Source organism: Platichthys flesus, chromosome 3, assembly GCF_949316205.1.
Source record: "Platichthys flesus chromosome 3, fPlaFle2.1, whole genome shotgun sequence".
In the NCBI taxonomy this organism is placed as follows: domain Eukaryota; kingdom Metazoa; phylum Chordata; class Actinopteri; order Pleuronectiformes; family Pleuronectidae; genus Platichthys; species Platichthys flesus.
Genome location: NC_084947.1, coordinates 28,512,308 through 28,634,912, shown reverse-complemented (window position 1 = coordinate 28,634,912; position 122,605 = coordinate 28,512,308). Strand labels below are relative to the sequence as shown.

General features: G+C 40.8%; 3 protein-coding genes across 10 annotated transcripts; 1 reads left to right on the top strand and 2 right to left on the bottom strand.

Moving 5' to 3' along the window:
• Positions 1 to 37,470: 37,470 nt before the first annotated feature.
• LOC133934366 (amyloid-beta A4 precursor protein-binding family A member 1-like) lies at positions 37,471 to 49,017 on the top strand. The gene is made up of 11 exons (XM_062381164.1): positions 37,471 to 37,479; positions 37,755 to 37,856; positions 39,641 to 39,680; positions 40,203 to 40,348; positions 44,140 to 44,217; positions 44,911 to 45,096; positions 45,231 to 45,410; positions 45,756 to 45,968; positions 46,370 to 46,489; positions 46,602 to 46,742; positions 48,814 to 49,017. The coding sequence occupies exons 1-11, from the start codon at positions 37,471 to 37,473 to the stop codon at positions 48,883 to 48,885; spliced, it is 1,287 nt and encodes a 428-aa protein (XP_062237148.1). The 3' UTR covers positions 48,886 to 49,017.
• A 10,499-nt stretch (positions 49,018 to 59,516) lies between these two features.
• Positions 59,517 to 77,892, bottom strand: fxn (frataxin). 7 transcript variants are annotated; one of them, XR_009920423.1, is made up of 8 exons: positions 77,709 to 77,892; positions 77,335 to 77,424; positions 76,798 to 76,889; positions 76,589 to 76,709; positions 71,900 to 71,963; positions 70,027 to 70,132; positions 67,650 to 67,747; positions 59,955 to 59,995 (listed from the first exon to the last, which is right to left on the bottom strand). XR_009920423.1 is itself a non-coding variant. In XM_062385012.1 (7 exons), exons 1-7 carry the CDS (start codon positions 77,814 to 77,816, stop codon positions 59,978 to 59,980), a joined length of 591 nt encoding a protein of 196 aa, XP_062240996.1. In that variant the 5' UTR covers positions 77,817 to 77,892; the 3' UTR covers positions 59,955 to 59,977. The 7 variants fall into 7 exon arrangements, 5 of the variants coding, with proteins under 5 accessions (XP_062240994.1, XP_062240996.1, XP_062240997.1 ...); XR_009920424.1 differs by having other exon boundaries at positions 71,900 to 71,960; XM_062385012.1 differs by lacking the exon at positions 70,027 to 70,132.
• A 9,274-nt stretch (positions 77,893 to 87,166) lies between these two features.
• Positions 87,167 to 113,013, bottom strand: LOC133950857 (3-hydroxy-3-methylglutaryl-coenzyme A reductase-like). Of its 2 annotated transcripts, none has more exons than XM_062385008.1 (20): positions 112,945 to 113,013; positions 107,813 to 107,986; positions 107,090 to 107,201; positions 105,677 to 105,764; positions 105,513 to 105,597; positions 105,313 to 105,418; positions 104,884 to 104,990; positions 104,685 to 104,804; positions 104,438 to 104,598; positions 103,529 to 103,782; positions 103,290 to 103,453; positions 97,742 to 97,936; positions 97,460 to 97,618; positions 96,722 to 96,879; positions 95,766 to 95,871; positions 94,597 to 94,767; positions 94,046 to 94,186; positions 93,423 to 93,581; positions 90,664 to 90,818; positions 87,167 to 88,253 (listed from the first exon to the last, which is right to left on the bottom strand). In XM_062385008.1, exons 2-20 carry the CDS (start codon positions 107,972 to 107,974, stop codon positions 88,199 to 88,201), a joined length of 2,658 nt encoding a protein of 885 aa, XP_062240992.1. In that variant the 5' UTR covers positions 107,975 to 107,986; positions 112,945 to 113,013; the 3' UTR covers positions 87,167 to 88,198. The 2 variants fall into 2 exon arrangements, with proteins under 2 accessions (XP_062240992.1, XP_062240993.1); XM_062385009.1 differs by having other exon boundaries at positions 107,090 to 107,198.
• Positions 113,014 to 122,605: the final 9,592 nt, after the last annotated feature.

Genomic DNA, 122,605 nt, shown 5'->3' with positions numbered 1-122,605 from the left:
TTCTTCTATATACCTCATGAGGTAGTCTTCTGTGAGCTCGACTTCAGTTGCGCCATCTACTGTTCTGGGGGTGAATTGTTTTCACAACAAAAAGGCTCGTAGAACTATAAATCAAAAAGGGTCCGTCCGCTCCGTCCGTTAGTCCGCAACGGACTCGGAGAAGCATACTGAGGCCTTAAGGTGGTGGAGTCAGCCTACATATGTCCCACAGTAGAGCTGTTGGCATTTGACCTGCCTCCATTGCTTAATACACTGTGCCCTTGGGCAGGCTCTACATGTATATGTGTTAAAACAGCAGGGTTCAGCTGTTAGTATAATGTGCTACTCACAATAAAGGCCGAATTATAGTTGAGTTGCACGCACGCATGCACGCAAGACACGCAACACGCCCCTTTCGTGCCCTCTGGCGGCTTGCGTGCGTCCGCCAATTTTTCTAACTAAACAACAAAGCGACACGAGCCTCACGCAGCCCGCAAGGCTTGTGATTGGTCTGCTTACTACATCCCGTCCGGAGTCTAGTTTCCGGTTTCATGCCCCACAATACACGGAAATCACGGAAGATTTAGAAGAACGAATATGGACCAAATAGATGAGCACTTGGCAGAAGAGATCCGAAAGTATGACTTCTTGTATAACCCTTCACTGACTGGCCGATTTGTCCAACAGAAATAGGCTCTGAGGAGCCGGAGTGGCGATGTTAATAAACAGTCTAAGAAGAAGAAGACCTCTCTTCTTTGTGTGTTTTGTTTGCGAAAAAAAACGTTACACCGCCTAGTGTTCTGGCGGTGAATTGCGTTAAAACACACGCAGCACATTAGAGAAGTATAAACCAAAACGAGTCCGTCGATGCAACTGCGTGGCCTTCCGTGGTTGCATTCGCAGGACCATAATTCAGCCTTAAGAGAGAGCCATTACTGTTGTAAAGGTAAGCAGCCCCCTCAAGGCTTAAGGGGTGGCTTCACCGCTCCTGGGCTCCTGTCAGGGGAGTCTCCATAGAGGATATCTATTATTTTATACATTAGTTTTTACATATGTACATGCCTGTGTGTATTTATTTTTTCACGTATTTATTTGCCTTTCTGTGGCTTTTTCTGTAACCCTCTTTTTCTCAGTTACGATTGAAATAGCTTGATTGAGTTGAAATTATTTGGGCTTCCCAGTATTAATAGTTAATATATTATTTCAATGATTAATGACTATTGCATATTACTTGTATTTAATAAATGTTGTCTTATTTATTTGTTGAATTTATTTACCCTTGTACCTTTGGAGAATTTTATATCATCATCATCTGTCAAACAGGTGTTATGGATAAAATTGTATTTCTACTGTTATTACTCTGGTCACACATATATTACATATTTCCCCCTCCTATCTTTGTTTGTACAGTAAAGGGAATATGGGAGAATATAATAAAAATGACCCTTTTGTGAAGGTATATTGCAAATGACAATGTCTTTAGGGATTTTAGAGGGCTTTTACTTTGAAATGTTTCATTACACTGTTCTGATATTGTCAGAGTGAGACTGAGGTTAGGGTCATTATGGAGTTAAATTATTTAGTGGAAATGGAGTTTCCCAGTACAGTCTCTGGGTTTATTCAGATATTTCTTCATAATGAAGTAGTACTTATTATTCACGAAGTGGTAATGACAAATCTTTTTTTTAAGTCTCAATTTTCTCATAAATGGGTTCATGGGAAGTCTTCGTTTTTTTTATCATTTATTATATGTATCATTTATCGTTACTTTATATAGTTCAATTAGTTTTCTGTATTTTTCTTTATCAATAAGTTGATTGTTTTGTTACCTCAATTTTCCATCCTGCATCAACAGACTGTTCAAGTGTCACGTCCCATTTATACGAAGGTCACCTTTCATTTTGATATCAGCCAAGATGTGAAAGAATGTTCTCATAACGTAATGGTTCATATGCCTGTAACGTAATGTTTGGAGAAACTGCTTATGATGTGGAAAGACAAAATTTACAGAAAGTGTCAACATTAACATCAATGTTTATTTTTTCACATAGACAAATCCATTCACGGCAGGTGAGCTAGCAGACGCCCGGATATTGAGGCTAGAGTAATCCTGCTGCAGTGGCCGGAGATTCGGTTCTAACACGTCCCTTTGCTGTGTGTATTCCCTGATTACTCTCCCATTCCCACATCCACTGTTACATCAAAAGACAGAGACGAAATGCCCCAAAAAATCGTGTGGTAGTGAGGGAGAGGACCTAACCTTGAAGCAACATCGCTTCTAATAGCAGGTGAGTTCGCTCTCCTTCGGCTCAGATACAGATCAGTGTCAGCCGAAAACCTGCAGCTCAGAGGCGGCAGTGGTGACAGTGTTAATGGCTATTTTTGGCATATATGTAAATAAATTGCCCTGTAATGGCCAATTAGGGGTTAGAGCGTTGAAGCCATTTTGCATATTTACTTTATATTGTTAGGTTGTGTTATATGTTATGAAACATGATATATTTCAATTGTCAATCATCCTAATCATGCTGTAATGTCTTGCATTAAAGCAGTGCCAGATGGCTCTGGCACATGAGTAGGCACATAGGTTCTGTACTGTGGAAACCCTCAAGATGGAGTGAAGGTGTGCATCAATGAGATGACTCCTGTTTTGTTTTTTGTTCATATTCATCACAGAGAAAAGCTGCTAACACAGGTATGCAGTGTTGTATCAGTTCACACTTAAAATCAACTTGTTCACATTCATTTGTTCAATTTTATTGTGGGAGGATTTAGGTGACAAACTTATGATCATGTGTTTAGTTATTAATCAATGGTGTCGGATCATATTTGTGTGGCGCCCCGGCCTTTTTAAAAGAGTCCTGACTGTGCGTCACGTCTCGTGTTCTACTGAACACGAAATGTTGACGAGTCATTTACTTGATGTTTAAACTCTGGAGCGAATAACACAAACACCAAATTACTTCATGTACTGATCAGGTAGTGATGAGGGTTTATTAGTTAAAGTGAGAGCAGGTCAAAATCAATCAATCAATCAATCTAATTTTATTTGTATAGCCCATATTCACAAGTCACAATTTGTCTCATAGGGCTTTAACATTGTGTGACATCTTCTGTCCTTAACCCTCAGCAAGAGTAAGGAAAAACTACTAAAAACCCTTTTACTGGGTAAAAATACATAGAAACCTCAGAGAGAGCCACATGTGAGGGATCCCTCTCCCAGGACGGATAGAAGTTCAAAAGATGCCACGTGTAGAAAAACATCATCAAGATTAAAGTATTTAGCAGCATTGATGACGGTCAACATCTTGAAGGATAACTTCAACAAGATATGTCAAGCAGTCCGGCTGCAATCATAGTCTATGGTCAGCAACGAGCAGGATCATGATCCACCATCCAGATCAGATGCTACTTTAGTCCACAATCATTGTCCACTCACGCTTATTAGGATCCATCATGAGCGTTGCCGCGCTCCTGGTCCACCGCCTTTATCTGATGCCAACGCGACACAGGATCCACCATTACCACTATGATCAGCCCACATGATATAGAATCCGCCATACTGCATCCACCATTGCGACCTCTGATGCGCGATCCACAAATCATAATCCATGGTGCGGCCACAGAGGCCCTTGATCTGTGGGCGATAAAGCAAAGGGATACCGGGGAAAGGGGATAGGGATGGAGGAGAGGAAGGAGAAGCTGTTAAGAGAAGCTCTGTGTGTCATGTGTCATAAATTCCCTTTGCGTCTTAGCGTCATCAGGGGTTTTAGCCCTGTAATCAATGATACAGGCCGAACTTGAGGCTCAAGGTAAATCTGACTGGCTACTGGTTTGTATGATATTACGATGAAAACCATGTGGCCCACTCAGTAGCTCAGCCATCAATACCTCTATGCCTTTTTAAACTAAACGCTTCCTATTTTAGAAAATAAAACAAGTTACGTTCTGCCGCACTAATTGAGCTCTAACTATAAGCTTTATCAAAAAGGAAGGTTTTGAGCCTACTCTTAAACGAACAGATGGTGTCTGCCTCCCAAACTGAAAGTGGTAGATTATTCCACAGCAGAGGAGCTTGGTGGCTAAAAGCTATGGCTCGTACTCTACTTTAAGAGACTTTAGGGACTTTCATTGGAAGCAAGGGCAATGTCGTCTAGCGCAGCTATATCATTACATAATGTATCTCTAAGGTGTTTGGGGCCAAGCATTATAACCTCTGTTGTATCTGAGTTTAATAAGAGAAAATTGCGGGTCATCCAGGTTTTTATGTCCTTGAGACATGCTCGAAGTTTAGTTAATTGATTACTTTATTCAGGTTTTATTGACAAGTATAACTGGGTGTCATCCGCATAGCAGTGGAAATTTACCGATTGTGTTGAGATAATGTTTCCTAGTGGAAGCATATATAATGAGAAGAAAATTGGGCCGAGTACAGAGCCCTGTGGAACTCCATGGTTGACATTGGTGCGCACAGATGACTCATCATTAATTTGCATGAATTGGGAGTGATCAGAAAAATACGATTTAAACTAGTTAAGGGCAGTTCCATTAATGTTAATTAAATGTTTAAGTCTTTGTAATAAAATTTGATGGTCAATTGTGTCGAATGCTGCACTGAGATCTAACAGAACGAGGACAGACACAAATTCCTGATCTGAGGCTATTCAAAGGTCATTAGTGACTTTTGCCAAGGCTGTCTCTGTACTGTGATTGGCTCTAAACCCAGACTGAAAATCCTCATATATATTATTTTCCTGGAGAAACTCACACAGCTTTTCTAAGATTTAAGACATGAAGGGGAGATTAGATATTGGTCTGTAATTTTGTAGGAATGGGATCTAAGATACAGGTTGTTGGTTTAGAACCTGAGATTATTTTGGGAAACTGATCACAGGTGATCAGAGAGAAGCTGTCCAAGTAATGGGAAGGATTCACAGCCATTTCTGAGATCTCTGTTGTTGGGAGGGTATTAGTGCCAATAGAGGGCAGGAGATGGTTGATTTTATTTCTAATAGTTAGAATTTTATCATTAAAAAAGGTCATAAGATATTGCTATTTAGGGATCAAGGAATACTGGGTTCGGTGGAGGTGTGACTCTCTGTCAGCCTGGCTACAGTGCTGAAGAGAAACCTGGGGTTGTTTTTATTCTCTTCTATTAGTTTTGAATAGTAGGCAGCTCTTGCTTTGTGGAGAGTCTTTTTATATTCTTTAACCCTATTCTTCCAGTCTATGAGGTTTTCAACATGGTTGCTGGAGTGCCACTTCCTTTCTAGTTTTCTAGATAATTGTTTTAACTCATTTGTCTAGGAATTATAACAAAGAGCTAATTTACTATGTTTGACATTTTCTTTTTTAGAGGCGCTATTGAGTCTAATTTAAATTTGAATGAGTCTGCAGAGCTATCGACGGGGTGGTCGAGCTCAATGGAGCTCGGGTTTTTAAAGAATTTGATGTTTATATCTACTGATAATACGGGTTTAAATGTAATCGGAATTATTTCCTGATATTTAGCTACAGCACTATCAGGTAGTTATTTAGAAAATTTGTTTTTTATTAGTGCCATATATTCAGTTATTGAAAAATCGAAGGTTATTAAATTATGGACTGATAGAACTGGATTGCGCGGAAGTACTGTTAAATGTTCAATTCCGACACCGTACGATAATACCAGGTCAATTGTGTGGTTACAACAATGAGTAGGTTGGTGTACACACTGACTGAAACCGAATGAGTCTAGTATCTAAATAAATACTACGCTCAAGCATCCTGATATAGAATTAAATTTAGGCATGGTGGAGAGGCGGTGGTCTAGTGGCAGAAACTTGGACTATGGGCAGAGAAGGTCTCTGGTACGTCTCTGGTTTGACTCCACAAGGAGACAACAAAAGACGAACCTGGATTGATCTGTCCAAAAATCCAAGAGTCTCCATACCCTGTCTAGTGCCCCTGAGCAAGGCACTTTACTCCCCCAACATCTGCTCCCCGAGCACCGTACATGGTCGATCACTGCTCTGTGTGTCCTGCACCAGATGGGTCAAAAGCAGAGATTACATTTCCCTACCTGCATGACTGTGCCTTTGCATGTCTGTGCATGTGTTTGGGACTAATAAATGCATCTTAATCTTAATCTTAATCTTTTCAGTAAAGAACTGGTTTGACTTTGAATTCTGTCTATCACTTATGTCACCAAAATCCTCCGAGTCTGTTTCACAAGACTGTTGTAGGTTTTTCCCAAAAAGCTAAATCTCATATGTTTCGTACTGTTTGTTTCACAGGTATGTAGAGAGCAATCCTTTATGTAATATTTTCATAATTTATCTAATGGTATATTTTCAAGCTCAATGTAATTGAACATGAATATCTGAGCTCTTGAAAATGTTGTTCTCAATGGACCTTTAAGACAGGCAGAGAACAGATCTCTGCCAACTGGTGCTATTTTTTAGGGCCCGAGCACCTCCGGTGGGAGGCCCTATTGAAATTGAAAGGATTATTCTGAGAATTTTTAAACATGCTCAAAAAGTTGTAGAAGTTGGCAGTAAATTAGAAAGTGGTGTAAATTTACGTATTCTGGAGTATTTGGAAATGGGCGTGGCAAAATGGCTCAACAGTGCCACCTACGGAAAAGCCCCTCATTTAGCATTCACCGATCCTTACGAAAATCAAGACAGTTGTGTATCATGACCAGATGCACAAAAAAGCCTCAAGGACCATTATGAAAAAATTAACAGGAAGCCCGCCATTTTGGATTAAGTGGCCATTTTGGTCATATTCCATATTTTTACTTTGATATACTTCTAGTATAGTTTTCACCATATCAACTTAAAATTTAGAAGAGTTTCATGACAACAAAATGGAGATCTAAAGTTATCAAAGAAACAACTTTTAGACACACCGTCTGACCGTGGCGTGGCATCAAAGTGTGACGAAACGCCATCAAAACACGAGCTTCTATATCTCAAACATATTTGGTCCCATGGATTCCAAACTACACATGTAAGACAACAACAGAGAAATCTTGACTTAAAATGACAGCGCCCCCAGGTAGCAGCAGGAAATGTCTTGTTTTTGGTACATGTTCTATTTTTATGTACTTCTCGGAGAGCTTTCATCAGATCAACAAAAGATTTAGATGAGTGTCATCACAACAAGATGGAGATACAAAGTTATCAAAGAAACAACTTTCTGACACACCGTCTGACAGCCTCTGGCGATTAGACAAGCGTGTTTGTTGATCCAGGATTTGAGAAGGAATAATTAGACACTTATACATGAAGTTCTGGAAATTTAACATTTATTGTAAAACAATGAAATACTACAGAGAGTCTCTGGGGTTCTGCCGGACAAGTCACCAGGTTCACTGGATCATGTCGAGAAGAAGCTCACCCACATCCTAAGTCCACAGTATATATAATCAGACACAGGGTGCAGCAGTCTTTTTCTTTGAGGGAATTCAGTTATTGGCCAGATGTATACTATTTCCTCAAAGTGCAGTTTTTTGCAAGCACATCACTTTCAACTGACCAGGTGTCCCACTACTGTGGACTTGGCCAACAGGGAGCCCGCTACATCGGAGAGACACAGATTAGACACCGAGGAGGATTTCATATCTTTTTCTCACCACGTAGAAACAGTTGTAGCATAAGCATTATTGATTATCTAGATTATACAGCTAATATTTATTCACAGGATATAGGTAAAATATAGTCACAAGATACAGAGAAACATAGATATCTCAACAATCCCTCTGTTGACATGTGTTAATCACATGTCACTAAAATCAGGGTAAGGCTGCCAGCATTTCATACTTCTGCTGGACCATATGCAGTATTATCCCACAATTATTTGGATCAGTTCAGTGTGGCATCGGGCTATTGCATGAAGTAGTCCCCCTGGGACCCTGAATATTAAGTTTAATTGCAGAAGGAGGGGGTTCTAATCACTGTCAGGGCTCTTGTGAGAGATATTGTGTCGGGAAAGCCTTTTTCTAGCAAATAGTGGTTGTAAACCAGTGTTCGAATTACGTGGGAGCCAGAGGGACCTGAGCTCCCAGAGAGTGAGGCAACAAAGTCCAAATCTGAGGGGGTCTCTCATATCTGAAGCTGTCTGCCATACCTAAAGTGTAAAGATGCTAATTCAATAACTGTTGATAAAGCAAGGGGATATGGTTGGGCAATCATATGTCTACAAAGTTTCAGTAATGAGTTAAAAAAGTAAAATAGGTAGAGTGTAGTCAATCTAACATGCTAGTTAGGTGAAATGGTCAGCAGTTGGTGGTAATGAACTTCACTCAAGAATAGTGACTCCCTATTGGTTGAGAGGCGGGATCTAAACAAACACACGGGAGAGCACAGAGAGAAAAAGAGATGAGAAAGGAGACCTAACAGTGAAGTAAAAGAGGGAAATTAATAAGGATGCTACAGCAGTATTAAGAAGGTGACGCCACTTTCAGTTTTGTACCTAAGAGTTTTTTGTTTTCATTCAGCTCGCGAAAGGGCACAGTATTCTATGTTCCGTTTTGGAGTTATCTAGCTGGCTCAGTATTGTGCACGTGTACAGTGCTAGCTGATTTAGCGGAGGTGTACCGCCGTCATCTAGTAAGATAACGTGCTGCTCAGGTAGCACCCGAGCAACCCGGACGCTAGCGGTTCCTTTGAGGCAGCCTACGTGGGAGCTACGCCACTGAATAGCGCCGCTAGCTACCGGGAACGCTAGCGGTTCCATTCAGCTACGTGGGACGACCAGTTGGCCAGGAACGATTGCCGGTTAGCTACGTGTGGATGCTAGCGGACCTACTGAAGGAAATATTATCGGTGCACGCGCCACAAACCAGGTGGTCGTGAGTAGCCCTTAGTGGGCGCCAAAGAACCCAGTTAACAGGCCTGCAACTGATCGTTTTATTTGTGACTTTTCAGTGCCGGCTTTTGTATTTTCTTTTATACCTGTATGATGTTCCTGTTTGTAACAGATGACTGTAATTTCATGTGAACACAACGTTTATGTTATACTAGGGATAGTTTTGTGACAGTTACTATTCCGTGTGGCCTATTATTAGCTCCCATATTGATAACTCAGTTTTAAAAAAAGTGCTGTTTTATGCAGTTAATTGATAAGGGAGATTGCTGTTGTCATTATTGGCCTAGTGCCCATATCCATTGAGTTTCTTATACAGGGACTAAATATAGTTTAAATAGCCTAAACATAACTACATCTTATTTCCGGTAGCGAATCATTATTTCAACTACATGCCTGCTTTGGTTAAATAAATTATTTGTAAATAGTTGACAATGTGTTATGGACTCCACTCATTTCCATTAGTATACATTATTCAGGTGGTTTAAAGTGAACTCAGGTAAAAGCCGAGTCTTAACAGGGAATTGACTATAGGGCTACATATATATGGACTATTACAATCAATAATATATTGAAATTAATTAAAATAAATCAATTTCTGTACAAAAATTTGTCTGTCTGTTGTGTGAGTCAAAACCGTGTCCTGTAAGGGTCCATACATCACCATTCGGGGCTATGTGACTATCATAATTGAGTGTCAACGTATTGGGGAAGACCGAAAGCAGGGGTCAGAGTGACTGAGGGGACAGTCTGTAGCGCAAGAGAAAAGGCATGGTCAGTATCTGGTAAGTTGTCACCATCTGAAACACATGAAGCTCCAACGTCATTACGGTAAGCGTGCTGCGTCATTTCCTGTTTTCTTGCCACTGGTGGTGGTCGCTCTGCGAATTAGCTCCGCTGCTAAATACAACTGTTTCCCTGTAGCACTACGGCTAAAATCACCGGTCTGTAGTTAAACACTCGCACATACCAACCCTTATTCTATCGTGCTTAGTGATTCTGTGTTCTGTCTGAGCTCACCTTCGTAGCTATATAGCAGCGATGTCTTCTCTCTCTCCCTGTTGCTCTACTGCTCTCTCTTGCTCCGAGTGTCTAATGTTTACCTACTCCTCTGCCTCCCTTAACAGTAGTGGTACATGTAATAAATGTAGTGTGTTGATAGCGATGGAGGCGAGGCTTAGCGACTTAGAAGATCGGCTCAGCAGCTTAGAAACTCCGTTAGCTGTAGTTAGCCGGCTCCCGCTAGCCGCGGAGCCACCTAGCTTAGCACGTAGCTTAGCCTTAACGAGCAGTCCCCAGACTAGTCCCGTGCAGCCGGGAGCCCAGGACAGTTGGTTGACGTTCCAGAGGGGGCATAGTGCTAGACTTAGAAAGCCCACGATTAAAGAGCCACCAGCTCACGTTTCAAATAGATTCTCTCCACTCAGCGAGGCACCCGCTGATAAACAAACTCTGATTATTGGCGACTCTGTTCTGAGAAACGTCAGGTTAGCGACACCAGCGACCATAGTTAATTGTATCCCAGGGGCCAGAGCCGGCGACATCGAATCTAAACTTAAGTTAATGGCTAAATCTAAAAAAGGTAAATACAATAAAATCGTAATTCACGTCGGCAGCAACGACTCCCGGCTTCGTATGTCGGAGGTCACTAAATTGAATGTTGAGTCGGTGTGTGCTTTTGCTAAAACGATGTCGGACACAGTAGTTTTCTCTGGCCCGCTCCCTAATACAACAGATGATGACATGTTTAGCCGCATGTTGTCTTTTAACCGCTGGCTGTCGAGGTGGTGTCCTGTAAACGGCGTGGGCTTTATAGATAATTGGCTAACGTTTTTGAGAAAACCTGGTCTTGTTAGGAGAGACGGCGTTCATCCCACTTGGGATGGAGCAGCTCTCTTATCTAGGAATATTACTAAGTCTATAACATGACAACCCATAGTTGGGACCAGGAAGCAGAGCTGCAGTGCTAAACACTTCTCTGCGCTCCCTCTGGATCAGTCACAAAACCCCATAGAGATTGTGTCTTTTCACCGTCCGATTAAATTATTGAAATTAAACAATAATAGAGCGAGAACTCCACACAAGAATTTAATACAAATTAAAACAACCTCTGAAACAATACAGGAAACCCAGACTTTTAAATGTGGTCTTTTAAACAGATCACTGGAAAAAAAGGCTCTTTTAGTTAATGAAATAGTCTCTGATTACAACATAGATTTATTGTCCCTCACTGAGACGTGGCTGCATCCTGATGATTATGTCAGTCTAAATGAATCTACTCCCCCCAGTCATATCAATTCACAGGTTCCTAGAGAAATTGGGCGAGGAGGTGGAGTTGCTGCTATTTTTAACTCCAGTCTATCAATTAATCCTAAACCTAAACTCAGCTACAAGTCATTTGAATGTCTGGTTCTTAGTCTTCCACGCCAATCCAGGAACCACCAACAGCCAATCATATTTGCCGTAGTTTACCGTGCTCCCAGGGCTTATACTGAATTTTTAAAGGAATTCCATGAGTTTTTATCAAACTTAGTCCTAAAGACCGATAAAATTATTATTGTTGGTGACTTTAATATTCATGTTGATAATAATAAAGATTGCCTTAGCGTAGCATTTATTTCAATACTAGACTCTATTGGTTTCAGTCAGTGTGTGCACAAACCTACTCATCGTGGTAACCACACACTTGACCTTGTATTATCGTACGGTGTCGCAATTGAAAATTTAACAGTACTTCCGCGCAATCCAGTTCTATCAGACCATAATTTAATAACCTTTGATTTTTCAATAACTGAATATATGCCACTAATAAAAAATTAATTTTCTAGATGTCTACCTGATAGTGCTGTAGCTAAATTTAAGGAAATAATCCCAATTACATTTAAACCCGTATTAGCAGTAGATATAAACAACAAATTCTTTAAAACCCTGAGCTCCATTGAGATCGACCACCTCGTCGATAGCTCTGCAGACTCATTACGATTAACATTAGACTCAATAGCGCCTCTAAAAAAGAAAAATGTCAAACATAGTAAATTAGCTCCGTGGTATAATTGCCAGACAAATGAGTTAAAACAATTATCAAGAAAACTAGAAAGGAAGTGGCGCTCCAGCAACAATGTTGAAAACCTCATAGACTGGAAGAATAGTGTTAAAGAATATAAAAAGGCTCTCCACAAAGCAAGAGCCGCCTACTATTCAAAACTAATAGAAGAGAATAAAAATAGCCCCAGGTTTCTCTTCAGCACTGTAGCCAGGCTGACAGAGAGTCACACCTCCACCGAACCCAGTATTCCTCGATCCCTAAATAGCAATATCTTTATGACCTTTTTTAATGATAAAATTCAAACTATTAGAAATAAAATCAACCATCTCCTGCCCTCAATTGGCACTAATACCCTCCCAACAACAGAGATCTCAGAAACGGCTGAGAATCCTACCCATTACTTAGACAGCTTCTCTCTGCTCACACGTGATCAGTTTACCAAATTAATCTCAGGTTCTAAACCAACAACCTGTATCTTAGATCCCATTCCTACCAAATTACTTAAAGACATTCTGCCCCTAATTGATAGTTCGTTACTTAACATTATCAATCTGTCATTATCATCAGGTTATGTACCACAGTCTTTTAAAATAGCTGTCATCAAACCCCTACTCAAAAAACCCACCCTAGAACCAGAGGTTTTAGCCAATTACAGACCAATATCTAACCTCTCCTTCATTTCTAAAATCTTAGAAAAAGTGGTAGCCAATCAGCTGTGTGAGTTTCTCCAGGAAAATAATATATATGAAGACTTTCAATCGGGGTTTAGAGCCAATCACAGTACAGAGACAGCCTTGGCAAAAGTCACTAATGACCTTTTAATAGCCTCAGATCAGGGACTTGTGTCTGTCCTCGTTCTGTTAGATCTCAGTGCAGCATTCGACACAATTGACCATCAAATTTTATTACAAAGACTAAAACAGTTAATTAACATTAATGGAACCGCCCTTAACTGGTTTAAATCGTATTTTTCTGATCGCTCCCAATTTGTGCAAATCAATGATGAGTCATCTGTGCGCACCAAAGTTAATCATGGTGTTCCACAGGGCTCTGTGCTCGGCCCAATTTTATTCTCATTATATATGCTTCCACTAGGAAACATTATCAGGACACACTCGGTAAATTTCCACTGCTATGCGGATGACACCCAGTTATATTTGTCAATAAAACCTGAACAAAGTAATCAATTAACTTAACCTCGAACATGTCTCAAGGACATAAAAACCTGGATGACCCGCAATTTTCTCTTATTAAACTCAGACAAAAAACAGAGGTTATAATACTTGGCCCCAAACACCTTAGAGATGCATTATCTAATGATATAGCTGCGCTAGACGACATTGCCCTTGCTTCCAATGAAACAGTCAGGAACTTGGGAGTGATCTTCGATCCTGATTTATCCTTTAATAGTCAATTAAAACAAATTTCTAGGACCGCTTTTTTCCACTTGCGTAATATTTCAAAAATTAGACATGTCCTTTCACAAAAAGATGCAGAAAAACTAGTCCACGCCTTTGTTACATCGAGACTGGACTATTGTAATTCATTATTATCAGGCTCCAGCAGGAAGTCGTTAAAGACTCTACAGCTTGTCCAAAATGCCGCAGCACGTGTCCTGACGAGAACAAAGAGAAGAGAGCACATTTCTCCAATATTAGCATCGCTACACTGGCTTCCAGTTAAATCTAGAATAGAATTTAAAATTCTCCTCCTCACCTTCAAGGCCCTTAATAATATAGCGCCTTTATACCTTAAAGAGCTGTTAATACCTTATAAACCCACTAGAGCACTCCGCTCCCAGAATTCAAGCCTACTTGTCGTCCCTAAATTCTCTAAAAGTAGAGTAGGAGCCAGAGCTTTTAGCCATCAAGCCCCTCGGCTGTGGAATAATCTACCACTTTCTGTTGGTGAGGCAGTCACCATCTGTTCGTTTAAAAGTAGGCTCAAAACCTTCCTTTTTGATAAAGCTTATAGTTAGAGCTAATTAGTGCGCCAGAACGTTACATGTTCTATTTTATGACACATGACACACGGAGCTTCTCTTTCCAGCTTCTCCTTCCTCTTCTCCATCCCTATCCCCCTTCCCCGGAATCCCTTTGCTTTATCACCCGCAGATCCAGGGCCTCTGTGGCCGCACCATGGATTACGGTTTGTGGATCGCGCACCGGGGGTCGCGGTGTTGGATCCAGTGTGGCGGATTCTGAGTCATGTGGGCTGATCGTGGTGCTGGTGGCGGACCCTGTGTCGCGTTGGCATTGGGCACGGGCGGTGGACCAGGACCGCAGTGGTGGCTTGTGATGGGTCCTCCTGGTGGGCGGCGGTGGACGGTGACTGAGGACTGAAGTGGCGTCTGGTCTGGATGGTGGACCGTGGTCTAGATGGTTGCTGAGCATGGACTGTGCTTCATCAATGCTGCTAGAGACTTTGATTATTGATGATGTTCTCCTGCACGTGGCATCTATTGCACTTCTGTCCGTCCTGGGAGAGGGATCCCTCACATGTGGCTCTCTCTGAGGTTTCTACATATTTTTACCCTGTTAAAAGGGTTTTTTGTAGTTTTTCCTTACTCTTGCTGAGGGTTAAGGGCAGAGGATGTCACACCCTGTTAAAGCCCTATGAGATGATTTGTAATTTGTGAATATGGGCTATACAAATAAAATTTGATTGATTGAAATCATAAGAAACGCAGTCCCGCATGTCCCTTGTCTCCTCAGAGTGAGCTAGCAGAGGCAGTTGTAATGCACGTTCAGTGTCATTCTTTTGTATCGCAGAGTCTATGACACGGAGGCACAGGGCTCGAATGCAGGGAATACAACAACATCCGCAGATGGCGAACAGGGCTATGAACACTGCGACAGATAGTATGAAGGCCGAGACCAGTTTAGACCATTTGCCAAAGAATTTAGACGTGAAATCATCCCATGGTTTCACGCCAGTGTTCCTTCATTTCCACAGAGCGTGAGCGCAGTCCATGGAGTGCTTTAGGGGGGTGGTGGGGGTGACATGAGAGACGGCAGTTGGAGTCGAGGGGCATGTGGTGGAGCTTGGGGTTAGTTTATTTTCTAACCATAGTAGAGGAAATACAATCACTAAAGCAATAAAGGTCAAAAACAGTACTCTCCCCTAATCCCACATAACCCAGGGTGTCTGAAAGGATGCCAAGGTCTTTGCCTTGGTTCCATTTTTCCTTATTTAATTAAAACACATGCATGATATTGTGGATTTATTTCAGAGAGAAAATGAAACAGAAGAAACAAAATTAAACTAACACTGTGGACTCTGTTAAATGATTAAAATGAATAGTAAAATAGGAAATAAAAGTAAAAAACTCCAGCGTCGGTTCACAGGTTCCGCCCTCAGTGTGTGAGAGGGGGTGTGGTGTAGCTCTGAGAGGTCACTAGTACTTCAGGCTGTATCAGTTATAGTGTGTCCCAAGGTCTGTGTGCTTGCTTAGGGAACTGGAACGCTTTATCAGTGTGTGAGAGGGGGTGTGGTGTAGCTCTGAGAGGTTACTAGCACTTCAGGCTGTATCAGTTTCTGTGTCCCCCAAGGTCTGTGTGCCTGGGGGAAGTGGCAGAGACCTAGCAGAACGCATCAGCACAGCAGAACGCATCAAACAGCCGGCGTCTGTAAGATTTTATAACAGTAGGTCTTGGTTCTTCCTCCTCGAAAGTGTGCACGCGTAGTCCCTCCTCTTGGCATTTGGAATAAGGAAGTGAACAGGAGACACTTTCAAGGCCTTGATACAGCTGATGCCATGAGGGCCAAACTGTTGTTGTTGGAGAAAAGGTATTATTGTGTTCCTGCTATATCGGCTAAAATGTTCTGTTTGTACAGAAATTCGAAACAACTAAGCCAAAACAACGAAACAGAACTGTGACCCACATACATTCTAATTTCAAGATGACACAGTGGGAAGGAAAAGGTTATTTACAAATGGTTTCAGTCAGACCCCCACTATATAGAATTAATCAACCCTAACAATCCCTCTTTTCACACCATTTAATGGTGTGAACCACTTACTGGGGAGTTCATGTACCCCTCAACCGTCATCCCATCCAGTGCAAACCCGTCCTCATACATCATCATCGTCGCATCGTTATTTCCATCGTCCTCAGCTTCCTCAGCTTCAGCTCCACAGCATCCTTCATCAGAGCTGTGGCGATCTATTCAGCAATTTCAGAGTCTACATCCATGTTGTGTCATGGTGCGTAGAGGTGGAGAGGGCACTGGTCACCCAGCCACCAGGGGCAGTTTGGAAAAAATGTCTTTTAAGAACTTCCCATAGCAGTGCACACACATAACCCTCTCCTGCCAGTAGCAGATCCAGCGCCATTCGTTTATATGTGACCACACAGGGTACAGGAGCAAGCTGTTCAGATAACAGCTTCTGTCAGATCTGCTCCAGGAAAAAAAAATTGTCAAAAATTGTCAGTGAGACTTTTTTTATTTTAAGAGTCAGTGATCTGGATCTCAGCCTTGTAAAGATCCTTTCGTGGAATTGATACTCGCCTACAGGCCAGGTGTTTAAGCTTGCACTGTACAAGCCAGGCGCAGGGCGTAGTCGGTCAGGGTGGAGGAGGTGGAGTTGACACCGGATGGGATTTGGTTGTGGAGACATGGAGCCCAGATCCCAGAGATTGAAAGGAAAACAACCTGAAAAGTGATTAATATGCTGCAACTGAGTTTACAGTAGATTATATAAGCCTATATTTGAAAAGGAAAATAAAAAAATATTCAAAACAAGACATACAGGTAGGCCCATCTTTTGTGGTCAACAATTTCTTTACAATTTTGAGGAGTAATAGCCAAATAAGTGGACATTAAAAAAAAAAGATTCAAAAAGTGGCAGAAAAGCGACAGAAATCTTTTGCATTTCATGAAATATTAAATGATTAACAAGCTGAACTTCAATAAGCAGCCAATTTAACAGCATTTGAGAATTTGTGTTCAAACCTATTTTCCAAAAGTCATCGACTGCTTCATTACATCATAATTCAGAAGCTTTGACGTCAAACTGCCCTGTGGTAAAACAGGCATCACATACAAAGGACAAATGTGTGAGACAGCTGAAACAAAACAAAACAAAATTAATAAAAGTCATTCTGCCACACTTTCCTTTATGATAAAATAAAAACAAAAAGTAGAGCTTAACATCTTTCAAATTAAGAACATTGGACGTTAAGATAATTGGTGAAACAAAACAAACAAAAAGAAATTCCCTTCTTCTGGTCCTTTAAAAGTTAAAGTGTTGCAAAGAAATTAAAATATAATTATTGATATGGTGTGTCAACAAGGGGGCTTGTACTATGGTTTGTGCTTTTCATTTAAGATTAAATACGCTATGAGTTAAAGTGTTTTAGACATCTGTCCCTTTAACTGGATTAAGATTTCTTCTTTCAATGGTGAAACATATTTATTTTTAGGTCACAAGAGTCTAACAATAGTTACATGGAGGGTGAATCAAACTTCTATTTTAAAGGCCAACTGTAAATAGATTACACATGTCTTGATTATTCAATCTTAAATGGATAATTTGAATGTGGAATTAAAGCAACTGCAGGTGAAACCCCCCCCCCCCAAAAAATAAATATCTAATTCTAGGCAGTACAGAATTAAGTTTGAACTTCTTATCCTGATTGGATTGATTTTGCTCATATAGAAAGCACATGAATTATTTTCAGCTTTAAGAAATAAAAGTAAATAACAAAGCATTTCATCAAACAAAGAGAAGAGATTGATTTCCCCTTCTCATCAAATCTGAGCATAGCAAAGCATGATCAGCTCTGTCTAGCTTCACAGGGCTCATTGCATCAGAGAAACATGTTCTCCATACTAAAAATCTAAAACAATTATCATCTTCATTGTCACAAAACCACAGTTGAGGGTGACACTTTTGTAAAGATATAAAATGGCTCAAATATAATACAAAACAGAGAGAGAAAAATCCAAAAAAGAAAAAAAAAAAAAAAAACTTTTAAAGGACACATTAATGTGATTTGGTTGATCACTCATCCTTGAAGTTATATTACGAATCAAATAATAAGTTGTCTGAAGTATTAAACTGGTGTCTCCTATTATCCCTGCTGTGTCAGTTAAAAAATGAGAATAAGCTATTTAATGATTGGATTTTATGCAATAATTTGGAGGCCAAAACCTTTTTCTCCTTTCCTCGGATGGATTAGATATATTGGAAAAATCCCAAAATAATGAATTGGTAACAAAAGGTGTAATTTTAACAATCTCTTTTGGAGTTTTTTACTTCTGAATGAAGCAATAGTAAAAACAAACAAACATACAAACAAACAAACAAATAAACGAACAAACAAGCCTCCTTATGATCTCAACGCCAATTGCAAGCTGTAAAGCTTCTGGCTTTCCGACTCCCAAACACTCTTCTATTATCCATCTCAGAGCAAGATATTACTGAATTGAAACATCTCACTCCTATAGATCTTTCTTATTCCTAAACATAGCTTTATCTTTCTCGTCCTTAGTTCATCTCTCAAACCTTCAGTCAACATTCTTTTACTTTCTTTGGCAAGTCCTTTACACGTTAACTCTCACATCCATACATACAACATATATCAAATGGCAGGCGTATATCGCCTCTAGTCTAGATTTTGTATTATTTCTGTCTCTCCTCTGTCAGTCAGTCAGTTTTCTTCAGTCTCAGTCAGTTTTTTCTGTGTCTCAGTCAGTCGTTTCCCTCTCTGTCTCAGTCAGCAAGCTGACCTTGACTCTTTTTCTTCCCCTCGTTTCTCGTTTTCACAGACATACTTTTTCATTCACATTAGTTCTTTCAGAAAGAACTCCCTATATTATATAATCAGTATTAATTTATAATTATTATATTGGTAATTTCCTCTTTTCTGGCTTTGTCACGATCCACAGAGTGTTCTATGGTTTTTAAAATGACCGCCTCTATTTAGTCATCATTTTGTTTGCTTCTTTAACTACTATTTTCACCAGTTTTATCAAATACTGTTGGCAGAACTTAGATGTGGAGGACGCATTGCCATGTATACTTGGTCAGAACAGGAAGCTTCTACTACAGAAATAGTTTCAGTAGCGCCCGTTCTCTGGGTGTTTAACACAACCAAAATACACACTTTTCCACAATCTATTAATATTCTGCCAATATCTATTCCAACCCTCAATACCCTTTCAGAGCTGTGACTCAAAACACTCTTTGTGTTCGTAATTACCTTGATATCACAGGAAACCAACCCACATTTTTCCAATCACAGCCGTTTTAGTTATAAAAAGGTCCAAGATACAAGATACAGAGGAACATAGATATCTCAACAATATAGCATACAATACAATGCGCAACCTGCCTGCTACGTATTCAGTTACCAGACGTGAACTCGGCCGAGCTCGCTGCTCATGCGATAATACCAGTCCAATAACAGAACAGAATCCAACTGTAGCACTCAGTGATTTACTGGATCAGTTTGAAATTTAATCAAACCCAAGAATTTTATTCTTTAAATTCAATACTGTGCCAAGCAGGCAAATTAGTTGTCATTGTCCTAATAATCATGGGCCGAGCTGTGAATGTCGTCATCTGTCCACACTACAGTGTTAATTTCGTTGACGAAAACTATAACGAAAAATATTCGTTAACGAACTTTTTTCCATGACGAAGACGAGACGAAGACGTAACGAAAACGGATCTTTGAAAATAAAAACTATGACTAAATCTATTTTAACTTTCGTTGACGAGACGAGACGAAAATGTTGGTGGTTGACTAAGTCGCAATAATCTGTGCAATAACATCATCGTATCAGGCCGTCATGAAGTATCAGGAGCGGGCGAGTGAGTCTGTGTGTCTGTGTGTGTGCCTGTGCGCTCCCAGATAGCGCACCGGTCAGTAGCTCAGCCCCGCGCTTGCTCAGAGAGACACAGTGAGATCGGAGCTCGTTGTCGTGGAGCAGCCTCTCAGTGACTGACTGCTTCTTAACAGTGGAAACAGCGAAAACACAGAGTTTCTCTGGTCTCAGCTGCTCAGAGATCTGCGCCGCAGTTACTTGATCAGAGCAGAAGCTGCAGATGGTTTGTACCGAGCTGCAGTTTCTGTGTTCGCCTCCAGTCTGACCTGCTCTCACTTTTTGTTTTCACATTTAAAACTAAATATATATTTTTAAGCTATTAGGCTGTGTTTTTATAGAAAAGGAGTTTAATGTGGCTATTAAATGTGACTAAAATGTAATTCGTTTTCGTTTCGTCGACGAAAACGAATTACTAGAAAAATTACTAAATGTGACTAAAACTAATTTGCATTTTCATCAAAAGACTAAGACTAAGACTAAATCAAAAATAGCTGCCAAAATTAACACTGCCACACAATGGATTTTGTAAGGCTGTAAATAATAGTTCAATAAACAAAATTGAATTCCTAAAATGTTATAAAGTTGGTTTTCTGAATTAGATATTTGTATTACAAGTTGTATGTGTTAAACCATTTAGACAATGGTTTAGTGTTTTTCTATTTCCAAATTTTCAATGCTACGATTTTACAGAATTTCACTGTCATTTTTAACAGTGAGGTTTATAAAGTTTATCTTGATTCAACAACCATCAAAATTGTAGGATTTTAAAGGGTCTGGTGATATTGTGGTAGAAAATCATATGCTGCTTAAACGAGAGCACAAACACGTTATTTGAATAACAGTGAGGGAAATTGTGATCAGACAACTTGTTTCAGGTGTATTACAGGATGAGAGGTGTGTATACGATCCTTCAATGTGGCCCCGACAAATTGCTGAATGTGATCTGAGCGATCAGATTTCAATTTGAAACTTCTATGTATTATGTTGCACTATTTATTTATTAACCTATATTAACAAAACCTTATATGTATTACTATTTTGTTATTTAACTATATAAATAACAATTATATAAAGTATAAAATCAAGCAATCATAAATATCATAAATTCATTTGAAAACTTTCAAATCAGAATTTTACCAAAAAGCAAGAGACCCTATAGAATACTCTAAGTGAGATAGTGACAAATAACCAGTTTATCCAAGTTTTGTGGTTGCCGGGGGGATATTTAATCTTGACAAATCATAACTCTCTCTTTCATGGTGGTTAATCTAATTATTGTTCTTGTTTAGAAATCCCTATAATATGTTACTTGTCTGCACTTCCCCTCCCCTCCTGTTGTCAATCCCCTCCCTCCCCCTAATGAATTATTCAATAATGTCGAGCTAGAGAAACATGAAGGTAAAAACTGGTTGAATAATTCAGTGAGGATCCAGTAACAGAGTGACTCTCCTGCTGACGTCATAGTGCACAGAAAATAACTAAAGACCGTTTTTTTTATATAATTCTGCTGCTGTTAACTTATCATTTAGAATCACATGACCAAATGTACCCTATTATTTTGATTTGTAAAGAAGACATTAATGTCAGTGTCATCTGTGCAATTTTCAGGCCAACATCTCTTATGATGTATCCTGATATCCCAGTGTCACCTGAGCAGTGGAGTCTGCAGACACCGCTATTGCATTTATTATGTACAGCCACTCTCTGTGCTAGTTCACTTTGGATACTTGTTGAGCTTCGTCTAGGTTTGTCCAGTTAATGAAAGCCATGGAAAACTTTTGGATGTATCAAGTGGAAAAGCTTGAGGAGGAACGAAATAAACAGAAGATGCCGACTGACCAACATGATAGAGATGAGGTTTGGACAGTTTGAAGAGTTTAAAATTTTTATGTTGCTCTGTTGGTGACTTATGTATTGTAGAAGTGGTTGTATTGCTTGTCTCAAGACTGAGTGATCCTGGAAGCTAATGTTATATTGCCATCTTTTGGAAATCAAGAATTAAATGTTTATTAAAATATTTTGTTCATCGAAATACCTCAAATACAAATTAATACAATTCATTTAAAGCATTTATAATGAAGTTAGACTTTTTAATTTATATTATATATATATCATATCCTATATCCATCTGCATTACTTTTACTTGTGCATTAACATTTTAATACTGTAACTGGTGCAGCTATTTTCCCTTTTTTTAAGTCATTTGGAGCTGATTACACCTTTTGGAATATATGCTACTTCAAAATATGGTTTAATAACTGCCAAACATTGGGCACCTTTTTGCATGTGACTAGTTAGTTATGTTCATGAGAAAGTGAGAAAATCGTAAGTTTCTATCAGTTCTATTAATCATATCTCTACTAGTACTGTGAGTCAATAAGAGTTGGTATTATTCGCATCGATATGTCCCTTTATTTTTAGTGCCATTATTGATAAATTATAAGATGCATTCAAACATGTTCTAACTGCTTTACGACAAACTATAACATAATTGTAAGTAGATGTGTGCTTATAAGGTCTCTTTAATAACTGATTTAATATCTGAACATCCATCAGTGGAGCCTGCTATATAAATGACAAAACACTGACTGTAGAGTTAAACACAACTGTAAGAATATATGTTGTCATCTGTGAGGTTAAAACAAATACTTCACATTAGCTGCTTACAATGCTAGTGATCGAGGCAACTTCTCCGAGATGTTTAGCAAAACCTACTTGCCAAGGACCTAAAAAAGTGTATTGAAAATAATTGATATTGTGAGGAACGCAATGTGGGAATTCTTTTTTGAAAGCATCCTTACTTACTACTTACTTATCTATAACTGTTGCACAGTGAAAATAAATTAAGCTTTTTATCATACAATGAATTCTCATTTAACTAGATGAGTTCTTTCAAAGAAATAAAATCAAGGTAGTGGTATCTAGAGACAGTTGTGATAACCTTGGTTTTCATCATCCGCCCCTCTGTGTGAGTTACCATCTGGACTCTGTGTAGTCATTTAATATTTTAATCATGAGGGACATCAATCTGAAAAATTGACCAAATTTATTGCAATGCACTGTTAAAGATGAAATTCATGTGATGACTCTATTTGGCACTTAGACCCTCCTGATCTCATCAAGGTTAAAAGGGGGTGTGGCTGCATAGTATAGGCAAAGGCGGGCCAGTAGGCAGGTGAATACCTGAGGCAGGCAGAGGAATCAGGGATCAGCAGATGGAAAAACAGACTGAAAGAGACTGAGTTGAGCCAATACAGATTAATTCTACCAAACAAACTGTGTTCTTGCGACATGTAGAGTAATGACCATAGTTCTTATGCTGCTCGAGATGATTAGTGGAGAGCGATGGGCTGCAGGTGTGCCAGAGACCTGCGTGGAGGAACCACATCCATGACCAAACATGCCACACCAATCTCACACACACACACTCATTCCTCCCAAGCATGCCGAACCAATCAGAAACACACACACACACACACACACACAGAGGAGTAGCCACGGTACAGACCATGACACCCCCCCTTAATGGCGACCTTCAGGTGGTCTACCAGGCTTGTCTGGATGGTGCTACTAAAAGTCTGTTCATAGAGGTGGTCCAGAATTTGGGATCAAGACACCCAGCTGCATTCCTCCCAGACTCCCAGTCAACCAGGTATTGGAATCCATGGCTGCTCCTCTGCACCTGCCTACACAGCTGCTGAACAGTGTAGGCAAGATGATCATCGATGAACTGAAGGGTCGGAGGGGTGACAGCCGGAGGGCTTAGCTGGCGGTCAGAGACGGGCTTAGTTTGTGATACATATAAGGAAATATGTATTTTCATATAACTACGCAACTTAAGTTTAACAACTGACAGGTTAGTGATCTTCTCTATAACATATGGTCCAATACATCTCAGTAATTATAAAAAAAACTGGAATAAAGTTTGAAATAGAGGAGAGAAATAATTCCCTGAAGGCGTAACCCATTGTGCACCAATAGGTCAGTGGTCTCTGCAGCAGAGGGTAACTTTAGGAGAGTGACAAAATGTACAGCCTGTCTTTGATGGTCATTACTTACTTACTGTAATCTGTAACCAGTAACGAAGTTGCCCTTTTAGGGGTTTGAAGACCAAACTAATTAATGCTAGTGGGCATTTATTTTAACAAATAAAGCAGAGTCATCGCAAGTCAATACATTGGCGTTACTGCTGCTCAACCACGGGGGCCGAAGGCCATTGCAGCCTGAGGAGCAAAGACGGGGAACCAGAAGTGGGTGTAAGGCAGAAGGCAGTGGGTGTAAAGCCTGAAACATGCTTCTGTGTTTTCACGGGCCCGTAAGCGCAAGAGCACTTCCGGGTCCCTTACGTGCTTATGTATCCCTCCTTACGTGCTGACGGGTGTCGACTCCCTTTTCTAAAATGTACGACAAAGCTCTGCAAGCTCACTCAGCCCGCAAGGCTGTGATTGGTCTGCTCTACATCCCGTCCGTTGTCTAGTTTCCGGTTTCATGCCCCACAATACGCGGAAATCTGAAGATTTAGAAGAACGAATATGGACCAAATAGAAGAGCACTTTGCAGAAGAGATCCGAAAGTATGACCACTTGTATAACCGGCACTGACTGGCCGATTTGTCCGCCAGAAATAGGCTATGAGGAGCCGGAGTGGCGATGTAAATAAACAGTCTAATTATAAGAAGTTGCTCTTCAATGTCCAGCAGCTCCATCTCAATCAATTGTTGTTCGGTTGGAATCGTGAATACACTGCCATGGTTCACCGTGTGTTTGTAATGGAGAACACGACTGGTAGAAGGTAAATAAACAGTCAACAACGATTGCCACACCCACAAAGAAGGGGTCTCTCAGGTCGTCTTCGACAAAAAGCATTACTCCGCCTAGTGTTCTGGCGCGGAATTGCTTTGTAAGACGTGCAACGGTTGGGGAAGCATGAATGAAAACGAGTCTTGCGCCACAGCGGCTTGAAAAGACGCAGACGCAGTCGCAGAAGCATGTTTCAGGCTTAAGGCAGTGACAAGGAGCAGGCGTCTGCCAGAACAGGCGCTCACAGTGTTTCTTAAATAATACAAACACGATTGCGCAGACTTCTTAATGCGGGGTTCAAAGCGCCAGTTTTGGTCTAATACCAACCCAAGATTTCTCACTATGAACTGATTAAATTATGCTAGTTCCCCAAGGTTTTCTGTGATTTCATTTATGCTAGAGGTGGGACCAAAGACCTTTACTTCGGATATGGAGGGGTTTAGTTGGAGAAAATTGTTTACCATTCTATGTTTCATATTCAGCGAGGCAATTGTGGAGAGTTGCAATGTTTGATTGGTCATTAGGGCTCATAGGAATATAGAGCTTTGTGTTATCACATCACAATATATTTGCGGATGGTGGCCAAGCCGGAGGAAAGAGATTGAAAATAGAATGGGACCTGGGATTGAACGCTTTGGGACACAATACTGCATGTTTGAGGGGAATGAGACTGAGCCGGTCATAGGGAGTAAGAAGTTTTGGTGAAAGGTACGACCTGAACTAGTTAAGGACATGTGGGTGATTCCTGACCACTTTTTCAGTCTTTCAATGAGTGGTCTACAGTATCAAAAGTAGTTCCAAAAAAACTAGAATGGAGGATTTACCAGCATTTTCAAAAGAAAGACTTTTAGAAGAGAGGTATCTGTATTGTGGAGGGACCGGAAACTGAATTGGAATGTTTAAAATAGGGTGTTGAAGGAGTTGATGGAATAGTCAGGAGTTTTATCGTCTACTGTACCTCTTTATTTATTTACACACTTTCTGGCTACATAGAACTTCTGGATGTCATGACAACATCCACTTTTAACCCCTCCCGGTGCCCATGGTACCATGGTTACCCCAGAGCTCCTTACAGGAGTGAGTGACAATGCTTAACAACATATTGCAAATCAAATAACAGTTTAAACAACACAGCTGTCATGGTTTGTGGAAGGAGATGGACCCAGGATGCAGAGGTTTTAACAAAAAAGGTATTTAATATAAACTCTTTAAACGAGACAAAAAACAAAACATGAACACTACAAGTAACCACTGGCGACAAGGCGCACGGAGAACAAGGAAGGATAAGCAGGGGAAGCTGGACGAGACAGCAGGACAAGACAAACCATATCTGACGACGTGTAGAAACGAGTAACGAACCGACAAAGGCAAAAGGGAACACAGAGACTTAAATAGAAACACAGGTGCAACTAGGGTTGCAAAATTCCGGGAATATTCAAAACTGGAAACTTTTCATGGGAATTAACGGGAATTAACAGGAAATTGTGTGGGTAATTCATACTAACTGTATTTACCTTGTCATATACAGACATAAATATAAACATTTTGTTTTGTCATAGCCTGATTTGAGCCCTGAGGAAACTTTGGGCACTTGACTATATGCTTCTGCATCTTTGTGTAATTGTTAACATAGGTCTTTGCACATTATTTGCAAATGTACACTGCCTTTCCTTCTACATTGGCTCGGGTAAAATGTCTCCACACATGAGATAGTGTTCTGGTTTCCTGCTGTGTGCCGGTCCAGTGAATGCAGCTTGCATCTGAGTGACATGGGTGGCGGGGTCGTGTGTGAGAGTGAGTGCGAGAGAGAGCCGGAAGAGAAAAGAGCGGCTTTGGCTGTGCGGAGAGCAGGAGGGTGAAATTCATAGTTTTCCGCCCTCTTTCGCGCAGGTCATGATGTTTCCAGTGCTTCATTTGTAAATCACAAGGTGCCGGAACACTAAGTACATATGACAGCGCAGGTACGACGTGCACAGGTCCCGGAACGCACATAAAACGACGCTTAAGACAGCACACACATGCCACTTACAATGCAGTGGGATTTATTTAGGCTATACTGCAGTGACGGTGTCAGTCTTTGTGTCAGTGATTAATAAAGTGGCATCTTGAGCAAAGGCGACTTCTGTGTCCAGTGGAGAAAACGAACGGAACACACACACACACACAAACACAAACACACACACACACAATTTGTCTTTACGCAGACGGATCATTCTAAATCGCAGCAGTTTATAACACGTCATTGAGCTAATATCTATATTTTACAGCCTGGGCTGTTTTACATTATTATTTACACCTGATATGTGTGGATGAATTTTATTGATTTAAATTCCCTTCCATCCTCTGGTGGTGACATTTACGCACCGAGTCACAGACTGTACATGACGATGTGCATAATTATTTTGGTTCATCTTAGAAGTCTGCATTTGTTATTATTTTATGAAATTGTGATGCTGTTGTTAAGGAAGCTTTATATATAATTTATTAGATTATCTTGTTATTGCGTGGCCACAAATTAGTAATTTATCCACCGATGTCAACAGGGGCTCCGTAATTTTATGTACCGGATCTGGCAGCAAGAAGTAGGAGAGAGAAAGCATGTTCAGAAGATCCGTTCATGTTCTTCAATATTCTATTCATGTTCAGAAGAATCCATTGAAGTTAAATAACTGTTAATAAGGACATTTGAGAAATTTTTTAGCAAAGTTTTTTTTGTGGAATACGTGATGCAGCCCTCCCTTACCCAGATACTGCCTCCAGTGGCCCCAAGGTCATTTGAGTTTGAGACGCCTGGGTTAGATGAACAAATAAACAATCCTCAATCAGCATGCTTATATATTTTCCCCAGTAATATCATCTAACCTTAACTGACTAGTCCTGCACACTACAGCATGCCTCAATAGCTCTGCTGTAGTGTGCAGGATGCTGGGAATTAACAGTGCAGGGTTGAAATTCAACGTGCAGCATGGTTGCATTCCATACATCTTTAAAAAAGAGTTTTGAATGATGTTTTTAGCGCTCAGTGTTTAATTAGTGTAATTACTTTTTTTTTTAATTCCCCAAATTCCCGAGCTGAATATTCCCATGGAAAATTTCTGAAAAGTTTCCGGAAATTTACCGAAAATTGTTCGCCCCTTTGCAACCCTAGGTGCAACACATAAGGAATGGGAAAGAAAATCACCTAGACAGGCAGTGCCACACCCGAGAAGTTGGAACAACACACAAGGAAAGCAATACTACAAAATAAAACAGGAAACAGCAACACAAAGAGACAGAAATCCACAAACTAAAATGACAGAACTACACAACAACAGTCTTGGTGAATTCTGTCCATCCCATGTGTCCATCAAAGTATTGTCTGTAAAGTACGCTACTAATTGTTTGAAAGCAGCCTTTTCTTGGATTAAAAAATGAGATATTTGAAACAGGTCTGTAATTATTGAGAGTGGGGGGGTCTAGGTTGAGCTTTTGAGTGGTCCAACTACAGCAATTTTGAAATGAGCAGGGAAGTCAGGGAACTATTTATAATTGTTAAAATGAAAGGAAAGAGAGTAGGCAAGGTCTCCTTCACTAGATGTCCAAAGGGTAAGTCGATGACTTCATATTCTTAACCATATCATCAACTTGAGGTAGAGTTACTAGTGAAAACATGTTTTGGACGTTTTAACGGATCAAGGTGGTAAAAGAAGTTGACCCATGCCTCTTTGACTGCAACTGTGTATTTTTTCATTATCTGATTGCCTAAATACATTGTGAACACCACAAATCACTAAGAATAGGACCTTTTGAATCAGTTTTGGCCACTTGTGACATGTGGTTCTAAATCAGATACCTAATACCTAATCAGAATTTAATGCCACTTTGGAGTCACCCCTCAATCAAAATTTGTCATTAGAATATATGCAGGCGAAGGAGCGTTCACCAGGCGTAAACATACATCAAGGACAGTTGTGACAGAGGTAGTCATTGGAGGAAAAGTGAGGTTTTAGACCTCATAAGTGCCTGGGGTGACAAGCAAAACTTGAGGAGTCATATCGTAACTCTAATGTCAAAAGAAATGGCCAGGGGCAAAGACGAACCTTAACGTCCTTGTCGTGAGAGGTGGAAGCAAGTAATGCTGACCAATAGGGCACTGGTGAAGCTCATAGGCCAATCACCTGTGAAGTGGATAAAAACTATTCCGAAACATTGATGAAGAAAAAGAAAACCCGCAACCTGGGAGATGAAGATTCTCCAACCATACAGGCTGAAGAGAAAATGCATTTCGAAAACCATACATAAAGGGTGCTTCAAAATCTTTTATCTCCTAGGCAACCTGCTAACATTGCAACCTGGACCATGTATTGTACACAGCAGGAAAGAAATCAGGCAAAGCAAGTGAGATGAAGATTTCAAGATCTCTATCCTTTTTGTGCAAAGTCAGATGGCTCCAGGCGGGAGAGGTGAAACTGGCCAGTGGCGAGTCCATACTCTATTCTTGACACCAAGATGATAAAGCACCACACACAGAGGGAGTGGCTTTTATGCTCTCAGAGGGCCCTCATCAGCTGGGAGCCCATAAATTCCAGGTTAATTACTGCAAGATTCCAAACTACCCATAAAAGAAAATAAACCTCCAACCCATACAGTGTTATGCACCCACCAACAGCACTGACGAGGAAACAAAGTATATATTCTATAACCAACTACAACAGCTACTCCAGGCCAGGAAAGAAAAAGACAGCACTCTACTTATGAGCAACATGAATTAAAAGGTGGGAAACAACAACAGTGGATACCAACTGGTAATGTCTTACCCAATAAACCCATCCACAAAGCCCCCTGGATGTCACCTGACCACACTACCGAAAACCAAATCAGCTACATACTGTATGTATAAACAGGAAGTTCAGGACGCTCTCTCCTAGATGTCCCTGTAAAGAGGTGGGCAGACGCTGGGTCAGAGCAACACCTATTGGCCTCACAACTCTAGCTCAAGCTGAAGCGATGCAAAAACCCCATCAACCCAAGAACAAAGTTCAACATCCAGCTCTTCCAGGACATAGGAACAACTGAACTGTACCAGACCACCTTACAGATCAAGTTCCAAGCCCTGCAAGAAGAAGAGCTTACCAGTGGAAGAGCACTGGAACAACCTGAAAAACATATTGAAGGAGGCATTCCTAAAAGTAGTTGGGAGAAAAACAAAATAACATAAACCTTGGTTATCAAAATACACACTGTAGAAAACTGAAGAAAGGAGGGCAAAAGAGACAGACTAAACAAAAGCAAAACCTGAAAAAAGGCAGGAGCTCACAAAGAATGTGAAACAGCAAATAAAGAGGTGAAGAAAAGTGCCAAATGTGACAAGCGGAACTTCATCAACAATTTGCCACAGGAAGCTGAGGAAGCAGCTAGAAAAAAACCCCTCAAAGAACTCTACATGACCACTGACCTACTTGCTGGAAAGTTTAGGCAGACAAACACAAACAGGGACGACTCCTCACCACCAAGAACAACATCAAAGGTGGACAGAACACTCTAGGGAGCTGCTCAACACCAGTGGAAGCAGCTCCCTAGAGTTGCTTCCACCAGTATTAAACTGATTAATACTTAATACTTTAACTGATTAAGTATTAATCAGTTAAAGGATTAATACTTAATCCTTTAACTGATCTATTATCTGAAGTCCTGACTGGACTTGCACATCAGTCGATAACGATGACCTCACTCTGCTTCTGGCTCAGCGGGGCGTTGCTCTCCAGGGCCTGGACCGCCTGGCTAGCGTTAGCTCGCTCGTCCAAGGCCATGTTTTTGGTTGTAATCCCATTCAACGCACTCAAGCGTATAGTTTCTGGCATAGAGGGACCACAACAAATCGCGGGAGTTGTTTTTTTCCAGAGTTTTTGGGACGGTAGACATGCCAGATACCCAAATTAACGTATAGAAGCACTACAAAAGTGGAATTTTCATAATATGTCCCCTTTAAACAAAATTTGTAAAGTAAAAAAATCTCCTTCAAGACGAAGCTTCAAATCTTCAACTCCAACGCTAAAACTCTGCTGCTCTATGGCTCCGAAACCTGGACAACCACCACTAACATCACAAACAAACTGCAAACCTTCATAAACCACTGCCTAAGACACGCTTTCTGGCCAAACACAATTAGCAACATCAACCTGTGGGAATGCACAAAACGAGAAACAGTAGATGTACAGCTATTAAGGAGAAATGGAGCTGGATTGGAAATACACTACGAAGAAACACAACAGCAATAACAAAACAGTCACTGACATGGAACCCACAAGGCAAACAGGGTAGAGGACGACCCCAAAACACCTGGAGAAGGAGCAGAGAACAGGAATTCAAGAAGAAGGAGCTGAAGTGGAAACAGCTGGAGAGGATGGCTCAAGACAGAGGAGGATGGAAACAAGTCATTAATGGCCAATGTACTGAAAGGACTATAAAGGCCAAAGAGAAAAATAGAACTCAAAGCTAAGAGGTGAAAGACGATGTAGTTGCAGTTGCATCACCTGCCCGTTTTACAATGAGATTTATCAAGTTTTATGTGATGAACCCTTGCTGTCAACGCTTAGAGCTTCTTAAAAGTTCTAGGGATACAGGCGAGGAGGCGACTGGAGCATACCCAGTTCACCTGGCAGCCACACTATTGATGGGACGACAGACTGGCAGAAGGAGTGGCTCAAGACTAACGTTTGCTTCAGCAGAATGTAAGTGGATCCATGTTAGTTAACTGGGTCTGTTTAATGTTAGCTTCTGTTTATAGCTGGTATTGTGTAAGGGGCTGTTCAAATTTTGTATAGGCTACTGCTAATAAGCTATAGTCTTATCTATGATCTACTTGTTTGCATTAGAAAGTACATCTACAATCTGTACTGAGTCACTTCCATCTGCATGTTCTACATCTAGAGATAGCTCATCTGCAAATTATATATCTGGAGAAAGCACAGAGACCCGTGTGAAAGAGCTCGACAATCATCAAGTCCTTTGAAAGTATGGGACCCATAATTGTTTTGGCTTTTGTTAAAATATTAATAAGTTGGAAGCTTTGCTGATCCATTCATTACTGTTTTCTACACTATTATGGTGTGTACTAAGAATACACATAGGCTGTCTTATTTTCTTATTTATTATATTACTGCAGATGTTCAGCTTCCATTTGAGGTCCTGGGAGATGATGGTGCCCAATGACGACTGGGGCGTCTCTCAGGGTGATGGGGTGGGTGGGGCTGGGATCCTTCTGAAGTCCACAACCATCTGCACTCTTTTCAGAGCATTGAGCTCCAGGTGGTTCTGATCACACCAGGTCACCAGATGGTCAATCTCCCACCTGTAGGCGGACTCATCCTCACCAGAGATGAGCCCAATGCGGGTGGTGTCATCCGCTAAATTAGGGAGTTTAACGGACTGGTGACTGGAGGTGCAGTTGTTGGTATACAGGGAGAAGAGAAGAGGGAAAAAACACAGCCTTGAGGGGAACCGGTGCTAATGGACCTGATTTCAGAAAAATGCTTACCCAGCCTCACGCGTTGCCTCCTTTCAGACAGGGAGTCTGTGATCCACCTGCAGGTGGAGTCAGGCACACTCAGCTGGGATAGCTTCTCCTGTAGCATTCGTGATGATTGTGTTGAAGGCAGAGCTGAAGTCCACAAACAGGATCCTGGCGTAGGTTCCTGAGGAGTCCAGGTGCTGGAGGATGAAGTGGAGGGCCATGTTGACTGCATCATCTACAGACCTGTTGGCTCTGTAGGCAAACTGCAAGGGGTCCAGGAGAGAGTCAGTGATGGCTTTGAGGTGGAACAGCACAAGGCGCTCAAATGCCTTCATCACCGCAGAGGTCAGGGCGACGGGTCTGTAATCATTGAGTCCAGCAATCTTAGTTTTTTGGGGGACAGGGATGATGGTGGAGGTCTTGAAGCAGGCTGGTACGTGGCAGGTCTCCAGTGAGGTGTTAAAAATGGAGATTGATGGAGAGACTGAGTCTGGGAAGTTGTGGAGAAGTGCAGGCCCCTGCTGTGGTGGGGGAGAGGTGCAGCTGATGGGCTGGAGGGTGGTGTCATGGGGGATGGTTTCAGGACTGTCCCATTGTCTATCAAAGCGACAGTAAAACTCATTGGCCAGGCGTGAGTCGTTAGTGGAGTGGAGGGCTCTGGGCTTGCAATTTGTAATCAGCCTTAAGGCCAATGTATGCTTCTCCGTTTTGACGGACACGGACAGATAGGACCGCCTTCTCCGCCCTGGAACGCCCTCTCTGGGGCTCCTCGGAGAGCTTTTCGTGCAGCTCTGATTTTTCTAACTACACGTCGGCATGGCAGAGAGCCCACGGATTGCCCTTGGCTGTGATTGGTCCGCTAACTCCAGCATTTCGGGACGACATCATTTCCAGACCTCAAACTTCCTGTTTCATTCCCTAAATCACAATAAACCTAAATCACAACTACGACTCTATGATTAATGTGACAAGCCAGCGGCGTTGTCCGGCTGACGGTGGCTGGTTAGAGCACTTACGGCATGTGTGTACGGTCACATACGGTTGTAACGAATTTTCATAACGGGGATAGCGGGCTAGCCACCATGCTAACTGCGGTGGGAACAGCGGAAAAACCCGCTGACTTTAATCCCATGGCTGACATGACACTGTTTCTCAAACACCGTCAGGTTAGAAGCAAACACTTGGTAGTAGTTATTATCGGGTGTCCGTGCTGACTGTGTGTGGAAGCTGGGGGGGAGACAGCTGCCTCCCTGTAGCTTCAAGCTGTTGCAGCTGTTGAATTAGCAACGCAGTTTGGAAACAAGACCGGGGTGCAGTTGGTTTGTACCGAGCTTTAGTTTCTGTGTTTGCCTCCAGCCTGACCTGCTCTCACTTTTTGTTTTCACATTTAAAATTAAATATGTATTTTAGCTATTAGGCTGCAGCTATATGTTTTTATTTACTTCAAAATAGGGTACTTCTTATTTCATACATTTTCCACAAATATGGGGAGGACTCAAATAGCCCTACAAAGTTCTGTGTTTAATTTTATTTAATATACTCTTTTGAAAGTAATGGTTGCCGACCCCTGCTATAGACTTATGCTGGTAGGGATATCTAATGGACAACCTAATTTCTGCAAGCTAGACTATTATGCAGTTTTAGACACAACACAGGGTCCCTGGGCCTGAGGAGTGAAGAAAAGGAGTTTAATGTGGCTACTAAATGTGACTAAATCTAGACTAAAATGTAATTTGTTTTCGTCGACAAAAACTAGACTAAAATGTAATTTGTTTTCGTCGACTAAAACTAGACTAAAACTAAGAAGGATAAAAATGACTAAATGTGACTAAAACTAATATGCATTTTCGTTAAAAGACTAAGACTAAGACTAAATCATAAATAGCTGCCAAAATTAACACGGACGCCTCTTCCTTCTCCGATCTTAACTTTTTGAGTTTGGCTATGAACCAGGGTTTGTCATTATTGTAAATCTCCCTGGTGCATGATGGAACACAGCTATCCTCACAGAAGCTGATATAAGAATCCACAGCCTCTGTGTACTAATTGATTATTAGTAGCAGTCCTGAACACATCCCAATCTGTACAGTCAAAGCACGCCTGAAGATCCTCCACAGCTTCACTGGTCCACAACTTTGAAGTCCTCACAACAGGTTTACAGAGTTTTAATTTATGCCTGTATGCAGGAATCAAATGCACCATGACATGGTCCGAGAGTCCCAGTGCAGCCCGGGGGACGGCGTGATAAGCACTGCTTATTGTGGTGTAGCAGTGAAACATAATGTTCTCCTCTCTGGGCATTTAATAAATTGTTTGTATTTGGGGAGTTCACGATGGGATTACCTATGATAAAGTCGCCGAGGATTTTCACTAAGGAGTCCGGGTTAGTCCGCGCCACACATAGTATCTGATCGGTGAGTATGCGCTGAGCCTGTTGCACGTTAGCCTGTGGTGGGATGTAGACACCGATCAGTTAATGAAGCAAACTCATGGGGGGAGTAGAGGGTTTGCAGTTAATGAAAAAATATGTGTTGTTGAATCACTGTCACATCGTTGCACCAGCCAGAGTTAGTGTAAAAGCAGATACCTCCACCTTTGGTCTTGCCGGAGAGCTCCGTGTTGCGGTTTGCTCGGAAAAGAAGGAAGCCAGCCAGCTGCAGTGAAGCAAAGAACGGAAGATGAGGAGAAGTCTCTGTTTTCACTAACTAGTAGCTGGAGTTTGTCCAGTTTGTTACATTACATTTACATTACATTACATTTTCATTTAGCTGACGCTTTTATCCAAAGCGACTTACAATAAGTGCATCACCCCGAGGGTACAGACCAAGAACAACAAGAATCAAGAAAGTACAATTTCTTCAAAATCAAACAAAACTACAAAGTGCTATAATTAAGTGCCATTTAAGTGCTACTATAAGTGTTAGTTTCAAAGAGTTGTTAGGTTTTTTTTTTTTTTCCCCAATAATTTAAGGTAAAGTCGGAAGAGGTGTATTTTTAGTTGTCGGCGGAAGATGTGTATACTTTCAGATGTCCGGATGTCGATGGGGAGCTCATTCCACCATCTAGGAGCCAGGACAGCAAACAGTCGTGATTTTGATAAGTGCTTAGATTGCAGTTAGGGAGCAACAAGCCGATTAGCTGAAGAATAGCGGAGTGAACGAGCTGGGGTGTAACGTTTGACCATGTCCTGGATGTAGACTGGACCTGATCCATTCACAGCATGGTACGCAAGCACTAGTGTTTTGAACCGGATGCGAGCGGCCACTGGTAACCAGTGAAGGGAGCGGAGTAGTGTGAGTGAATTTCGGTTGGTTAAAAACCAGTCGAGCTGCTGCATTCTGGATGACCTGCAAAGGTCCGATGGCAGTAGCAGGTAGACCTGCCAGGAGGGAGTTGCAGTAATCGAGGCGTGAGATGACCAGAGCCTGGACCAGAACCTGCACTGCCTTCTGAGTGAGAAGGGGGCGTATTCTCCTGATGTTGTACAGCATGAATCTACAGGGCCGTGTTGTTGCATTAATGTTGGCAGTAAGGGAGAGTTGGCTATCGAGTGTCACTCCCAGGTTCCTAGCAGTCTGAGTGGGGGTTAACACAGAGTTGTCAAAGTTAATAGTCAGGTCGTGGATGGGAGAGTCTTCCCTGGAAGGAAAAGTATTTCAGTCTTGTCAAGGTTAATCTTTAGATGGTGTGCAGACATCCACAGAGAGATGTCAGTCAGACAGGCAGAGATTGGTGCTGCTACCTGTGTTTCAGATCGGGGAAAAGACAAAATTAGTTGGGTGTCATCAGCATAGCTATGGTAGGAAAAGCCATGTGAGTGAATGACAGAGCCAAGAGAGTTGGTGTACAAAGAGAAGAGGATAGGACCAAGGACTGAACCTTGAGGGACCCCAGTAGTGAGGGGACAAGGTTCAGACACAGATCCTCTCCAAGTTACCCTATAAGTGCGTTCATTGAGGTAGGAAGAGAGCAGGGAGAGAGCAGAGCCTGGCACACCCAGGTCCTGAAGGGAGGAAATAAGGATCTGGTGGTTCACTGTGTCAAATGCAGGAGAGAGGTCTAGAAGGATGAGGACAGAGGAGAGAGAGGCTGCTCTAGCAGTGTGAAGCTGCTCAGAGACAGCAAGGAGGGCAGTCTCAGTTGAGTGACCTGCCTTGAAACCAGAATGGTGAGGGTCAAGAAGATTATTGTGGTTAAGTGAGGAGGAGAGTTGATTAAAGATAGCGCGCTCAAGAGTTTTGGAAACAAAGGGAAGAAGAGAGACAGGTCTGTAGTTATTTACTTCAGACGGGTCAAGGGTGGGTTTCTTCAGGAGAGGATTTATTCTTGCCTCCTTCAGAGAATTAGGGAAACAGCCAGTTGACAGGGAAGTGTTGATAAGATGGGTAAGAAAAGGAAGAAGGTCAGGGGCAATAGACTGGAGAATGTGAGAAGGGATGGGGTCAAGGGGGCAGGTGGTCGGGCGGGCGGAGGTTACCAAGGTCAGAACTTGATTGGGAGACAGGGCGGTGAAAGAGGAAAGCGAAGGTGATGAAGATAAAGTTGATGGAAGTGTGGTAATAGAAGGAGGATCCGAAAATGAAGAGCGTATGTCATCTATCTTTTTTGTAAAGTAGTTGACAAAGTGGCTTGGTAGAAGGGAGGAAGGAGGAGGGGTACTGGGGGGGTCGAGGAGGTTGGAAAGATGGAGAAGAGTTTTTTGGGGTAAGAAAATGACGATTGAATTGCAGTTTGGTAAAAAGTGCCTTGGCTGCAGAAATAGAGGCAGAAAAAGAGGAGAGAAGAGACTGATAAGCAAGCAGGTCGACCAGGTGTTTAGATTTCGCCATTTCCTTTCTAATGCTCGCATAGTGGCTCTGACGGCACGCACCGAGTCAGATAACCAAGGAGCTGTTGCACAGTGAGCGCACGTTGGAGAGGAATATTCCTGGAAGCGGTGTGCAACGTCCCCGCCGGCGGAGACGCACAAGCGAGCTGGCTCGATTACCTCTCCTCAGTAACTTCACCGTGTGAACAAAGGTGAGCGCACCTTTGACCAGAATGTCAAAAATTTGATTTTCCCCGGGTTGATCTGGTTGCAGATCTGCTGGCATCAGTCCACAAAGTCCTGAAGCAGCCCTCTGAATTCCCTGTCAATCTCATTTGTGATTATGTTTACAATCGCAGAGCCAGAGAACTTTATATATATATATATATAAAGAGTTTCATGAATTCAATAGAAATAAGTAGCCTGACCCAAAAAGCCTGAAGAGGTCTATGACAGATGATGACAGTTTTGCATGATTATTCAGAATGGCTTTGAAACATCTTATTTCTTCTGCTGTGAAGGTATCTAGAATTAAGTGAAAAAACGGGGCAAACTGACTGAGGGTCTGCATATTTACAATTGCTCTAGGTCTGGAGAATTTGGCAATAGGAGTATGAAGGAACACGTTCACTGCAATATTGCAAGTTGGCGTATTGTTACCATGCGCAATGTCGGTTTCTTCTTCGTCTGCCTGTATGTTTACCAACAAAATAACAAAAAAAATGCATAATCAGATTTCAATGTCACTTTTGGCCCACTGGAACACATATTTCTATGTAATGCTCATACAGTTTACTTCCCTCACAAAAGTTTTTTCCAAGCATGTTACGACTGATTGATCATTTAGCATTTAGATTACAATCTTGATTCCAGCCAATTTTACTTCCAGTCTTTTAATTCACAAAGTATTCAGCTTTGTTCATTCTCCATATTCTCTCCCTTCAGTTTCCTGGTTCAAGCGCACCCTCTCCTCCAGCAGGAGCAGAGTCATCCGCCAGACATTTGCTGCAGGATGACAGTGTTGAAATTTCTCCTTTTAGGAAAGAGGTGTGTTCAACATTTTCTCACTAGAAGTCGAAATAAGATCACTCATTCTCACCTCATTTTACTTGTTAAAATAGTATTGCTTGTATTGAAATGTCCCAACCACACAAACTTTGTGTAGGGCCCTTAAGATATATCTGTCTATGCATATATAGATGCAGACTTTGCAGTTACAGGTTATCGCTATAGACAGGGGAGCTTACCAGTGGTATATTCTTTCCGGATTTTACCTTAACTGTCGGCTGGGCAGCTCGCTCTTTGTATTCGCTCATCCATCTACAATACCCCTATAATAACGGAGAGGCGGTGGTCTAGTGGCAGAAACTTGGACTATGGGTAGAAAAGGTCTCTGGTACGTCTCTGGTTCGACTCCACGGAGAGACAACAAAAGACGAACCTGTCCAAAAATCCAAGAGAATTCTCCCTACCCTGTCTAGTGCCCCTGAGCAAGGCACCTTACTCCCCCAACATCTGCTCCCCGAGGGGCCGTACATGGTCGCTCACTGCTCTGTGTGTCCTGCACCAGATGGATCAAAAGCAGAGATTACATTTCCCTACCTGCATGAGTGTGCCTTTGCATGACTGTGCATGTGTTTGGGACAAATAAATGCATCTTAATCTTAATCTCACAATTTTCTCACATTTGTCCCTCAGGTGGTTCAATCTCGATGAGGCTGACACACCTCTTTTTTTTTTCTAAGGAAACTGTGTTCAGTGACTTAATCACTAAATGGCCTTGCAACAATTATCATACCTCTTCACCCCTTTTAACCCTGCTCATAATCTGCATACTGCTAACCAGCTATTACTTTAACGCCGGGTTCACACCGGACGCGGAAGCGAGCGTATCGCGACAGGAAACACACTGAAAAATGATTTAAAACGATATTGACGACATATTTTACATGATATAAATGATCAAATATGCATCCCATACTTTGTATTCACCTTCTGTTGTCCAGGAGTTTTAATTTTACCACTTTTACCGACCACATTATTAAATGTCCCCCTCTGCCCATCCACTACAGCCACACAAGCAGACATAATGATAAAAAGAGAGAGGGGGGGGACTACGTATTCTCCACATAGGCTTGAGTGGAGAATACGTAATTTACCCTCGACACCCGACATTTAACGGAGCAAACAGCGAAGTTCTTCAACATGGATGACATTAAATTAATAATTGAAGTGGAGAAGTACAGTGAGTTGTATGATCCTCGGAACATGTTGTATAAAGACAACACTAAAAATGACACATGTTGGGACGTGGATGCAGTTAATTTTGGAGCAACAAGTAAGTACATGCTTGAAAAAAATTATTAAATGCTGTTATTACTGCAGGCTATAACAGCTGCGCTTCGGCGTTGCTATCGCGCCCAGTGTGAACCGCCAAGCGCCGGCGCTTTAGGGATTAGCGCTACCGCCTCGCTTCCGCGTCCGGTGTGAACCCGGCGTAAGACTAGTGACAAAGGGAGTTAAGGCATTTACTGTTAGGGTTCCACAGATGTTTAACAACCTCCCTCTGGCAATCGGACAAGCCACCTCAGTGTCTTTTGAAAAAAAAGTTCAACGTTAGATATTTTTTGATTGCATTATTTGATTGTTTTTTAAAATTTATTTTAACCAGGGATCTGTTTTTTATATTGCTTTATTGTATCCTTCTTTAGCATTAACATTTAAAATTAAGGTTAAAACTCTTCTTCCGGTATTCTCAGCCATTTCTCTCATTGTCAAGTTGAAAAAATGTATGACAAAACCCTAACATGCTACTCTCTTTTTATTCATAGTCCAGAAGAAGCCTTGCTTCCTTCCCAACATATGTAGAGGGTGAGTGCTTCAACTTCTGATGTGGAGGTTTTCAAACTATGAGGGGATAGTTGAATAAGTTATATGGAGGAAAAACATCAGCAGTGGCTTTGACAAAGAGTATTAATGAGAAAAAACATACATAAGCTTTTCCTTCTCATAACAAGAAGAAAAAGTAAAAAACGAAAGATTATAACACAAACAAATTTAAAGTATGTGATTGAGTGGTGGAAAAAAGGATGAATGACAGGGGGATAATAATTTCTGCTCAACAGGAGGAACTTTGGTTATACACCGTGGGGAAATTACGGTTGGAAATACTGCTCAGATATTGAAAGAAATCAGAGGGTTCATTTTAGAAACTTCAGTAAACTTTGGAATGCTCAGGAAGGAGAATAAAACAACTAGATAAGATGTACAAGTATCAGTAAACTGTTACACACTGATCAGTAATAGAGACAATTCTGTATTGGTAGAGGATATAAATGTTGCACAAGATTTATATATATATATATATGTATATACATATTTATGTCACTCAAGTTCCAGGCCCATGTGACCCAGAGGACCTGATTGATGGAATCATCTTTGCAGCCAACTACCTTGGCTCCACTCAGCTGTTCTCGGATAAAACATCATCCAAGAACCTCCGCATGATGCAGGCACATGAGGCCGTCAGCCGCATTAAGGTGAAAACAAAGATAGTATACACTCAGACAACCTCATGTAGTGTATGCCCATGCTGGTCTGAATTTTAAGCTTGCACACTCAAGTTTCCACTTGCATTTTTACTTTTTCATCAAGATGAGTCACACTGCTGTATTTTGATTTTCAAGTGGTACCATAGTACAGGATACATTATGCAGGCACATTTGACATCATATCTTACCCATCATACCTTATCTAAAACTTTCCTTCCTTTTTCCCTGGGTGGTATATCTTCAAACATCCAAAAGCACATCTTAGCTATAGCTGACTGTTTAATAATGATCAATGTTCTACAGCTCTCTGTTTATCACCTGATATTCCATTATTTGCTTACTATAAATGAAGCATATCAACTGAAAGATGGTCAAGACTTTCGAATGATGTTTTCAGGTTTATTTGAAGCTTCTTTAAACAACACCGTAAGAGCTTGTGCCTCTTCAGAGGGTCCCTAAAACATAAAACTTTCTTTTTGTGAAGTTACAGATTCATAACAGGAAGTCCGCTTTTCTACCGGACCTTCAATTTCGAAATAAAACATGTAATACAAAAATGGAAAAGAGATTGTCTGACCTAAAAGCGAGGAAATATTTCACAATTAAATTAGAGAAAGACACCTCAACAAAAATAAAAATAACATAAATTGGGTTATTTACAATAAGTATTTAAAGAAAAAGAGAAAGTGACATAAAACATGAAGCAGTAAATGTTGAGTGTGTGTAACCATGACTCCATAGAAAAGAAGATCCTCAAACTGCCTCTTTCCACCACCCAATGCTGTTACCACCTCTCTATGGCTTCCCCAATCTTGCCCCACACACAAGCTTTTGCTTCCACAACTGCAGAAGCCCTCTTGTCCTCCTATAAATTATTTCATTAATTCAATCAAAAGTAAACCGGAGAGGGGAATTACTCATAATAATACTCATATGAGCATTGGAAGAGGGTTTGCAATGATTTGTGATTCTGACTTATGAATCTATCCTACACCTAAAGGTTGCTATGGCTGATTTGAAAGCCCCATTCTCAGCCGCTACTTCCAAGCTGTAAATTAAAAACAACAGTTTGACTACTTTTAATTCAATATAGTATCCTTATTTCTTATATAATAGTATTTAGTTGTATTAATATTATAAATTACAATCATAGGACCCTATTACCCCAACAGATCACTTTGCTCCCTAAATACATGCTCACTTCCTACAGACTGTGAGAGCAAAATGGTAGGTTGATCCTCTAGCTACCAAGCTCCTATTCTGTGGAACCAGCTCAAAGTTTGGATGCAGGAGGCATCAGAGAAAACCCTGTGTGGAGATCATGTTTGACGCGAAAGATGAGATGACTAATGTAATAGTAATTGTAATTTTTGAGCTGAATACAAATTCACTGGTATTAGCTGTAATAGGAGTTGTAATATATACCTATGCAGCTTTGTCTGCTATGTCTAGGTGTGGAAGCCGCGCTGCTCTTCTTTCACTACAGTTTAAATGTTAACCTGTTGAAAATGTCACAATTATAAATATTTGTTTATTATCTGTTTAAAAAGCATTTCAGCCGTTCTGTTGACTGTTTCCATTAATACTTTTTTAAAAGGATTTTATTGTGAAACATTTGCAGGAGCGGAAGATGCCAGGCTTCATACCAGAGGTGTGGACTCGAGTCACATGACTTGGACTCGAGTCAGACTCGAGTCATGAATTTGATGACTTTAGACTCGACTTGACAAAATGTAAAGAGACTTGCAACTCGACTTGGACTTCAAAATCAATGACTCGTGACTTCACTTGGACTTGAGCCGTTTGACTTGATAAGACTTGCTCCTTTCCCCAAAACACAAAGATTAAAAAGTATGTTATTAAGGAGCGCTCTGTATCTGTCATCGTGTTTGTGTGAGTCTGTGTGTGCAGCGCCGCCGCTCCAAAAACGCGCACTACGCGCTGTGCGTCGGGCACCAAGTCCTGAGGGGGCACCAAAAAAAAGCAACTGAAAAATGATCATAGTTATTATAATTATGTAGCCGAGCGTTTGGTTGTATCATAAGTCCGGCTTCAGCCGACAAAGGACATGAGAGCAGGTCATGCGCTCGGGACAGCACACCCGTTTATTCTCCGTTCATTTTACAACTTCACTCATCACAGCACCCACTTCCTTTAAAACCCCCTTTCAAAATAAGAGTCACTACCAACAACCCACTTAAAACCGGAAATACAAATCAACCCTCAACAATAACGTCATTAAATAAATTAGCTTACAATTATAATGCCGATATCGTTTCAGTATAGAAATATTAGGTACCTTTTAGCCATGTATATCACAAAAAAGGCAGAACAAGAGATATATTAAATTGCTCAAAAAAAGTTAAAGAAGATTGACTATTCTTGTTTGTACTTATTGATGATTATTTAATGTAATCATAGATGAGTTATGCTTAGGGCACCAAAATGGCTCGCAGCGGCACTGGGTGGAATCATACTACGTCCACATCGTGCACAAATGACTGACAGACTTTTGGCCAATTTGGTCTTTTGCAAATGCAATGCAGCATAGGGCCCTGACATATAAAAAGCACAACCCTGTTCATTGTTATGTTCAAGTATTTGTTATGTTTCTCACATGTACACACACACACAGACAATATGAGGTGAGATAAATGAGATGAGATAAACACAGGACAGGACAGAAACTGCTGTGGAACTAGTTAAAATGCAAAATACACTGTTAGCACTTTTGTACAAATAATTACAGTTGCACTTGTTTTTTCAAATGTTTTCATTCTGTAGGAGTGGTTTAAAATGAAGAATATTCTTGCAAAATATGAGTTAAATGTTAAAAATGACTGGTTAATAGTGCAATAGGGAAGTGCAATGTTGGCACAATTTTTTTCTGTAATTTCAATTGCACTTGTTTTAATAAATAAATAAATACAGATTTTAAAAGCATACATGATCTGTATAAATATATTATTACTCAGTGATCAAAAGGACTCGAAAAGATTCGAAACTCAAACTGCAGGACTTGGACTTGACTTGAGACTTGTCAGTCTTGACTTTGGACTTGACTCGGGACTTGCCTGTCTTGACTTGGGACTTGACTCGGGACTTGAGGGCAAAGACTTGAGACTTACTTGGGACTTGCAAAAAAATGACTTGGTCCCACCTCTGCTTCATACTGTATAGAACTGTTATTTTTTTGAGTACACAAGACTATTATATACAAGGAAATAGAGTAGTCTTACCAGAAACCTCAGAAAGGCTGTAGTTATATTAAAAGTTAAAGTTTAAAATTCCGGTGCTAGGTAGTAGTCTAGCTCACCCGCTCTCTCGCACTTTTTATCTCCCTTTCTCTCTATCACACGCTCACACATTTTTGGCCACTTTCAAGGTAAACCCTATGTAATAACATTGCGCTGGCAGTAACAGCTCCACTGCAGAACACAACTGTACCGCAGCCAATGCTTCACGAAGCAGTACATTGGCGCAGCCGTTCCACAGCACAACCACAGCTAGTGTGACTCAGGCATCATATAATAACTTTGGGTTATCAGATCTTAAAGGTTATTTCAATTCCCAGCTGCTTGATCTTTGAAGATGTTTTCTTGCCATGGTTTCGCTGGTTGTAATGAAAAAGTTACTTACTTCTATTTTTTAACATTTGTTTATTCAGGAATATAAGCTCACTAACATTATGGCCTTAGTATGTCTTCCTTTTGTTTTGAGTATCTGTGTGTAATATTGTTTTGTGAATTTATCTTGGTATATATGTGGAGGTCCCTCAGGATGTGCCTCAGCCCATGACAGAAGTGGACCTCTTCATTTCTACCCAGAGAATCAAAGTGCTAAATGCTGACTCCCAGGTACTCACTCTGACTATCGCACAACAGATATCCTTTCTGTAATGTCTTTTCTCACTACCTCATCCATATAATTAAAAGGGTATAAGATTTCTTAAAGAGCACATTATAATGGAGCCCAGTACACTGCATGTGGCTGCACAGTTATGCTGTCTGGCAATATTTCTGATGCCACACAGTGCTCCTAACCAGGTACAAAATTAATACCACAGTTTAAAATGAAGGTAAGACAAGTTTCTTGAAAATGTATCGTAATTGCAATATCAAAATGCTAAATATACTGTATATGTACTGCAAAAGACAGCTTAAACTGCTTTAAATGGTGTTCCATGCGCCATGCATTCATGCTCTGCATGTTAATATATTTGGCTCAGATTAAAGCTCAGTTTGGCCTGATTGCAGGTGACCAGCACACAGCATGATTAAAAGATACACGGCGAGGAGCAGTAAATTACTATACACAGTCCTCAAGTACGGCTTTGGTATGACTTGCACTACTTCCGGCTTCGAAATGACTGTCACTCACACAGCTCTATGGTGTTTGTATGTCATCCTAACTTCAACTACAGCTTCCAGCAATCACACGCATTGTCTTCCAGGAAATGCATATTCGAGATTGATATGTTCTCTCATTTACTTTGGTTTCATCCTCAAATTTTGCTTATATACGGCTTTTTATGGCTGTTTGACTTCCAGGAGACGATGATGGACAACCCTTTGCGAAACATCTCCTACATTGCTGACATTGGCAACATTGTGGTTCTGATGGCCCGGCGCAGGATGCCTCAACCTGAATCTCAGGAGAATATGGAAGCTTCAGACCCAGGTCAAGAGAGCAAGTGCCAATACAAGATGATATGCCATGTGTTTGAGTCTGAGGATGTAAGTCCATCAACAAAGCTTTACAATGTCTTTGCTTCTCAGCAGAGACCACATACAGTTTTTGTAATTTTGACACTTTAAAGCTGTCTAATGATCTACAATTTAGCTAATGATAAGATAACCCTGTCCTCTAGGCCCAACTGATTGCACAATCCATTGGACAGGCCTTTAGTGTAGCTTACCAGGAATTCTTACGGGCTAATGATATTAACCCTGAGGACCTTAGCCAGAAGGAGTACAGTGACCTGCTCAACACTCAGGACATGTACAATGATGACCTTATCCACTTCTCCAAGTCTGAGAACTGCAAAGATGTAAGTTGGATATTTATTATTTAACAGGTTCTTTAACCATAATTTGTTCTGACAATAGAAAATAAGCAAATGGTCATCTTCATTTACCATTGCTTCTGGTTCATAAAGTTTAACTGCTATCAACTCAGATTTCAAAGGCTCTGCTATTTTTGCAACGTATATCACATTTTTATGAATGCAACCTTGTACATAAAACATAACCTCTACATATATCACTAGACTCTTTTATAATATCTAATGGTTTTCTGATGATAATCTAATGATAATGTGAAATTGTAGTATCCAAAGTATGCAGCAATGTTACATTTGTTGTTTCTGCTTGCGGCCTGCCTGCTGTGAGCTCAGGTGTTCATAGAGAAAGCTAAAGGGGATATTCTGGGTGTGGTCATTGTGGAGAGTGGGTGGGGCTCCATCCTACCTACTGTCATCATTGCCAACATAATGCATGCTGGGCCGGCTGAGAGGTCTGGCAGACTGAACATAGGAGACCAGATCATGTCAATCAATGGAACCAGTCTGGTGGGACTGCCATTGTCCACCTGTCAGAGCATCATAAAGGTATTTGTATGAGGATTTTATTAATAATGGTGAAAGGAAGATATTGATAATGAAGTAGTATAAGAAAATAACAACATATGCTGCCTTTATTGTATTAACATAGAGATACTGACGGTTACCTGTATATGGTATATAGGAACTAATATGCAGTTACCTGTATATGGTAAACACCTTATCCTCTTGGTCACTTAACATTACTGGCATTCAAATGAAGATCAAGAAGAAATTCAATGATGAACCTTCAGTAAAGATGAAATCAGGTGTGATCTCATCAGTTGGTTATAATTAAAATACATGTGGAAAAACTTTATTTTGAAAAGACTCCTAAGAGTTATCGGATTTCCTTGTAGCAGTTAAGTGTAATGCAAGAAATTCTGATCCTGTATTTCAACTTTTTGTAGGGTCTAAAGAACCAGTCTCAGATCAAGCTCAACATAGTCAGATGTCCCCCAGTGACCACTGTTCTCATCAGACGTCCATACCACCGCTACCAGCTGGGCTTTAGTGTCCAGAATGGCATTGTGTGTAGCATGTTTTTTATGTTAAATGATACTTGTAGGTCTGTTACAGTACTTGATTGATATGACCCAATTTGATTTCTAATGTAAAATAATTGATTTGTCCCTTTGACAGATTTGTAGCCTTATGCGTGGAGGCATTGCTGAACGAGGCGGGGTAAGAGTGGGTCACCGCATCATTGAAATCAACAGCCAGAGCGTGGTGGCCACACCCCATGAAAAAATTGTCCATATCTTGTCCAATGCTGTAGGAGAGGTGAGGCATCACACAGAACATAGACAAAGGAATCACTGTGATCTTGATCTTTTTACAGACATGTTGAAGTTAGCAAGTAAAATGTTTTACCAAAAACCTTTGACACTTACTAGGTACTAGCAAAGTAGCACTTTAATGAATCTCTTCACTCTATCGTCATATGGTTGTTGGAGCTATTAGCAGTGAATAACACAGCTGAACCAGAAGGAATAACATCAGATGTTTACTAAGTGGCTTTTACAGTAGGTGCTAATGCCATTGCACCTAGTATAAGCAGGGACCTATATACTATAGCCGTGGCCAAAAGTTTTGAGAATGGCACAAATATTAATTTTAACAAAGTCTGCTGCATCAATTTTTAGGATGGCAATTTGCATATATTCCAGAATGTTATGAAGAGTGATCAGATGAATTGCAATTAATTGCAAAGTCCCTCTTTGCCATGAAAATGAACTTTATCCCCCCCAAAAAATTCCACTGCATTTCACCCCTGCCACAAAAGGACCAGCTGCCATCATGTGAGTGATTTTCTTGTTAACACAGATGAGTGTTGATGAGGACAAGGCTTGGGATCACTTTTTCATGCTGATTGAGAAAGAATTGCAGACTGGAAGCTTTAAAAGGAGGGTGGTGCTTGAAGTCATTGTTCTTCCTCTGTTAACCATGGTTACCTGCAAGGAAACACGTGCAGTCATCATTGCTTTGCACAAGGGCTTCACAGGCAAGGATATTGCTGATAGTAAGATTGCACCTAAATCAACCATTTATTGGATCATCAAGAACTTCAAAGAGAACGGTTCAATTGCTGTTCAGGGCGCCCAAGAAAGTCCAGCAAGTGCCAGAACCGTCTCCTAAAGTTGATTCAGCTGCAGGATCGTGGCACCATCAGTGCAGAGCTTGCTCAGGAATGACAGCAGGCAGGGTTGAGTGCATCTGCACACACAGTGAGGGGTAGACTTTTGGAGGATGGCCTGGTGTCAAGAAGGGCAGCAAAGACGCCACATCTCTCCAGGAAAAACATCAGGGAAAGACTGATATTCTGCAAAAGGTACAGGGATTGGACTGCTGAGGACTAGGGTAAAGTAATTTTCTCTGATGAATCCCCTTTCAGATTGTTTGGGGCATCTGGAAGAAAGTTTGTTTCCGGAGAAGAAAAGGTGAGCGTTACCATCAGTCCTGTTTAGGCCAACAGTAAAGCATCCTGAGACCAATTATGTGTGGGGTTGCTTCTCAGCCAAGGGAGTGGGCTCACTCACAATTTTGATTCAGAACACCGCCATGAATAAAGAATAGTACCAAAACATCCTCAGAGAACAACTTCTCCCAACCATCCAAAAACAGTTTGGTGACGAACAATGCCTTTTCCAGCATGATGGAGCACCTTGCCATAAGGCAAAAGTAATAACCAAGTGGGTCAGGGAAAGAAACATCAACATTTTGGGTCAATGGCTGCGAAACTCCCATGACCTTAATACCATTGAGAACTTGTGGTCAATCCTGAAGAGGCAGGTGGACAAACAAAAACCCACAAATTCTGACAAAGTTCGAGCATTGATTATGCAAGAATGGGCTGCCATAAGTCAGGATGTGGTCCAGAAGTTAATTGACAGCATGCCAGGGCAAATTGCAGCAGTCTTGAAAAAGAAGGGTCAACACTGCAAATATTGACTCTTTGCATAAACTCATTGTAATTGTCAATAAACTCTTTTGACTCTCATGAAATGCTTGAAATTATACTTCAGTATACTATAGTAATATCTTACAAAAAGATATAGAAACACTTTAGCAACACATTTTCTGAAAACCAATACTTGTGTCATTCTCAAAACTTTTGGCCACGGCTGTACAAAACAGGATTTGCGGTTATCGGGGTAACTTCATGTATAGTTAAATTTTTTCAGTCCTAAAAAACACGTTCCTTTCTTACTGGTGTATATCACCATGGTAACTTACAGTTAACCTTCTTCGCAGCACGTTAAGTCTCAGATAAGAGATGGAAGTGATATCCAAGGTATTTAATAGAAATAATATTGTGCTTTGTTCTGTTTTTAATTGTTTGTGACTGGCACAGATCCACATGAAGACAATGCCTGCAGCCATGTACCGCCTGTTGACCGCACAGGAGCAGCCTGTTTACATGTGACAAGACAAAGCCCTGCCTTCACAAACCCTTCAAACTTCCTGCAATCAAGTCCCTTCCCAAGTAAACCTCATCTGTTCAGCCAGGCCTCTCTCTAACCCTTCCATCCACAGCCAATGCAGTGGATATGAGTTGTTGTATGAATGGATTTGCTTTTCAGCTTCATCCTCAAGAGGCAATTTTAAATATTATTTTATATATATATATTTTAAAGTGCCCATTTGTAATCGTTATCTCTTTGAGTAAACATAAAACTGTACCTGAAATGGTCATTTTAAGCAATTGTTGTAGATTGATGAGTGTTTTGGTTCTTGTTTTAGTAAGTAATGAGAACACAGTAGCATGAAGACATGCACGTCCAACCCTGACCATCACACCCTATCTGTACTTCTACAATACTGCTATTTCACTGGCAGAACACGGCCTGCTTACCTCCACCAAATTTCTCAGCACAACACAGAATCCTCCACAGTGAGAAGATCTGTGTTTTGATGACAAAATACTGTGTTAACTCACTCCCTCTCCATCTCATTCCACATTTGCTGCATTTTTTAATGGTCAACTCTGCTCTCCATTTTACACTTCACATTTATAAAAGTAAAGGTTTGTGACTCTACTGTAGTTGATTATTACAATGATTGTTGTGTGTTTGTCATTCCACTCATTTTATTTATGTATTCTCTGCATATAGCTCCAGTATTAGTTATATTCATCATGTAATAACCTCAATTAACCCAAAAACATTCATAAACCAGTGTAAGCTTATATATACATATTAGTGCTGTCAAACGATTAAAATATTTAATCGCGATTAATCGCATTTATGTCATAGTTAACTCAAAATTAATCGCGATTAATCGCAAATTTGGATCTATTCTTAATGTCCCTTCATTAATTTTTTCTCCATAATTTTTTAGGGGTTTTAATGCTCTATCAACATGGAAAGTGGATTGGCTTGCTTTATGCAAATGTTTTATTTCATTGAAAAACAACATTGCCAAACAGGGCGGTACAAAATAAAATTATAAAGTGCACATTTCAGGTAAACAAGGCCTATAGTGCAGTTAAACCATGGCTTCATTTTTTCATTTTTTCAAGTTTGCTGTGAACATAGCAGCCAGGCCTCTCAAACAGACAAGCAACAAAATAACAAACAAACAAAATACACAGGCAAGTGTCGGCCTACTTTGAAACAAATTAAACACAGAACTGTGTAGGGCTATTTGAGTCCTTGTGGAAAATGTATAAAATAAGAAGTACCCTATTTTGAAATACATAAAAACATATAGCTGCAGCCTAGTAGCTTAAAAATATATATTTTAGTTGGCGAAATATTAAAACAAAAAGCAAGAGCAGGTCAGACTAGAGGCGAACACAGATACTGAAGCTTGATAGAAACCAACTGCAGCTTCTGCTCTGATCGAGAAGCTGAGGCGCTGATCTCTGATCAGCTGAGACCAGAGAAACTCTGTATTTTCACTGTTTTCATAGTTAAGAAGCAGTGAGTCACTGAGAGGCTGCTTCACGTGAACAAGCTCTGATCTCACTGTGCCTCCCTGAGCAAGTGTGCAGGGGCAGGGGGCGGGGCTACAGTGCGCTATCTGGAACCACACACACACACACCGACACACACACACACTCGCCCGCTCCTTGTACTTCATGACAGCCTGATACGATGATGTTTTAAAAAATTATTGTGACTTAGTCAACCACCAACATGCAAAAGCGTGTCACACGGCGAAATCGTGAGAGTTGGCAGCTCTGCGTTAATCTCGCGATAAAAAAATTTACACCGTTAAAATGGGTTTGCATTAACGCCGTTAATAACGTGTTAAACTGACAGCACTAATACATATATAAGATAGAGAAAGGTTGTCTGATGACATCAGGCTGATAAATACTTGATAGTGTATGTGAATATTCATTTTAATGCTACTCATACATTTAATTGCCCACAAACAGTACCAGCTTTTGTTAACTGTTCTTTTTTTGTGATAAACTGCAATAAATTCATATGTTTTACTTGGTAAGGGGGGGATTATGCCCTTTGTAAGGCTTTTAAATTGGTGTAGGAAATTAGGAAGTTAAGTGTCACTATCAATAACTTACCTGTAAATGTCACATCAAAGCAGACATTGGAAGTGTGACCGAAAAACATTGAAACCTGTAAAATTGTGACAAATCGTTTTTGCATCAAAATGATACCTCCCTTAAAGGTTATTTGTGTAAGGAGAAAACATCAAATTCAAGGATAAGATCATAGACCAGGGGTCCTTTTATCCAAATCTGATGAAATATATTGGAAAAAAATAATAAGGTCAAGGCTCTACTATGAATATCTTTGAAGGTCTGACTATCCCTGTAGTTGAGGTCAATATAACCCTTTGACACAATTTTAGAATTCACCCTAACAAACAACATTTATGCTCAGGTGCAGCACTTAACAAACCACAAAAGTACAGTAATACAAAACAGTGTAACCATTCTGTTAAATAAACCTCCCGCTAATGAAATCTATTTAAATTCTGCAGTGTGCAATGTGTTTTTGTGTTAGCTGTAAATGGGTGTTATTTTGTATAAACAAAATAACACCCATTTACCATGAATCGACCCTAAATTTAAACATCGGTTTAAACTTGAGTTTTTTACCTCATGACTCATGACTATGACTGACTATGAGGAGATTCTTGAGCTTTTATTTTATGTAGCTATTACAGTTGGCGGATTGATAGTCAAACCTTTAAAAGGAAAAATTTAAATGACAAACCTTTTCTTAAAGGCCACTAAATCTGTCCACATCATTGAAGTTTATCTACTAGTGCTGGGCTTTTTATGATATTAAAACCAATACTTACAAGAAACAGAGGCAACTCTGTGTGTGTGTGTGTGTGTGTGAGAGTCTGTGTGTGTGTGGTTTCCATATTCAATCACAGTATAATCCTCCATTGTTGTTTTCTGAATTTCCCTCAGGATTAATAAAGTATCCATCTACCTATCGATCTGTTTTTGTGAGTTTGAGTTGGCTAATAGGGAAGATTCAGTCAATTGAAAGAAAAGATAAATCCTGTTCATTCATTCTAAAATCTTAGAAAAAGTGGTAGCCAATCAGCTGTGTGAGTTTCTCCAGGAAAATAATATATGAAAACTTTCAGTCGGGGTTTAGAGCCAATCACAGTACAGAGACAGCCTTGCCAAAAGTCACTATTGACCTTTTAATAGCCTCAGATCAGGGACTTGTGTCTGTCCTCGTTATGTTAGATCTCAGTGCAGCATTCCACACAATTGACCATCAAATTCTATTACAAAGACTCAAACAGTTAATTAACATTAATGGAACCGCCCTTAACTGGTTTAAATCGTATTTTTCTGATCGCTCCCAATTCATGCAAATTAATGATGAGTCATCTGTGCGCACCAAAGTAAACCATTGTGTTCCCCAGGGCTCTGTGCTCGGCCCAATTTTATTCTCATTATATATGCTTCCACTAGGAAACATTATCAGGACACACTCGGTAAATTTCCACTGCTATGCGGATGACACCCAGTTATACTTATCAATAAAACCTGAACAAAGTAATCAATTAACTAAACTTCGAGCATGTCTCAAGGACATAAAAACCTGGATGACCCGCAATTTTCTCTTATTAAACTCAGACAAAACAGAGGTTATAATACTTGGCCCCAAACACCTTAGAGATACATTATGTAATGATATAGCTGCGCTAGGCGACATTGCCCTTGCTTCCAACAAAATAGTCAGGAACTTGGGAGTGATCTTCAATCCTGATTTATCCTTTAATAGTCACTTAAAACAAATTTCTAGAACCGCCTTTTTCCACTTGCGTAATATCTCAAAAATTAGACATGTCCTTTCGCAAAAAGATGCAGAAAAACTAGTCCACGCCTTTGTTACATCGAGACTGGACTATTGTAATTCATTATTATTAGGCTCCAGCAGTAAGTCGTTAAAGACTCTACAGCTTGTCCAAAATGCCGCAGCACGTGTCCTGACGAGAACAAAGAAAAGAGAGCACATTTCTCCTGTGTTAGCATGGCTACACTGGCTTCCAGTTAAATCAAGAATAGAATTTAAAATTCTCCTCCTCACCTTCAAGGCCCTTAATAATATGGCGCCATTTTACCTTTAAGAGCTGTTAGTACCTTATAAACCCACTAGAGCACTCCGCTCCCAGAATTTAGGCCTACATGTCGTCCCTAAAGTCTTTAAAAGTAGAGTAGGAGCCAGAGCTTTTAGCCATCAAGTTCCTCTGCTGTGGAATAAACTACCACTTTCAGTTCGGGAGGCGGACACCATCTGTTCGTTTAAGAGTAGGCTCAAAACCTTCCTTTTTGGTAAAGCTTATAGTTAGAGCTAATTAGTGCGGCAGAACGTTACTTGTTCTATTTTATAACACATGACACATGGAGCTTCTCTTTCCAGCTTCTCCTTCCTCTTCTCCATCCCTATCCCCCTTCCCCGGAATCCCTTTGCTTTATCACCCGCAGATCCAGGGCCTCTGTGGCCGCACCATGGATTGCGGTTTGTTGATCGCGCACAGGGGGTCGAGGTGGTGGATCCAGTGTGGCGGATTCTGTGTCATGTGGGCTGATAGTGGTGGTGGTGGCGGACCCTGTGTGGCGGATTCTGTGTCGTGTGGGCTGATCGATATTTTTACCCTGTTAAAAGGGTTTTTAGTAGTTTTTCCTTACTCTTGCTGAGGCACAAGGACAGAGGATGTCACACACCCTGTTAAAGCCCTATGAGATGAATTGTAATTTGTGAATATGGGCTATACAAATAAAATTTGATTGATTGATTGATTGATATGCACACATACAGTATAGATATGCAGTACATAACAGTTTACAGCTACAGCACAAAATCATTTAAAGGAATAGTTCACCAAACTGTTTTTTGGGTCACACTTTAGAAGACTCAAGGGTAAACAGTGTTGCAGCCAAATGCAATCAATTTGGAGTAGGTGAGGACCACCATTTCTTCAAATGTAAAATAACAAGAAACAAAAACATAAAATGCCGCCATACTGCTCCCGTAGCATCATCCAAGTGTCCATAAGCCCAGTCATTTAAGACCCCTCCATCAGCATGGGGTGAGTAGATAATGAGCGAATTTAAAATTGTCCTTGACTATCCATGTAAGGCCTGTGGGATATGTTCCCTTCCTGGCATGCGTTGACACAGTGAAGGTAGCCAAGATGGTGGGGGGCAGCATGGCTGGCATACATTCACATTTTCACTCAATTTGAACATAACTGAAATGTTGACTCTCAGTGTGTTTAGACATAAAATAAATATGTAGGAAAAATTAACTTTTGCAGAGCAGCAGCAATTACTTATTTGCTAGCTTTTTCTTCTCCTGTGGTGTTATAGCTGTTGGAGCTTCATACCTGTACCAGAGCTAGAATGTATTTACAAAAATAAAAGACTTGTTGAAGAACTGAAGCCGAAAAACTTATGTCTCAGAGAGCACCTCCAGCTGTAGAGGGGGGTAATCTGGAGTGCAGAAGAGACTGGAGTGGAGACAGATCTGAACTTGGCTAGGATGCTACTACTTCACCCGAATGGTTATATGCCATGTGATTTATCTTTATTTAATTTTATGTTAATAAAGGATGCTTGGCAGTAAATCTCATTGTGTTGGGATACCCTGGGTGGCAGGAGACATAATATCATGTTATTGCCTTTTTACATTATTGTTGGGGAGTGTTTGAATGTATTAACGTGCATAGGGCCGCGACGAAACGTCCCCGGCCGCATTGTTACAGAGACTTAACAGATTAAAAGATCGGTACACGGGGCCCGTTTGGAACAGATGTGTCGCGCGAGCACAACATAGTAAATGAATTGGATCAATAACCCTTTCCCGTCTCCAAAACGTTTGCACGCATGGGTCAGAGATTGTTTTTATAAATCCCTGTGTTTGCGTGAGAAGTACTATAGATCTGTCTTTTCTGAGAGGGTGGGTGAAGTCTTTAAGGAAGTGACTGTTGCTGCTATGGTGGTAAAGGTTTACTGGGACCGATTTCTGAGTCACCCAACACCAAAAAAAAAAAAACTGAAAACTATTCAACAGCTATGAACTAATGTAAATGTTGAAGAGAAAAAACATAATTCAAGTATGGTTATTGATGGATTCTATTGAAGGCTCTGTATTCACAATTTATTTACAGATACAATATCTCATGCAAGTCCTATGATAAAAATGTAGAGAGATGGTTCCCCCAGCAGTCTATGCCTAAAGCAACATAACTAAGGGATGGTTCAGGGCTCATCTGATCCAGCCCTTACTATAGGCTTTATCAAAAAGGAATGATTTAATTCTTACCTGATCTGATTTTATATGCTATCCACCAGCTCCTGGACCTCGGGGGCCAGACCCTGAGTGGCTGGCTGCTCCAGGATTTTCCTGACGGGCTGCTGTGTGTGTCTGTAGCTCTGGTAGTCCACCATGGAGGAGGGTAGGGGCAGGCGGGAAATCCTGCTGTCATTATTGCCCTGTCATATGTTTTTTTATCCCTGGTTGAGGCCAGCCTGTGTGGCCTCACCCAGTTTAGATTCTACAATTCTCTAACTATTTCTAAACTATCTTGATATGCAAGATGTGTTTCAATTATGATACTAGTGGTACGAAATTTCGAAACTCTGCAACCATCTGAAGGCAACATAACAAACATTATATCAAAGCTCAGTACAAATGATACCAAGCTGTTTTAAAACACACACCTATAGACACTTGATATAAATAACACCAGATTCAGCACGCTAGCAATAAAAAAAGGGGCAGTATATTCACAAACTTTTTCAGGAGGTCTCACTTAAGACAAGGAATGATTATAAAGTGCTGCTGACATGCTGTAATGAGTGTATTGTATTATTTCCAGTTTCACTGGTGTTTGCTGACTTCTACTCTCCTCTCTCCTGATTCTGCTGCTTTGTTGTCCACTGAGGTCCAGCCATATAAACACGCGTAAAATCAATGTAGGCACACAATAAGAAGCGTAGCCCTAAACTGAACCTCCTGCTTCTCTACCAACCCCTCACATCTGTGTTATAAAGACATCTTGTGAATGTTGTTAATTTTTGTTGAACATTGTAGCTGTGGCAACACAAAGAATGTTGACGTGTATTTTTTAAAGTTAGTCAAATTTTTGGGAGACTTAACTTGTATGAGAACTCATGGAACATGGCAAAACACATCGAAAATGCCAAGGCAACATGAAAATCTGTAGGTATATGTATCTTGTCCCGACTCACAAAAAAAGCCTCCTGTATCCACACCCTAAACCCAACAGGAAGTCTGCCATTTTAAATGATATGTACAATTTTAGAAATTGTACGATATGTCACTACATAAACACATCTCAAGGACACTATTTGGCAGGTTTTGCAAAATGGTTCAACAGTGCAAACAACTGTAAACAGGAAGTAGTTATTCTTATTCAAACACGATTGGATTGACTAGAAATTTCCGCAACCAACTCCGGACTTTTTAGCTGAATAATGAGAAATAATCAACAAACATTATCCAGAGTCATCTGATGGACACAGGGACCCATCGAGTCTGAAGGGGGTGCCTACTGCCTAGTAGTGCGCCTCTTGACTGTGATGTGGCAGACTCCGAGCGGTCCTGTCGTTCCCTGACTTCCGCCACAGTGCGAGGGCCCATTTATACCTGCGTGTAGGTCTAGCTATTGTTTTTCTCAAGACAATGCATCAAATGTTAACATTCATGTTTAGTGCTGAACATGATTCACTTGCAAAATAATTATTGAAATCAGCAACATGTGGTAAAAAAAAAAAAAAAAAAAGCCAACTCTGTAAAACATGACAATGCATTCGGTTGGATAAGGTTAAGTCCAGAACAAGTGAGATGTTGACATTGTGGGATAAGGACAAAGAGAAGTTTATAAGAAAACAAAATATGGGTGATTCTCCAGGAAAATAATATATATGAAGACTTTCAATCGGGATTTAGAGCCAATCACAGTACAGAGACAGCCTTGGCAAAAGACACTAATGACCTTTTAATAGCCTCAGATCAGGGACTTGTGTCTGTCCTCGTTCTGTTAGATCTCAGTGCAGCATTCGACACAATTGACCATCAAATTTTATTACAAAGACTTAAACAGTTAATTAACATTAATGGAACCGCCCTTAACTGGTTTAAATCATATTTTTCTGATCGCTCCCAATTTGTGCAAATTAATGAGTCAACTGTGCGCACCAAAGTTAACCAAAGTTAACCATGGTGTTCCACAGGGCTCTGTGCTCAGCCCAATTTTATACAATCAGATTGTCAGGGTGGGCTTTATACGATGATTGACAGATGATCAACGGTAACGTAATCAGCCACGTCATCAACGTGCCCTTGTGTTGAATTCGTTTTCAACAAACATGCCTGCCGCTGGCGAGCTGAGATGTGTAGATGCTGCCATTGTGTCTGTTTTAGAAGACATCGACAGCGCATTCATTTTGAAAGAGGAACACTGAAGCGACGCTGAACCGCCGGGCAGCGCTAATAATGTCACCCGTTGATCCAGTAGATCGCTGCACGGCTTTGTGCCAGTCACACCGGAGGCTGAAGCACCGCGCTGCGCCAAGGCTGCCTCGTGGTGCTTCAGCCTCCCGTGTGACCGGCACAAAGTTTTAACATAGGAGTGGATGGGAGCCAGCTGTTATTTAAGGCTTGGCGCTGCGCTGAAGCGTCAACTGTGAACCCGGCGTTAGTAAATGGGGAGAGCGTGGCCTAGGGGATAGAGCGGGTGCTCTGCAACATGAAGGTCGCCGGTTCGAATCCCACTCTATCCCATCTGCATGCCTAAGTATCCTTGGCAAGATACTGAACCCCTAGATGGCCCCTCATAAAATGATGAGTGTTCTAAAAAATGTAAGTCGCTTTGGATAACGGCGTCAGCTAAATGACATGTAATGTAATGTAAATAACTCACAACAGGTTGCTTAGCAAACGTCACATACTACGTTGCTCTGATTGGTTGTAGGTCTATCCAATTGAGCGAAGAGGAATTTTACTTCCTGGTCAGTTGAAACACGCCCCATAATCACAGCCCAATGGAGCGGTCTCAGACTCACATTCTGACTAGAATTGTGAGTCTGACAACATCAGGCTATGAACAAAGTAATCAATTAACTAAACTTCGAACATGTCTCAAGGACATAAAAACCTTGATGATCCGCAATTTTCGCTTATTAAACTCAGAAAAAACAGAGGTTATAATACTTGGCCCCAAACATCTCATGATATAGCTGCGCTAGACGACATTGCCCTTGCTTCCAATGAAACAGTCAGGAACTTGGGAGTGATCTTCGATCCTGATTTATCCTTTAATAGTCACTTAAAACAAATTTCTAGGACCGCTTTTTCCACTTGCATAATATTTCAAAAATTAGACATGTCCTTTCACAAAAAGATGCAGAAAAACTAGTCCAAGCCTTTGTTACATCGAGACTGGACTATTGTAATTCATTATTATCAGGCACCAGCAGTAAGTCGTTAAAGACTCTACAGCTTGTCCAAAATGCCGCAGCACGTGTCCTGACGAGAACAAAGAGAAGAAAGCACATTTCTCCAATATTAGCATTGCTACACTGGCTTCCAGTTAAATCTAGAATAGAATTTAAAATTCTCCTCCTCACCTTCAAGGCCCTTAATAATATAGCGCCTTTTTACCTTAAAGAGCTTTTAGTACCTTATAAACCCTCTAGAGCACTCCGCTCCCAGAATTCAAGCCTACTTGTCGTCCCTAAATTCTCTAAAAGTAGAGTAGGAGCCAGAGCTTTTAGCCATCAAGCCCCTCGGCTGTGGAATAATCTACCACTTTCAGTTTGGGAGGCAGTCACCATCTTTTCATTTAAAAGTAGGCTCAAAACCTTCCTTTTTGATAAAGCTTATAGTTAGAGCTAATTAGTGCGCCAGAACGTTACTTGTTCTATTTTATGACACATGACACACGGAGCTTCTCTTTCCAGCTTCTCCTTCCTCTTCTCCATCCCTATCCCCCTTTCCCGGAATCCCTTTGCTTTATCACCCGCAGATCCAGGGCCTCTGTGGCCACACCACGGATTGCGGTTTGTGGATCGCGCACCGGGGGTCGCGGTGTTGGATCCAGTGTGGCGGATTCTGAGTCATGTGGGCTGATCGTGGTGCTGGTGGCGGACCCTGTGTCGCGTTGGCAATGGGCACGGGCGGTGGACCAGGACCGCGGTGGTGGCTCGTGATGGGTTCTGGTGGGCGGCGTTGGACGGTGACTGAGGACTGGAGTGGCGTCTGGTCTGGATGGTGGATCGTGGTCTAGATGGTTGCTGAGCATGGACTGTGCTTGCAGCGGGATTATTATGATGATTATTGATGATGTTCTCCTGCATGTGGCATCTATTGCACTTCTGTCCGTCCTGGGAGAGGGATCCCTCACATGTGGCTCTCTCTGAGGTTTCTACATATTTTTACCCTGTTAAAATGGTTTTTAGTAGTTTTTCCTTACTCTTGCTGAGGGTTAAGGACAGAGGATGTCACACCCTGTTAAAGCCATATGAGATGAATTGTAATTTGTGAATATGGGCTATACAAATAAAATTTGATTGATTGATGATACATATTGAACAATTCTCTTTAGTATGACATTTTTATAACATTATTAGAGCACATAAAACATATAGAAAACACCACAGTACCGGACAAAGAGTGAAAAGTAATTACATACAACTATATCCTAAGCACTTGTTTCTAATGACAGCATACTTTTTATGCCATATTGAGTTAGTCATTGGATATAGTGTATATTATATAAATATGTATATACATTGAACAGCCAAGATACTGCACAGAATCTTAAAACCCTCAAACTACAATGCCTCTGGTAGAGGAATGACACTATGGGTCTTTCATGGAACACTTCTGTGAGTCACAGTTCTCATGTCCGAGATAATCATATATTCTCAGGAATAAAGCAGGTCTGAGAGGTCCATATTTTTTCTGAAGATGATGGAAAACTCTTTGGAAAGTAGTTGGTGGAGCCTAATACCATCGCGTATGTACACCCAGTGTTCACCTGTCCAGTCATAGCGCTTTGGGCCACTGCAAACACAAAAGAATGAAAGAAATTTACTGACATATTGACATTAGCTGTAATCAAACCCCTTCTCAAAAAAAAAAAACCTAGACCCAGAGGTTTTAGCCAATTACAGATCAATATCTAACCTCCCCTTCCTGTCTAAAATCCTTGAAAAAGTTGTTGCCAATCAGCTGTGTGTTTCTCCAGGAAAATAATATATATGAAGACTTTCAGTCTGGGTTTAGAGCTAATCATAGCACATGGACAGCCTTGGCAAAAGTCACTTATGACCTTCTAATTATTAGAAGGTCATTAGTGACTTCCCTGATATGAAGCTATTAGAATCTAATAGCTTCATATCAGGGATTTGTGTCTATCCTCGTTCTGCTAGATCTTAGTACAGCATTCGACACAATTGACCATCACATTTTATTAAGAGACTAGAACAGTTAATTCGCATTAAAGGAACTGCCCTAAGCTGGTAGAGTGATCTGTGCGCACGCCAAAGTTAACCATGGTGTTCCACAAGGCTCTGTGCTCGGCCCAATTTTATTCTCATTGTTAGGGTTGCAAAATTCCGGGAATATGCAAAGTTGAAACTTTCCATGTGAATTAACAGGAATATACGGGAATATATGGAAATTTTGGGGAATATACAGGAATAAACTGACAATTTTGTGGATAATTTATACTAACTGTATTTACCTCGTTATATACAGACATAAATAAAAAACACTAATGCAATGCCAGAGATATAAATAGTTAGCCAAACAATTGGCATTGTCTTTAAAAATATTTAGTAAAAAAATCGAAACTTACCTGACTATTCCTGCAGGATGCTTGCAATAATCTGTGCATTATCTGAAATTCAACGTGCAGCGTGTGCTGCATTCCATACATCTTTAAAGTACAGTTTTGAATGACGTTTTTATTGCTCAGCGTTTAGTTTGCGTATTTTTTTTTTTTTTTTTTTTTAATTCCAAAAATTCCAGAGACCAAAATTCCCATGGAAAGTTTCTGGAAATTTACCGGAAAGTGTCCACCCCTTTGCAACCCTAATAAACCCAGATAAAACAGAGGTTCTAATACTTGACCCTAAACACCTTAGAGATACATTATCTAATGACATGGCTCCGCTAAACGACATTGCCCTTGATTCCAATGAAACAGTCAGGAACTTGGGGGTGATCTTCGATCCTGATTTGTCCTTTAATTCACACTTAAAACAAATTTCTAGGACCACCTTTTTACACTTGCGTAATGTCTAAAAAATCTGCCATATCCTTTCGCAAAAAGATACAGAAAAACTAGTCCACGCCTTTGCTACATCCATACTTGATTATTGTAATTCATTACTATCAGGCTCCCGCAGGAAGTCGTTCAAGACTCTGCAGCTTTTCCAAAATGCCTCAGCACATGTGCTGACAAGAACCAAGAAAAAAGATCACATTTCTACAGTATTAGCTTAGCTACACTGGCTTCCGGTTAAATTGAGAATTTAAAATTCTCCTCCTCACCTTTAAGGCCCTTAAAAATATGGCGCTATTTTACATTAAAGAGCTGATAGTACCATATATACCTACTGGAGCACTGCGCTCCCAGAATTCAGGCTTACTTTGCATCCCTTTAGTCTCTAAAAGTAGACCCCTTCCCCGGAGTCCCTTTGCCTTATCGTCCGCAGATCCAGGGCCACAGCTGTGGCCACATTATGGATTACAATCTGTGGATCGCGTATCAGAGATTGTAATGGTGGATCACGGATTCTGTATCGTGCTGGCTGATTGGGATAATAATTGCGGATCCTTTATCGTGTTGGCATCTGATAATGGTGGTGGACCACGATCGAGGTGGCAGCTGATGATGGATCCTAATTGGTGGCAGCGGACAATGACTGTGGACTAAAGTGGCATCCGATCTTGATAGCGGATCACAATCTTGCTGGCTGCTGACCATAGACTATGATTGCAGCAGGACTGCTTGATACTAGGGATGGGCATAATTAATCGACAATCGATTATTGATCATTAAGAATTTCGTAAATTACATTATTTTTTCATCGACGAAAAAACTCTATTTCGTTATGTGGCAGGAGGTAGGAATATCCGAGTTGCCCTGAACGCAGCACAGCGAGGATGTTAGCAACTGGAGTAAGCAGCCCGGAGCGAGCTCCGCTGATCAGCATCATGTCTGCACACGGACCCTCAGTCCACGGGGAAGGGAACCCGGACAGACCTGAGTCAGGGTGAGGGTTCCGGGAGTGAGGACGTGACAACAACCGGACAGAGAGGTCGAGAACCGTCAAGTCCAGCTAGCTCTCAGCGGCTAGTTGCTTAAGAGTACAGCAGCGCATATTTTCAAGTGTAACCCGTGAACGGATTCCGTTTAACTGCCAGAAGAGTTGTTCATCTTGCAATAAAGATCTCAATGAGGAAACGCGCTGTGTTTTTATATTTTCACTACAGTTTAATATAGCCATAAATAGTGAATTTTAATATAAAAATATTAATGATTAATCAAAAATCAATCGTTTATTTCCCCAACAATCGATTAAGACAATTTAATCAAATGCCCATCCCTACTTGATACATAGTATTTCTCTTTAGATACTTGCTAAAACCTTAATCATGATAATGTTCTTCTTTACACTTACATCTATTGCACTTCTGTCCGTCCTGGGAAAGGGATCCCTCGCATGTGGCTCTCTCTGAGGTTTCTACGTACTTTTTACCCTGTTTTTTAGTAGTTTTTCCTTACTCTTGTTGAGGGTTAAGGGCAGAGGATGTCAAACCATGTTAAAGCCCTGAGACAAATTGTGATTTGTGAATATGGGCTATACAAATACAATTTGATGGGATTTGATTGACTCGAATTTTCAAGATAATTTTTTTTGCCTCTAACCATCTCAAAAAATATATTTCTATGAGGCTTGGTAGTTCTAAATTATATATTTTTTTGGCTTTGTTGGTGATTTGTGGCTTACAAGATGATTTGTGACATAAATAGGCAGCTTTTGAGTAAGGTGCTCCTATATACAAGCTTTGTTAGTAGACAGACATGCACTGACCAGCTACAACATACAGCAGCAGTGGATACAAGGGAAATATAGGGCTTGGACATACTGCTCAGTCCACCTGAGGACTAGCAGATGGAAAGTGTGCACAGAAGGTTACAATCCTCTGATAAGGATGAAATGTTTCATAATAACAACAGGGGAAATAAAGCATTTGTGTCTTTAATCATCGATAGCTGATCTGATCTCTACTCCGGCATGTAAGTTATTTTAAACTACAAAATACAATCATCAGTCAGACTTACTGTAATTTGGACCTGTGATTTTGTATTGCTTGTATAAAAAAAGGCACAGACATATCAAACCATGAACTGTATTTTTGTATTCCTGAGATGATATTATTAAAGATGTAACCCTGCTGCACTCACACTTTTTACACTGTCATGGATGTTCTATTGAAAGACAGTAAAAACTAGGGCTACGTTGTAGTGCTAGAGGGCCCAAGCATCCACACGTTTAAGCCTGTTTGCGGTCGTTGGAAAGAGCATTCAATGAACAAGCGCACGTCTCCGCGTTGCATGCGTTTACGCACTGCAGCAAAGTTAAACACTTCAATTCCTGCCTCAGTCACGCAATGTTGATCCTTGCCTGCTAATTGCTCATTGCGGTCCAAACTATCAAAAAGCATAACACAATGTGAACATTTTATGTAAATCGAAGGATAGTTGTAAAAAAAAGCTTACTTCCTTGCCAGTAGGTTGCGCCATCACTATTATTACGCACAAGTAGGCGCTCTGATTTAGCTTGAGCAATTTTGAGTCAATTGGACAATGTTACCACAACTTAATTTTCACACAGATCAGTAGGTGGCGCTATGACCATGACCTAATATTTATATATGGAGCTGTTCAGATTACGATTGTGATCATAGGTCAGTAGTCTGGAGCCTGTTGGATAATGCAGAGTGGATTAACAAAGCACTTCCTGTGTCATGGCGAATCAGTAGGTGGCGCTATGACACTGAGGAAAAATGGACACATAGAGCTGTTCAGGCTTGGACTCTGATCATTTGACAGAAGTTTGGTAGTGATAGGACTATGAAAACTGGAGTTATGACAACATCCTTTTCTTCTGGCGAAGGATAATCCTTCGCCGCACACCAATGTTTACACGTTTTGAGGAAATGTCACAATTCTGACCATGATCCAAGGACTTGAATGAGCTCTTTTGAGCTGTATATTGTAGAGCAGCCAGGAGCATTTCATCAAAGTATAAAACATGTCACTTCCTGTAGCCACTAGGGGTGCTGTGATTTCAATTCATCATTTTTGTGTAGATGGCATCAGGCCGGGACTCTTTTCTTGCATGTCTAGTTTGGACTCGATTAAACAATGTATGTCCGAGATACAGAACCTTGTGTTTTGATGGCGTTAAATCAAATTTTGGCGCCACGTCACGGTCACACGATGTGACGAAAAATACATCTCTTAATCAGTTTTCATCTCCATGTTGTTGTGATGACACTCATCTGCATTGGAAGTTGATCTGATCAAAGCCCTGGGACAAGAACTCCAAACCAAAAATGTAAAATATGGCCAAAATGACCAATAAAGCCGAAATGGCGGGCTTCCTGTTTGCCCTAGCATATCTGTCTAAGAGACTTATTTTTTTGTTATGAAAAGACACATGCCTCAATCGATTTAAGTACATGTTGGCCAGTCGTAATGCTGCGGCTGCCCTTTAGGGGGCGCTAGTGTGTTACAGGTGGCGCTGTTGAGCCATTTGGCCACGCCCAATTCCAATTACTGCAGAATACGTACATTTTTATCACTTTCTAATTTACTGCAAAGTTTAGAACCTTTTTGAGCATGTTAAAGACCTCAAAAAGCCCATTCATTTTGGTTAGAATAAGAATAATCCTTACAGTTTGAATAGGGCCTCTTACCATTCGGTGCTCGGGCCCTTATAATAATAATAATAATAGGATTATTAGAGCCAGAGCACCTCCGGTGGGAGGCCCTATTGAAATTGTAAAGATTATTCTTAGCGTAGTGAACAGGCTTTTTGAGGGCTTCAACGTGCTCAAAAGTTTCTGAAGTTTGCAGTAAATTAGAAAGTGGTGAAAATGAACGTATTCTGGACTATTTGGAAATGGGCGCAACAAAATAGCTCAACAGCGCCACCTACGGAAAAGCTGTACTTGTTGTTGAGCTTTCATCAGATCAAACTAAAATTTTGTCGAGTGTCATCACCACAAGATAGAGATAAAAATGTATTAAAAGATAGATTTTTCGTCACACGGTGTGACCGTGGCGTGATGTCAAAGTTTGATTACACACCATCAAAACACGAGCTTCTGTATCTTGGACATATTTGGTCCAATCGAGTCCGAACTAGACAGTAAGACAAGAGTCGCGACCTGATGTCTACAAAGACACCATAACTTTAAATCATTGCGCCACCTGCTGGCTTCAGGAAACAAAGTGTTAATCCTTGCGCAGTACGCAAACGCATACAACGCGGAGACGAGCGCTTGTTCATCATACGCTCTTTCTTCACCGAACGCAACAGACTTGAAATCGCTGTGCTCGGGCCCGTTAGTGCTAGAACGTAGCCCTAGTTAGGACCCGAGCACCTCCAGTGGGAGGCCCTATTGAAATTGTAAAGATTATTCTTAGCGTAGTGAACAGGCTTTTTGAGGGCTTCAACGTGCTCAAAAGTTTCTAAAGTTTGCAGTAAATTAGAAAGTGGTGAAAATGAACGTATTCTGGACTATTTGGAAATGGCGCAACAAAATAGCTCAACAGCGCCACCTACGGAAAAGCTGTACTTGTTGTTGAGCTTTCATCAGATCAAACAGTGTCATCAGCACAAGATAGAGATAAAAATGTATTAAAAGATCGATTTTTCGTCATCCAGTGTGACCGTGGCGTGACGTCAAAGTTTGATTACACACCATCAAAACACGAGCTTCTGTAACTTGGACATATTTGGTCCAATCGAGTCCAAACTAGACAGTAAGACAAGAGTCGCGACCTGATGAAGTGTTTATCCTTGTGCAGTACGCAAACGCATACAACGCGGAGATGAGCGCTTGTTCATCATAAGCTTTTTCTTCACCGAACGCAACAGACTTGAAATCGCCGGTGCTCGGGCCCTTTAGTGCTAGAGCTGAGCCCTAGTTAGGACCCGAGCACCTCCGGTGGGAGGTCCTATTGAAATTTAAATGATTATTATTAAGGCCCGAGCACTGAAATCTGTGGGAGGCCTTATTGAAATTGAAATGATTATTAGGGCACGAGCACCTCCGGTGGGAGACCCGATTGAAATTCTACGGATTATTCTGAGCGTTTTTCAACGTGCTCAAAAAGTTTTTTAAGTTTGCAGTAAATTAGAAAGTGGTGAAAATTTTAGCATTCACTGATCATCACGAAAATGAGGATAGTTGTGTAGAATGACCAGATGTACAAAAAAGCCTCAAGGAGCATTATGAAATGAAACATGAAGCTCACCAATTTAGATTTAGTGGCCATTTTGGCCATATTCCACATTTTTACTTGATGTACTTATCGTAGAGCTTTCATCAGATCAACATAAAATTTAGACGAGTGTCATCACATCAAGATGGAGATCTAAAGTTATTAAAAGCTCCATTTTGATTACACGCCATCAAAACACGAGGTTTTGTATCTCGGACATACATTGTTTAATCGAGTCCAAACTAGACATGTAAGACAAGAGTCCCGGCTTGATTACATCTACACAGGAATTATGACTTGAAATTACAGCGCCCCCTTGTGGCAATAGGAAGTGACATGTTTTTATACTTTGATGAATGCTCTTGGCTGCTTAAAAGAGCTCATTCAAGTCATTGGATCATGGTCAGAATTGTGACATTTCCTCAAACCGTGTAAACATTGCTGTGCGGCGAAGGATGGTCCTTCGCCAAAGGACACAATGTTGTCATAACTCCACTGTGCATTGTCCTATCACTACAAAACTTCTGTCACATGATAAGAATACAAGCCTGAATAGCTCTGTGTCAATATTTCCTCAGTGTCATAGCGCCACCTACTGATTTGCCATGAAACAGGAAGTACTTGCTAAATCCACTCTGCATTATCCATCCGGCTCCGAACTACGACCTATGATCACAATCCTGACCTGAACAGCTCTATATAAAAATAAGAAGCTCTACTTAGAACCTTCCTAAGATCCAACAGTGCAAAATGCAAATTCATGCAATTTTTTAACTGGTCTTAAGCTTTTGATCAGGAGTGTATCTTGTCTCAACATAGAGGTGACGCTTTGAATGGGTAAAACAAGACTAATAACTGAAAAAGGAGATTCACACCGGTGCATTAGAGATTCATACTAAAGGAATCATGCTTTATACAATTTAAAAGTGTGACTCTGCTGTGATGAAGGTGATGATGAAGGTCAACTTGATCGAGTTTCATGAAGTGTGACTTTGCAATTTAATATTATAGATCAGATTAATGTTTATTATTTAATTTTGGTTTGCTGAAGGTGACATTTACATTGTGGTTACAGCTAAAAATCATTGTTAGAATCAAGTTAATAGTAATGCAACATCTCTCCGCTACAAGGGCAGAGATGCAGGTGACTGAGAACCGCTTTGAGATAGTGTGATATGTATATCTTACCTGGTGGGGGAAGAAAGCCAGATCTGTCTGTTTGGCGTTTGTTTGTTGATGACGTAGGTCCCATGGTCCCCACCTAACTTCACCGTCAAAACACCACTCTGTACATGGATCACAGACAGAACACACACCTTTAATCAATCACAAACATAAATAAACTAGACTGAAGGCCTCTGTATGCTTCTCCGAGTCTGTAGCAGAGTGACGGACGGACGGAGTGGACGGACACTTTTTGATATATAGTTCTACGAGCCTTTTTGTTCCGAAAACAATTCACCGCCAGAACAGTAGTTGGCGCAACAGAAGCCGAGCTTAGAAAAGCCTACCTCATGAGGTATATAGAAGAAGTCCACGCTGGTTTATTTACGTCCCCCCGGCTCCTCACACACAGTGAACGATTACAACTAAAAAGGCTGTTGATGACGTGACAGTTTTTGCTGAAATAAAGTGACACCCAGCGGGTCAAAATGCTTATGTCATTGTGTCTTAGTGCAGCGGTACCCCGGTCTTGTTTCCAAACTGCGTTGCTAATTCAACAGTTGCAACAGCTTGAAGCTACACGGAGGCTGTTGTCTTCCCCCCCAGCTTCCACACACAGTCAGCACGGACACCCGATACTAACTGCTACCAAGTGTTTGCTTCTAACCTGACGGTGTTTGAGAAACAGTGTCATGACAGCCGTGGGATTAAAGTCAGCAGGATTTTGAGCTGTTCCCACCGCAGTTAGCATGGTGGCTAGCCTGCTAGCCCCGTTATGAAAATTCATTATAACCGTATGTGACCGAACACACATGCCGTAAGTGCTCTAACCAGCCACCGTCAGCCGGACAACGCCGCTGGCTTAACACACTTGTCACATTAATCATAGAGTCATAGTTGTGATTTAGGGAATGAAACAGGAAGTCTGAGGTCCGGAAATGATGTCGTTCTGAAATGCTGGCGTTAGCGGACCAATCACAGCCAAGGGCTATCCGTGGGCTCTCCGCCATGCCGACGTGTAGTTAGAAAAATCAGGGCTGCACGAAAAGCTCTCCGAGGAGCCCCAGAGAGGGCGTTCCAGGGCGGAGAAGGCGGTCCTATCTGTCCGTGTCCATCAAAACGGAGAAGCATACATTGGCCTTAAGGCCCAATCCTATTTCACCCCTTGGCCCTACCCCTTGTTTTTTAGGGTTATCTTGCCCTTTGAAACGGAGTCACAAGGAGTAGTGGTTGAAATCTTCCCCTACAAATTGAGATAGCCCTCCAAGAAGCCGTTGTCGTCAACAGTTGTCGTCACCAAAACCCAACACGTCATCAGGAGTCGATGCAGAAATACTGGACCATAATACAGTGAAATTATATTAAACCAAGATATAGCAATCATTATCAGAAAAAGGTTAAATAAATAAAAAAATATATATATAAACTGCACACAACCAAACAATAAAATATAGAGTGATTCTCTAAACAAAAATTGCTTCTGAAAAAATATTTAACATTTGGCTCAGGATAGGGTTAGGCATTTTCATTTAGCTGATGAGATTCAGTAAGGAAATATGTTTAATAGTTCAACTGCCTTTGCTTTAGTAAATGGTCAAGCCTGCATCACCTACAGGGTCCTAAAATCTTTGGCCGACGGGGCGGACACACAGAGCGCGCTCATCTCGCCGGTGACCGCGGTGCGGGTGGCGGACCTGAAAATCGCTCCCCGGAAAATCAAGCCGAGCCCCCCGGTCACCTACATGCACAACTGCGTGATGGAGGTGTTCAGCATGGGGGTGTTCCTGCTGAGGCCCGGCGCCTCCATACTGCTGCACGACCACCCGGAAATGAACGGGAATCTACGGAGCTGCTGATCCGCAAGCTGCCCTTACATTGCATCCAGCTGGCCCGCCCCATCCGCGGAGAGAGAGCTTAAACTGCTGCTGCTATAACATACATTTACTTAAGAGTAAATGTATGTTATATTTTGTTGGTCATATTTAAATCATTCATTACGTTTTTTTGGGGGGGGGAATCGCATATTAAATCGCAATCGCAATATTTTGGGGAAAAAATTAGCAATTACATTATTTCCCCAAATCGTTCGGCCCTACCCCTGTACTACCGTTTGCTTCCCTCCATTACACGACTGACTATGGCTATGCCATCAGAGAACTTCTGGAGATGACAGCTGTCCCTGTTGTGCCTGAAGTGTTACTTTTTACTTTTCTCTACAGTTTTGTCCTCAAACATATGAACAGCGTCCTTGGGTCCTGTGAAAGGCGCTATACAAATATGAGCCATTATTATTATTGAAGTTCAATGTGCATACAATGAGCAGCAAAGGAGAGAGCCATGTTCCCTGTGGGGCACCTGTGTAACAACCACCTCAGACAAGCAGTCATGAAGCCTCACATACTGTGGTTTGTTGTTGAGGTAGTTGATGGTCCATGCAGCCAGGTGGCAGTCCACTCCAGCTCCTTCAAGATTTTTCCTGAGCAGTGATGGCTGAGGTGTTGAAAACACTGGAGAAGTAAAATAAAACAACTCTCACGGTGCTCCCAGTTATCTCCCAATGCTATATGCGATCATATTAGGGTAATATTAAAAACAAAGAAAAATCTATTCTTTGTCCATTTAGAACCAAGGACAGACAAAGTGTTTATATAAAAAAAAAAAAAATAAATTCAAGTTTCCCTTTTTCCTGTGAACCAAGAACAGGCCAACAGGCCAACAGTGCTGATACTAAAAACAAATAAAAAAATCAAGCATCCATTTTTTTTTCTGTTAACAAAAGGACAGGGGAAGTAGCAGCAATAAAAACATCAACAAAATCTATAGTCTCTTCGGACTGCATAATTGTGATTAAAATAAGACATTTGTCAGGCAATAAGATAACATTACACTTTTAAACTCGTTAATTTTTTTTTATATTCATCCATATTTTTGTAGTGGATTGTAGAATCCTGCACACTCAGGCAATCCAGGTTACGTGTGGACGGCCCTTACTTACTGTGTTCGCACATTTTCTAACCCAATGACATGAGCGCACCACGCCTCGCAACCTCAGCCTGAACCCTTATTAACCCTGCTGCGTCACTTCATAACAGCAACAACATAAACCAAATCAATGTTGATAAGAAGCTGGTTAGGATTACCAACAACACTTTCATCTATCACTGTTTAATCTATTTTCTTCTGACCATTGTTCAAAACCGGCAAATCTGACTTGAAAATATTTTTATTATAGACGGAGGTTTCAAAAACAGTAACTTAACACAAACAAGGGTTATGGCGAAGTGCGCAATTCTAACTCCTCCCGTTTGATTGCTGTGGTAGGAGTAAATTCAGGTGGTAGAGAAGTAGGATCTCGACTCCTGCCTTCTTTCACTTTATGCGCATGCTCCACGACATCTTTACAGCAATTTCAACAACTCTGCTCAGCGTTTCCTTGACAGGGCTTTGTGTAGACGCAATAAACAAAAGTAAAAACACACATGCACGCACGCACGCACGCACAAGGTCTGAGCATCACAGAATAGCCTGTCAACAGATAAAAAAAAAAGGTTTATTCTATTTTGATAAGATCAATAAAACGTTTGGCTTTTCGGTATTGATGCTGCATGTCATTTCAGATAACACTATCCTTGCATCAATTGAGCCCACAGTTGTCCTGGAGCATGAGGCTGTGGTGGGGGCATTCAAGTGCTTGTACGGGCTAATAAAGCATGAAATAGCCCACCACACCAACTATTCAGCCTTGCTGCAACTAGTTCATCTTTTGGGCTGCAACTATTTTGACAAGCTCAATGTAAGCTTCTTTTGTAAATGTTTACCATATTTTTGATTGGTTTTGTCTTATGCGATGGCTATATTGACAATGAATTTGATTTTCTTGAATAAAATTAAAGAATTAATATACTGCATTTAATTGTCAAGCGTCTTTGAATGTTAACCTTTCCAAAAAAAAAATTCAATTGGCAGAGCACCAACTATAGGTCACATCGAATAGTTGATACAATTCCACAGATGTATCTTTATGCAAACAGCTAGACATTCATATGAGGTAGGTCTCCCCAAAGTGTAACATTTCATTGACCTATACAATTTCAATATACAGATAATTGAAATGTATAAACTGTATCATATGGACATTATTAGCTACTTGGACAACGAGGGGAAGGTCTTCTGCCAATTCCTGGATCGGATTTTCCTGACTGACGGGAAAGCAGATTCAATTGTGGCAGCATTAAAGAATAGTATACACACGAAGGGCATCCCCACACACTTACTATTTGAGTAAGTTGACCCAAAATTTGGATGACCCTTGAGGACTGGGGGCAATCTGCATCTCTGCTGAACAGGAGAGAGGGAGAAGAGGGGATGAATAAGGAGACAGACAGCAGTACTGGCAAAGAATTCAATCACGGGTATGATTATGTGGCTTTTGGCTGACTTTACAGATGAAAATTCTATTTAGTTGTTGCAAAATTGTATTTATACTAATATTTTATGGACGTTTCGGCGAGGTTGGAGTCGTGGCTTCATTTGGGATACTCGGTCCCCAAGAAGCTACACTCCCTGACGACACTGCACACAAAAAACTGAGGATACCAGCAGAGAAGATTTGTTCCCGTGTTGATTTTGGCACAGACCTTGAAGAATGGGCCTCTTTCAAGGAGCAAGTGGTCGCTGGTCCACTCAAGGTTACTAAAAGATGACATTATCATGAACACTATACTGTGTTGCTGATAACATTTTTAACCTTTTCAGAACAAGACACAGCTGGCCATACTGCCTGATCTGTCCTCAAAATATGAGTTTAGTGTCCTGTACCCAACTATGAGCCTGCTGGCTTCCATTGCCCTGACGGTCCTGGTCAGCAGTGTAAACTGTGAGAGGGACTTCTCAACTATGAAAAGGATAATGAATACTTTTCACAATTTGGATGCTGCTTTAAGGTATCACTATTTTAAGCTATCAGCTATTATGTTTAAAGCCTAACAGTTAATGTATTTGCAGGTCAAGACAAACATCCGCATGCAGGCTGCAAGATGGTATCCTTGCAGCCTATTGCGGATCTCAATAAATGGGCAAAACATTTCTGACTTCCCAGGCTCTGGTCATCTCACGCCTACACTATTGTAACTCCCTCCTGGCTGGTCTACCTGCTAGCGCCATCCGACCTCTGCTGCTTATCCAGAATCGACTGGTCTTTAACCTACCTAAATTACCTCACACTACTCTGCTCCTATACTAGCTTCACTGGTTACCAGTGGCTGCCTGTATCCGTTTCAAAACATTAGTACTTGCGTACCGTGCTGCGAACGGATTGGGTCCAGTCTACATCTAGGACGTTGTCAAACGTTACTGAATTTACCCCAAGTGGGCTCTAATCAATTTGTAGAAATATCTCGAGAATGATCAGTGGATATAGGATGCGACTGAGCTCAATTTTGAGTGTCATAGCAAAGGCTCTGAATACTTTTGTACATAAGTATTCAGAGTTTTTTCGTTTTTTATATGTAATCACTTGCAAAATATATTTATTTTAATATTTTTCACTTTATCATGATAGGGTATTGTGTGTCGAATTTTGAGGGAAAAAAATAATTTAATCCATTTTGGAATAAGGCTGTGACTGTGGTGTTTGTGATTGTGTTGTGTAGTTTGTGGCTGTGTTCTTCCCCTTCCCTTCTGTGTTCCCCTGTGTGTTGTGTGTGGCTGACTGCTGGCTGCAGCAGGACGAGGCACACCTGCATCCAATCCTCCTCATCATCCTCCTCCATTTAAGCCTGGGCGTCTCAGCACTTCGACGCCAGATTATTCCGTCCAATACGGTAGCAAGTGATGAGCAGAAAACTCTCGACTTCCTTGTCATTTGGATGTAAGCTAACCTTGTTACTTTCTTCACCCAGGACTCTCGTGTGCCTCGTCACTCGGCTCTTCATCCTCCACGTTGCCAGGATCCACAAGCCAGCCAGCACCCTGCTACTCCTGCCTTCCTTTTCCTCGCCAGCTAAATAAACTCTGTTCCTTATCCATCTATAAACCACTCCTTGTCTGCTTTGGGGTCCGACCCTTCACTTAGACGTAACAGTAACACAACAAAATGTGGAAAAAGTGAAGCATTGTTAATACTTTCCGGGTGCACCATAGCCACACAAACACGCACTTAGGCTTAAAACACTGGGTAAATGATGCCGTGTGAAGTCAATTTACTTCAATAGTATTGTAACAATGTTTACCCCTGAAACTCTAGAAGTGTTTTGTGAACTCAAACACTTCACCCACCCCTCCGTCGGCATAGTGGTGATTAGATAATGAGTTAATCTTTGTTTTTATTATCCCTTTATGTGCCTGTCTTCTTTCGATCAACAGAAACTAGGGATGCACGATATGGATTTTCCCTGCCGATACCATAACCAATAATTACATGCATTACATGGCCGATACCGATAATAATTTCCTGTTTCTTAAAGAGAAGTTCATAGTAGTTTATTCACACCCGAGGGTAAAATTGCTATATATAGTAAGCAAATATGGATGAATTAATATTCCATGTTGACACAACAAAAACTGTTCTGACACAGTTCTGAGTGCTCCTTTAGTTTTATGTGATGTACATGATAAAACAACTTTAGGTGGAGAAAGATTTATCCTATTTAGTAGCAGCTCTTTGTGTGTGTATCACAGACAGACATAGATAGAGAGACAAAGAGCGGGAGATAGAGAGAGGACTCTGTGTGATTCTATTTAGCAGCAGTAAAAACCAATCAAAAGTCTTGTCGCCCTCCAAACATTTCTTCTTAAAATTACCATTCAACACAATGGAAAGGAGATCTGAAAACTAAAGTTAAAAAATGGTTACAGTCGAAGGTTTAGCTCTGATGATTTCATAATGACATTTATGAGAACCTAACATGTTTTCCTACGTTTTGATCTAAAAATCATACATGACAACCTCCATTTTTGCAGTTTAAGCACACAAGCTGAATCTTGTCCTGCTCCACAGTCTTTTAGGCGAGAGACCATGCGATGTAATTCTTCATCTGTTTTTATGACTACTTGTGTACAGGCGACAAAAATTGCGGAGGGACTAATGGGACGACATTTTTTATGGAAGCAGACAGAATAATAAGTATACAGAATAGTAGTATGTAATGGCTAGTGGTTTGTTTACCACACATGATATAGAAAAGGAAAAAGCTTGAGGATAGATGTTCTTTTAGTGCATGAGAGACTTAGGCTCCATGTAACTTAAATCTCATCAATTGTTTTTCAAAAAATTTAAAATATATTAAATATAATAATAACTATATTGAACAGAAATGTCAATTATTAAACAAAATTTGTTTAAACAGATATAAAGTGCATCTTTCATTGAAAAAATGGTGCTTGCATAGAGCCAACAGACTGTTGTATGCGAGTGCATGCAGCAATGTCCATTTCATATTGAAATCATCATCCAGCCACTGTGTCGTAAAACTATGCATGCTTACTGGACTGATGTCTGAGGTCCATATGTCCGTGGTAAAACACATGTGCCATCAGCCGGCAAAATCCTTCTGTTATACCACAAATCTCAAATGCCTGCTGGATAGGCACTGCTGCACTGACAATCGCTTTGGCCTTTTCGTTTTCCTCACTAATGCTGGCTGCAAGTGGCTCGTAATCTTGACATACATCGTCGTCCATGACAGACTCTTAGGTGACTTATGAGATTGGTAGTGGGATAATTTTCAAAAGACATGTGTCCAATAAATACTGTTAGCAATGAAGACTTCAGAATGATGGGGCCATACATGTCCCTGACAATTCAAAACATCGATGGTAATATTGCAATGAAAAGTCTATGCTTGCAGACGTCATTTTTCCCACAAGACCACACAGGAGAGTTGATTGCCCAGGTACTGATGAAAAGACATGTACATTAGCTGAAATGTAGTACAACATGGAAGTGAAAGCAGTGCTGCGTTGATTTAATTTTGTGTAAAAAGTGTTGATACTACTTTATTTATATTTTCCTTCTACGAGATGCACTATGATAAGGACCAGCCTGATGCAAAATTTGTACATTAGCCAGAATGTCGCACAACAATCGAAGTGGAAGCAGTGTTTTTGTTCAATTAAACGTTAAAGTGCAATAAAAAGATGACATCCCTAAAATGAATAAATAATCAATATTGATCAAAAATAATCATGATTATGATTTTGGCCATAATCGTGCAGCCCTACTCTGTATGATATATTCAGATTTGTTTTAGCTATAAATAAAATCGAACTCACCTGTACAAAAAAAGTTGTCCTCACTGTCGCTACTCTTTGTTATGTTTAGCAACTTCGATGGCATCTCTGAGTGTCTCAGAGCTAAACATTGGAGCTATTGCAAGGCTGCCAACCAAAGCCACAGGATTTGTTAAGTGGCCAGATGTCATTACACTGTTCAAAGTAGCACCAGGTTTGTCAATCATTGCCATTCTGGCCATTGTGGTCCACGACCTTGCCTTGTATGTGGTCATGGTCACTTAAACAGAAGTTATATGGTTGTAAATTACCCAGTCTCTCTGAGCTATTTACTTCTTCCAATGAGGCGTCAATTTGGTGTTAGAAACACCATAACAATGGAAGAATTCTGAATCTGATGGAGTGTTTTGACCAAGGTATTGCATGATGTCTTTTTAGTACCCTCTACAAATTTGAAAATGAAGAAGCTCTCACAGTGCATTTCACCTAGATTTATGAAATTTGGTAGGTAGAAACATCAGCCCAAGACTTAATAAAAAGTCTCCTGGGTTTGTGACTTTAATCGAGCATGAAGTCCACAATTTAGGATTTTGTGGGAAATTTCTCTGAAAATAGGTCTTTAAAAGTCTTTAATGAACTACTTCACAGATTGACAAAACCTGCTTCATTTATAATATATTATAATGTTACAGCTAGCTGTTCCACAGTGAAAATTAAGAAACAGAGAGACTTACAGAGAAGACAACATCGTAATCAGCTCCAGTGAAAGCTTCTTCAGTCAGGTCTTCAAAGTAATCAGTCAGAGCTCCCAAGGTCTCCTCTGCCAGTTTCTCATATGCTGCTTCCGAAAGCTCACTTTAGGAAAAATCGACACAGAGTAACATGTTTATTAACCATTCAATACCAGCAATGATGTTTAGTGAGGAAGGGAACATGGAATTACCTAATCTGCACAGGGGCCGATTTCTCCAGCCTTGGTAGTGCCAGATGGACGCTTTTCCTCCATCTATGATCATCAACTCTGCTCTCAATCCACTGACACAAGAAAAAACGGGGTCAAACACCATCAAAGTGTACAATTACAAAAAAGACTCACAGGTTAGCATGGATTTCGCCTGGCCAAAAATTAGGATGTGGTGGTACCGATCAACCAGACAAAGAGGGGGGTTTCCACTGTAGTAGAATTTGTAGGGAAGTTGAACGAAGTCTGTCGTCTTTCAATTCTCTGTGCAGGAAAAGCCCCGCTTAGTAGTCGAAAAGCACTGCAGATTTCTTTCTTTTCTTTGTTTCTCTGTGAAATGCACCTACTGTTCACATTATTATATTTTTTATTGAGCTTTTCATCTAACACAGCAGCAGTGAAAGTGTGTGAACCGTGTGACGTTCCAGCTTGGGCTAGAAATTGTGGAGCAATCTACAAAAAAGTTGTGAAAACTAAAACTTTCAACCTGTTTAAACTTAGAGTGGAAGCTAGACTTACTTTATTCAATGTTGGGCAGAAAGGAGCGCGGCCTGGCAGCACTTGTTTGGTAAGCGGACCAATTTTCGGGAGGTATAAAAGCCTCCTCACCTGGAACATAAAAAGACATAGGGATGTCACAATATCCACATTTTATAGTCGATACTGATAACTCGAAATTTTCACGACTCTTGATGCCACGGAAAAATAGAATATACATCCCCCATTTACTTCAACACACACATGAATATTTAACGTGCAGAGCTGATTTCCTTCTTTATAGGGCTGCAAGAGTGTCGTTCAGGTCTTTACGACTTCACACGCTCTACTGCCCTCACTCGCTCGCGATGACACAGACAGGGTGGTGGAACTTGGAGGTCAGAAGACGTCACTACCTGGTTGCAGGAGCTCCCGATTATCTGCGTTGTCAGTACGTTGAGCTGGGTATTTGCACGTTGAAACGTACGTGAAGAAATAAAAGGAACTTTAGTTAACGAAATCATGGTAGCCCAGGGTGTGTTGGTTTGTTCGTCGCTCCTGCTGCTTCTTCTTCTTTTTTTTATACTTCTACTTCTTGTATTTCTTGTGTTCTTTGGCGATTAGCAAACCAGCTTAATAGTTCATTACCGCCACCTTCTGGACTGGAGTTTGGAGCAGTAGATTGGAAATAAACGACATATCCTGTTTTTATCAAATACTTACTTAGAAGATTATGTATATCTTACATAATCTTCTAAGTATGTTATGTTATGTTGATGTTCTTCCCCCAATTTTTTTTAAAATGCAATTCGTATTTTTATCCTGATATTAATTATCTTCTTTGGTCATGATATTTGTTACATTCTATCATTGCATGGGTCCAGTTGGGTGCTTGCCTATTTTATGAAGTGGATAATTTATTCCTGCAACACCTATTCTCTGGTAATGATTTTCTCGCCTCTGCTCTTCTCACAAGGGCCAAATGATTTCCTGTGTCATTTAAAACCTAGTATTCTTGCCATGTTTTGTCACTGTATTCATTAATGATAGTTCTTATTTCTGATTTGCTTATTGGTAACTGTATGTCGCTTTTTAGAAACTGGATCCCTGCTGATTACAATTGTCCCCTCTGACTGTGTTATGCCTGTTCATTATCTTTAGGGTGCTGTTTAGACCTGTAAGACCAAACCTCATTGTTGATACAGTATCATCTTCCTTTGTATCTTTAGTGGTTTTTCTCATTTCACGTACTTTCTTTTGAAAAAAACCTTATTTCCTCTGTCCCATTCTTCCTGCCATCTTTTTTCAAGCCTGATTTGATTATACTTTTGATCTCAGCCTTGCTATAATTTACTCTAATATCTACAGCTTTTCCTTGTTGCTCCTTTTTTCTTATTTATCAGCCAGTTCATTTCCTTCCACCCCAAAGTGTGTAGGAATCCAAATAAATTTGATTTAAACACTTCTCTTTATTACTAATAAAGTATGTGCTATCTCTAAAATGATGTATTGTCTTGTGTCTGAGCGACTATTTTGTATGCTTACAAGGGCACTGCTGGAAACTGAACATATCAATACTTTACTTGGTTCTTTTCTTCAATCGAGTTTAATGCTATATTTATTTTTAATATATTTTATTTAAAAGTTCCCTGGTATACACTGCCAGGCTCAATTTCTTGTCCACTATTGTCCCTTGACCTCTTTTTCAATTGTCCAGCCAAAACTCCTTTCTTCTCTCCTTTTCCTGAAGTGGTTCCAGTGTGCTCTTAGCTGGATGAGTATTGTTATGTCAGCCTCAAGTTAGCCAAGTATGTTAATGCAATCTCATTACAATAGCACAGGAAGTGGAGTCGGCGCTGCGAGGACCTCCAACGCTGGAACAGGAGTGCAGTCTGCCGGGGCCCTCCAGCGCAGGCGAACTGGAGTCGGATGCCCCCTCTCTAATGTCCACCCCCGCACCAGCAGCCTTTTGGAGGCTGCGGGGTCCACCAAGAGCCCGCCATCCTCCCAGGTACCGGTCAGCGGATGGGGCTGGAGGCTGGTGCCTGTGAGCAGGCTGTAGAGGTGAGGGGTTTCTACTATGACATCTGCCTCCCAGAACAGACATCTTCTGCAGGCTTCCCGCATACAGGTTTGTGGGGCTCCACGAGGTACGGGACGAAATGACTCACCCAAGGGCGATCTTTCAACCATGCTTCCACAACCGAGACCTCTTCCAGGGTCTCTGCTATGTTCTGGGTTCCCGGTAAACCCAGCTCCTCAACCAAAAATCTAAATAATAAACTTCAATCAATCAATCAAATTTTATTTGTATAGCCCATATTCGCAAATTACAATTCATCTCATAGGGCTTTAACAGGGTGTGACATCCTCTGTCCTTAACCCTCAGCAAGAGTAAGGAAAAACTACTAAAAACCCTTTTAACAGGGTAAAAATATGTAGAAACCTCAGAGAGAGCCACATATGAGGAATCCCTCTCCCAGGACGGACAGAAGTGCAATAGATGCCACGTGCAGGAGAACATCATCAATAATCAAAGTCTCTAGCAGCATTTGATGAGGGTAGACATCCCGAAGGACAACCCCAACATGACATGCCAAGCAGTCCTGCTGCAAGCACAGTCCATGCTCAGCAACCATCTAGACCACGATCCACCATCCAGACCAGACGCCACTCCAGTCCTCAGTCACCGTCCACCGCCGCCCACCAGGTCCCATCACAAGCCACCACCGTGGTCCTGGTCCACCGCCCGTGCCCAATGCCAACGCGACACAGGGTCCGCCACCAGCACCACGATCAGCCCACATGATTCAGAATCCGCCACACTGGATCCAACACGCGACCCCCGGTGCGCGATCCACAAACCGCAATCCATGGTGCGGCCACAGAGGCCCTTGATCTGCGGGTGATAAAGCAAAGGGATTCCGGGGAAGGGGGATAGGGATGGAGAAGAGGAAGGAGAAGCTGGAAAGAGAAGCTCCGTGTGTCATGTGTCACAAAATAGAACAAGTAACGTTCTGGCGCACTAATTGGCTCTAACTATAAGCTTTATCAAAAAGGAAGGTTTTGAGCCTACTTTTAAACGAACAGATGGTGACTGCCTCCCGAACTGAAAGTGGTAGATTATTCCACAGCCGAGGGGCTTGATGGCTAAAAGCTCTGGCTCCTACTCTACTTTTAGAGAATTTAGGGACGACAAGTAGGCTTGAATTCTGGGAGCGGAGTGCTCTAGTGGGTTTATAAGGACGATGGATGTGGATTATGGTGGTATCTGACTGTTGTGGTGGATCCTGTTCGTTTTGGAAGCTGATTGTGGACTGTGATACAACAAGACTGCATGATATACAATATGTCTACTCAGATACTACCATTACTGACAATAATTAATTAATTTACCTTCCATTATGCTACAAACTCTTATTCTTGCTGTAAATACTCTATTTTGCTGATGTTCTCCATTACAAGTGGCATCTATTGCACTTCTGTCCGTCCTGGGAGTGGGATCCCTCATTAGTTAATGAAATAGTCTCTGATTACAACATAGATTTATTGTCCCTCACTGAGACGTGGCTGCATCCTGATGATTATGTCAGTCTAAATGAATCTACTCCCCCCAGTCATATCAATTCACAGGTTCCTAGAGAAATTGGGCGAGGAGGTGGAGTTGCTGCTATTTTTAACTCCAGTCTATCAATTAATCCTAAACCTAAACTCAGCTACAAGTCATTTAAATGTCTGGTTCTTAGTCTTCCACGCCAATCCAGGAACCACCAACAGCCAATCATATTTGCCGTAGTTTACCGTGCTCCCAGGGCTTATACTGAATTTTTAAAGGAATTCCCTGAGTTTTTATCAAACTTAGTCCTAAAGACCGATAAAATTATTATTGTTGGTGACTTTAATATTCATGTTGATAATAATAAAGATTGCCTTAGCGTAGCATTTATTTCAATACTAGACTCTATTGGTTTCAGTCAGTGTGTGCACAAACCTACTCATTGTGGTAACCACACACTTGACCTTGTATTATCGTACGGTGTCGCAATTGAAAATTTAACAGTACTTCCGCGCAATCCAGTTCTATCAGACCATAATTTAATAACCTTTGATTTTTCAATAACTGAATATATGCCACTAATAAAAAATTCATTTTCTAGATGTCTACCTGATAGTGCTGTAGCTAAATTTAAGGAAATAATCCCAATTACATTTAAACCCGTATTAGCAGTAGATATAAACAACAAATTCTTTAAAACCCTGAGCTCCATTGAGATCGACCACCTCGTCGATAGCTCTGCAGACTCATTACGATTAACATTAGACTCAATAGCGCCTCTAAAAAAGAAAAATGTCAAACATAGTAAATTAGCTCCGTGGTATAATTCCCAGACAAATGAGTTAAAACAATTATCAAGAAAACTAGAAAGGAAGTGGCGCTCCAGCAACAATGTTGAAAACCTCATAGACTGGAAGAATAGTGTTAAAGAATATAAAAAGGCTCTCCACAAAGTAAGAGCCACCTACTATTCAAAACTAATAGAAGAGAATAAAAATAACCCCAGGTTTCTCTTCTGCACTGTAGCCAGGCTGACAGAGAGTCACACCTCCACCGAACCCAGTATTCCTCCATCCCTAAATAGCAATATCTTTATGACCTTTTTTAATGATAAAATTCAAACTATTAGAAATAAAATCAACCATCTCCTGCCCTCAATTGGCACTAATACCCTCCCAACAACAGAGATCTCAGAAACGGCTGAGAATCCTACCCATTACTTAGACAGCTTCTCTCTGATCACCCGTGATCAGTTTACCAAATTAATCTCAGGTTCTAAACCAACAACCTGTATCTTAGATCCCATTCCTACCAAATTACTTAAAGACATTCTGCCCCTAATTGATAGTTCGTTACTTAACATTATCAATCTGTCATTGTCATCAGGTTATGTACCACAGTCTTTTAAAATAGCTGTCATCAAACCCCTACTCAAAAAACCCACCCTAGACCCAGAGGTTTTAGCCAATTACAGACCAATATCTAACCTCTCCTTCATTTCTAAAATCTTAGAAAAAGTGGTAGCCAATCAGCTGTGTGAGTTTCTCCAGGAAAATAATATATATGAAGACTTTCAATCGGGGTTTAGAGCCAATCACAGTACAGAGACAGCCTTGGCAAAAGTCACTAATGACCTTTTAATAGCCTCAGATCAGGGACTTGTGTCTGTCCTCGTTCTGTTAGATCTCAGTGCAGCATTCGACACAATTGACCATCAAATTTTATTACAAAGACTAAAACAGTTAATTAACATTAATGGAACCGCCCTTAACTGGTTTAAATCGTATTTTTCTGATCGCTCCCAATTTGTGCAAATTAATGATGAGTCATCTGTGCGCACCAAAGTTAATCATGGTGTTCCACAGGGCTCTGTGCTCGGCCCAATTTTATTCTCATTATATATGCTTCCACTAGGAAACATTATCAGGACACACTCGGTAAATTTCCACTGCTATGCGGATGACACCCAGTTATATTTGTCAATAAAACCTGAACAAAGTAATCAATTAACTAAACTTCGAACATGTCTCAAGGACATAAAAACCTGGATGACCCGCAATTTTCTCTTATTAAACTCAGACAAAACAGAGGTTATAATACTTGGCCCCAAACACCTTAGAGATGCATTATCTAATGATATAGCTGCGCTAGACGACATTGCCCTTGCTTCCAATGAAACAGTCAGGAACTTGGGAGTGATCTTCGATCCTGATTTATCCTTTAATAGTCACTTAAAACAAATTTCTAGGACCGCTTTTTTCCACTTGCGTAATATTTCAAAAATTAGACATGTCCTTTCACAAAAAGATGCAGAAAAACTAGTCCACGCCTTTGTTACATCGAGACTGGACTATTGTAATTCATTATTATCAGGCTCCAGCAGGAAGTCGTTAAAGACTCTACAGCTTGTCCAAAATGCTGCAGCACGTGTCCTGACGAGAACAAAGAGAAGAGAGCACATTTCTCCAATATTAGCATCGCTACACTGGCTTCCAGTTAAATCTAGAATAGAATTTAAAATTCTCCTCCTCACCTTCAAGGCCCTTAATAATATAGCGCCTTTATACCTTAAAGAGCTGTTAATACCTTATAAACCCACTAGAGCACTCCGCTCCCAGAATTCAAGCCTACTTGTCGTCCCTAAATTCTCTAAAAGTAGAGTAGGAGCCAGAGCTTTTAGCCATCAAGCCCCTCGGCTGTGGAATAATCTACCACTTTCAGTTCAGGAGGCAGTCACCATCTGTTCGTTTAAAAGTAGGCTCAAAACCTTCCTTTTTGATAAAGCTTATAGTTAGAGCTAATTAGTGCACCAGAACGTTACTTGTTCTATTTTATGACACATGACACACGGAGCTTCTCTTTCCAGCTTCTCCTTCCTCTTCTCCATCCCTATCCCCCTTCCCCGGAATCCCTTTGCTTTATCACCCGCAGATCCAGGGCCTCTGTGGCCGCACCATGGATTACGGTTTGTGGATCGCGCACCGGGGGTCGCGATGTTGGATCCAGTGTGGCGGATTCTGAGTCATGTGGGCTGATCGTGGTGCTGGTGGCGGACCCTGTGTCGCGTTGGCATTGGGCACGGGCGGTGGACCAGGACCGCAGTGGTGGCTTGTGATGGGTCCTCCTGGTGGGCGGCGGTGGACGGTGACTGAGGACTGAAGTGGCGTCTGGTCTGGATGGTGGATCGTGTTCTAGATGGTTGCTGAGCATGGACTGTGCTTCATCAATGCTGCTAGAGACTTTGATTATTGATGATGTTCTCCTGCACGTGGCATCTATTGCACTTCTGTCCGTCCTGGGAGAGGGATCCCTCACATGTGGCTCTCTCTGAGGTTTCTACATATTTTTACCCTGTTAAAAGGGTTTTTTGTAGTTTTTCCTTACTCTTGCTGAGGGTTAAGGACAGAGGATGTCACACCCTGTTAAAGCCCTATGAGATGAATTGTAATTTGTGAATATGGGCTATACAAATAAAATTTGATTGATAAATTTGATTGACATATGTCTCTCTCTGATATTTTTAGTTATTTTCAAACTGTTAATAGGTTTTTTATTTCAGTAGATTTTCCATACTCTTGTTGAGGGTTAAGGACTGAGGATGCCACACCTTGTTAAGCCCCCCAGAGACAAATTATGTATTGGATTTGATTGATATTTTCAAAACCGAGTAGTATTAAGTGGCCACTCGATCTGTTTACATGGGCGGCGAGATGAAAAGCAGGCCGTTGCCCGGCCGTTCCGCAGAAAGTGTGGCCAATTGGCAAATCCCATATACATTGTTTTCATTTTTCTGTTCTTTTTTAAAGACATCATTCAGAAATTTATCTGCACCTATTCTGTTTTGTATATATGCAAGTAAAACTCAGTCTGAGCGTTATAAGGATAAACTCTAACTTTATGGAGCATCCCCTCAATGTCTGCCATGATGGTAAACTGTGCCTGGCGGAAGCTCAGGAGAATACTAAGAAGTGAGATGGCTAAGTCAGGTCCTTGTAAGAGTTCATTAAGTAATGTTCTTTTATATGATGATACACAATCCAATACTACTCTGACTGTCTTTTTGCGTTTGTGGTATACCCAATGGGGTTGTATGAACCACTTTTCCATCGTTTTTCTGAAGGACCTTTGATGGCTCCTTCTAAACCATAAGCAGCACCTTTCTTGAATTTCCTAACGAGATAATGTGCTCGCTGTTACGCTATGTGGTTAGTTTTGGGTGTGATGACATGCTGTTCTGAAGTGGCAAAGGTAAGCAATAATTATTATTTTTCAGTGCAGCTGCACTTGATACCAGCTGTAAGAAGATGCGGTCCTCAGTTGACATTTGAGTTTTTCCCACATATTTTCAGAAGTTCAAATGAAATGTGGTTTACTGAAGCCACAGGCCTTCCAAATCTATTTTTTCTAATTTGTGGTCCAGCATTGGCACTGTTACCGTGGCTATTAATAATCTGCCAGATCTCCATTTGCTCTGGGACATCTACTCTTATTAAAAGTTCAACATCTGCACCAATCTCTTGCAGTGGTATTTCCTTCAGGTAAGCACACCATTTTGAGAGAAAATTGTGTCCTTTATCACTGATATCATTGTTTGAGTATAAGTTTTATGGAGTTCAATAAAGTTATCCCCATCTCAATCACCCTCTTGTAAACGAGTTACTTCATAACTATTGACTGGTTTATTTTGACCCATTGCTTGCAGGAGAACTATAGTCTTTCATCCAGTTGCATTTAGTTTTCTGGTTCTCAGAACAGAATGTTGCTGTACTGCCATGGTTAAGAAATTCATAGGTCAACAATCTTTGCTGCATTTGGAAGCTTTAATTTGTACAGGTTATTTTGAAAGTTTTCAGTCTTTTCCTGACCTGATGTCCTCCTCCTGCCTCAATGAGACAAGAGTTCCACTGACTAATCTTTTGGTTTGATTGATACATTTCTCATTTAATTAATTCTCTGCAGGTTTATGAATATGCAGTATGCTAGGGTCCTTTCCTTGACAATATTGGCATGTCATCCTTCTTTTACAGGTTGTGTCCCTTGGTTAAACAGCCAAAGCAGATGCATCTTAATATCTTGGGGTTGGGCCTTTATCAATTCACACTCATTTAATGAATGTTTAACTATGCTACGAATGCAACAGTTACCAATACATATATTTATTGTCAGGTTTTCAGGCTTGTTGATTCTTTGGCTGACTGGCAGTTTGACTCTCTCTCATTCCAATTGACATGGCAAAGCAACTGCTTTTACCTCCGTTAAGTTTTTATTCTGTCGCTGTGTTACCTTTTGGGAATTGAATTCTGAATATAACCAAAGAGAGAATCTTTAAGAATGCAAGCTTGTTTCTCAATAAATGCTAACAGGCAAGTGAATTGGACCAGTTTTTTCTATTCCAAAAGCACATATGATGTGGTCCTCCACTTTTCCTTTTTTACAAGAAATATTAGTTTTAATCTAGATGCAAGATTCAGTTCATCCATTCTTTTTAACTCTGTCATACCACATCTTCTAAGGTAAAGGGCATAGGCATACAATTAATTTCCATCATCAGACTTTATATTGCTCCAGCTGATGGCTTTCTCGATGTTCACATTAACGATTTTCATTCCATCTCCAAAGTGGATTTTCAGAAGTCACTGAGGCTCAGTATAGCCATTGTTAGCGTCCATGTGGCCACAAGTGTATTGTTCAAGGAAATAAAGTCCATCCTCATGATAACACTTTTTTTTCAAAACAATGCTTAAATGCACGCATGTAGGTTTGAAAACTTAAAGGGTCACCATCACTGGGATCTCTCTTGATAAAAGTGAGGATTTTTTTTTGGTTGCAAAACCAGTAGATCTGCTAAATCAATTTGTCTCTAGATCAGTTAACAGATCTTTTTGTAATCACTCGAGTCTGAGTATGTTTCCTCAGAAGAGTCACTGACTGGGTCCTCCTGTTCCTGCTGCTCCTGCACTGGAGATGGGTCATAGGTTTTTAGTTTAGGTGGATGGGGCAAATCTCATTCGTTAATCACTGGTTTGAGCTGTCTTTTTCTTACTTATGAGCCACTTCACATGGATACAGGATTTAGCTGATTACTGTGCACTCCGACCACACCGTCTACGGAAGTGTTCAATTTACATTCTAAGGAATCCAATGGAGATTCTACTCGGTGATGTCTCGTTATTCCATCAACAGCTTTTTCGAGTGTATCTTCAGTCTTTGACTATGTGGTGGCCTGTTATTTGATTTTTATTCTCTGCTACTTTAACGGGCTCCGCTTCTTGACTCAACATTAAGACAAAGTCAAACTCATAACACTGCAGTCATCAATTCTGTTGTCTTTTGGTACATTTATTGTAGTTCAAAGCAAAACTAACAAACTTGTCTAATTCCAGCGTGAGGTCAAAGATTGTACTGATGCCCCATTCTCCAAACATTTCCTCCAGCTATGCTGAGAACCTCAGTCGCCTCCTTCCTTCCTTCTATCACAGCTGATCATCATCTCATTAATCACAATAAACAAATAATAAATTCAAAAATAATTAATTTGACATGAATTTAGAAATCTAAATCATCCCAATTAATTACAAGTCATGTGAGAATATATTTCATAATAAACACAAATAATTGGCTCTGACACATATTTAGTGCTGGTGTTCATTGTTAACTTAAGGTGAGCGCAGGTCAGCAGGGGAGTGAGGAGGGAGGACATGAGGGCGGCTTATACAGCACAGGCAAGATTAAATTGGTTAGAGGTTATAAATGTCGGTTTTAGTACATTTTTGATAAATTGCCCAGCCCTGATTTACATAAAGTCTATTATTTAATTTTGAAGCCAGTCATGGTTATTCTTATGCTGTCTTGTGGTTGAACCAGAATTTGAATCTGCTTGGGCTCGGGCTGTTCACCACTGTGTCATTGTTAGCTTCATAAAACACGATATTAAAGAAATCAAATGATGTAAATTCTGTGGCAACAAGCATTGCCAGTGAGGTTTACATGACCAGTGACACACTTTCAACAATCAGAACCTTTTACTTGTTTCTTAAGTCTGTGTGGCATTATTTGTGTTCACTGTAATCGATTTGGTGGCAGGAGAGCATACATTTTTAATATGAACCCTGACCATCTATTTCCTAACAAAACTTGACATTATCTCTTAACTGTGATGATAAAAGGCGCAAATAATGCACTTCTTCTAGCCAGCTGCATAAGCCACAAGACTTTATAATGTATGTCACTTCAAAGACACCTGTATCTGTTTGATTAATGATTGGTCCCTTTCAGTTTGTCCATATTTTCCTGGATTTTCTACTTCGTCCAGTGACCTGGGATCAATGAGTCTATGCTGCTCTCAAGCTTTCAAGAGGCTTTCTTGCTGCATGTTCCTGGAGGCTCCTGTAGATTCATCTTAGATCTGCAGAAAGAACAGTCAGGTAATCAGAGACCCCTTTAAGACCTGGTATTAACAGCTGCAAGTACAGGTATGAATGCACATAGGACACATTGAAGACTCATTTGAAAGCTAGACACGCAGACCACATTAGAAGGTGGCCTAGGATGCATGTGGCCTCATTTTTTTAGCTGTGTCAACACAAATAAATCTTGGACTACACTGAAGGACAGCCTACTCAGATGACTTATTCGTCCTGCTACAGTTTCATTATGATCCCAAAGTATTGATAGACTTCTCAGTGTTTGCCGAACATTCATTTTGGTGGCTCATTTAAAATATAATACTGATTACCACATTTTCTGTTATTCCTCTAAATTATAAAAATTGTGTGACTTAAATCACCCTACCCTGCTCTACCCTGTGTGACCTTTCCTACCCTATAACCAGGGGTTGTGTAAAGCAGAGTCCTGCACCGGGTCGGTTACCTGCCGGATAACCCGAATAAGGTTGTTTAAAAAACATATTTATGGAAATTCAGGGGTATGGGTTAAAGTGAACTAAATGCTTGCGGGTAGCAGGTGATGTTATTGTTTTCATTGAAATTGGTAATGAAAAAATGTAAAATTTAAAAGGTTTTATGTGAAAGCCTTGATAAAAATGGATGACATATAGACAAAATTACTCAGTGGTGAATACCAAATTGTGGACAACACATCGTTGAGAACCAAGTCGGCCATTGAGAAAAAGTTTTTATTATCAAAGACTCTGAGAACACATGACACACGGAGATTCTCTTTCCAGCTTCCCCTTCCTCTTCTCAAATCATTATCACATCAAATAAATTCAGATCTCATCAATCCAGGGCCACATCCTGGATTACGATCTGTGGCTCGCGTATCAGAGATCGTAATGGTGGATCCAGTTGGGCGGATTCTGTATCATGCTTGCTGATTGGGATATTAATGATGGATCCTTTATCGTGTTAACCCTTATCAATGACGCTTAAACCTTTATCTTGATGATATTCTCCTTTACACTTGACATCCATTGCACTTTTGTCCGTCCTGAGAGAGGAATCTCCACATGTGGCTCTCTCTGAGATTTCTAGGTTATTTTTACCTTGTAAAAAAAAAGTTTCGTTTTTTTTTCCTTACTCTTGTTTAGGGTTAAGGGCAGAGGATGTCACACCATGTTAAAGCCCTATGAGACAAATTGTGTTTTGTGAATATGGGCTATACCAATAAAATTTGATTGATTGATTGATTATAAACAATGCCAAAAAGTAATAGCTTTTGAAAGCTGAAAGCTAGGCCCTTTGTCACTGAGGAAACACCTCGACAGCAGCAAGAACACAGGTGCTACGCTAATTGACAGATGCTCAAGAGCACAACTATCAAACCACAAAAAAGGGGGATGCCATCACCCAGTTGCAGGTAGAATTTGTGTGCCGGGATATCATATAGTTAGAAGCTGTGTCTGGTTAGACAATCATTCCGGACCTGAGGACACAGATGACTGAAGGCAATGGGGCTGTCACTTTGGATATGTGGACAGATCCAATCACTACGATTCTACGGTAAATTCGTCAAGTGTGTTAAGCCAGCGGAGTTGTCCGGCTGACGGTGGCCGGTTAGAGCACTGACGGCATGTGTGTACGGTCACATAGGGTTATAACGAACTTTCATAACGGTGCTAGCATAATAGCATCAGTACGAAATTACTTAATTTCGTAAGTAAAAATAAAGTGCTTTGAATTGAGTTACTGTTTAGCCTGTGTTTAATCACGGGTCAGTAGCAGGTCTTATATTAATGAGTCAGGACATTAATATGTCCTGACTCATATATTAAAGTGAGTATATATATGAGTCAGGATACGAGTATGCAAAACAGGACCCTTGCATTACTCAGGTGGACAGGCAGTGTTGCGTAATTTATCAACATTTCATACCCCATAGGCCACTCTTTTTTAAAGATCATGAATCATTAGGGTTTTGGATGCATGAAGTGCAGTCAATGTCCAATGCTTGATCTCTTTTGTGGAAGGTTAATAGGTCATGTCACTACTTTCTTTTTACAACCAAGTTTTCTACCTACGATCACTCTTTAAATAGGATATTTTCGGGTCAACCACATTTTGGAACATTTTGGAACAGCAGACCACATTATTTCAAAGTCTGCTTTGGCAGGCCCTACATGGGTCGTACTTCTCTGATATAAAAAAAAATAGTTAATAAGGACATAGTTTTCCTTTATGTTGTACCTTTCAACAGAGGTAATTGAACCAAAGGATGAACCAATTGGTTTGGTTTTACTAGGTTGTGGTTTTAATAGAAGTCACCATTGACAGTGTATATGATTTTTCATGTAGTCCTGGGAAAAGCTCACAGACATAAAATGACTAAATCTGTAAATGAGTGCTCCTTACCCTTACCTATTGTGTGTCATGTGACTCTTGACGAGATGTCCAGCAGCCAGAGCAGCCATCAGTGAGAGCTCTCCGGCCAGCACGGTGGCACATACAACCCTGGCCAGCTGCCGGGCATTCTCTCCTGGACAGTCCTGACTGGCTCCCTGCACGCCCAAAATCTGTGAACATACGTGCACACACACACACTCAAAATTTACAACATTGATGAAAAAAGAATATGTCTGATAGAGATGAATCTGCATCTGCCAATCAGCCTGCTGCTCCCTCATTATGAATATATATAAAATCTGATTTGTTTGCTTTCCTTGCTCCTAAATGGTGAAACAAGCTCCGCATTGACATTAGGATAACAGAAAGTCTCTACATTTTCCGCCGCAGACTAAAGACACATCTCTTCCAACAACACCTTGGATAAAACTAATTTTTTAACATTTCGTTGCACTTATATAGCATTTACATGTAGCACTTGGTAGTTTAGCTTTTTTAAAGCAAATTGTAGTTTTACCCTCATGGTGGAATGCACTCATTGTAAGTCGCTTATTGTAAGCGTCAGCGAAATTAAATGTAATTTAAGGTAATGTAATGAATGGAGACGTATTGAAAATTGTAAAAATTATTTTTTCATAAAAAAGGGAACTAAATCAAGGAAAGGGAAAATGTATTAATGGGTAAGTTAATACATTCCACATGACTGTGTGATCTCATCTCAATACTCTTATAATTAATAAAATATGCTGCAATTCTTGAACAGTTGCTTGCCTAAATGTAATTTGTATTAAATTAAATTGTATTTGCACAGCCTAAAATCATAGCATACAATTTTTCTAAGCACTTTTTACTTAGTGAGATCAAGGCCTTACAGGTATATAAAGTTATAGAGAAACCCTATATTTCCCACAACAAGCAAGCACTTTTTGGACTATGGAGATAAAAACTCCCTGGAATTTAACTGGAAGATACCTATAGCAGAACCAGACTTTATGTGGCCAGTCATCTGCCTCGACAAGTTGGGGTGAGCAGACAAAATGGAGAAGAGAGGAGACGTGGGTGGAAAAGAGGAGAGAGAAAAGGGGAGAGAAAGGAGAGATAAGAGTGAGAGGAGAGAGAAATAGACCAAGAACAGTTGTGTAACCATCATTTTACAGTTCTGTCAGACTCTGGTTGGTTTAAGAAAATAATAAGAGTGACATTTACAGACGCAATGAAAGCAGCACCAGTTAATAATAATAATGATAATAATAAGGCTACATTTAGCTGATATCAGCCTTCCTCTCTATTTCTTGTATAATTTGAGTTGTAACCCACATTAAAATATAACTAGGGCTGTGAAATGATTACAATTTTTTCTATGGATTAATCATGATTAATCACATTTCCGATTTTATCGGTATATTTTTGTGAAAACAAAATGTTATGACAACAGACGGATATATACATTTAACATTTTTTCTTTTTATATTCATAAATAAGCAAAACAATGGTGCTGCAACTCAGCAGTTCTTTAGCAGTTGTCTTTGCTATTCCATATGGAACATTAAAATAATCTTCATCCTAAACTTAGCCATTGTATGGTTGAATAAAACTTTTTTCTTTTCTTTTTAAATCAAACAGAAATTACTTGAGCTTCTTAGCCATTCTTTTTCTAGGATGGTTGAAATTTTTCATAGTTTTTGTCAAACAACCATTAACCACACCATGACACAATCTAATCCCTCTCAAGGTCCTCTTAGCTAGTCGTTCTTTAGCCAGTTGGTGAGGCAAAATAACTTGCTCACGTTCTATGACAGTATAGCTGACCGCTTCTTTTGCCCATTGTGTCCTGCGAGTTAGTCTGGTTTGGCGCATTGCACTTGAACGCCCCTCGCCGACCAACGCATGCTTCACGTTGCGGTGGGTATTACTACTGTGAAACGATAACGTCTTCCCACAGAGTGTACATATCACCTTGGTTTTATTGAATGTTCGATCTTTGTTTTTTTGGAACCCATCTTCCCGTCCAGAAGGTTCTCAGGTTCATCAGAATTATCCATGTTGTTTGTTTGTTTGAATGGCAGCTGCCGTCTGACTGCATTCGAGCGGCGACTAGTGCAGAGTAGGCGTAATTGTGGTTATATTAGAAGGTCCTTCTGCGCATGTGTTAAATGCGTTAAAAAAAACAACTAATTAATCTTGTAATTTAATGATAACGCGTTAACGCGTTATTTTTCACAGCTCTAAATATAACAGATAGATGATTAAATCATTTATAATGTTACCCAATTCCAACAGAACCTGGAACTGGTCCTGTATCTTACAAATTTGTTGAGCAAGCCAGGAGTGGCCAAAATATATATTAACTAGCAACAAGTGAATCGGATGATAATACATCCATCAAGTGTTAATCTTCCAAACTCAGTTCTAGCTAGTGGCTTAAAAAGCAGAGACAACAACTTTAAGACTTTCTAAAACAGTATAGTTCTGTTCAGAAAATAATCACAGTTGACCTGCCCTAATCTGAATCAGGCTCACAGTTTATTGTAGAGTTTACATATGGCACAGCTGTACAGAAATCATCATCATCATTGCTGTGTACAAGCTTGGCAGTAATACTGAGAAAACATTGCTTACCATATCAACGCCGTAGCAATCATATAAACACCCACAGTTAGCCAATCAACCACAGAAATGTATCTCATAGTGCCGATTGCAAAAATTGAGTGGCAATGACTTTGCGGAGAAAGTTGATGTTGGAGATATAGTAAAACATTTATGTTTGTGTGTACCTGGAGGCAGGCTTGCTGAGGTGCCAGGTTGGTGCCCCCTCCTACAGTGCCCAGCTCTATAGAGGGCATGGTGCAGCTGATGTACAAATCTTCCCGAGTTGGCCCTGTTGCCTCCATCAGGGTGATGCAGTTACTGCTGGTCACTGTTTGGGCAGGATCCTGGAGGAAACGCACGCACAAGCACGCGCACGCACACACACACACACACACACACACACACACACACACACACACACATTTAAATAATTGATTTGAATCCACCAATCATATTCATACAAAAAGGATTCAAACATTTCTCAAGGGTTGAATACAGCTTAGTGACTCATGGGTACAAGAAACATCTCCTACGCCAAACAGCAAGACTACCTCACCACACACACACACACACACACACACACACACACACACACACACACACACACACACACACACACACACACACACACACACACACACACACACACACACACACACACACACACACACACACACACACACACACACACACACACACACACACACACACACACACACACACACACACACACACAAACTATTGACACAAGAAAACATTGAAACACACACACACACTGATGCACAGTATTTCTTAACAATTACTTCACCTGTCCACAGGCGATGAAGATAGCAGCCACAAGGTTGGCTGCGTGAGCATTAAATCCACCAATGCTCCCAGCCATTGCGGAGCCCACTAGGTTCTTACTGACATTCACCTCCACCATAGTTTCCGTTGTCGTTTTTAAAACCTGCAGCAGCGCAGGAAGAATTTAATATAAGATGAAGATGACTATTGAATGGGAAACAACTTCAGGTTAGATGAAGCCATATACAACTGAAACATTCACAATTTATCTGTCTTCAGACAATAGACATTGAGTATCTGCTTAAATTGTTTCAGTATAGAAGTCCCTAAATGTTTCCATGCTGAGCAGCAATGTAGGGATGGTGCACTATCTGCCCCAATAACATAAAATGAATGTGAAATGTCAAAATATATTGATACATGAATTGGAAACCAGATTATTTCCGGCAACATTTTAGGATTTTCACGGACCAACATCAGTAGCTTTTACCAATACTTAATACCTACTTTTAAAATGTGCAAGAAGTCAGTGCCAACAACTGTGTGTGCTTTCTTAGTTCTGGCTCTGCCTACCTCTCTAACCACTTTAGCAGGGATGGTGGCATCACAGACAGCAGACTTGCCTCTGCCTTCAATCCAGTTGATGGCAGCTGGTTTCTTATCAGTGCAGTAGTTCCCACTGACAGACACCACCTGCACCTCTGGGAAGTGCTGTTGCAGTCTGGTCAGAGCCTGTTCTGTACCCTGCAGATCAGTCAAGCGTGAATACTGTAAAATCGTTTTATATTTGCATACTGGACGTGTGCAAAGTTAAGCAAGAAAATTTTGCATTAAAATATTTGTTGCCCTATGTGACAAAATGTGATTTGTGAATTTGATTGTTTGATGAGGCCAATAGTGTTGCAAAATTCTACATACATAATCGGATTTGTAAACCTGTAATTTGTAAATCTGTCAAATGTAGACATAGAAGGATTTATTACATATTCAGGGATCTATGTTCTTATTGATCATGAATGTAAACCTGATATGTCTTATCTACAGTGAAGGCATTGGGAGGCCATTTTGCACCGATTTTTTAGTCAATGCTTGACAAAAAAAAAAACGTTGTGTTTGATTTGTATATAAGTTGAATGATTTACTTAAAGGGCACATATTATGCCCATTTACCACAGTTGATATGGTTCCTTGGGAGTCTTAATGAAATGTCTGTTACATATTTTGGTCAAAATACCACAAGGATAATTTAAAACAGCACCCTTTTACCCTGTCTAAAACAGCCCTCCTCAGATTGACCTGTTTTGAGTGCCAAAGCTAAATTCCAACTTTTCAGATAAAAAATTATGTAATTTAACCAAAAGTTAAGTTTTGCAATGAAATCTTACATTGTGCCTGTACCGTATTATTCGAATTATTCTTTGTATGTTGCTGCCATGACAGAGAATGGCTCCTGTTGTACCCGTGAATGTTCAGTCCACTTTTGAGCAGTAAAAATGTTTAATTATTGGGCCAATTTCTGTGTGTCAAATATTCTGACAAAATAAATAAATTGAATCATCAAAATGATCTGACAGTTTTGTCCTGCAGGCCTGCAGTTGCCCACCACTTTCCTACATACTTCTGTATCTCTATGATATATGTGTGATATAATGTGCCTACAATGCAAAACGTTTTTTGGCTATTTAAATGAAAGCCTTGATGATATGAAACACGCAAGCATATGTATACATACACAAAGTTACCTTAGATATCATATTCATCCCCATAGCATCTCCAGTCTTTGAATGTAAGCGAATGTATAGGTTTCTCCCAGCCACACCAACCAGCAACTTCTGGAGCCGAGCAAACCTACAAACAGCAACCACAAAAATAAACCAGATGACATACAGCCAACATGAAACCCAAACTTACTGCAGTTCTGTTCATGTCAGTTCAGTGTTAATTTCGTTGACGAAATATATTCGTTAACGACCCTTTTTCCATAACGAAAAACGGATCTTTGTAAATAAAAACTATGACTAAATCTATTTCTAACTTTCATTGACGAGACGAGACAAAAATGTTGGTGGTTGACTAAGTCACTATAATTTTTTTAACATCATCGTATAAGGCCGTCATGAAGTATCAGGAGCGGGCGAGTGAGTCTGAGTGCATGTGTGTGTGTGTGCGTGTGTGTGTGTGTGTTCGTCCTCCCAGATAGCGCACTGGTCCCGAGGCTCCGCCCCCCACCCCACTGACTCGCTCAGAGACACATGATCAGAGCTAGTACACGTGAAGAAGCCTCTCAGTGACTGACTGCTTCTTAACAGTGGAACAGTGAAAACAGTGGTCTCAGAGATCAGCGCCTCAGCTTCTTGATCAGAGCAGAAGCTGCAGTTGGTTTCTACCGAGCTGCAGTTTCTGTGTTCGCCTCCAGTCTGACCTGCTCTCCCTTTTTGTTTTCACATTTAAAATTAAATATATATTTTTGAGCTATTAGGCTCCAGCTATATGTTTTAATGGAAAAGGAATTTAATGTGGCTATTGACTAAAACTAGACTAAAATGGAATTCGTTTTCGTCGACTAAAACTAGACTAAAACTAAGAAGAATAAAAATGACTCAATGTGACTAAAACTAAAATGCATTTTCGTCAAAAGACTAAGACTAAATCAAAAATAGCTGCCAAAATTAACACTGTGTCATTTTTATATTTGTACCTGCTAGTGCTGTCAAAAGCTTCTTTGATGGCCTGATAACCGTCAATGCTCTCCATCCAGGCCTTTACCTCAGCAGCCTGACAAGCAGAGGGCATCCTCACTACTGGTCCTCGAGTCATGCTGTCAGCCAGGATACAACTGCTGGCTCCACCTCCAAGCTAATACAAGCAGGGGCGACATAACCCATACAGTATTATCCCAGGATGCTGCTTACACACTAGTTGTGAACACTATAAATAAATTGAAAATGAGTAGAAAAATTTACAGAAACAATAGTTACACATTCTCTGTTTTAAATCTTAGTTATAAAGCAGCTACAGCTTTTTTTAGGATGTATGAATTTGAGACCTATCAATCAAAACAAAAGTCTTCTTTATCGTTGCCCCCAGTTTTATCAGTGTCTGCCAAGCCACAAGACGCACACTTTGTTGACCTCCCAGTACTGATCTCCTCACAGAGAGTTATATCAGCAACAAAACATGCTGAGTTTGCCCACTGAGGATCCACAATAATAATTCACATTGGGTGTTTGTCAGGGAAGTTATTTTAGATATTTGAATAGACAAACAAATAAAATCCCTATATAAAACAGTCCCTGTTCCCAGGTTAAAAATCATAGTGTTTAATGGCTTTTTAGAAGGGGTGCCTTTAGAGTCACAGTCTAATAAATTATAATTTAAAGATACAGCTGGCTAAAGAAAACAATTTCTAGACCAACCACCAGCATCTGACACTCACAGCAATTGCTCGACAACCGCGGTTGGTGCTGGCAACCAAGCAGCCCTCTGTGGTTGCCATGGGAACATGGAACTGCTTTCCATCCAGATGTAGTGGTCCCGCCACGCCCACGGGTACAGGTACATAGCCAATCACGTTCTCACAGCAGGTGCCCATAACCTGAAAACAGAAATTTTAGCAACCTTGTGAATCTGTTGTGCAGAGAGGACTACAGTTTGTGTGTGTTGTGTGTGTGTGTGTGTGTGTGTGTGTGTGTGTGTGTGTGTGTGTGTGTGTCTTCACCTTAGAGTAGTCATAGTGGGTGTATGGTAGGGAGGAGAGGGCAGAAGGAGAGGGAAGCTTTGCAGATATTATCTGTCTTCGTATGGCCACTCCTCTCTCAGGACTCTCCATCGTGGCCTCCAATTTATATGCAGGGATATGTTTAGAGTTGACCAGCAGTATCACCTCAGCATCACTAAGTAAACTTGGCCCAAGCTGAAACAGAAGCATAATGTTTACAATTCACAGCAGAGATGAAGCAGTGTGAACATTTTATTTCAAAATTATAGTGACCAAAATTAACAGTATTATCAGTATTTTTGTGACATTGCTAAAATGCAAACTAATTTTATTGGTGTAGCCCATATTAACAAACCACCTTTTGTCTCATAAGGATTAACAAAGTTTGACATCCTCTGTCCTTTACCCTTAACAATAGGAAGAAAAATTTAAATAAAAAGCAGGAAACCTCAGGGAGAGCAAAATGTGAGGGATCCCTCTCCCAAGACGGACAGATGTGAAATAGATGTGTCTGACTAAAGGCATCAACAAAATAAAAAATAAAATGTATAAGGTATTTATACATAAGAAAATGTTTGAAAAAGATTAAGGGAGCAGCAATGACAAATTAATTGTTGTCAGTATTGTATATCAAAAAGACTTGTTGTAATCATAGTCCATGATCAGCTGCCTCCACGATCACGATCCACTACCACGATCAGCTGCCACAGCAATCAGATGGCCCCATGACCCAGAATCCACCATAACGATCATAATCCACCACCACTATGCATGAGCAGCTGCCAACACAATCCATGATCAGCCATCACGATCTCTGATTTGCAAACCACTATCATCCACCATTATTTTCCATGATGTGGCCGCAGCAGCAGGATGGGAAGTAATCTCTTTAAGGTATGATGGTGCCACATTATTCAGGTTTTAATTAAACTATTATCATTATATCAAATAAGGAGAAGAATTGTTGATTAACAATAATCACGTCTGGATGTAACAAAGGCGTTTTTCTGCATCTTTTTGATAAAAGACATGTCTTATTTTTTTCTTTCTAATCTCTGTATAAAATGTGATGATTGAAGTTGTTGAATGCTGCACTGACATCTAACAGGACGAGGACAGAAATCCACCCTTGTTCCATTTTTTTAAAGAAGGGGTTTGGTTACAGCTAGCTAAAACATTGGTACATATCCTGATGATAATAAGTGATTGATTGTGTTCAGTAATGTACTATCAATTGGGGGCAACATTTATTTAAGTAACTGTAGGAATGGGATCTAAGATTCAAGTTGTGGGTTGACATTAAGATATGTGAGGTCAGCTAATTACAGGTGATCAGAGAGAAGCTTTCTAAATAATTAATAGGTTCAATTCGGGGCAGGTGAGGACAACCTTAACCTAAGGAAATCAATTGGACAAATGGTTTTCCAAAAGTCATTGTATAATATTGAATAATTTGAAAGTAATTTCAGAGCATGATAATACTCCTGAAAAATAAATAGAAGTGTTTTCCAATGTTCATTTCTTCCTGACATAAATAAAATAATTCATAAATTGGTTTAAACAGCATCTTCCTCTACAATTGTTTAAAAAAATAATATTTATGATACCTAATGTCTGTATTTTCGCTCCATTTCAGTTTAGTCTGAGAGTACCTACTGTGCTTTGCGTAAATTATTCTTACACTTGTTATGTTAAATGCAGATGTCTAACTCTAACATCTGAAAGTGTGGTAAAAGTATCAGTGTTTAACGCACGCAATATTTTTTTTTTGGGGGGGGGGGGGGTAGAATCATTGCAAATGCCTTTCTTTTAGCATGCTTTAATCAGTTACACCTCAGAGACACCAGAGTGTCTAATCTGACTAAAGCAAAGTTAAATCATACAACTTTCTGAAAGCGGTCTAATTGATGCATTTGACTACAAACATATCTTAGAGAAGTGAAGTACTCAGTTAATTAACATTAATGGAGCCGCCCTTAATTGGTTTAAACCTTATTTTTCTGATCGCACCCTATTCGTGCATATTAATGATGAGTCATCTGTGCGCACCAAAGTTAACCATGGTGTTCCACAGGGCTCTGTGCTCGGCCAATTTTATTCTCATTATATATGCTTCCACTAGGAAACATTATCAGGACACATTCGGTAAATTTCCACTGCTATGCGGATGAAACCCAGTTATACTTATCAATAAAACCTGAACAAAGTAATCAATTAACTAAACTTCAAGCATGTCTCAAGGACATAAAAACCTGGATGACCCGCAATTTTCTCTTATTAAACTCAAAAAATCCTCAGCCTGAACGACTCCCGCCCAGTAGCACTCACTTCCATCTTCATGAAGTGCTTTGAGCGGCTGGTCCAACCATTCATCACCTCCTCCCTCCCTGACTCTCTGGACCCTCTTCAGTTTGCCTACAAATCAAATAGGTCGACTGCAGATGCCATCTCCCTCACCATCCACACTGCCCTCTCCCACCTGGACTAGAGGGACACATATGTGAGAATGCTGTTCATCGACTACAGTTCAGCATTCAACACCATCGTGCCCCTGAAGCTTGTCACCAAGCTCAGAGACCTTGGGCTCAACATCGCCCTCTGTGAGTGGATACTGAACTTCCTGACGGGCAGACCACAGGCGTTGCGGATCGGCAGCACCACATCCTCCACCATGACTCTCAACACCGGGGCCCCCCAGGGCTGCGTGCTCAGTCCTCTTCTGTACTCCCTGTTCATGCATGACTGCTTGGCCACGCACAGCTCCAACACCATCATTAAGTCTGCTGATGACACCACTGTCATAGGCCTGATCACCGGCAACGATGAGAAGGCCTACAGAGAGGAGGTCAGAGCCCTGACATCTTGGTGCCAGGACAACAACCTCCATCTCAACGTCAGCAAAACGAAGGAGCTGATCGTGGACTACAGGAAGAGATGAGGAGAAGAACACGCCCCCCTCTCCATCAACAGGGCCACGGTGGAGCGAGTCAGCAGCTTCAAGTTCCTCGGGGTCCACATCACTGACGACCTGACCTGGACCCATCACACAGACTCCATCAGCAAGATGGCCAGGCAGCGGCTCTTCTTCCTCTGCAGGCTGCGGAAGCTCCACATGGACTCATGGCAACTTCTACAGATGCACCATAGAGAGCATCCTGACTGGCTGCATCACCACCTGGTATGGCAGCTGCACCTCTCTGAACCGTAAGGCTTTACAGAGGGTGGTGAAGTCTGCCCAGCACATCACCAGGACAGCGCTACCATCCATAGAGGACCTCTACACCCAGCGGTGCAGGAAGAAGAGCAGCCGGATTATTAAAGACCCCTTTCACCCCAGCCATAAACATTTTTGCCTGCTGCCATTTGGCAGACGGTATCGCAGCATCCGGGGCCGCACCACCAGGCTCAGAGACAGTTTCATCCCCCGGGCCATACGACTTTTAAACTCCTCTCTGTGACATATCTGCATATTTGCACTTTTGTTGTTTTATTTTCTCCTCAGTTGTTTATATATATTTAGATATATATACATTATTTTCTTTTTTAAATTATGATATTCCATTTTATTCTATTTTACAATATTTCTATAATATTTCATTGTATAGGTTGTAATTACTTGAGCATTGTTAGAAGAGAGCCTGAGACTCAAGCATTTCACTGCCAGCGACTGCTTAATGTTATTGTTGTGCATTTGACAATAAAAATCTTGAATCTTTAATCCTTAATCTTGAGATAAAACAGAGGTTATAATACTTGGCCCTAAACACCTTAGAGACAAATTATCTTAAGATATAGCTGCATTAGACGACATAGCCCTTGCTTCCAATGAAACCGTCAGGAACTTGGGAGTGATCTTCGATCCTGATTTGTCCTTTTACTCACACCTAAAACAAATTTCTAGGACAGCCTTTTTCCACTTTCGTAATATCTCAAAAATTAGACATGTCCTATGGCAAAAAGATGCAGTAATTCATTACTATAAGGCTCCAGCAGTAAGTTGTTAAAGACTTTACAGCTTGTCCAAAATGCAGCAGCACGTGTCCTGACGAGAATCAAGAGAGAGAGCACATTTCTGCAGTATTAGCATCGCTACACTGGCTTCCGGTTAAATCTAGAATAGAATTTAAAATTCTCCTCCTCACCTTCAAGGCCCTGCATAATATGGCACCTTTTTATCTTAAAGAGCTGTAAGTACCTTATCAACCCACTAGAGCAATCCGCTCCCAAAATTCAGGCTTACTTGTCGTCCCTAAAGTCTCTAAAAGTAGAGTAGGAGCCAGAGCTTTTAGCCATTAAGCCACTCTGCTGTGGAATAATGTACCACTTTCAGTTCGGGAGGCAGACACTATCTGTTTGTTTAAGAGTAGGCTCAAAACCTTCCTTTTTGATAAAGCTTATAGTTAGAGCTAATTAGTGCGGCAGAATGTTACTTGTCCTATGTTCTAAATAGGAAGTTCAGTTTAAAAAGGCATAGAGGAATTTATGTCTGATCTACTGAGTGGGCCACATGGTTTTAATCGTACCACCATACAAACCAGTAGACAGTCAGATTTACCTTGAGCCTCAGTGTACCCCCAAGTTCAGCCTGTATCATTGTTTACAAGACAAAAACCCCTGATGATGCTAAGACGCAAAGGGAATTTATGACACATGACACACAGAGCTTCTCTTTCCAGCTTCTTCTTCCTCTTCTCCATGCCCTTCACATTGAAGTAAGTAATATCTCATCAGTACATGTTACTGACTTTACCCCTTCCCCGAGTCCCTTTGCTTTATTGCCCGCAAATCCGGGCCCGCTGTGGCCGCACCATGGATAACGATTTTGAACTCTCCTCTGAACTGCAATAATTCCACCAGACCAGCACTGTGACATATTTGCCTATTGCACATAAATCACATAAAAGGTCGCAATGGTGGATCCAGTATGGCGGATTCTGTATCCTGATGGCTCATCGTAGTGGGAATGACGGATCCTTTGTCAAGTTGGAGTGATATAATGGTGGTGGACCACGGCTGAGGCGGCGCCTGATGATGGATCTTAATAAGCGGCATTGGACAATGACTGTGGGCTATAGTGGATCCGACCATGATGATGGATCATTAACTTGCTGGCTGCTGACCATGGACTATGATTGCAGCTTGACTACTTGACATATCGATTGAAGTTATCCTTCAAGATGTTTACCCTCATCAATGCTGCTAAAAAACTTTAATCTTGATGATGTTTTCCTGCACTTGACATCTATTGCACGTCTGTCCGTCCTGGGAGAGGAATCCCTCACATGTGGCTTTCTCTGAGGTTTGTATGTATTTTTACCCTGTTAACAGGGTTTTTAAGTAGTTTTTCCTTACTCTTGCTGAAGGTTAAGGACCGAGGATGTGTCACCATGGTTAAGCCCTATGACACGAATTGTAATTTGTGAATATGGGCAAAACAAATAAAATTTGATTGATTGATTGAAGTAGGCAGGGCTGATGTTAACCATCTCACCATTTATAAGCTGTGATATTGAAGTTAGAGTGGCTTATATGACATGTGATGTTTTACCTTTGGGTTGTTGAGGATGGCCACACATTGGTCAATGCCCCTAGGCTTTTGGGGGGGGCTCAGCTGAACACCTTCAGACTTGAGCTCTTCTTCATCCCCCACAACAAAAATATTATTTGGCAGGGGATCAGCGGCTTGCACAGTCACAGGCCTGATAACCTCATCTATGGAAACAACGTGGAGTTGAATATCACAGTGCTACACAAGTTCATCTAATAAAACATCGCCACTTGACACACCTATCTCTGCCTTGCTGCCAGTTGCCAGGACAGGCATGATGGGGATGGGGTCGAGGGATCGGAGAGCTAGCGTCTCCTTCCTGCAGCAGGTTTCAGTAAGCTGCCGCATGGTCAGGGTGGGGGCGGACATTGTGATGGGGTTCTTCAGTGACAGGGTTGACTCCATCTCAACCTGCTCGAAGAAGATGTACTTGACAGCCAAAAGCAGGGCCAAAGCCAGACAGATCACTTGCTCTATGTCCATGGTTATCATCCTACAGGGAAGCAGGAACAAAAACCTTTCATTAAAGCAACGTTTTGACCTGAAAGTAAACATTTAGAGTCTATGCAGTAGGGGGGGTACAGGGGTAGGCTGGTTTACAAGAGAATCCTGGGGGGAATTTACACATTATAACAGATCTTGGCTTACACTTAGAATTAAAAAGTGATCTTGGGCTTGAAAATATTTGGTGACCACTGCATTATACGATACTATATAAGATACGTTTTTAGTTATTTTATGGATTCAATTTTTGTATTGACATTCCTCGGTCTAATTTCATACTAACTCCCAGGTGGCAAGACTCAAATGATAATTTACAGGATAATGGGGGCTTAATATATGGGGGCTTTTTAAATGCATTCCTGACACAGTAAATACTTGATTACTAAAAGCAGCTTCATTATATTATCCAGGGATAGACCACATACTCATGGTTTGACAGGTAGACATTAGTATGTTCTGCTTAAGGGCAATGAATGGGGAAGAATGGCTTTATTATTTATATATTATTGCTTTATGTTTTGTCCAACGTTTTATCTGATGAATTGTATGGCACTTTTTCTATGCTCTGGAAACTTTGATGAAAACATTTTGTGTTGTGTTTGTGTTCAACATGTAGTCTAAAGCTAGCATGTAAACAGCCTCACCTAGTGAGGTAAAAATACCAAAGTGGGTTCTCTGGCTCCATACTCCTAGACGAGAATTGGTCCAGCTCCATTCCAACCTGTGTGACTTCCACTATGGTGTGGGTGGACAAGGGTTCTGCAATCCAGCGGCTGTGGGCATGAACCATCACCAGGCCCAGAGACTGCACAAGGAGAAAGAGCACAAAGGAAATATCATGCTTATGTTCAAACAAAAACTAAGACGCAAATTAAGTGCAATAGATATTACCATGATAATTTTGACTCTCTGAGTTACAGGGTTGGGTTTGTTGTCCTCCTCCTCCTCCATCACTCTAGAGAAGTGGCTAAGCTGCCAGACAGGACGGCCCTCCTTACTGTCACGTGACAACTTAAAAAAACCAACCGTCAATAAAAGGTCATATGCACGCGCATGTAAACACATCCAATATCACTGTGATATTGCTTACCTCCAGCACCAGTGAGACACATGCAGGAAAGAAAGTCATGAACACAAAGTAGTTGGCTAAAACAGACATGCAGCCAAAGCAGCACATGATTTCCAACTGCCGCACACCTGAAAGATACAAGACAGATGCATTCAAGAACAACTCACATGAGAAAATTGGCAGCAATTTTACAACTAGAATTACAACCTTCTTGAGTCCTGGTCATAATTTGAAGGAATTCCCAAAATACAGACTTCAGGTCATCTTTTGAGTCCAAGTAAACATTTTTACTAAATTTGAAGAAATTCCCTCAGGGTGATCCTGAGATATTCACCATGAAAACTGATCTCAGAATAAGGAAGTAATGTCCACTAGAATAGACAAGCTTTCACTGCACTAGTCTAATACCTCATTCAAGGGAATAAAAAACCTCTAGATGGCAGTAAATACCTGACATGGTTCCCACTCCAATCACTAAGCACTCAACCAGGGCATCCAATGTAAAAGTAGGTCCCAGTACTGCCATACCACGAGCTATGTTGTCCCTCACTTCATCCTGAAAAAGAGTTAAGGGTAAAATGTTCCATTCTATGAATGCTGTTGAATGTCAATCATACGTGAGAGTATTATTTAGTAGTATTTCTTCATACCTGAGAACTGGAGCTTAAGGCAAACTTGGTAAGAGCTCCTGCTTTAGACAGGTCAATAAGAAGTAGGAAGAAGGGCAAAGCCTCACTAAAGAACAGAATATAGCAATCAGCTAGAGCATTTAACAAAGACATTACAAAAGGACTGTTTGCAGGTGTGTCCTTACTTGAGGCCTGTGAGCTCTTTATTAAGGAAGTGAATGACCACTGTGCTGAACACGAAACTGGAGAATATGGTGAAAAGACCAGCAATGCCTGCAAGGGAGTAGATGAGGTGTTTTTTGTTATATCTGGTTGGTCAGGTTTAAATATGGTGAATTGATTGCAATTATAAGAATTGACCACTTTAAGTACTTTAAGGGACTTTCAGATGGAACACAATAGCGACACCACTTGCGCTCTGAAACCCATTGGGTCTAATTCACTGATATTTTCTGAAGTTTTCTTACATAGTTTTTTGGAAAGAATTATAAGAAAACTCTACATCAGAGTCATGACACGTTCTTAAAGTTGTTCACATATATGTTCTTATATTGGTAAATGCCATGTGTTCGTAACTATCTGCCCAAAACAGGGCATGTGACTGCTATTAATGTCAGCAGTGGACATGAAATATCGCAACAAACGATTCATGGAATGCAGTTACACATTAAGAGAAGGCTGTATTGGGAGAAAATTGCATGATTGAAGTAAAACAATTGTTTGATCTCAGATTTAAATTCAAAATAAAATATTAAAATACAGAAGAGGGAGTAAATGGTCTGAATGGTCTGTATTTATATAGCGCTTTTCTACTCATGATGACCGCTTGCTTTACATTACAGTTTTACACTTACCAATTCACAGACACATTCATACAGTGTATCTTTGTGCTGCACTTTTCTCTATGAGAAGGGGCAATTTAAGGGTTACTCTAGAGGTGGAGTTGCTACGAATTTTAACTCTAATCAATCATCCTAAACCTAAACTTGAAGGGATCGTTCACCGAAAAACTTAATTCACTCATTATCTACTCACCACTATGAAGCCAGTATTCCTCCATCCAGAATAGCATGTCTTTAAGTGCTTCTTTAATGATAAAATTGTAATTTATCTAAATAAAATCTGCTATCTCCTGCACTAAATTAATGCTAATATCAAGCACAGAAATATCAGGTACAGCTGATAATCTTATTAATTATTTAGATAGCTTCTCTCCAATGAGTCTTAATCAGCTGACCTCAATTATCTCATCATCTAAATCCACAAATGGTATTTTAGACACCATTCCTACAAAGTTACTATGAAGAAATTCTGCACCTAATAAATATTACTTTCCTGGATACAATCATTCTATTGTTATCCTCAGGATATGTAATACAATCTTTAAATCTAGCTGTAATTAAACCCCTTCTAAAAAACAACACTCTGGACCAAGGGGTATTAGTCAACTAGGGACTGATATCCAACCCCCTCTTCCTGTCTAAAATCCTTGTGAACGTTGGAGCCAATCAGCTGTGGGCCCAAACTGGGCATCAAAGAAGGAACCTTCAATCGCTGTACAATCACTACAACATCATGTGTGCTCATGAATAATTTACCTAAAATATATTTGGATCCCAGCTGTCTCAAGTTCTGGAACTGGAAGTAAATATAGATGATGGCGATGCAACGGGTTATTGTCAGGATGATGATATCACTGCTCAGAATCTGCTATAAAAAGAGAAGACAATCTGATCAGTGGCAAGGTGATACAATTTCATCAGAAATGTACTGTTTGGTGAGGGGTCATGTTCAAATAAATAATGTCTGGAAGAGTTGGACATTTTCAGAGATATGCTTATTCTTTATCTTGTTAAAAATATGTTATCTTGTTAGTTTAATTCATACAAGTTATTATTTGCCAGGCTGTTTCTTGGTTGGGGCACTAATATCATGGAGTTGTGTCCTTACCATAAGGTTGCCAGCTAAGCAACAAAGACGCCAGGATGCTAGATGAGAAGTCAGGGGATTACTAAAACTAAAAACTTGCATCATGAACCTTTATAGCATCATGTACTGTATGTATGTCAATGCTCAGGAATAGTCACACCCTCGAATGTACCAGACTTCATTCAAATCCACCCAATATTTATTTTTTTGTCTGGACAAAAATGGTGGGTCCTCATCCCTGAAGCCAAGGGCTTTGAGTTAATAGTATGGTTTGTAAAATGATTCAAGTTCTGCGAGTACTTGTGACATATAATCTTAAAGTAAAGAGACGCTTTGTGGTGAATACAATACTGCACATAACAGACAAATTCTTTAACTACTTGTTGACTCACCTCTTCTGTTTTATGGCAGTCAAAGTTCCAGCCACAGATCTGGTCATTAGTGAACATGTTCATGGACAACATACAGATGGTGAGGGTGACAGTGCTGACAATCACCTCCCATGGGTGGGAGGCCACCAGAAGTCCATGCATACGGAACAGATTGGTCAGCATGGTGCTATAAATCTGCAAGATCACACAAGTGGAATAAAATAAGCTGGACGTGACAATATACATTTAAAGAGAACATTGTGGAAAACAATGTAATCATACGAAACAGGGTTTCTGGCATATGACTACTGTATGTGTACAGTGAAACCTTGTCATTGATAATGACAATGAGAAGGTAAATGTAGCACTTGTAAGCAATATATAGCACAATGCATGCTACTGGACCAGTTCTAGGCTCTTATCAAGTGGGGAAAAACATAAAACAAGCCAGAGACCAGGTAAATATAGAGCTAGCACTTATTTTTAACAGTGCAATATACCCTTTTTTACCTTTTTTTTCAGTTTGTATCTTCACCTAAGTTAGTTAAATTCTTTAATTTTTTTGTTTATATTAGACCTGTTTATATTAGACCGGTCTGGTGTCTAACTTTAAGTCAATAGACTGTATCTGTTTTTTGCCTGAGTCAACTCTTTTTCCTTTCTCCCTTATCTCAGGTGAGAAATAATATCACAGTGATATGTTGGTTGATATATGGTTTACTAAGCTCGGCTGTTATCATCCATCGATATACAGTAACTCCAAACTCCAATCAGAAAGAAAACCTGGCGAACTGGGAACCTTTTGCATTAAGGCTAACCACTACACCATCATCGTACCTAGCTGCCAATGGTTGCAAATACTATGCAAATAGTATATAATTATATAATAACATTTGCTAATAATAAGCATTAGCAAATAAGCATTAGCATTAAGTGAGAGGAGAAACATCACTGTCCAACCACACATGGATGTTTCTGCAGCTCCTACAAAGCCAACTGAATTAGGCTTCATAAGCCATTTTCCAACACGACCTGCGGGTAAAGTCCGGATGATTGGGTCCGGAGTTTACCCAGAGTTGGCCTTTAACACATGCACAACATAGCCTCCTGCTGTGTTGTGCATTCTCTGTCCAGACGCGCTCGCAACAGCAACAAATCATCTGCATTATTCATGTCAAACGTTGTGCAGCAAGGTGCAGCAGGCAGAGGCAGGAAGCGATATAGTAACTCCGCTGCAGAGATCACATGATTTTCTTTACAACACACAGACACCAGTGTCAGCTCTTATCACTACAAAATCCTTTGAAATCCGAGAGTGACACCGCTTTTTCACTGGAAGATATTTGTTAGTGTTTGAGCACTGTTGTTTTGGCTCCAGATTTTCAGGGTTCGGTCTAGGGCTGGGCGATAAAACCATAGCGATAATTATTTTCAAAAAATTTAAGACACAATCGATATATCGTTGATAGAACTCATTCCTTCCATGTTTTGACAGACAACACGGACAGTCAATGATAATGACAAAAGCGAAAAAAAAATCATGTGGCTGGAATGCAGTTACAGCCACGTAAGTTAGGTTGACGCACACAGCACAGTGTGTAGGAGGAGCAGCAGCTTACGTGCTAATGTTTGGGTTCCTGTAGACAGGTGGATGATTTATATCCATGCAGGGACTGAACATAATCAATTCGTGTTTTTTGCTATGTTCATTGTCTCAGCGGGTTTCCCACAGCTGAATAATTATAGCTTTGTGTTTGCTTAATTTACTCTAGAGTTTATTAGACACATGTTTAAACTTAATACACAACAAGAGACGTAAAGTGACATAACCAGGCACAACCAGGACATCAAGGTTAAAGTGACCGGAACACCGGTGCCATGATAGACAGAATCGATTAATAATTGTTTAAGATTAGAGCACACACACACACACACACACATACAGACAGATGATGAATTCTGCCTGCAAATTTATAACGGATCACAGTGTTTTATCTTCATTGCTGCATAAGTGATGCCCTGTGTATTTGTGTGTATCGCTCACACAAATCTTTATATTTGTGTGAGCGATTAGAAAACATCAGAGGAGCAGAGTCACTTGATGGCCTGCGCCAGTGTTGTACCAGTTCACACTAAAAGAACTAGTTCAAAGTTCAGTTCATACAGATGAAAATCAATATGTTCAAGATTTTTTTATTGGAATGGTTATGATTTAGATGGCACTAGGGCTGGGCGACGCATCAACGAAATCTAAGTCATCCATTTAAAAACAGTAATCTTACATCACCCAATTAACACCAAATTCAGTATATAGCATTTTGAGACTGAGGTTGGTCACACATCAGTCTCCTTCTCTCTCAGAAGGCAGCACAGGTTCTTCTCCAGGCTCTTGTCAATGAACAAGTTCACGTTCATAGTTATTTAAAAAAAAAAAATGAACTAAGTTCACGGTTCCGAAAATAAACTAGTTCACCTTTTAATCATGTGTTTAGTTATTAATCGATAGTGTCTGATCATGTCTGCATGTTGCTCCGCTCACTTCAAACTGAGTCCTGACTGTGCAACACGTCTCCTGTTGTACTCAGCACAAAATGTTGACAAGTCATTTTTCATGATGTTTAAATGCAGCCTCATAAGCTATGGAGCGAATCAAACAAACTAGTGTTGCAACAATTAATCAACGTAGTCAACAAAAAGCTATGGCAAAAATAGTAGCCGACGAATTGAATCATTGATGATTCGCTGGTTACGTCATAGCACGTATATTTCGTGCCGTGCAGCTGAACTAAATGTTGATTTACCAGAGTTGCTGTTGGAAGAAGCTGAGGAGTGAACCCTTCCTATCTCTGAAAGTGTACAATAGTGACAAAACATGCACCAATGGCGGTGTCCGTTGCAACACCATCACATACCAGAAAGTCAAAAGTATGGAAGATTTTCACCCTTAATATAACCCGAAAAAAATTACCTGCAATATTTGCACGGCAGACCTTGCTTTCCATGGAAGCAGGACACAAATATTTGAAGGGGAGGCAATTATGCAGTCTGAAGAAGACAAAAGTTTTTGTTGATGTTTTAATTGCTGCTACTTTCCCTGTCCTTTTGTTAAAAAAAAGGCTAATTTTAAGGGTTAGGGTAAACCCAACATTTTTTGAATGAAGTGTCGATCTTTATTGTCTTTATTTTCAGTCATCACAGGTCACAAACAACCTCAAGCTAAATTTAAAAGGTGATGGCTAAATAAGAGCAATTGAGAATTTGTGTGATTCATAATCCGATTAGACGATTCATCTTTTCAATAATCTATAGATGAATCGACTATCAGAATAGTCATTAGTTGCAGCCCTATTCAGCAGTAGAATTTAGTCGAAGGAGCGAGATGGCTCTTTCAAGTCTCTGTTTTCTCTCTATACTCATCTCTTCGATTAAACAACGGAAAACCCAGACAATGATCTGAATATCTTTAATGTATCATCTCCGGCAGCAGGGCTTCATCTGATTGGCCAATTATAATTGACATGCAGAACATGAATGCATGGCACATGGAGAATAATTTATTGCAGTTTAAACCATATTTTGCGATAATTGATCGTGTACGCTGATATCAAAATGATGACAGATTTTTTGATATATTGGCAGCCTGAAGGTTAGAATACTTCAAACCATACCTAATACTGGCGTATTCTATGATATGCAAAATAATCTCTTAAACCCTAAACCCACATGTACTCTTTCAAAATGATGTGTAAAATGAGATACATTCATATTCTCCTTCAAATGGCATTAAAAGCCTAACAGTCCACTACAACAAGGGGATATGCTAGCGGATGTAGCGATGCAAACGCATTGCTACATCGAGTTCTATAAGCTGTTGCGTGTGCGGTTTTCTTTTGTGTTCGTTTGACATGATCTTGCCTCCGAAGGACATCAGAGGAAGTTTAAGCTTAAAATATGGTGTAAATGACAACCTTTCAGTCGAATGAATGTCTGAGCTTCCAGCTGCATGGATGACACCACACGGACAGTACGGAGGCATGTTGTGTTTTTTATTAAATCTGAAGAAGGGGTTACATTTATTTAAATTGGATTGGATTTTGCTGCAACACTATTTAACCCCAAGACTCCTAAAGTGGATTGTGGAGTCAAATACCCTTCACCAACCCCTTCATTGGTAAAGTCGTGATTAGAAACTGAGTGAATTTGAATTTTTCGGTGAACTATCCCTTTAAAATACAAACGCCAGCATAAAAGTAATGTGAAAGTCAGCTAGCGTTTATCTGTTCAGTTGCTAGTGAGGGGAGGGGCTGTGTGCCTTCCTGCCTGCAGCGGGGCTGTGTAAAGCTTTGTGTCAACTGATCATATCATACATTAGGTTAATGATGTATAGTTTGTGGTCATTCCTTTCCTTGGCATTATGTATGTATCTTCACATGTATTGATTACATTTTTCATGCTGACTTGGTCAAATTTGAACCAACATTTTCTCAGATACAAATTAAGACAGATATGGGCTCACTAAGTTCCACATTTTTGGGAGGACTCCGTGACTTTGACTGGTCATATCTCCTTTAACAGAGTGAAATGGTTATCATATAATTTATAATTATATAAAAATTTGGTGATGCATGATGAGCATATCAGTTAAAATCAAACTCAATTTTCTTTTGAAAGTTTGCATATAGGTAACGGGTAGTATTGGCCAATTAATCTGCCTCTACCTGTGGCCTGCACTACCAAGCAGGGTTTTTAAATTTTAAATTTCCTCTCATTTTATACCTTACTTATTTTTTATTTGATCTCTTTGATTGTCCATTTGTACTTTTAATTTTAGTTATAATACCATCAAAATCCTTTGCTACTGTCAGCAGTTTCAAACAGAAGCCAAAATGTGGTGTGGCAGATAAAAAAAAAACACATGGCTATGAAAGACTATTTCATTCACACAGGCAAAGAGGTTGCCGAGGAAGATTGTCAAGCTACACATCATATATCTATCCTATTAATAAGTATGCGTTTGACACGTTACTCCAGTGCCGGTGCATTTATTGTCCAAGCCTAACCGTTTGTTTTAGCCTTCATTTTTCAAACTGGTGGGCGCAGTTAGCGTAGCCTATACGAAGTACAGTTTAACGGATGAGAGAAGAGCAACTTACCGTGAGCAGGCGGAAGACTAATCTGAGCTTCAGTTCAAGCGGTGAGCAGATGAAAGTCGGTTCTGACAGACGCAGCTCAAAGTGGAGCGATTGCATGCAACAACATCATGCGACACTTCAGCCAATCGCGTTGGTTACCTGCCTCGTCGGCGCTTTAACCACGCCCCGTTTCCAAGACGACGACAGCCTTTGGGCATGGCGAGAGCGAGGACACCCTAATCATACCACAACACAGAGGCTGTGGGCGGTCCCAGGGAGGGGAGCGTTTTTCCACGACTTTTATCGCCGTTCTATGATACTTTTCTGCCTTATTCTATATGATTTAGTCTGCATACACAGCTACATTAAGCTAAAAAATAACGCATAATCTAAACAAAAAAAAAAAGACAGTTGAGGAGCCAGGCATATGAAGAAAGACAAAGTGGGGTCTGTCTGAGCATCGGAATTTCTTGTTTGTATGAGTATAAAACGACAACAACAATTTGCCTGGCTTTTCATTCAATTCAAGTTGCTTTTGTCTCAGCTTAAGTATTTGCTTAATGACCTGATAACTCAAGATTATGTTATATTCACTCTTCAATTTCATAAAATGATATAGATCTTTCATGGACCGAGAGGAATAGTATGCTTTCTCTGCTTCATAGAGCTGCACCTCTTCAAGGTGGCTACGCCTTTCCTTCTTTTTCAAAGCTTTATATGAGGTAATTTTTCCTCTTAACACAGCCTTAGAATATTCCATTAAAATAATATCTAAAACAGCCCTATAATCATTTACTAACATATTATTCCATGGCTGCCTTTAAATAATAGTTAAAATGACCGTCTTGCAGTAATAAAGAATTAAATCGCCAAGAATAAGAAGTTTTGGGTAAAGACCAGTTAAAGGAAATAGCAAGAGGATTATGATGGGAGATTAAGAATCCCTTAAATATTGTTTGTAATACATTTGAAACTAGGGCTACGTTGTAGCACTGGCGGGCCCGAGCACCCGCACGTTGAAGCCTGTTGCGGTCGGTGGAGAGAGCGATCGATGACTAAGCGCATGTCTCCGCGTTGCATCCATTTTGCGCTCTGCGGCAGTAGGTTTGCCAGTAGGTGGCGCCATCACTATTATTACACACAGACATATAGATCTGTTCAAGTAGCCGCTCTGATATAGCGTGAGCAATTTTGTGTCAATTGGACAATTTTACCACAACGTAATTTTCACACTGATTAGTAGGTGGCGCTATGACCCTGAACTTATATTTATATGTGGAGCTGTTCAGATCAGTATTGTGATTATAGGTCAGTAGTTTGGAGCCGGTTGGATAAGGCAGAGTGGATTAACAAAGTACTTCCTTGTTCCTGGCGAATCAGTAGGTGGCGCTATGACACTGAGGAAATATTGACACATAGAGCTGTTCAAGCTTGTACTATTATCATGTTACAGAAGTGTGGTAGTAATAGGACAATGCACAGTGGACTTATGAAAACATCGCCTCGTTTGGCGAAGGATGATCCTTCGCCAAACATCAATGTTTACATGGTTTGAGGAAATGTCACAATTCTGACCTTGATCCAATGACTTGACTGAGGTCATTTGAGCTGTATATTGTAAAGCAGCCAGGAGCAGTTCATCAAAATATAAAACATGTCACTTCCTGTAGCCACCAGGGGGCGCTGTGATTTCAAGTCATGATTTCTGTGTAGATGTCATCAGGCCGGGACTTTTGTCTTACACGTCTAGTTTGGACTCGATTGGACCATGTATGTTCGAGATACAGATGCTCGTGTTTTGATGGTGTTTAATCAAACTTTGACGCCACGCCACGGTCACACGGCGTGACGGGAAAAAAATCCCTTAATCACTTTTTTTCTTAATCTTGTTTTGATGACACTCATCTGAATTTGAAGTTGATCAGATGAAAGCTCTACGACGAGTAAATCAGAGAAAAAATGTGGAATATGGTTAAAATGGCCACTAAATTCAAAATGGCGGACTTCCTGTTGCTTTTTTCATAATGCTCCTTGAGACTTTTTTTCATGACTGGTCACGATACACCTATGTCCCGATTTTGGTGAAAATCCATTATGTGGAAACCTAGGGGCTGCGTTCCAGGGGGCGCTGTTGAGCCGTTTTGCCACGCCCATTTCCAAATACTCCAGAATACGTAAATTTTCACCACTCTCTAATTTACTGGAAAGTTTAAAAACTTTTTGAGCACGTTGAAGCCCTCAAAAAGCCAATTCCTTGTTCGGAGAATAATAAGAACTAGGGCTACGTTGTAGCACTTGCGGGCCCGAGCACCCGCACGTTGAAGCCTGTTGCGGTCGGTGGAGAGAGCGATCGATGACCAAGAGCACATCATCGATCGAGCATGCACTTCTCCACGTTGCATGCGTTTTGCGCTCTGCGGCAGTAGGTTTGCCAGTAGGTGGCGCCATCACTATTATTACGCACAGACATATAGATCTGTTCAAGTAGGCGCTCTGATGTAGCGTGAGAAATTTTGTGTCAATTGGACAATGTTTCCGCAACTTAATTTTCACACTGATCAATAGGTGGCGCTATGATCCTGAACTAATATTCATATATGGAGCTGTTCTATTCAGGATTGTGATCATAGGTCAGTAGTTTGGAGCCGGTTGGATAATGCAGAGTGGATTAACAAAGTACTTCCTGTTTCCTGGCGAATCAGTAGGTGGCGCTATGACACTGAGGAAATATTGACACATAGAGCTGTTCAGGCTTGGACTCTGACCATGTGACAGAAGTTTTGTAGTGATAGGACAATGCACAGTGGAGTTATGATAACATCGTGTCCTTTGGCGAAGGAAAATCCTTCGCCGCACATCAATGTTTACACGGTTTGAGGAAACGTCACAATTCTGACCATGATCTAATGACTTGACTGATCTGATTTGAGCTGTATATTGTAAATCAGCCAGGAGCAGTTCATCAAAGTATAAAACATGTCACTTCCTGTAGCCACCAGGGGGCGCTGTAATTTCAAGTCATAATTTCTGTGTAGATGTCATCAGGATGGCACCCTTGTCTTACATGTCTAGTTTGGACTCGATTGGACAATGTATGTCCGAGATACAGAACCTCGTGTTTTGATGGCGTTTAATCAAACTCAAGACGCCACGCCACGGTCACACGGTGTGACGAAAGGTCAATCTCTTAATCACTTTTTATCTCCATCTTGTTGTGATGGCACTGATCTTAATTTGAAGTTAATCTGATGAAAGCCCTGGGACAAGTGCATCAAGTAAAAATGTGGAATATGGAAAAAAAATGGCCACTTAATCCAAAATGGCGGCCTCCCTGTTTGGTCAAGCATACCTATCCAAGATATTTTTTTGTTTGTTATGAAACGACACATGTCCCGCTAGATTTGTATAAATGTCGGCCATCGTAGTGCCGGGGTTGCCCTATAGGGGGCGCTGGTCAGTTTTTTTGCCACGCCCATTTCTTAAAACCATATGAATATCTTCAGGGGGGGGCTGTTGTTACACACATGTAGTTTGAGAGAGATAGAATCATGAACACTGAAGTTACAGCAATTTCGTGTTTCACGGCGAGTTGATGAACTTTAATGCCACGCCATTCATATGGCGTTTGACGAAAAGTCACGGTAATCTTATGTCTTCATTGTCAATGTCTTGGGACCCATTTGATACAGTTTGACATGGTTGAGGTCAGTGGATGAGGAGAAATTCATCCAAGTGTAAGACAAGCAAAAAACAAGACATTTCCTGTTGCCACCAGGGGGCGCTGCGGTTTTAAGTCATCATTTATGCATAGATGTCATCAGGCGGGGACTATTGTCTTACATGTCTAGTTTGGACTTGATTGGAACATGTATGTCCGAGATACAGATGCCCGTGTTTTGATGGCGTGTAACCAATTTTTAACGCCATGCCACGGTCACACGGTGTGATAAAAAAAAAATCCCTCAATCATTTTTTATCTCCATCTTGTTGTGATGACACTCATCTGAATTTGAAGTTGATCTGATGAAAGCCCTGGGACAAGTACGTAAAAGTAAAAATGTGGGATATTGCCAAAATGGCCACTAAAAGCAAAATGGCGGACTTCCTGTTGCGTTTTTCATAATGCTCCATGAGACTTTTTTTCATGACTGGTCACGATACACCTATATCCAGATTTTGATGAAAATCCGTTATGTGGAAACCTAGGGGCTGGTTCCAGGGGGCGCTGTAGAGCCATTTTGCCACGCCCAATTCCAATTACTCCAGAATACTAAAATATCCGCAGACCTTGAATTTCCTGCAAAGTTTCATAACTTTTTGAGCATGTCTAGACCCTGAAAAAGCCCCCCAAAGGGAAATAATAATAATAACTAGGGCTACGTTGTAGCACTTGCGGGCCCGAGCACCCGCACGTTGAAGCCTGTTGCGGTCGGTGGAGAGAGCGATCGATGACCAAGCGCACATCATCGATCGAGCATGCACTTCTCCACGTTGCATGCGTTTTGCGCTCTGCGGCAGTAGGTTTGCCAGTAGGTGGCGCCATCACTATTATTACGCACAGACATATAGATCTGTTCAAGTAGGCGCTCTGATGTAGCGTGAGAAATTTTGTGTCAATTGGACAATGTTTCCGCAACTTAATTTTCACACTGATCAGTAGGTGGCGCTATGACCCTGAACTAATATTTATATGTGGAGCTGTTCAGATCAGTATTGTGATCATAGGTCAGTAGTTTGGAGCCGGTTGGATAATGCAGAGTGGATTTACAAAGTACTTCCTGTTTCCTGGCGAATCAGTAGGTGGCGCTATGACACTGAGGAAATATTGACACATAGAGCTGTTCAGGCTTGGACTCTGACCATGTGACAGAAGTTTTGTAGTGATAGGACAATGCACAGTGGAGTTATGATAACATCGTGTCCTTTGGCGAAGGAAAATCCTTCGCCGCACATCAATGTTTACACGGTTTGAGGAAACGTCACAATTCTGACCATGATCTAATGACTTGACTGATCTGATTTGAGCTGTATATTGTAAATCACACAGGAGCAGTTCATCAAAGTATAAAATATGTCACTTCCTGTAGCCACCAGGGGGCGCTGTAATTTCAAGTCATAATTTCTGTGTAGATGTCATCAGGATGGCACCCTTGTCTTACATGTCTAGTTTGGACTCGATTGGACAATGTATGTCCGAGATACAGAACCTCGTGTTTTGATGGCGTTTAATCAAACTCAAGACGCCACGCCACGGTCACACGGTGTGACGAAAGGTCAATCTCTTAATCACTTTTTATCTCCATCTTGTTGTGATGGCACTGATCTTAATTTGAAGTTAATCTGATGAAAGCCCTGGGACAAGTGCATCAAGTAAAAATGTGGAATATGGAAAAAAAATGGCCACTTAATCCAAAATGGCGGCCTCCCTGTTTGGTCAAGCATACCTATCCAAGATATTTTTTTGTTTGTTATGAAACGACACATGTCCCGATAGATTTGTATAAATGTCGGCCATCGTAGTGCCGGGGTTGCCCTATAGGGGGCGCTGGTCAGTTTTTTTGCCACGCCCATTTCTTAAAACCATATGAATATCTTCAGGGGGGGGCTGTTGTTACACACATGTAGTTTGAGAGAGATAGAATCATGAACACTGAAGTTACAGCAATTTCGTGTTTCACGGCGAGTTGATGAACTTTAATGCCACGCCATTCATATGGCGTTTGACGAAAAGTCACGGTAATCTTATGTCTTCATTGTCAATGTCTTGGGACCCATTTGATACAGTTTGACATGGTTGAGGTCAGTGGATGAGGAGAAATTCATCCAAGTGTAAGACAAGCAAAAAACAAGACATTTCCTGTTGCCACCAGGGGGCGCTGCGGTTTTAAGTCATCATTTATGCATAGATGTCATCAGGCGGGGACTATTGTCTTACATGTCTAGTTTGGACTTGATTGGAACATGTATGTCCGAGATACAGATGCCCGTGTTTTGATGGCGTGTAACCAATTTTTAACGCCATGCCACGGTCACACGGTGTGATAAAAAAAAAATCCCTCAATCATTTTTTATCTCCATCTTGTTGTGATGACACTCATCTGAATTTGAAGTTGATCTGATGAAAGCCCTGGGACAAGTACGTAAAAGTAAAAATGTGGGATATTGCCAAAATGGCCACTAAAAGCAAAATGGCGGACTTCCTGTTGCGTTTTTCATAATGCTCCATGAGACTTTTTTTCATGACTGGTCACGATACACCTATATCCAGATTTTGATGAAAATCCGTTATGTGGAAACCTAGGGGCTGGTTCCAGGGGGCGCTGTAGAGCCATTTTGCCACGCCCAATTCCAATTACTCCAGAATACTAAAATATCCGCAGACCTTGAATTTCCTGCAAAGTTTCATAACTTTTTGAGCATGTCTAGACCCTGAAAAAGCCCCCCAAAGGGAAATAATAATAACTAGGGCTACGTTGTAGCACTTGCGGGCCCGAGCACCCGCACGTTGAAGCCTGTTGCGGTCGGTGGAGAGAGCGATCGATGACCAAGCGCACATCATCGATCGAGCATGCACTTCTCCACGTTGCATGCGTTTTGCGCTCTGCGGCAGTAGGTTTGCCAGTAGGTGGCGCCATCACTATTATTACGCACAGACATATATATCTGTTCATGTAGGCGCTCTGATGTAGCGTGAGCAATTTTGTGTCAATTGGACAATGTTAACACAACTTAATTTTCACACTGATCAGTAGGTGGCGCTATGACCCTGAACTAATATTTATATGTGGAGCTGTTCAGATCAGTATTGTGATCATAGGTCAGTAGTTTGGAGCCGGTTGGATAATGCAGAGTGGATTAACAAAGTACTTCCTGTTTCCTGGTGACTCAGTAGGTGGCGCTATGACACTGAGGAAATATTGACACATAGAGCTGTTCAGGCTTGTACTCTTATCATGTGACAGAAGTTTGGTAGTGATAGGACAATGCACAGTGTAATTATGAAAACATCGTGTCCTTTGGCGAAGGATGATCCTTCGCCAAACATCAATGTTTACATGGTTTGAGGAAATGTCACAATTCTGACCTTGATTCAATGACTTGACTGAGTTCATTTGAGCTGTATATTGTAAATCAGCCAGGAGCAGTTCATCAAAGTATAAAACATGTCACTTCCTGTAGCCACCAGGGGGCGCTGTAATTTCAAGTCATAATTTCTGTGTAGATGTCATCAGGATGGCACCCTTGTCTTACATGTCTAGTTTGGACTCGATTGGACAATGTATGTCCGAGATACAGAACCTCGTGTTTTGATGGCGTTTAATCAAACTCAAGACGCCACGCCACGGTCACACGGTGTGACGAAAGGTCAATCTCTTAATCACTTTTTATCTCCATCTTGTTGTGATGGCACTGATCTTAATTTGAAGTTAATCTGATGAAAGCCCTGGGACAAGTGCATCAAGTAAAAATGTGGAATATGGAAAAAAAATGGCCACTTAATCCAAAATGGCGGCCTCCCTGTTTGGTCAAGCATACCTATCCAAGATATTTTTTTGTTTGTTATGAAACGACACATGTCCCGATAGATTTGTATAAATGTCGGCCATCGTAGTGCCGGGGTTGCCCTATAGGGGGCGCTGGTCAGTTTTTTTGCCACGCCCATTTCTTAAAACCATATGAATATCTTCAGGGGGGGGCTGTTGTTACACACATGTAGTTTGAGAGAGATAGAATCATGAACACTGAAGTTACAGCAATTTCGTGTTTCACGGCGAGTTGATGAACTTTAATGCCACGCCATTCATATGGCGTTTGACGAAAAGTCACGGTAATCTTATGTCTTCATTGTCAATGTCTTGGGACCCATTTGATACAGTTTGACATGGTTGAGGTCAGTGGATGAGGAGAAATTCATCCAAGTGTAAGACAAGCAAAAAACAAGACATTTCCTGTTGCCACCAGGGGGCGCTGCGGTTTTAAGTCATCATTTATGCATAGATGTCATCAGGCGGGGACTATTGTCTTACATGTCTAGTTTGGACTTGATTGGAACACGTATGTCCGAGATACAGATGCCCGTGTTTTGATGGCGTGTAACCAATTTTTAACGCCATGCCACGGTCACACGGTGTGATAAAAAAAAAATCCCTCAATCATTTTTTATCTCCATCTTGTTGTGATGACACTCATCTGAATTTGAAGTTGATCTGATGAAAGCCCTGGGACAAGTACGTAAAAGTAAAAATGTGGGATATTGCCCAAATGGCCACTAAAAGCAAAATGGCGGACTTCCTGTTGCGTTTTTCATAATGCTCCATGAGACTTTTTTTCATGACTGGTCACGATACACCTATATCCAGATTTTGATGAAAATCCGTTATGTGGAAACCTAGGGGCTGGTTCCAGGGGGCGCTGTAGAGCCATTTTGCCACGCCCAATTCCAATTACTCCAGAATACTAAAATATCCGCAGACCTTGAATTTCCTGCAAAGTTTCATAACTTTTTGAGCATGTCTAGACCCTGAAAAAGCCCCCCAAAGGGAAATAATAATAATAATAAAAATCCTTACAGATTCAATAGGGCCTCTCACCATTCGGTGCTCGGGCCCTAACTAGGGCTACGTTGTAGCACTTGCGGGCCCGAGCACCCGCACGTTGAAGCCTGTTGCGGTCGGTGGAGAGAGCGATCGATGACCAAGCGCACATCATCGATCGAGCATGCACTTCTCCACGTTGCATGCGTTTTGCGCTCTGCGGCAGTAGGTTTGCCAGTAGGTGGTGGCATCACTATTATTACGCACAGACATATATATCTGTTCATGTAGGCGCTCTGATGTAGCGTGAGCAATTTTGTGTCAATTGGACAATGTTAACACAACTTAATTTTCACACTGATCAGTAGGTGGCGCTATGACCCTGGACTAATATTTATATGTGGAGCTGTTCAGATCAGTATTGTGATCATAGGTCAGTAGTTTGGAGCCGGTTGGATAATGCAGAGTGGATTAACAAAGTACTTCCTGTTTCCTGGTGAATCAGTAGGTGGCGCTATGACACTGAGGAAATATTGACACATAGAGCTGTTCAGGCTTGTACTCTTATCATGTGACAGAAGTTTGGTAGTGATAGGACAATGCACAGTGTAATTATGAAAACATCGTGTCCTTTGGCGAAGGATGATCCTTCGCCAAACATCAATGTTTACATGGTTTGAGGAAATGTCACAATTCTGACCATGATCTAATGACTTGACTGATCTGATTTGAGCTGTATATTGTAAATCAGCCAGGAGCAGTTCATCAAAGTATAAAACATGTCACTTCATGTAGCCACCAGGGGGCGGAGTAATTTCAAGTCATAATTTCTGTGTAGATGTCATCAGGATGGCACCCTTGTCTTACATGTCTAGTTTGGACTCGATTGGACAATGTATGTCCGAGATACAGAACCTCGTGTTTTGATGGCGTTTAATCAAACTCAAGACGCCACGCCACGGTCACACGGTGTGACGAAAGGTCAATCTCTTAATCACTTTTTATCTCCATCTTGTTGTGATGGCACTGATCTTAATTTGAAGTTAATCTGATGAAAGCCCTGGGACAAGTGCATCAAGTAAAAATGTGGAATATGGAAAAAAAATGGCGACTTAATCCAAAATGGCGGCCTCCCTGTTTGGTCAAGC

Excerpts from the sequence above, each read along its gene's own strand:
- fxn (XM_062385010.1), bottom strand. The coding sequence starts at position 77,816 with ATGATTTCGTTAACTAAAGTTCCTTTTATTTCTTCACGTACGTTTCAA. Across the intron at positions 76,890-77,334 it reads TCTGCCCAACATTGAATAAA|TGGATTGAGAGCAGAGTTGA; the intron begins GTAAGTCTAGCT and ends TTCTTGTGTCAG. Across the intron at positions 76,710-76,797 it reads TCGGCCCCTGTGCAGATTAG|TGAGCTTTCGGAAGCAGCAT; the intron begins GTAATTCCATGT and ends TTTTTCCTAAAG.
- LOC133934366 (XM_062381164.1), top strand. Across the intron at positions 45,969-46,369 it reads CCTGTCAGAGCATCATAAAG|GGTCTAAAGAACCAGTCTCA; the intron begins GTATTTGTATGA and ends AACTTTTTGTAG. Across the intron at positions 46,490-46,601 it reads TTAGTGTCCAGAATGGCATT|ATTTGTAGCCTTATGCGTGG; the intron begins GTGTGTAGCATG and ends TCCCTTTGACAG.
- LOC133950857 (XM_062385008.1), bottom strand. The coding sequence starts at position 107,974 with ATGCTGACCAATCTGTTCCGTATGCATGGACTTCTGGTGGCCTCCCAC. Across the intron at positions 96,880-97,459 it reads GCGGTTGTCGAGCAATTGCT|CTTGGAGGTGGAGCCAGCAG; the intron begins GTGAGTGTCAGA and ends TGCTTGTATTAG. Across the intron at positions 88,254-90,663 it reads AGTCACATGACACACAATAG|ATCTAAGATGAATCTACAGG; the intron begins GTAAGGGTAAGG and ends TTCTTTCTGCAG.